Source organism: Adelges cooleyi, unplaced genomic scaffold, assembly GCF_023614345.1.
Source record: "Adelges cooleyi isolate 19-005CV unplaced genomic scaffold, UGA_ACOO_1.1 ACOO_flye_CR_arks_rails_tigmint_CR_PRNA_247, whole genome shotgun sequence".
Taxonomy (NCBI): domain Eukaryota; kingdom Metazoa; phylum Arthropoda; class Insecta; order Hemiptera; family Adelgidae; genus Adelges; species Adelges cooleyi.
The window spans coordinates 8,962,783-9,079,184 of record NW_026095912.1 but is presented as its reverse complement, the minus strand read 5'-3'; the positions used below and the strand labels follow the sequence as shown (position 1 = coordinate 9,079,184).

At 30.3% G+C, this 116,402-nt stretch overlaps 6 protein-coding genes across 18 annotated transcripts; 3 read left to right on the top strand and 3 right to left on the bottom strand.

Moving 5' to 3' along the window:
- Positions 1-41,030: 41,030 nt before the first annotated feature.
- On the top strand, positions 41,031-54,754 carry LOC126837124 (protein quiver-like). Of its 12 annotated transcripts, none has more exons than XM_050570936.1 (5): positions 41,031-41,284; positions 44,143-44,257; positions 49,828-49,878; positions 53,566-53,712; positions 54,431-54,754. In XM_050570936.1, exons 2-5 carry the CDS (start codon positions 44,239-44,241, stop codon positions 54,640-54,642), a joined length of 429 nt encoding a protein of 142 aa, XP_050426893.1. In that variant the 5' UTR covers positions 41,031-41,284; positions 44,143-44,238; the 3' UTR covers positions 54,643-54,754. The 12 variants fall into 12 exon arrangements, with proteins under 12 accessions (XP_050426893.1, XP_050426892.1, XP_050426898.1 ...); XM_050570935.1 differs by having other exon boundaries at positions 49,828-49,879; positions 53,558-53,712; XM_050570941.1 differs by lacking the exon at positions 49,828-49,878.
- Positions 54,755-55,720: 966 nt separating this feature from the next.
- Positions 55,721-68,983, bottom strand: LOC126837123 (talin-1-like). 2 transcript variants are annotated; one of them, XM_050570928.1, is made up of 32 exons: positions 68,682-68,983; positions 67,385-67,520; positions 66,992-67,089; positions 66,097-66,226; positions 65,858-66,028; positions 65,187-65,329; positions 64,981-65,108; positions 64,710-64,878; positions 64,371-64,628; positions 64,235-64,311; positions 64,048-64,139; positions 62,451-62,539; positions 62,249-62,392; positions 62,055-62,163; positions 61,797-61,984; positions 61,459-61,719; positions 61,186-61,397; positions 60,955-61,118; positions 60,751-60,896; positions 60,445-60,667; positions 60,232-60,356; positions 60,041-60,166; positions 59,839-59,955; positions 59,576-59,761; positions 59,293-59,509; positions 59,098-59,225; positions 58,910-59,038; positions 58,405-58,650; positions 58,201-58,337; positions 57,992-58,135; positions 57,201-57,346; positions 55,721-56,404 (listed from the first exon to the last, which is right to left on the bottom strand). In XM_050570928.1, exons 2-32 carry the CDS (start codon positions 67,518-67,520, stop codon positions 56,292-56,294), a joined length of 4,752 nt encoding a protein of 1,583 aa, XP_050426885.1. In that variant the 5' UTR covers positions 68,682-68,983; the 3' UTR covers positions 55,721-56,291. The 2 variants fall into 2 exon arrangements, with proteins under 2 accessions (XP_050426885.1, XP_050426886.1); XM_050570929.1 differs by lacking the exon at positions 57,201-57,346.
- Positions 68,984-84,059: 15,076 nt separating this feature from the next.
- On the bottom strand, positions 84,060-92,904 carry LOC126836433 (pyridoxine/pyridoxamine 5'-phosphate oxidase-like). The gene is made up of 6 exons (XM_050569811.1): positions 92,476-92,904; positions 92,313-92,411; positions 87,808-87,959; positions 86,859-86,958; positions 86,516-86,793; positions 84,060-84,343 (listed from the first exon to the last, which is right to left on the bottom strand). Exons 1-6 carry the CDS (start codon positions 92,476-92,478, stop codon positions 84,220-84,222), a joined length of 756 nt encoding a protein of 251 aa, XP_050425768.1. The 5' UTR covers positions 92,479-92,904; the 3' UTR covers positions 84,060-84,219.
- A 1,130-nt stretch (positions 92,905-94,034) lies between these two features.
- Positions 94,035-95,063, top strand: LOC126837032 (acyl-coenzyme A thioesterase 9, mitochondrial-like). Its single transcript, XM_050570752.1, has 5 exons — positions 94,035-94,167; positions 94,370-94,490; positions 94,558-94,670; positions 94,761-94,983; positions 95,026-95,063. Exons 1-5 carry the CDS (start codon positions 94,069-94,071, stop codon positions 95,061-95,063), a joined length of 594 nt encoding a protein of 197 aa, XP_050426709.1. The 5' UTR covers positions 94,035-94,068.
- A 3,104-nt stretch (positions 95,064-98,167) lies between these two features.
- On the top strand, positions 98,168-100,052 carry LOC126836648 (ELL-associated factor 2-like). Its single transcript, XM_050570233.1, has 5 exons — positions 98,168-98,366; positions 98,857-99,094; positions 99,178-99,298; positions 99,581-99,755; positions 99,817-100,052. Exons 1-5 carry the CDS (start codon positions 98,258-98,260, stop codon positions 99,891-99,893), a joined length of 720 nt encoding a protein of 239 aa, XP_050426190.1. The 5' UTR covers positions 98,168-98,257; the 3' UTR covers positions 99,894-100,052.
- Positions 100,053-100,555: 503 nt separating this feature from the next.
- On the bottom strand, positions 100,556-115,967 carry LOC126836344 (inositol 1,4,5-trisphosphate receptor). The gene is given in 49 exon segments (XM_050569598.1): positions 100,556-101,837; positions 101,911-102,072; positions 102,133-102,293; positions 102,372-102,537; positions 102,603-102,820; positions 102,895-103,075; positions 103,156-103,320; positions 103,398-103,570; positions 103,644-103,766; positions 103,829-104,021; positions 104,086-104,232; positions 104,295-104,393; positions 104,468-104,695; positions 104,762-104,941; positions 105,027-105,211; positions 105,528-105,632; positions 105,706-105,844; positions 105,939-106,174; positions 106,239-106,362; positions 106,450-106,561; positions 106,690-106,877; positions 107,210-107,355; positions 107,444-107,564; positions 107,629-107,886; positions 107,985-108,120; positions 108,206-108,321; positions 108,399-108,599; positions 108,695-108,961; positions 109,053-109,361; positions 109,450-109,615; positions 110,154-110,323; positions 110,383-110,567; positions 110,653-110,806; positions 110,867-111,017; positions 111,111-111,266; positions 111,343-111,518; positions 111,580-112,059; positions 112,123-112,330; positions 112,413-112,517; positions 112,749-112,909; positions 112,997-113,211; positions 113,717-113,858; positions 113,926-114,156; positions 114,249-114,512; positions 114,595-114,681; positions 114,758-114,873; positions 115,171-115,241; positions 115,342-115,485; positions 115,647-115,967. Coding segments are annotated over 48 exon segments (8,259 nt in total). The 5' UTR covers positions 115,443-115,485; positions 115,647-115,967; the 3' UTR covers positions 100,556-101,756.
- Positions 115,968-116,402: the final 435 nt, after the last annotated feature.

Below are 116,402 nucleotides of genomic sequence, written 5' to 3'. Positions count from 1 at the left end.
AGTCTAAAAATACGTAAGCGTAGCTATTAAATAGTATTTAGAAATTTCTACTATTAACAAAATATTGGTAGTATATATTTCTATAGATGTAACTAAAAACTAGAATATTTTTTTAATATTGTTTTTAAATATATACACATATGATAAAAATACCTAAATCGTTATTAATATTAATAATTGCCCTGAATAAAAGGAATCATTTTGTTTTGACTACTTATTCATTTAATATTAATTAATATAGTTGCTGTATAATACCTCTTTGAATCTATCCATTGAGACCAATCTCATTTTTTATAACTTTTTATAGATGAACTTAATAGTTTTTATTTTTAATAAGACTCTGAATTAAGTTTTATAGAAATTTTCATACATTTTTTAATTTTTGTCTTTAAAGTACCATTTTTTACACAACATGAACGGTGTTTTAATTTTCATGTTTAATCAAATACATTTTTTTTTAATTGGTTTAGCCCCTTACTATACGTGAATTACGAGTAATACTTCTTTATGTAATAATAAAATGTTAACATAATAATTAATTTTCTTAAGTTTTTTCAAACTAATGTGAAAGCAAAATTGTAATATTTATACAAATACAACTCAGGACTGGGTTTGGTATAGAATAACAACTGATGCAATCAATGGACAATTATTACAAAATTTAAAAATGTACAGAATTGTAATAATATATAATATATTTAAGTAACATACAATTGATTGTAAAACGTCCCAACAATATGTAATCGAAAGTCTTCTTGTTTAGATGCTTTTTAGACTGATGCTTTTCTTCTTTATCGGGATGTATTTTAACTTATAGTTGGCCAACTCTGCTTATGCTACAATTAGATTTGCTTAAAAATGAAATAATAATTACCGCTTGTAATTTAAATATCTCTGTTCTGATTATGTCTTAATTTTGTTTGTTTTAGGTTTCCACCATGTCCGCCGGCTCTTGTTGTAACGTATAAAGCATGTGCATGTACAACATGTGACTTAATATAATGTGTGGCTTTTTCCTTTTCGGCGAAGAGGATTAGCCGGGTTTATGTAAAGCCGAACGACACTTGGAAAATGTATTCGAAATTAAACATCAAAGAGTTTCAACGGTAACCACTAATCTATGGAAAATTGTTTTTTAAATAACTCTCCGTTCGGCCTTCCTTCTACTTTCCAATATTCATAAAATAAACGATAAAAAAAACCTTTGTCGAGAAAATTTACTTTTTTCCCCGTCATTTTCAATGTAATTTCTCAGTTGCCTATGTATACAAGGCAAGGCGTTTATGTCGTGCTACCATGTTGTTAGCAATCGCCGTTAAGGCGCTATTCCTAGAATTCGGTTCCATTTTCTATAACACTGAAATCGTTATCGCCTACGGATCATCCGGAGACCGGTGTGATTTTCTTCGGTAAAAAAATAATTATTGGCAATTCCTTTTTACGGTGTCACTGACATTGGAAAAAAAAGGATAATAATGTTCAAGGACAATTTTCACCCGCCAACTGCACGACCAGCGGTCATAAATTATTATTGTCGACTACGGGCCATTCTATTTGTGGCCAAATGCTAACACTAAAAGAGCAAGTCTATATTATTATACTCGACGACAAAAAACAAAGTCTTATTATCGGCAATTATACTTTGTAATGCCAACAAAATATTACTTGAAAATCTTGTAGCTGGTTTCACGATAAGACGATCAGTTATAGTAATAATCAGTACTACATCTAGAGCTTTGAATTACCATAGAGCTTTTGATCAATGCTGTTTGTTGATCCCGTGTGTTTGTGTTGGGTTTCAATATAATTTCAAGCTTTACTGGGAATCGTTGTATCACTGATGAACGTTTTCTAGGATACTACAGTATTCAGTAAATTCTGTAAACCAGCGCGGATTATAAATTCCAGGCTCGAGATACAACTTTGACAATACAGCCATCAGTATACTACATCATAATATATGGACGCTTCAGAACGTCCCAAGATACGCATATATTGTTATGAAACAAGGGGTTTAACAACCCGGAGGACCTCAGTAAGGCGAAGGCGTACCGTAAGATAATTATAATATCTCATATTTCAGACATGAAAGGTTGGCCTTCACTTTAGATTGTCAATACCGGCTATGTAGAATAATGTAACAAGTTAACAAGTGGGCATGAACGGCAAAACAGTATCGTTAAATAATATAAAGTATTCGAGTAACCTCCCTCCCCCAAACAAAAATTAACAAATAAATAAAACCGTTCGTTGATGTAATGAATTATTCTAACTGTAACTTTTAACTACCTACAAGATTATGTGAACGAAATAAACATTTCGGTAGGTCTACTAGACAACATTCTCGAGTCCAGTAGTGTTTCACCCTGAACTGTTTTAACTATATTACACTATTATAATGAAATAATGTCGTTTTTGACGCATAATTGGACCGAGATAGCCGATTAGCAATTACAGAAAGAGTGCATTTTCTAAATGGTTTTGCCGTGCAACTGTGTCGAACAGCTGTTACCGGTATAGTAGCCCGTCCATTTAATGTAGCTGTTGTTAGGAGTTTTTCATCCCAGTAAACAAGAGCATCACCCTAATTCCCACACAGACATTCAAAAATATTATTAGGTATTTTCTAAATGTACTATTGAATATGGTTGGGGGAAATTATAGTAAGTTAATATAATGTTTTTTTGATGTTATGGAAACAGTTCGTGTGGAGTTGTTAAATTTATGATATTTAGAAAATATTATTGAAACATTTGCTTAATTGATAGTTGATTTATTGCAAAAAAAAATCGCTTATTTTGTAATATACAAAACCGTTTTAAAGTTATTAAAGCATAAAAATTAAAAAATTAAAAAGAGGGAGAGGGTTGGAGTGCAGCATAATATTTACCTGTACGCATTACTTAACCGCACTTAACCTCCCTTCTTGACTTTTAAACATTAGTAACTTAAACAAATAATTATCCAAGTCTAGTTATGGACCAGTCAGCATTTTCATAAAATTATACTTAATTAAAAATAAATACGTTACCATTTGAGTTTTAAAATCTGATAAAGCTATGGAAAATATTTAAAAGATAAATATTTGAATATTGTAAAACAACATTAACTGAAGTGCCTTCGAAAAGAAAAACTAAACATTGCAATTATTTTAAGAGAAAATGAGTTTATTCCGTTAAATTGACAACCCTGTACACATACCTACATATTATATAAAATACAGCATAGGGTAGGTAATACATTTATATGTGATTTAAACGGTTTTTGAAGTACAATATATTTGATTTGTTATCTTACTAGAGCACACATACCAAACCGTTATGCCTTAGCGGATTTCATGTGTTAGAAATACATGTCAACCACACACTAGGGGAACCAAAAAAAAAAAACCAGTACAGTGGGGTCGGGGCATAGTGGGGACGGAGCATAGTTGGGTTGGGGCATAGTGGTGACGGGGAAGTCACAGGTTTACAGGAATTTTAAAATCTGAAAGTGATAAAATCACTTTCAAAAAAACGCTTCGATGAAAATCGGTAGTAAGTATTTTCAAGCCAGTACAGTCCAAACCAAGCACAGTATAAACCAGCAAAGTTAAAAAGTTTTAAATGAAGGTTCTGTATTTACAAATGAGCATCAAAGCGTTAATTTGAAAGTGATTTTATCCAAGAGGACTAGTACAGTAGAGTATAGGCATAATGTAATCAAAGCAATGAGGAAACGGAGAGGTCACAGGTCTACAAGAATTATTATAAATAAAAGTGATAAAATTGAATAAAATCGCTTTTAAATAAACGCTTTGATGCTCATTTGTAAATACATAACCTTCATTTAAAACTTTTTAACTTTGCTGGTTTATACTGTGCTTGGTTTGGACTGTACTGGCTTGAAAATACTAACTACCGATTTGCATCGAAGCGTTTTTTTGAAAGTGATTTTATCACTTTCAGATTTAAAAATTCCTGTTAACCTGTGACTTCCCCGTCACCACTATGCCCCAACCCAACTATGCTCCGTCCCCACTATGCCCCGACCCCACTGTACTGGTTTTTTTTTTTTTTGCAAAAACGTAGTGGACCAAATAACACATATACAATGTCTTGTTATATTTTGTTGGAATGGTCGACGATTCATGTTTCAATCGTTTGTACTCCATAGTTTCAATTATAATCGCTTATTCTCAATAAAATTAATATTTATGTATTTTATACTTCCATTAGAGCAATCTCACACAAACTATTTATACTTCATAGATTATATTATTTCAAAGCTATATTATACTTATATTTTACTAGATTGACAATGTACCAAATAAAATGCAACTAAAAAAACCTATTCATAGATCCTTAATATGTAAAGAGCGGGCTAGTGAAACGGGTATTTCCATTTATACATTAGAAAATAGCCGTTTTACTGCCCCACCCTGTATATAAATTTCTTGTTATTTTCTAGAGAAAAATTGAGTTTAAATTAAAATTAAATCGTATACTGGTACTGTGATGGAGAAAACAATAAATTTTACCTACTTATATTACTTATTAGTTAAATATTACTAACGTTTATAGCCACTAGCGGTCGGCTGTTGCCTGTTACTTAACAATAACCTTTTATGGAGATTTTAAAAAATTCTGTTTTTTTAATAATAGTATAGGAGCAGTATCAAAATGTTAAATGTTCACGAGATTTGATCTAGTAAAGTATTATCATTCATGACTTAATTTTTATTAAAATATATCTTAATTTGAACATAATTGAACACTAAATTAGAGCTACAAGTTGATAAACTAAAAAATTAAAATTAGCACGAAGCAGATTATCTAATATTAGACAATTTAAACAATCAAGCGTGAATCTCTTTAAATGAATAACAGTATAACAATATGCAAAACATAAGTTTTACTTTAAAAAAATTGTGTAACAAAAAATACATTTTGAGGCGGTATACTGCATAAAAACCAACACTTAATCTGAATCCAAAAAACAACAGTCCTCTTCATAATTTGCAGGTAGTTGGACCTTATATATTCATAGTTGACCTTCGGTAAGGTTATATAACGCAGGCTATAAAATAACGAGATAACGACAGTGGTTTTGTCGTATTAGAACCATTAATTGTCTTAATAAGTACACGGATAGGTTTTTTTCCCAATAAATCGAGGGTCTACTATAATCAGTTACACCATTTAGTCGTCTGTGATATTATGTAATAAACACAATATTATGATACCAATCATTGGGCCCTAACCTAATCTAACACGGATAGACGTTACCAACTGATGGTTTTTAGTGTCTGTTCGTTTCTCCCATCTGGTACACCGGGTTTTTAGTTGAAAAAAAAAAATTGAACTTTGTGTAAACTTGAAGTCAAAAGTGTTACTTGAGCACAAAACTTAATAGTATCATTCTGCATAGATCTACATAAAATTGTTTTAATGATTTGATAACAATTTTTTTAAGATTTTAAGTGTTTTTTGTTAAAATATACGCAATCTGCGAAAACACAGTTTTCCGGCAATTAAAAAAAAACTGTAGTGCCGAATTATTTTTCCGTTTAATATGTTATGGATGCATATGAGTTCCAACTACTGGCAAATTTTCAACCCAAAGGTCTTAAAATTACGGCTAAAAACCCCGAAAAACAAAAAACCTTGTACCCCCCTAGGGGGGTGGGCATTGGGTTAAATTTAAATTTGATACAACTGACGTGCGCGGGCATACCAAATAAATATGTCTTATACATTTCAACTCGATCCGACTCTTTTTCTCGAAACTATAGCCAGTAAAAGTTCTAACTTAAAAAGTCGTACGGTTTTTTTTTTTGTTTTTTCAACTTTTGTCTGTGAAGAGTTAGACTTTTTCAACTTTTACCCCCTCAAAGTACCTACTAGATGAAATTTGCGATTTATAGAGTTGCTATTCAAAGGAATTGGTCCAGTATTAAAAAAGTTACAGTGTATACAGATAAAAAAAAAACACACATCAGAGTAAAACCAATACCTTCTCGCTTTGCATCGAAGCTAAAAATGTATTGAAAACCCAGTGTGTATTATAATTTACAACCTTGACTCGATAATACTATCATAGGCCATTGAACATGTACAATATATTATATCATTTTTTTTTTTTACTTTCCGTTTCATTTTTTTTATTTTTATACGACGTTTAAATGACACAATGTAGTTTTAGAAGGTATAATAAACAAATTATAATGTATCGTTAGAAATGTTTCTCATCTGTTTATTCCCATGTTATTTTATGTTAGATTTGTATGCTCAAATTACTAGCGCAAATTAAAGTAGCAAACATAAATGAAATTTTTAAAATGAGTTTTAATCACTATAGATAAATCAGTGGCATAATTTAATACAAATTAACAAGGCAAAAAGGTAAGAAATTGCATTTGTCAATTGACGAAAAAAATTGGTAAAACTGTATCAAGTACTAAAAAACCAATAAAAAATACTTTATTTCTTATAAATCTTTTTTTGATACACCAAAATAAAAATGTATTTTACTATTTTAAATATAATCCAACATTAGCCATTAGCAAATTTAAATTTCTTTTTTGGTATTTCACTAAAAAGTCTCGTCTGTCTCCCCTCTAACAGATTGCATTACGTTTGCAGTTACATTCACCGTTTAATAATAAACCTAATACAGGTATATGGTGTTTGTTTACTTTGGAACCGCAGCTCTATAGTGTTTAAACGGTTGAAGTTTTCAAACATTTTCAACACACAACAAGTTTAGTAAATTATAACCCGGGATCGAATTAAAAAACTGTCAGTTATCAATGGTAGAACGTTGTTTTTTATTTTTTAGCAATATTTATAATAACTTGAGTACGTCTGACGACATGGATAAATGTGAAAATTATCACATTACAGGGGCTTGTTTTTAAAAGTTCTTATGGGTTTAGAATGACTCATATTTTATCACTTTTTAATAAAACCGTCTAATGGAACTTTTATTTCCAGGAACGGTTTAATGTCCGTTACAAAGCGAACTTTAATATTGGAACTTTTGTTCAGGATCTTTTACTGGTATTATTAATGGGTTTATATTTTGTAAAAGTTTCAGAACTCTTTCGGACCCCGAACACATAATGTACAAACTTACCTCGGCCTAACCTCACTGGTTGTACAAATATAATATGTTAGACGCTATCATCTATCATAGTCGCACACCGCGACAATATTGTATTGCCGTTTTTTTTTTTGGCGAAAATGTTCAAAAACGTGAGTTTGCTAATGGAGTACGATATGGTCGGTGTCGGTCGATGAAATGTGACGGTAATATAATTCCGGTGACTGTGCCCGGACGGATAACTCCCCATAGTAACACAACATAATAATGTACACACAATAATAATATATTATTATAACGCTTATTTTCTCGGACATTCCACAGCAGATATTTCTATACCGTTTGGCGTTACATTTATTACTTTTTTCCAGTTCACTGATCCTACACACAACCGCCATTAACAGCCAATATATACCTCGGCTACTGCGACAACATGGGAAATGACCATACTGCGATACGGCGCACGAGCGATGAAAAAAGGATTATTATTATTATTATTTCTTATTTTTTTTTCATTTTACCGATCAAGATGTCATGTGATATTGTACCTACTTGTCGTACGACACCCGGCGATTGCCGGCGGAAGTGGTTTTTGCCTGCCCACCGGGATCGTGTACGGATCCCGGTCGGTTTAGTCGCAGACAGACCGACGACACGAGTCTAAAGTATGTACGATGTACCTATATTATCGACAGTACTGTGTCTGTGTAGTGTTTTCAAACCGTGTAATCCACCCGCCGCTTGCCCGCGGATGACGGCTGGTCACGCGGGATAATAATCATTACGTGACAGATCTGTAACATTTTATTTGTACCGTATTTTGTAGCACACATATATTATATTTGAGGTGCATTCCCCGTTAGACCCAACCGCCCGCAAAAACAATAGTATAGTAGTTTGTACTCTCCACTAAGATTACTAACAGACCGCGATAGTGTCCATTCTGTTAATATATTTTTTTTTTTACTAATATGTCGAAACAAAGCAATTTTTAGACTCTGTCGTTCGACACAATTGATGGCAAGACTTGCTCGTTGACCAGATAGTAACTAAGGTTGATTTAGAAACATGTTCCCGTTATCTCCCCGGAATTAAAGACAACGTGGACTTACCTTCCCAACTACTTGGTGCTGTTAGGAATTGTTTAGTTGTTTTTAACGTTTATCAACCATATCTTGCTAATAATGCACAAGCATGTTTTAGATTGGCCTAATATAATAGAATATTATTTGTGTACGTGTTAAGTAAAATGTTTAGCCTAATTTGTTTTATGATAGAATAATATATAGACGCATCGCTAATTGTTTAAAAATAGTTAATTTATTTTATTATAACAAAAAACATAAAGAATTTATTCATATGTTTTTTTAAGAAAAAGGAGTTTTAATAAATTTTGACCATGTTAATTTATTTATTGATTAATTTATATAAGCTTCAAGGTGTTATTTTAAATACGAGTTTTTCAATGAGTAAACCCCATTTTTATGGTATTTTAGACCAAAAAGCTAGACAAAATGTCGACTATGTCGAATTCTGTAATGAGATTCAAGTTCTTTGGCTTAATTTTCATTTTAAAAAACCAGTTTCTTGTAATTAAATAAATTAAATTTGTAAATTTGTCCATAGTAAAAACAATTTTTTTACATAAAAAAGCATACATCAAAAATGCGTTTCCTACATAACCTAGTAAAATAGCCAAAAACTCGGATATGTTTACAGAATTGAATTCAAACCATCCTAAGTCGGTGTAGTTTTGTCTAGCTTTTAGGTCTAAAGTCCAAAAAACAGATCGCATTCAGTCCTCTTAAAATAAAAAAAAATAACCACAAAACCCATTATTAAATAATCTTGTTTTTTACTACTGAACAAAACACATGGTACGTACAGGAGTTCGTGACAAATTAATTAAATACTAGTATGTAGCCTAATAAAATAAATAAATGTGTGAATTAAATTTTCCCAATTTAAATCAGAATTTAGTTTACCAGGAAGAGAAAAAAACTGTTAATTTAAAATATTTTTTCAAATATGATAATTAGATTTTTTGCCCTAACTTTTAGGAATGCTTTTAAAACATGTATATCTTGAAGACTGGGACATTATAGTGTACAGGTGTAAAAGCACAATGTAATTTCTGTTTAGTGCTATAGACTCTTATAATACTTGTGCCGGTGCACGATGATGGAAATGTCGAGAAAAAAAAAATCTCACAGAATCGCCGACCTCGTCATAGCTATCCCGAGTGTCAGCCACCTCGCCGCAGTGGTCCTGTGGAGCCAGAGCTATTACGGTTTTTGTCGCCTCCACCGTGTTATCATCATTATCGTTATTAGCATTATTATCATTACACGCGGTGCCGAACGTTCAGCAGAGTTACCCGGCCGTGTCCTGCCGGCCCGTTATATGTATGATGCAATGCGTGCGAAAACCGTCATTTTCCACCCTGTGCTCTCTGTGTACGGATTATGGCCATGTGCATTTTCGTCTATGGTCGTCAGCTACTGGGCTTAATTCAGCGTTGCTCGTGATGCCAGAAAAACTTGCTGAAAACATAATATTTTGGGCATTTCCAAAACCAACTCGATTCGGTCTGTGGTATTTTTGATATTTTTTTTTTAATTCCACCTTTTAATTTTTTTCAAACGAAATAGAACAACTCGACCAAGTATAAATATAGCGACAAAATATAATTGTCGTACACGAGTCGAGGTCATGGAACCTTAGCCGTGCAGAGGCACAAGACGTACGGCAAACGAGGAACTACAGCGCGCGTCCAAATGTGTCGATGAGACTCCCGAATAAGTCATTGCGATTCAACGGAAATCGATGACCCTTGGGTAAAAAAAAAAAACCCAAAAAATAAAATAAAATAACATTACTATATTACCACTGCCATTGTATAAGCGATGCGTTATGCAAAAACCGGACGCGAAGGTATTGTTTGCTACAGAAATAATTCAGCTCATACATATATTACTATCCACGGAAATGTGGATATTCCAAACACATGCACGCGATCTCGTTACAGGTGACCATTCAACCTTGAAATTACCTTCAGGATTTTTTCCTAAATCGTCCGCACCGTGTAGTACGCATTACCGTATTATTATTATTATTATTATATAATGTACCTACCTACATTGATGCCGGTGCGCACATTGCACCCATAGATACCCTGATAAATTATTTAGCCGCATAAATGGCTGACGTAAAATGTTACGGCTTAATATATCATTCTGGTAGCTGTTACACGATCAAAATGTTAATGTAGGTTTTATTACAGCTCTCAGAACTGTGACTCGATTAAATATTTAACGCACTCGAGGCTCGGCCGATAAATTTTAGTTTTTATACCGAAGCGGTTTTTAATTCACAAAACTTATTTAAACCCGAATTTTAAAAAAAAACTTTCAAACCCCCCATAAGGATAAAATATTCAAGTAATACTGTACGGTCGTTTTTCGGCCGAGTATTATCATAAAAAAGGATCATTAAATACTGCTGACTTTTAACTCGAATTATAAAGTAGATAAAAAAAGTCTAGCGCCGAAAAATCTTTATCGCGTCTGAACACCTAAAAAATTAATTTATAAAAAAATATCACTATTTTTTCAAAATTATACAGCTCCTAATGCATATAACCATCTACACATAAGTACCTATCGGTAATTAATTTTTTACAAGAATCTTAATAACTAGTTAAATTTTTGTCTTAGGAGTTTCATTTTACTTCCCTAACTGGTTTTTGACAAGTGTATACGCGTGGCCTTTTTTTTTTATTTAAAGAATATATTTACAATATAATATGCTACAAGGCATAATAAGCAAATAGCAACATTCATATATGTACAGAAAAAATAAAACAGTGATATAATATGAGGAAGGAGGTATCCAGTGATAGAATCTAACGTGATTTTTTCATAATTATTTTTAATTAGTTAATTGTTATATGATTAGATCTTCACACAGATGTCTTCGGAGTCGGCAAGTGGGGATTTCTGATGAAATTGTTTGTAGTGTTTTTAGGCTAATTGGTTTATTGATTCTATTTTAAAGTGGTTTTGAAATAGAAATTGAAATTGGATACATACCAAGGAAGAGATAATATGTAGAGTGATGGATTGTAAGGCTTGTAAAGTACGTACAAAGTTGGGATGGTCATGCATATCCCCAAATTTGGATTGCATAGGCCTAAATAGGACTTAATAGGGATTTGTATATTATGATCTTAGTAAGAAAATCTAGTTTTGATTTAAGGATTGGGCATAGTAAATGGAGTCTGTTGTTAAATACTTTCCTTTTAGATTTTATGTGCGGGTCCTAAGTTAATCGTTTGTCTAGTATGATACCAAGATATTTGAATTTGGGATAGGTATATTGACAATTTTAGACCCAAGATGCAATTTTATGTTGATATAAAAATTAATAATGTAATCTTATTATATTCTTGAATTTACCTATACCGCAAAAACTTAAGACTATTTTAGTTCAGAATTTAGTCTTCACAGTGTGTTTATAATTGTAATATTCATGAGGTCTATAAAGAAATAAATATTCTCATCTATGATATTGTTCTAAACAATACACGTATACAATAAAGTATAATATTATACATTACATGTATACAGTATAATGTTTGTGTGTGTGGTGTGTGTGTATTCTGTATGCGTTCTTTTCCAATTGTACGTGGAATTTCGTACGGAATCGGCTTTTCAAAAGAACACGTTCACTCCAAGCACTGCTTTTAAGTTATTACTGTTATTTATTTATTTATTACTATTATTATTATTTTTTTTTTAAGAACGTTCTATGGACTACACGTAGGCGTCGCGGTCGTTCGTCGTCGTTTGCTCTAGCTGTGTGAAGAGTACCTATAGACACTCGGCCAAATGCAATTATTGTGCAAGTATATAAATTTAAAGAGAATACAATAAGGTTTTGTTATTACATTGTGATACAATATCATTAAGAAAATCTCGCAGAGAATGCGTGCGTTGATGTTGAAACATATATGACACATTCCGAATGTGTGTCTGTACAAATATCAAAAGAATACCGTTACCGTTTGATTTGAAAAAAAAACATACATACATATATAATGTACACTGTACAATATAATATAATATTACATACTTGCACTCCAGTTATATTTCTGTCCACAATAACATTAGTAATCGATCTTAAATGGTAAAATATATATTTTACACATTGAGTGTCGTCTTATTAGAAATAAATTATATATATATATTAGTATTAGTTGTTTATAATTAATTCTTACTTTTTTTTTTTACTGAAACATTGGTTTTATGTTTGGCGGTTTTTATTTGACTTAATTGTTAATTAGTGTTGGTTTTACTGTTATTACATCAATTTAACAATTTTAACTTTAATTTAAAGCATGTCAAAGTACTTTGTAAGCCAAAAGTTCAATCTTTTTTAGATTTTACCTCGCTGAAACAACTTTACCATAAGCAGGTCAACATATTGTAAAAATATGCTAACACTTAAATAAAAATCATCTATTCTGTTTGCACGTATAATTACATCAACAGAAACAAGTACGTAATTTTTAATAGATAATTAATAGTAGATATTATTATATAAAAGCATATTTCCATTGTCTATAATTATTTGCAATTATATCTAATCATAGGAATAAAAGACACATTATTATTGTAATATACATAACACTTTATTTTGTAAATACTGTCATAGTATATGAGGGATTATAATGTCCAGTGACATTAAGTGTTAAACGACTCGTGTCTTAAAAAACAAAATAATACACTACTGACTCCTAAATGTCTATTACATATCAGTGAACCGTTAAATGTATCAATTTAATTCGTGTAACTAGGTTTTGACTTGTTTTAGCAAGAACACATTTTTGTTTTAAAAAAAGTGTTACTTAAAAATCTTTTTGATTAAAAGTAATAACTCATCATAATTTTTTTAAGCATATTATCATAATCATTTCCTTTCTCCATTTCATTAGTAGAGTTTCGTGTTAAGTATAACTTCCTTTTTCCTTATTTCATCGGGGGAGCAAGTTTTGTTTTATTTTTATCGTTTTCTCGGTTTCTATAAGCACTCGACAGTATTACAGCCAACTTGTGTCAGACAGTCATTTCTCAATCCCTAACACCCTGGGGTAGTTGCCTGCATTCTCTTCCTCCATTAGTTTTCTGTTATTCGATGCTGAGTTCTATGTTGCTTCTCTATGTGACGTCGGCTTAGGTTAGGTTAAATTCGTTTTCAACCCTTTGGCAATGCATTACAATAGTCATTCACCGTTGACGTGATGGTCTATGATGACTGTGGCAGTCGTTTTAGCACAGTGTCTACACCAGTGCACAAGGTCTACGGTCGTTTGTGATCTCACGCCTTAGAAAAAATATACATAAGAAAGACTCAACCGACTGATGAATGAGTTGATTGTTGTATTTAGCTTTCATCGGGTTACCGGTCCGGTACGTGGACCGTTGCTGGAATTAAACTCGGCACACTAACAAGATCAGATTAGACGACCGGACAGCCCGTTACCAGGCGGACCGTTAGGGTATTTGAAAAATCGTGCACTGGGCCATCTCTTAAGGTTAAGGTCGACGGCGACAAAAGCGCTACAATAACGTCATTTATAACTGCACTGTTCACAGTTTGCGTTTTCGATTATTATCATTTTGGCTGATAACAGTTAACCCAGTGCACACACATGATAATTTGTCGTGTGCGTTACAATAGCATTTCTAGTAAAACGGCAGCGATTTAAAACGATTTGCACCGATTAACATCACACCAGATTCGCGATGCGTTACCGCGCTAATTGTTGTGCGTTATTTATATAATTATCATATTTTGATGACGATAACAGTAACGACATTACATAGTTTGTATTGTTTTTTGCCCGGCGGCTAACGACATCAAAATAAGATGTATAAAATATAACACAATAATATAATACTCCAATGGTACAAATGAAACAAAAACAAAAAAAAACAAAACCTATTAAATATTATAATAAGCGCTACAGGGTGAAAAAAACGAATTGGAGACGATTGAAAAATAAAAATAATCGGGCGCGGACGCCGAATAGGATATGAAAAAATGAAAATCGACATTAGTAAGACTACCGACATGACGAGGGAAGACGGTCATCGACCGTCGCCGCCACCTTAGGTACTTTGTCGCATTCGTCATAAAATGTTTTTCGTCTTGTCGGTCAAACCATTTTCAATTTGATCAGTTTTTTTTTTATTATATTTTTTTTTATCGAGTGTCATTGTACATACGACGGTATTGACGTCTATATATCTATATTATTATCGACGGTAGACGTACAATTTTTTTCCACTCCTTCTACGCGTTTTTTACTCGACCGCGAGTACAGTGTTTGCGGGACGCGTTTCCGTCTCGGAACACCAACTGTATAATGATATATATATATATATATATATATATATATATATATATATATATATATATATATATAATAAACATGCGTAGAACAGGCAACGACCGACGTGGACAATTATTGGCGAATTCTGCAAAACGACCGTAGTCGAACGGTCTACCTTATAATACATCCCGGCTAGAATCAACATATAAACGGCGTACGCACCCTTTGCCCTTTATCTCGGCCGATGTAGGCCAATAGCCGTTCGATAAATCCAAAAGACTATGGCATTTATAGACCATAGTAATAATGACATTGTCTTATAGACCTTAAAAAGTAAGGGCAAGTTGTGACTGTTTGACGCATAGCCTGTGGCTGCTGTCGCATGAGTAATATACAAATAAATTATAATGTTTATTCCGTAAATCTAAGGTACTAAAGTACCTATTAGTCGAGAAGGGCGAGAGACCAAGTTGGCAAGACGTGTTTGTCGAGTGAGAAATCGTCTGGTGTACAGGAGCCGCCATTCCCCATTCCAGCGATAAAAAACTATATCATGATTACAGCGTATAAGGCCTTTAATGACCTCATAAACTATACGATGGAAGTACTTTTTAGGTAAGATATATGTTATATTGACTGCATAAATGAAGAAATCGGTCCAATGGTCAAAAAGTTATCGCGAGATACGAAAAAAAACACATTATTAAACCAATTCCTTCTCCATTTCACGTTGAAGATAGTGCTAACATGTACCGTTTATGTATACCGTAGACCTATCTATTAGTTTAATTGGATTCACAGAATGGCAACAAATGTTGTGTGATTCATCATTGATTTTGATAATATGTGGGGGAGGGTTTATTTCACGTGTGACCCCTTATTATATGTATGGAAATTTTGTAAGAAATCACATTATGGTAAGTATAATAAGTATTTTTAATGGTAAATCGTTAGCCGTTAAACTTATCTATAAAAATATGTTGAAATAATAATTCCAGCATTCTCTTATGGTATAGTTATACATACGCACACAAGATTTTCCCTCCGTTGTTTGTTTTGTGTTTATTTATTTATTTTTAATTAAAAATACTACACATCAGGTCTCTAGAGTAGGTAAAACCGTATGCGATAAACAAACCTTTATACATAATTACTGAGGTAAAGTTTTATCCCGTACGCCTAAGTGAAGGCTAATTGCTCGGTACCCTAATACATTTGGTCAGTATCTATGTATAGTGAAAACGTCATGCATTTTATGTGTATTATTTTTCGCGTTGGTGCAGTGTATTTTTGTGTAAAAATATCGAACGAACAGCATACACTACTAGTATAATATTATTATGATTGCCATGTCGGTACTGGCGATGGGGTGATACGACAATGTGTGCGCATGTGTTCGGTAAACCTACATAGTTTACACGAATAATTGGAAAACCAGTGCGAATTCCTAACGTCATAGATTCTCCGCAATTCAATTAAACGAACAAATAGTTATAGTAGCGTTATGTGTTTTGTTCGGTTTTTTTTTTTACTGTTTCTTTTGTACATTCGAATAATGATATAACATACAAGTGTGATTTTGACGTCACAAGGACGCTCACTTCTCGGTCATTCGGCCTGTAGTGTTTTTTGCCGTTTTATACGCATTGAGATAAATATTACTAAAAAAGATACTAGGCTTTCTATAGGACCACCCAATGCAACTCACTGGTGGTAGTGTGTACCGTTATTGATGTAACGCGCCTTATTGATAATAAGAAAGATGACTTGGGGTGGGTGTAGGTGGCGTGAGAGTAAGAGCGTTTGAAGTGGTTGGAGTGTTCGATAGCATTCCGTAGAATATTCTAGAACTTATTCCCAGCCCAACCATGGTATTCTATACACGAAAAAAACATCTGTGACTTGGCGAATATTACTAAAGTGAATCGGTACAGGGTACCAATATATAAAACCAAAAATAATTTTATTTACACGATGTTGTAGTGTTGAATAATATTAATAACAGTATCTTACTAGCTTCGCTTGGTTATTATCTTAATTGATATTCTTTTTTTTTTGTACGGCTGATTTCTTTACGATAAAAATAACATAATAACAGTGTTAACAAACATAATGAGCAGTTAAAAATGAAAGAAAATCATTTTAGTTACTGATTTAAATAATCCACATTACCCGTTAAGTGATAACCGCCAAATTAACTTAAGTAATAAAGTGTGAAATATATATATTGGTTTTTTTTTTATAAAGAATTAATACAATTAAACAGTTTTTTTAAATGAATTTTAGTTTTCGTTAATAAATAAATAGTATTAAAGTATAAGTATATATTATTATGCGACCGATTGGTGTGTCTGAAAGAAAACTATATTTTCTAATGTACTAAACTAAACGAGATCTCTGTAATAAAAAATTAAAAAATCGACACTAAAATGTCTGGCTTCAAAAAAAAAAAACAATAGACACTGAATTGTCTAGCTTAAAAAAAAAATAGCTTTTCTGTTGTTACTAGTAATGTGCTGTTGCTACTGTTATAAAGCATTGCAGTTTAAAACAATGCGTCGACTCAAATACGGTATAATTGTATCGGCTGCGTCATGCATCATAATTAAATTTTATTCATCAATATAATCCTACTATCATACAAATACTATCATAAATCATTGTGTGTCGGCGTGTGATAATGAATCAATTAAAAACCGGCTTAAGGCGGTTGTGTATTTCGCCAGCCGTTATACAGTCAAAGGCAATAATTCTGAAATTCTGAACTTGTAATAATTATTTTAAGTTGCTTAATGCAGGGTACAAGCTACCCTCTGAAAGATATACCGAATAGAAAGTTGAGTTTGTTAGGCTCCCGGCTCTGTGTAATGGTAGTTACGAATAAAGTGAGCAGTAGGCACTTAAAGTTTAGAGGTAAACTAAACTGGGTGAGTTTAAACTTTAAGCCTTATTAGAAAAGTCTTAAGGTATAAATATGGACACACTAATGATTTATGTTCAATATGAGGCCAGTTACTCTCTCATTTTGTGTAATTAATTACATTTAAAACATAAAACAATTTTCATTAACAACAAACTCAAATAATATTTAAGTAATAGGTGTTAGATGTTATTTCCAAAAAATAAAATATATATTATTTTATATTATATAACCGTAATTATTGATCGTGACGTTAATAACGATAACAATTTTACACGAGCCACCGAAAATATTTAAAATACGTTTTGTTAAGAATTAACATTTTGTATAGATATGGACTATAAAATACTTCTATTTCGCTTTATTTCGGCTATTGTCAAAAAGAATGTGCACGAAAAAGTTCCATGAAAATTGCCCGAACGAAATGTCATCGTTACTAGAAAAATACAATAATGTCTTTGCAGACTTGCATCTTAACGCGTAATCCGTAAACGATTTTTTTTCACGTAGGCGTCGACTCCTTTTATTTATTTATTTTTTATTTTTTGTTACCTACGTACGGACACCGTTAAACCACAGGGTGATAACCGCTTGTGTAACAATGAGACTTTTGTTAATACATTATAACGTTTGGGTACATATTTACCATACTCACACGGGTAGCTGTACAATGTTTACATGCGACCGATTAAGAAAGGATCAATGTATGCTGTACTGCTATTATTATTATAACACCAGCTATTTAATAGTGTTACTGCATCGGCTATAGAACGGCCGATGGTATAATAATTACAATTATTATTGTTATAAAACCGAATCGATTATCGTTTGTCTGCATACCATAATATATACTTGCATGCCATATCAAAAAGCTATATCATGCATTAGCCTAGTTGTAGCCATACATATATTAATACATTGATGGTCCGACATGGTTGCAAGACGGACAATTGAATATTGTGATCGTCGGCTGCCGTTTCAAAGGTTTTTCTCGGTACACAGTTCCACACTTTCAATTTACCAACGCACTTACTGGCATAATATAAACTACGCGTAAGTACGCATGCGGTTACACTACAACATAATAGTGTACTCGCATTATGTATGTTTTACTGCCCATCTTCATGTACATATTTTAAGTATACAGCGGCGCACGCATTGTTGCCATAGGAAATATTCAGTAGTTATTTTTCTGCTCCCTACTTTATTTCGTCAGGATGATTGAATTTCAAACAGACGCTATATTGTGATAATGTAATACAAAAATACACGCACTACATTTTATAAACACATGTAAATTGCGTTATTATTTTATCGCTTCAACCTAGTTTCACATGTCTGTTAACAACTGTTCAAGATACAGTATTCATTAAAAAAAAAAAAAAAAATGTTTTTCATACGGGAAGGAAGAAAAAAAACGTTACATCTTATAAAGACAAGTCTGTCTACTATAATATATTAACAAGCGATTTTTTTTTCTTCAAACAAACGGTTATTACCTACTCGAAGGTGTTCAAATTATAAGTACATGTTTTATCAGTGCACACATGCCATATCGATTGTAATCTCTATTTACACATTGAACACAAAAAACATCATTTCTTTTAACAATTAAACAGGCGTTGGAAGAACCTCCTGGAAACATCAAAGTCGTCCATTGTAGTTTTCAATCATTTCACAAAAGTGACTAACCAATAAATAGGTACTCACAGTGCAATTAAGAGACCTACAAGTTTGAATGTTAAAAGAATAATTCTCAGAAAAAATAATATTTAAAAAATATAATTATTATTTTTATAGTAGTGTTCACAACTTTTTAAAAAAAATTTTACTACTTTTTTTTTATAAATAAATGTTTTTTTGTAGAATTTAAGTTAATTTTTTTTTTTGTGAGCTTTTTAATTTAAATTTTATAGTACATCTTGTTGATCCAGTCCAACGCTGGTTATGTATGGTAACCGCATTTAAATCCTAAACCAAAAGTTCTATCCAACACTGTGTCTCGTGTGAAATAATTTACAAAAGTAATTCTAAAATAATTAACCCTTTGTTGTATTTTTAGTGTTTTATAGCTTATTATTACTTATTAAAATCGTTCATTAATATGCCTAGGCTTGTACCTACAATCGACCACTTGAAGTCAGCAGCGTTGTCTTTACACTGGGTGAAACAACAATATAATTGTGTGCTTTGGCTGGAGTATGTTAATTGTTGTTTGAACGCGTGCCAGTCGGTATGAGTAATTAGATTTCATAACTTCTTGTAGTTAATCACCTCACGTGTTGAATGCCACTGTTGACAAATTATAGTTATCGCATTTCAGAACAGACATCGGTTGAATATTATAAGCAATTATGTTGTTTCATATTGACAAAACAGAATCGTTCAATGAAACCGTCGGAAATTATTATCGTATGGTATAATAACATATTGTAATATCATATACCTAGGACAATGTCATGATATAATAACGGATTGGCGTAGCAAATTATACGGTTTTTTATGAGTCAAAGTCTTATGCTGACATTGTAGTGGGTGTAATTTCGTATCGAAGCTGGCCACGACCTCATAATATGCTCATATCCTAATCACGCAATATGCCTTGTACACCGGACGACCGCAAACGTCTATCGACCGAAATCGTTAAAACTCACAACACTAATAACAAGCGATTATATTGTAAAAATCCTACGAGCCATCACCGTATCGTGCCCTTCGCGTCCAAAAGCACTTATCGTTTGCATAATACCTTAAGTACACGTGAGTGTCATCGACGATTCGTTTGCCGAGAGCTCGCGAGTATTACAAAGTTGCAACTCGTACTACAAAGTTGAAATTTGTTATTCACCATTCCGAGTATTTCAAGTAACTTTCGTCTGAACATACATAATGTGGATCATGATTTTTTCACGGCTGTATATTTTGTATTTGACTGGTATGCAAAACCGAGTGCGACGACGTGACAGTGAAACTTTATGAAACATACATTATGGCATTGCGTCTTCTGTAATGATTTTTGTTTGTCCGGTATATGTATAAAAGGCGCCGATCCAACGCTTTTACAATAAAAAATTCAAAATTTCTAGTTGGAGTACCATAAAAGAATTGTATATATAAATAAATATTTTGTATTTATTTATACGCAAAGGTACGAGAGTAGGTGTTACTGAAGAAAAAGATAATACCCAAAGACACTTTTTTCAAAACACACTAACTGTTATTTATTTACATATTTAAAGTTTTTATAAAACCTTTTACTTCTTTGAACCAAAAGGCTTTATAAAGCTTTAAAATATATTTATTATTTATGTATATATACTAATTTTAAAAGAAATGTACAACTCTCTTTATTCGTTGAAAAAAAAAATTATTTTTTTAAACAAATATCGTTAAGTCTAAATATTTTACTTTAAATTAAAACAATTTTTTACAGAATTTTTAATCATCAACGCCCTTACAACGAATATTTAAAGTCCGTTGGTTGATCAGAAGTAATATTGGCATGCCAAAATATTGTTTACAACAAAAAATCAGTTATTGTACGATAATGTATAACCGAATGGTTCTATTAATTATAATTTATAATAATGTGCAATTATGCAATTTATGCAATCTGTAATAATGTAGAACAATAAGCATAATATATGTAATATTTACAAAGAGGAGATTGTCAGAGTGAAGAGACCTCCCAGTGGAGAAACTTCGACAGAGTTAATTAAACATATTACTTTTTTTTTCTATTGAACTAGTAGGACATCGCCTTCTTAATCTTTTTTGAGGATTGCCAGAAATAGTTATTAATGAAAGTTCCAAAATGAGAGGATTAGAATGATGACTTGTTCGGTTTCTAAAGCTCTGGTAATGAAGTTCAGCAGATTCAATCACAGTAGATATGTTTAAGTCTTTGTGAATAGAGTGATTGAAAACATAATATGGGGTTTTACAATCGTACATAGGACTTTGGATTGGAATCTCATTTAAGGTGTTGCAGATTTTAGTAGCTCCCCACAACTGCACAACTGTTAAAACAAATAAAAATAAAAATGAATAATCTTTTCCCTAGTTTATGATTTTTTTTAGTTATTACTAAATGCAAGTTTTCGTTTATACCTACTTACCCTCACTTTACGCTTTACATAATAAAACAACCAAACTTATATAGCCTTTGGGGTGAGGGCTTTTGATTCAGTACAGAGTTCTTAATTGAAATATTAATAATTAGTACTAGTATAATATTTGAATAAATACTTGTATAGCCTGTCTGTGTACACCTACCGTAAAAATAATTAGTAAATGCTTTTTATACTCGGCCGCACGGGAAAAAGCGATTTGTAAGTATTCTGACGATGTTATAGTTAATTTAATTTGTTATAACTTATAGCTAAATGATTTTAACGAACTAAAAATTAGTCAATTAAGGTTATAATCATTTTTGATAAAAACTGGTCGCCAATAATTATTATATACATTATCGAGTTGGTCAATATTACAATAATTAGTCTGTTAATTGGTCGAACAACCGATTGATTTACTGATATCCTATTTATTTTCAATTAGCCGGTCGTACACACTAACAATGTTTGCGCAGTATAGTCGGTAAATAGCGTCTACGGCAAACGGTAACATTATTATGATAATTATTGATTCTCCGCATCGCTATGGTATATTAATTTATGTTTTGTTAGTCTACCGAATAAAACACAAGCACTGGAAATTTCGCTTGAATACATTATTTCTTGTCGATAATGCGGCGGAATAAAAAATAAACGCTATAGCCTATAACACAATATATACATGTATATATACATATATTATATGTATTATGTACAACATTTAAATGACAAAAAAAAGTAACACAATTTTCAATTGCACGCGGTTCGTTGAACTAAAGCAATTATAGTTTCGGCGAAAGAAGATTGTGTGAAATAATATATTAAAATTTTGTCTTGAATGGAACGAGAGAATATGAAAACTAACATGACTCAGCAATTTTGCCCAGTCTATACTGTCATCGATATATTATACTATTTTGACTTATAAAATATACATCATAGATCAAGGGCCTATATTATGAAGATTGCAAGTTCAGCATAATTGGAATAAAATAATTTGTTCATACTACAAACTTAGGACTAAATGTATTATCTAAAAAAAGTATAAGTTTGTTTGTCTCATCTACTTAAGATTATCGGTACAAACCTCTAACCAATCGATTTAGATAATGTGTAGAATAAATCCTAGCTAAGACAAATAAAATATGAGGATCTTAAAGTTTTAGTAACATGAAAATGCTTTATAAGAAAATAACTTAAGTATTAATGTGATTTCTCTGACGCACCAATAAGTTTTTTTTAAATAATTGATTCATCGACCACTATACGTATACTATCTATGACAAAAATCAAGTTTTTTGAGTATCTCATATATTTTTTTTAAACTAAATTCCTTCAAATAAGTTAGTTTTTTAAGACTTATTATCGCCTGTTATTATTTAGTTAGAAGATAAGAAAGATATAAATTGTATAAGGCCTATGAGATATAATGTTTCATTAGCATGATCCAGATAGGATACTCAAGTTTCGTTAAACGTTTTTTGTCAGTGGCAATTATTTATATGTATTTTTTATAACTGAAATTGATAAAATCACTTTCATATAAACCCTTTGAAGTGAATTTGTAGATAGTAGGTGTACCGTTAAAAACATTGTAAATGCAAAGTTGTGCTAAAAAGTGTACTCTTATTATTAGGGTCAATACAATATTAGGGTTGGTTGTCTACCTATAATTTTTTGCCGTTGTTATTCATAATATTATGTCATAATTAACAATACAATTGTTTTTTAATAACCCAAGGAAAGTTTTTATTTAAAGGATTAGCAATCTTTATAAATATACACCAAAGGATGTATACATAGATTCGGAGTAATATATGAGTGCAAAACATGTGTGGGGCTCTACTTCCTGTAAAGATTAAAAAACGGGCTCAATCTAATTTGACTAAGTAAAATGGCTTCAGTCTTTTGAGCCGTCTGACGTCTTACGAGTTGTCGAGAAGTTGTGTATAGCAGCTGTATTTGTGTGCAGCTCAAGTCTTTCACGCATTTGCAAGCAACCCTGGTAATGCGATCCTGCACAGATGTCATTTTCAAATCGAATTGAATATACATATATATAATACACGCCATCTTTATTATACACACAAAGGTTCATGGGGGGATTTCAGAAGGTACATAGTACACTGTGGCTGCGCGGTAAATGATTAATTTTTAATTGGGTTCGGCTTTTATTGGAAAGTTTGCATGTGCTTAATGAACCCTCGGAGGGTAATATGATTAAATATGTGTATGTAATTTTGGTGAAGGTAGAATACTATAGTAATAATACCGTTCATCACATTGTGTTCAGCGATTTGCCCAAAAGCAATAATGCCGAGTTGCCGCATAAAGCTATTCCATTGAAAACTCGGCTATGCCTCGTCGAGCCCATGGTAAATACATGTGATGCAAGGTTAAAAAAATAAAAAACAAATTACGGTAAATCATTAACATTCGTGTACATACGACAACGTTAATTTCTGCGCCGGTACAATATAATTACTATTATCATGTTCAATAACAATTGCATATGTCATTGAGCATCTAACCATCGCTGAAACGCATAAAAGCAATTATATCATTTGTACACAGTCAGGGACTCATATACAATCTATTATCCGTATGATGTCTTAAAATAAAGCCTAAAAGTTTCAAAGTTAAAAAAATATTTGTATCAGGTCAAGTTGAATTAAAATAATTCAATTTTCATCTAATATCTAAATGTTATATTTTGTTATTGTGTTGAACGAATGCCAAACGATTGTAGCATTTGTTTATAGTGAGTTATCTACTGAAATCTATATAATGCTGTCTAAAATTAATAACACCTACAGCTAACAGAAAAAAAATTACAGTACACATAGTTTGTATTCATGGATTTGTTGCGGAGTTGAGTAGTCAAAACAACCTTATCAAATTTTGTTATAATTCTGAGCTGGAGTAGCTATAAGTGTTAAAATTGCATCTAAATTTTCATTAACATATTTATATTTTATATCTGTATATAGTTATAGTTAATTGATTAGGACTCAAATAGAAACCCACATATCCTCTTTCTTATTAAAATCAACTCCCCTTTAAGAGGTACCTACTAAAAATATATTTTTTCAATTGAAATTATAACATACTAAGGCTTCACAAAAACTAGTTTAATGTTCAATTTTTAGGTATACCATATTTTTCGGAATTCAAAACAGTAAACAATTTATTTTTCTTAAGACTGCCCACCAAAAATTCAGTTTTCCTATTTGTTTTTATCTTGGTATGAAGTGTTAATGTTTTATTATTCAAACGGATTCTTGAGTAAATCGGTTAAAAATCATTGTAGTTTTTTTTTTGTAAGTACATGTAATATATTTTAATTCGTTCCTACTACTATCTGTGACCATTCGCTATGCTTTATTTACGAAATTTTTTTTTTCACCGTGCTCATTGCTATTAAATCCGTATTAAATCTACATTAGTGGTGATTTTCTCTGACCCTATTCCAATTGCAATCAATGCGGCTCAACAATTTCCCGTTGTGGTACATGTTTTTACTAGTAAACACATAATAAAGTCAATTATAGCGTTCACACGTCATATTATTATAACAAAGTAATTTGATTCAAGATCATGTTCAGTTTCCGTTATTTCAAACCCGATCGATTTTAAACATTGGTTTTCAAAATTATCGATTTTTTACAAGCATTTTTTTTAAAAAAAGAATATTATTCGAAAAAAATGTATGATTTGTAAACATTTTGTTTTTTTTAATTTTGAAACCGCAGTGAAAAATCCAGACTAGATTTGAATCCAAGATAAGAGCTGGTATCTAATTATTTATTTTCGTAATAACATTATTCTTTAAATATGTCCGACAGATATGCAGAAAAAAATTATATGGCCGTTGTGCAAGAAATAATAATTATGTAGATAAACTAATTAGAATGTAGCCATAGCATATTATTGCATCTGACGGCCGTGTCAGGTTTACACAAGCTCAATCGGAAAATACATATCTAATTTGTTATAAGGTTTTTCTTTTTGTTAGATAACGTTAAATGTTAAATATTACCGTTGACACGAGTGTCACGTGTACAATCTAAGCAAACCGTTACTGTAAAAAAATGAACTCTTAACGAGGGCTTCAATTAATTTTGCACTAAGCAAACCGTTGGCGTTAAAAGAATAATATAATTTTAAACGGATTGGAGGGGGTAATAACTACACATGAAACACATAACACATAAGACAATTTTGTTTAGTAATTCTTATATAATTAAGATGATCGCTACTGCGTGGCACGAACCCGAATGTCACGAGACACACTATGTTTACCTCTCGAAAGAAAATATGTGAACTATAGAATACAAATTTTAACTCTATAAAAGTTGAATATCTTAAGCTCTTAAAATCACTTTGATTAAACCAAAATCGAATTTTTACTTGATCGAAATTCGAAACTAAAATAATACAGAGATGTATATTATTTTAACAGAGTGACCAACTATAAGCCTCCATAATATTGATAAACTATCATGCATTTTATAATTTTAAAATATGTTTGTTATACCAATGCATAACCAATAATCCAGACCTAAAAATACCCATTATTATGGTTAGGTTAAGTTAATTGACAATTTAATCGTTAGTACGCTTAGGTTATGTAAAACAGTTATTTTGCTTACAATTAATTTACTCATAAACTTAACCTTTTAAATTTAAATTATTACTAAACCATTAGTTATTTTTATTATATATTAGGTATGTATTAATTCAACTTAAATTCATTAGAATAACATTAACTTTTAACAAAACAGTATATTAACTGGTAATGTGGATGTTTAAAATGCTTTAACATAATTTCCCCCCCCCCCCTAAAACATGAGACATAAAACAAGACCAAAGCGTGTTAAAAAAAAAATACATTTTGCACAATTTTAAAGAAAAAGCTAAAGCCGAAAAACGCAATCTCCTACGCAAAAAACTCGGGTCTGGAAGGGTTAAGTTTTAATTAATGAACTTTATCATACTTTAGACTTTATTATAAAGATGGTGGAAACATTTATTAAACATTATTGTATTTTTTTTATTTTTATTTATAATCTTACTTACTGTTCTTAAACGTTGTTTTTTTGTTGATTAATTGTAATTTTTCGGCCTTGGATTTCTTTTGCGTATTGAGCTTTCTAGACGTTAATTCTATAGCCAAAACAATTTTATTCACAAATGTTTACAATTTTTAATTTCCTCGGCTCCATAATATTATGATCTTATATTGTAATAATATACATATTTTTTTTTTCATGTGGACGTCTGCGCTTTAGACAGTGGGCAGAGCTATCTTGTTTGAGTGCTGTCGAATAACTAAGTAACGACTTCCGGTTTTGAGTTGTTGGCGGTAGGTCTCAATCCAGCCTGTGTAGATGAAAATAATCGTCCACGTCGACATGCAAACACCTCTAGACTAATTATTATTATCTTCATGATGGTCGTCGTTGAAATACAGGGCTGCTGTCAGCAACACGGGCAAATAAATTGGTCGAACGAAAATCGTCGGTGTGAAATTTTTAAAAACGTTTATGCGTGCGTGTATCGACGTGCGTACAAAACGCACTTAGGCTCTAAATAATATGTATAAATATATATATATATATATATATATGCATATACATACTGTGGGCCTAACGGGTCTGGCAATTAAGCTGTTCGCTGGTGCCTCCCGCGCCAGCGCGTTTCAACTGTCACGAATCGGCTTAAGATCGTCCGCGCAAACAGGTTTTTAAGGCTTAAGTCGATATAATCGGGTTTTTTTTTCGGCTTAGAGTATTGTGTTGTGCATCGGTTTTTTGACAAGAGGGTAAAGGAGGCGAAGTGGCGACAACCGGCTGTGAATAATGAGAGCATAATACAGAGGGCGGCGTATTCGGCGTGTACAAGGATAACAAAAAACACACTACACAAATCGGTTATCATAATGTTATAATACCCGACAATTACTCCGGCTTAGGTGAAAAACAAATCTTACCGCGGGCAACGGCTTGTGCGCGTGCGGCTGGTCTCATTCGATACGCCAACGCGTTATTATTGTCTTGTAAGTTGTAATCGCGGTAGTTATATCCTGCGTGAGGTCCTGTCGGACAGACACCTAAGTACGTGACAAGAGTCCGGATTCCGCTAAGACTACTGCAAAGGTGGTCAAAACGACACTGCTATAAATTAACATAAATTATTACAAAGAAATTTACAAACGCAGCAAAAAAAAGCCAGTACAGTGGGGTCGGGGCATAGTGGGGATGGAGAAATCACAGGTCTACAGATTTTAATATAACTGAAAGTGATAAAATCACTTTTAAATAAACGCTTCGATGCAAATCTGTGGATAGTATGTTCAAACCATTTATAGCGGTTTAGAAAATATCGTGGAACCAGCAATAATGTACTTAAAATGTAATATTTAGTCTCGTGCAGGGTGGATACGATACGGGTTGATCGTTTGTTTATAAAACTGTACTGTCATAGTTACCCATGTATCGTAATTAACAATATAATGAACATATTTTCATTACCCGTTGACTGTTGATTTATTCACACATAGCAACCTAGAAACTGACTACGGCGTAAATTTACCATATTTTTGTGTTTTTCCTTAATAAAAAAAATTTGACTACAGATTTTTGAGAAAATTGTATATGTTATAGTTCCATTTTAGATCTACCTTCGGTGTAATTTTCAAATCTAAATCTTTAAAACTTTGCTTGAAAAATTAAAATTAAGAAAAAAATTCTATCCTTCTAGGGGAAAGGGTTTATAATATTTTTTTGGTTTGTTAATGTTTATCAATAGTACTATGTTTGAAAAACAATTCATAAAAATTTGGTATTTTTTTTTACTATTTTTAAAAAAGTTGTAGAGCATTGTAGTTTTAAGTTGAAAAATGTGTACATTTTTTGGGTGTTTTTCTCGATTTTGATGGGGAAGGGGTGACTTTTTTAATTGTTAGCCCAATACAGTACCTTCCAGGTATGATTTCTGATCTATAGATTTCCTACACGAAGAAATCGGTTCAGCTGTTTATGAGATACCGTGGATCCAGATATCAAAATAAAAACATCATTGTAAAAACGATACCTTCTCAGCTCCGCATCGAAGCTATAATGTTAGTGTTTTCAACATGTTGTCAACAAATTTTTGAAAATTTTAAATACATTTTCAAAACAGTTTTTCTTCAAGGATTCGATGTTTTGAAAATGATGTTTAAATATTATTCCAATACTATAATGTAGTATGAACTACGTGACAATACATTATAATGATAATATTTTATTTTAGATAAATATTAAAAAAAAAAAAACATTCAAATTCCTCTTGTGTCTAAGATAATTATTTCAATAACTACTTTGATTAGTATGAGTTGTATTTTTCTCGAATCGAGATATGTGCTATCGGCTAGTTTTCATTATTTCTTTTTTCATTACATTATTTACAAGAAATTAATTTTAATAAATACTTTTCTTATCTTCAAAGTACATGTATGTGTCTATGTGTGTTATGCATAGTCGTAGGTCATCTCCGGCATTCTCTTCTGGTTGTCAGTTTTCCTCGAAGATGCATCGGTTTGCCACAACCCTAAGATGGCATTTTATAATGATGATAGAGTTGACAAGGGCAGTCCAGTGCACAGTGCCCATTATCCTTCCACACATAGCTAGATTATCGGCATACGGGGTTTACATTCTATGTTAGTCTACAAATTAAGTTCACTTAGAAACCCCTAACTTTAGAATTTTACTATTTCTTTAACAACAGCAAAAACAACCATACTCGTGACCTAGACAATTTATTATTATTACTTCTGTCTCCTAATTTCTTCTTTCTGGACTCCATATTACATGTGGCTAACGTTATAAAGTGGTTAACATTTCATAAAATGTACAATTTTTTATAAAAAAAAAGTTTCATAAAATACTTTAGAAGAATGAAGTTTATAATTAATAATTATAATTAGTTAATAATTCTTTAAACTTTAGTTTACAGTTATTTGTTTTAAAAATGTTTTTAGCTAAACAATAAAATAAATATATTTGTGTACATTTTTTCTGTTTCAGACATAATGCAGTATACAACTGACAACGTTTAATTATTTGGAACAAATGCAGTATAGTTTCTTTACACATTTCGAACAATTATTATTTATTATTATAATAATTAAACTGATATTGTATACTTTAAAATGTTTTTGTACTTTATAAATGATATTAATAATCGATGGCACATTACCACCTCTGCATACAAGTACTTTTCAGTATTTAAAAATGACACGTTTCAAAGAATTTCCACGAAAATTTGTTTCCGTCCAAGATACGTAAGCGTTCATGAAATATCTTGCGGTTTTTAAATTAGGTACAGTTATCTCCTGGAAAAACCACAAACCACATGTTCCTAACTTTGTCGCATCGAAGGATATGCGGCGAAAACGAAAATTAAATGAGTATTTCTACCCGTATCCCAAGAAAACGTGTAAATTATCTAAAAAGACACGGTAGTGCACGTCTAAAAGTTCTGCTTAAACATTTTTGGCATTTTCCAGCCATCGCAAGTCGCAACACTAATGAAAAACATAAACATTCCACTGACATTTATTACACCGGGACAAAAGCGTACCGTAACGACCTGGATTTGTGAAAATCAAATAAGTGCCTCGAAAATGTGTGAATACTTCCAACTAAATCTCTAAGGGACACTTATTCAGCTTTATTTTGACGGTTACGGTTTAGGAACAAAAGAGAATCGAAACTTATCTCGTTTTGGGCTTTTGTATTTTGGGTTTGTGGTTTCGGTAGGTCACAAATCTTTAGGAATTATTAAAACTGAACAAATCCCTTTCAAATAAACGCTTCAATGCGAATCTGTAGACGGTAAACATATGGGTATAATATCGATAAATGCGTTGTAAATATTATAATGTGCTTAAAATGGTATTTTTATTTTTAATATAAATACGATTAAGGTTGTCTATATTAAAAATGTCTTACCGCTGTTGGTACAATAGAATAACAAAAATGTTTTAGACATTTAAAAGCAATACCTTCTCAGCTAAGAATCTAAGCTAAAAATTATTATTAATTTTAAAAACAACAATTTAAGTACAAAGTCTACCGTTTTTTAAAAATAGTATCTTTGCAAGACTAGTTTCTATTTAAGAGTCATCACAGGGTAAGTAAAAAATCTGACAACATAAATTGTGACAAAAAAGGAATTAAAAATTATAAACAAAACTTGCAAAAGAAATTATCCAATAAAATGTATATGTATGAAGTATTATTTTTTATTTAAAAAAATAATTAATCAGCGTAGGTACAGTAAATATATACTAAGCAACAATTCAAATTAGTCGGACTGTCAGGAAAACAAAAATGTATTATTATTTAAGTTTTCTCAAGATATTATATTTATAATTATATGTTTGCTTTAAATATAATTTTTTGAGATATATTTTGCGAAATTAAATGATTCCAATTTTTTATTACTTCCATCTCCTCAGATCTCTACTTAAATCTCATCTCTCTCTCTTAATAAACTAATCATATACAAATCTTTAATCCGTCCAGTCTGGTCCTACGGCATAGAACTATGGGGCACAACCAAACCTTCAAACACCAAAACTATCCAGGCGTTCCAGTCGATCTGCTTGCGCCTAATAACCTCTGCCCCTTGGTATGTCACAAATAAAAACTTACATAAAGACTTAAACATGCCAACACTCGACCAACTAGCAAAATCGCTCTACTCAAATTTCCATTAAAATCGAATTACTCATTCTAACCCCCTAATAAAACAACTATCCTCGGCCTCCCTTCCCGATAATGCTCCCAGAAGATTAAAGAGAAGATGGCCTAGAGATCTACTACAATAACTACAATAAATAATAATATAGTGAAAAATATTTTTTTTTTCTCTACTTCCTAGCCGGGTGACGCTGCTGAGTGTCTTCCCATAACTGTTCATTTTTCATTGTAATGTATATAATATCTTTTATAAAATTTGCTTAATGTACTCAATGTATAGATTGTAAATATATTTTCAGAATTTTTTTATTGAACACATTTTTGTTTTCCTGACAGTCCGAATAATTTGAATTGTTACAAATATTGTTGCTTCGTATAATTTCATTTACTTCTCATAGTTGTAATTCGTTTTGAAAATGGTTTAAAATATTTCCAGTTGAAAAATGTATGAAAAACAATTACAATACCCCAAGGTTAGGTTATACCTAATATACAGAGTAATTTTTTATCATGGGTCACTCAATATTTCACTGGGTTTAATTAAAAATTTGAATTTTTTTCCATAGCGTTTTCATACAATGTGGTCTCATTTTCCTGCGCATTTTTATGCTCTTACCCCTTCCCAAATTAGTTTTTTTTAATGGAACTTTTGAAACTCAAATAGTAATGTAAAATATTAATGGTTTTTTTTCTCTATAATCCTTGAAACAAATTGTAATGTACACATTTTCTAATAAAAAAACTATTGGTGTATGTACACTATTATGTTAAGGGCAATTAAAAAAGAGATTTGTTAATTGTTTTTGCTTTGTTTTACACCTACACGGTTATTTTTCAAACAATTTAAATTCAATATTATTATTTATTATTTCTAAAATACTGTGAATAGTTTGAAAATATGTGTTTCGATCTTAGAACATTTGTTATAATTTTAAACTCTTAACATTTTTTTTCCATGTCGAATGTAGGCACATAAAAATTAAAAAGTAAAAAGTATAATTATTTTTGAAACATGTTGCTGGTATTTTAAAAGTATAAAATTTCCATTTTTCGTATATGAGAAATAATATTATTGTTAATTGTTTGAATAGTTATTTAACTTGATTGTTTAATATAATAATAAAACATTGATATTTTCACTCATACGTTATGAATATTTTTCCTAAACAGTTTTAGATGTTTTCTCATAATTTATCACAACTTATTAGTAATACTATTGATTATAAATTATAGTATTTATAATCAAGCAATCCATGTCGTTCAATACATTTCAAGATTATCACTGGAAGTATAGCTGTGTTGAATTCGTGAGAGATGCGGTAAAACTATATCGTCCACAAGTGATTGAAGCACTTTCGTCAATTGTGGTAAACGTTTGCCTGTATGAACTTCGGTTAAGTTATGTACTCCTAGCGAGCGACGATGATTTTTACCTCGCAAACAAATATTCTCAAGCCCACGGCTTTATGACCATTGTGTTTTGGCTGTTCGCTATTGTCAGTTGGAGAAAAAAAATTGTTTAATCAAAAATTCCTAGTACCCGGCATGATGTACAACACATAGTAGTCAAAAGTAAATAATAATAATATATATATATATATATGTTCCTTTTGGATTGTAAACCCTCATAAGATTAAGATATGGCTTACACGGCTCGGTACGGCCGTGTTAAATCGGTGACTACGGCTATATTATACGTATTAACGTAAGACGTACACAGTGCTGCTTGTAAGTATTGTACGAAGACATTCGAATTTTGCCAAGGTGAATGTGCTAGAAAAAATAAAGAAGAAAGAACTTCACTTGTATATAGCAATGGGCGCGTTTATTCACTCGAGTGACCGGTTTAATACTACTACACATAATGTGTCAACCGATTCTATTAATGAAATTAAACGCTTGTCTATATCGGCGTAACTTGGCCGCTGCATTGAGTAAAGAGGTCACTAATTTTCTAGGCAATATACAGGTATGCACTCAAGTTTATATACGCAAACGATTTGAATAATACAAAAAAAAAATGTTTTTAAAAAATACCGCAATTGACTCATCACATATAAACGCATCAGAGTGGAAATACACTTTCCTGGGCACTGTATAATCTAATTCCATGACAAACCACTAAACAACTTGCTACCAATTACCTGGTTATTTCCCCCTTCACTCACATAATATAAATATATATATATATATATATATATAGATATAGATATATATACTACTTACGACTTAAATGAACCTAAAAAAATATCGACAAAACGAAATACGTTGTTCGGAATACGCGAACGTGACTCAATTGGTTGCATTAGTTTGGGGATATTTTCTTACAATCAGATTTCAGCCATTCAATGAGATCTTTTCGTCGATTCAGTGGTCAAATAGTAAATAATAAATCGAGTGCGGCGTTGCAGAAAAAACCTCTATGCTGAATATTAAGGAACGACTGCGGTGGTCGCTGTGTACTAATATATTTCACTATGTTATGAATAAAAATACGTTTTTGATAAATGACTGACCTAACCTAACCTGTTTGATAAACGGTTAGGTTTGATAAAAAAATAAAAAATTAATGCAAGGAGAAATAATTCTGGAAAATTAATGAACAAGACAAGAAAAAGAAATCTCATAACGGCTAATAATTTATTTCAAAATTAAAAGTTTAAATCAATAAAATATTATTATTATATTCTCAATAATATTATGTCTTATCAATAAAAGATAACCCGACCCAAATTTATGGAAATAGAATTTTTCTTTTTCCTATATAAATTTTAGACCTAAGCAAAGTTGCCCTTTTGCATATTAAAATAAATGGTTCTTGAATTATTATTATTTTTTTTTATTAATCTATAATTTTCGTCACGGTATTATTTGTTCTGTAAAGGAATTAAAGTTCAACCTTTTGGTTTTTATGGGCATTACTTTTCGTCCAAACCATACACATACAGAGTGATTCATTACTCTAATTATACATCGTATTTTGGACATTTTTTCAACAACTCTTTGTCTAGTTAATAGTAATTGATATTGATGCAAAGTAACGTTCAAATGTATCTGTCATGCTCACATATGTCATGTTACTGTATCATTTGGGGTCCACGGGTTGTATGTTTTAAAGCGTGTTACATTGCACCGTAAATGCTCATGTATACCTTTAAAGAGTCAATGTTACATTTTTCGTATCCTCGCGGCCCTACTGTATAAATATAATTTGGAAAATAAAGTGGAAATTATGCCGACGGGCTTCTGTAACCCGCAATAGCAATAATGAGATTACCTATTGGATACTCTAGGACACCCAACCGACACATCGATACCAATACCGATTGGCGACATACATCATATTGTATTAATAAAATCGAATACTACTGTTTATACCGTTCTGGTCGACCACAACTTTGTTATGATTCGATAAATGGGTTATTGGATCAGCACTTAATTTAACATCTACAACTTAACCGTATTGTTTGATGTTTCTGATCAAGTTCCGTCTACAATATTATTGTCGACCGAACCGGCAAATGAGATGATATATTGCCAATTGGCTGAACTAAATCTTGGTACAATAATATGCTATTGGTTCAGCGAAAAATCATTTGCTTATCAAAAATATACATCATTATCTTACAAAACAATAAAACATATTATTAAAATGTGAAAATATTTTTTTTAATTCTATAGTTTTGACAGAAATAATCAAACTTTAATAACACAGATGTTTTAATACAACGTCACATGTATTCATAATACATTCAACAAAACAATAACATTATTAAACGAATATCACATATTATACAAATACTTAAAAGGTGCACGTTGTGCCAAATCACGGTATTTAGATTATGAGGTAGGTATGTCTATAATTAAATATCAACAGACGTTGCCTGGGAGGAAGTAGCGTGTAAGCAGTTCCCTCCCAGGTTAGCGATTACTTGGTTAAAAAAATATATATTAATAAAATATTAGCAAAATGCATACAAAACATACTTTTTTGTTATTTTATGTAATAAAGAAAACTTGTAATAATATAAATTTAAACGCATGAAACGATATGTGTCTACATCCCGATGCTGGCTAATTAAGGCCACTGTTGGAGGTTATTCATTGATATTAAACAACAGTGTGTAGTGTATAATTCTTAATGAAAAAAATTAACTAGAATGGTATGCTAACTACCAAACGATAATATAAGTTTTGTCTGGCACAGTAAAGCTCAAAATAAATGTTACAATTTTGAGTTATGATTCACGATTGATACTCCACATATGAAATTATAAAAACTTGTCATCAGTTTCTCTATTTTTATAATATTTAATTAAAAAACTGTACATTAATGAAGTACATTTTAAGTAAGTTAAAGAAAAGGCAGACACTTTAATTTAAAAAAGAGCAAACTAATTAAGTGTAGTTACATTTTTTTAATTTTATCTAAAAAAGTGTAAATATTTTAGTTTATGGTATGGAGGCTAAGTTAGGGGATATTTTTGTGTATATAAAACAAAATACATATTTAAAATAATAACATTATATAATATTCGTTTTAAATAATATTTAACTAACTTCAAAAATATAAATAAGAGACAAACAGTTGGTTTATGTTATTGATCACTTATTTCTATTTATATAAATATATATATATATGTATAATATATAAGTTGGGTAGAATAAAATAATTTTAGTATAGTTTTCATAGTTTTTAAATTTGTTTTTCATTTCAATGAGATCAAAAAGTTAGGTCTATTAATTTTACAATTATATGTTTTTTTTTTGCGTCTAGACCAGAAATGATAAACGTTTAACAACACAATAGTTTTGTTCATTTATAGGTGTAACGCAATGATCTGTCAGAATTCCATAAAAAAAAAAATTAAAAATCATTATGGTCATCGTGATACAAATCTTGTAAAATAGGACACAGTCTACAAATCAGACAACATTAACCAAAAAATCTTTATTATGTCAAAATTAAAAAATATTTTAACATTCCAATGTTTGCTATTTTTAAAATTTTTAAAATTTTAAATTGTGGAAATTTACTATGTAATACACCACTTCATCAATTTTTGTAACCTATTTTCTAATTTTCTTTTTATAAATTTCACAATCTTATATTACCAAGTATTTTGGACCGAATCAGGTAAATTCTGATCTGAATTGCGGATAAAGCGATGTCCCGTCCTTTATCTAATCTCTGTAAACAATTCTACATATTCTCGATTGTTCTATCCAGTCAGCAAAACATAAAAGTATTAAACTAATATTTTTTAAAAAAGCATTTTTACTACAAACGTGACTTTTAATACACTACATTTTTTTTTTATTGTATGAGGTAAACAATACCGTTTTCGCTTCGGGTAAAATCAACAGTTATATAACAAATATAATATTAATAAATATTATTATTGTAGCGGTCATATTTAGCCGTCCGTTACCACTAGCCTCCAAGTATGCAGTATGCTCTATTAGTATTTTATCCCAATTGGCGTGTAATACATTAAAGGGAGCGAAGACAGTTTTACCACTTTCGGACCGTGACCTAATTAATCGCAAGCCTTTACCCATTATTTTATGTTACTTAATTATTTAATATTTCTTTTACTTTACCCGCTCGCGCGTGTCCGTTCAACTCGGCCAATGCCTAGACTAACTTTAGGATCCAGGGAGAGGTGTAACAACAAACAAATACATATACTTAATCTTTGCTCATTCAATAAAACTGTTACTTATTCGATGCAAGTTGTTCAAAGGTACGGCCATTTAGCTCTTAAAATTAGCAAGGAAGACTTTAGGTTTATTAAAGCGTAGACGGTGTCTAGCCAGCCTTTCCTGATCCACTTAGTTAGTCCTATCGACGGCCGCTTTGGTCTAGTAAATTATACGAGTGCAGGCATCAAGCTCGTACGTAATCGACTATGGCGTTAATGATAACGATAATGGAGATAATATATCTTATTATATTTATCGCTATCGTCGGCCTAGAGCGACATTGATCGTCGAATTGAAATAGCACTGGTATATGTTTTTGCAGTGGTGGTAACGGTACAGCCAAAAATGACATCATTTGCTCCGCTGAATTAGCGTTACGCAGACCGGAGGAAGTCGCATCGTTTCGGTGGTGACGACGTTACCGGACGTCGGAATTCCTGAGGATTTTCCGCTGAAAACATAATAATAATAACTGCCAAGAAACGACATGAGCTGCACAACTATTATAAGACCACCGGTCTACAAAAAAAAACGCCATATTTTTCGGTCATCCCAATGCTGCGATGATGTATTTGGACAATAAGCGATGCGGAATACATGCGGGGTTTTTGCCCATCGTCGTTGATGTATACAAAAATGTCCAAGAATCATTAAAAACTGTACATATCATAATAACAGTCTATTCGTCATTCTAAGTTGATACAAAATATAAAATACTTCTGAGCACACGGCAGTGCGACAGGCCAAGTTCCAGCAATGCCAATGTATCTTTACACGAACCAATTCACTCAGATTTTCCAACCGACATATCTCTGTTTCTTCTTAGGATAAGCTTTTGAAATTTGAAACATAGATTAAGCTCGAGTAGCTTAGGGCACTGTACAAAATCGAGTCCTTAATAGTAAGACTTTTCAATAGGGGAGAATTTCAAAGTTTTAATTGTTGTTACTGACTAACTCACTTTATCACTCACTCATCATCAAAATTACAAAACACTTCCCGTATAGGTAGAAACGTGAAATTGGGCAAAAAGGTAGGTTTTATAGTGTAATTAACGAAAAAAATCTAAAAAGTTGCAATTTTCTCAAAATTAATGCCGCATTAAGAAGTGTAGTTCTAAATGCATAAAGTGACGCGCATAAATATTGCTTGATTAGATAAGCACGGGTTTTTATTAATTAATCACAGATTCCCGCACCGTCAAAACAAACGTTCTCTTTCAAACAGTGTTACAATATAGCAATAAGCAATTGTTTGTAATTGACAGTAAATACTTATCAAACATAATGTTTTCGTTATTTTATTTTATTTATCAGTCATCAAATACAGAGTATTTTAATAATCGTGAAAATATAATTATTTAATTCAGTCTATAAACTGTATACCCGTGTTATTCTTCGTCGGATAATTCTTTCGTTCGTTTTAAGTATAAAAAAAAATAGCAAGTGCCACTTTTCTTAAAAAAAATTGTATTAGAGCAAAATCTTCGAGGCGGCTGCGTGAATCAAACCATAGCCATCAAAAATGAATGATATCTCTAACAAAAACCTAATAGTGAAAAAAGGCCAAGTACTAGACCTTCTCTTTTATTTGTATTACTTAACACTTGACCAGTTTCTAAATGAAGCATAAACCATCATTATCAAATTTACTCACTTAGGAGTTACGTGGGTAATGAGAAGAAGAGAACTCAGAAAATAACAAAAAGGTTCAAATCAAAATTCAGCCAATCAAAGTAGTGGTATCTACTATCTAGTATCTACATTGCAGTCAAGCCTGTTTTATATCTCATTTTCATGTTTTACCACCAACTGGCCAAGGTGTTAAGCAATACAAATAAAAAAGAAGGGTTGCTCATGAAAGTAGGAGTGAAGTGAAGTTATAAACTAAACAAAAAGCAGACTTGGCCACATTGTAGATATCACTAATTTGATAGGCTGACTTGACTTTTTTGGAGGGGGTCTAAAACTTGGGCCTCTTTCACTGTTAGGTTTCTGTATTGGTAATAATCGTTATTAATCCTACAAGAGTTCCTATTAAGAGGTCAACTTAAACATTTAAATGTTGTTCGGACTTCAGATTCATTCGAATGAATTTAACTTACAATTGCTTCCAAACGGTGTATGACATATTTATTAATACTTCATATTAACATATTCAATAAGTATATTTTATACAAGATAATATAAATCTCAATAATATTATGTGGAAATAGACTGAACGTTTACCACGTCTCGTTAAAAAACTGATGAGCGTTTATTGTACGAGTATAACGTAATTGGTTCACAATTGAGCCAGGCCAGTTTATTTCAGTCTACACAAAAAAAATTGTTTTATGAACTATACGCATCCTAACATTTATGACCTCCTTGATTTATAATATTTCCTTATTAGGTATTTAAATTAACAATATAGTGTTCTGTGTTTGTCATGAGATTAAAAAATAAATTAAATAAATAGAAAGTTAAATCATAATCTTATTTTAGGTATAAATTACATTTATTTATAAAAAAAGTTTGTGGCTTATACAAAATAATTTCAGTAATTTTATTTGCGCTAGAGGGCAAAAATTATTGTTCAGATAAATTTTAAAACCAATGAAATCAATAATTTCAAAGTTAACAAATATTTTTCATAAAATATATATATTATTTTTAAAAACCAATTTAATATATATATATATTGGTTTAACAAATCTTGTTAAATTATAATGAATTTTAAGAAATTCGATTTAGAAAGTGTTTAGTTAATAGTTTGGAAATAATTAAAGATTACAACCAGATTTTTTGGATGCCGTGTACCAAATAAAAATTGCTGTGTGACAAGCGAAACATTATGTGCATATACAAAGCAAAATATTATATAGTACAATTAGTAACACTAATAGTAGTTAAATATGAGGTTAAAAAAAAAACATGTCAGTTTTTGGAAAAATTATTTTAAAATTACTTATTCTTTTTTTTTTAACAAAACGTCTGCATATAAATGAGTCAAAACTCAAAACCTAAAAAAAAATTAAATGTGTATATAATTTATGGGTCATCACATATATACAAGAATCGTTATCGATCATCGAATAAAAACCCTTAATACAAATTTGAGATATTTACCGAGAGACTTGAAATATATAAATAATAACTAAACTAACGTGTGGAAAATATTATTATTTTTTTAAAATGACCTAAGCCGCAAAAATAATAGATACACTTTAATGCCGATCGTCGACGATTAAGCTGCTTTTTAATTCGCATGATTCTGTTTTACTTAAATTTAAAATTAAAACAACAATTTCATTAATAGTAATATAATTAAATGTTTTGTTTTCAAGATCTCGGTTTACACGGTGTATGCAAAAAATTTAGACCATTGGACGTGTTTTATTACAAGCCCGGTCATGACCAGTTTATTCTATATATTTTGTTCATAACGTCAAGTTAAAAACCTGTACATATGTAACGCGCCTAAGCTGACAGCTAGTAGGCAACCCATCGCACGTCTATAATACTCATAGTAATAGTATTTAGATTTTAGTTCAATAAGAAACAGAATATGTAATAATAATTAGCAATTTTCGAGCTACATGTGCATTATTATATTTTAATGATACTAAGAATGACGTACGATAAATTACGTAAGTATCTACGGAAAGAGCTATTTTGTTAGTGAATTAGATTATCAAAGAATAATATTATACGTACATATAGGTACAGGATTAGTTGAAAAACAAAATTATGTTATTAGGTATAGATGGTCTAATATATCTGTCGTGTATAGATGGCCATAGGTTTGGAGGGATGTGTATTTTGAAAACAGCTCTTAGGTTTCTGAGTACACATATTTTATAGCAGTGAAAACCCCAGACCGTTTGTTATTTGTACACTGATTATCCGAACTGCACCGGAATACGCACATCAATCGCGTGGCCGAATCATTTGGTTACCATCTCGGTTGTGTATGTCATCACAATGAATATAAATTAAACGGTTCCCTCTCTTGGCGACCTAATAAAACGGAATTATCCGTGGCATTGTGTGCAGGCAAAACGCATCCTAGTGCTCTAATCCTTGCCCGCTCTCCCTCGGGCCCGTTATACCGTTTCCATACACTGACACGTTACCGGTGAGTTATAGTTTTTTACACACCCACAAAACCGTATTTTCACAAACGTTTGCACTAACCGCCGACCGACTAAGATCAAATCGATAAATCCAAAACCGAACATTGTCATGGCCAAGTACGCGTGAGGTTCACGCTTCAAGATTGTTCGCCGACTACCGCAACGGAACTTCCAGTTTGCATTTGTTTATCACATTGTGTAAGTGATGTAGGTGCTGTATAGGCTTATATTAGATGGTAATAATAATATAGGCTTATATTAGGTATATGCAAAGCTTTGGTCGCCATTGCCCTCTTACCGAGTTGGACGGAGTTTTTGGGATTCCTAAAATCCCAAATCAAAACGCTAGGACTTTTAGATTAAAAAAATAGCTTACTTTTTCAATTTCTTATTAATATTTAAATATTAACTCTTTATCGATATTCGAAATATTATAACCAATACGAATGATTCTGGCGCATTGGAAAAATATTATATTTTCTAGCTCTTGACATCAGAATCGACAAAAGTTTTTTCTGACGATTACATTTATGCCTTAGACTACTAAACTCATTTAGAACTATTTCCATAAGGCCTTTCATCGTTAAAATTTTGTCACTATTTGCAATGTGGTAAAATGTTTCATCGCACAATTATTCCAACTAATACTCTCCTATCCTCTGGTCGACTGAGAGATTAAAACTATCAATTAATGCGTCCCGACACGGTTTCCGCAGAAATATTCATTGATGTTAGCTTAGCTGTTGTCATTAACATTGAATACAGCGAAAACGGGTATAATCTATTTCCAATGTCATTAAATTGTAGGGATTACATTTTTCCCCTCGTACCACGTCATACAGTGTCAACGACGGTTTAGAAGCGCTGAAAACAATTTCAAAATACGGCGAAGCCATTTCGTCATACGCATTAGTTGTAGATTGAATCGGACGGACCCTTTGCAATGGACTTACTAAAACTATTCAGAAAGTCTATTTCTCTAAGACGGTTCAAACACTGCATTCGGTAACAACCCGGCCTCCTCCTCCCAGTGTAGTATATTTTGTCCTTTGAGAAATATACAACGCTACCGAATGTAAATGGGAATATAATAATATACATTTTATACTTGCCTTTCCAATCGTTCTTGTTCCTTAGCTTCCGCAAATCGTCCGGTAATCGCTTTTACACGTTGTTCCATTTCCAACACAAATCTAGTCATATCGGCGTAGTATAAATTCAATTGACACCGCAATAGCTCATTAAAACTAATAACGTCACATCCCACAGATTTAACTACCTTCTATTTTTTCCTATTACAATAAATTATCTTTTAATTTTCTTTAGTTTGGTATGTTCCTTGTTTGACGTGGCGTAGCGAAGGTATTTGTTTTAAACGCAAACGGTATACAGTTAACTTAAATTAATCCAACATTTAAGAATAAATCACTTTCATCAAACACATGTGACAATATTTAAATAGATTTCCTAAAAGACAAATGCCTTTGATTATCATTGTAAGTTGTTGCATGAACAGTGAACACGTTGTTCATATTTACCGAAGATTTTCCATTCGTATAGGTCTGAACTCTCTTTGAACTTTCTTAAATTTTCGTTGATGCCAGATGTCTAAAAGTAATTTTTTTTTTCAACAGTTCGGTCTTATTTTTATTGTAATAGGTTAACAAAAGTTCGATGCTATTAAATTCGTAAGTTAGCGACATAAAGAAACAAAGTACCAAAAAAAAAACGTCATCGTTCAAAAAAGTTTTTAGAAAGCCTAAGATTGTCAGCGGTAAATAAAAAATGTGTATTACTTTAGCGAGACTTTTTATACTCGGTCGCCAATGCCAAGCCTTTAAACCTTATGTTTTCTTCAAATTCGGGGTTTGGAAAGATTTGCGCCAAATCCTACGGGCTTATATATATATATATATATATATATATAGCATTATACGTAAAAATATTATGTACATATATCTACAGACAATTGTCTAAAGTTGAGTCCTCGTACTCAAGTAGAGTACTACTTACTACTAAAACTGAGTTTCTCAACGTAAGCCCACAAGAATACTGTTGATAAATACACAGAGTCGTGAGTCGTGACTGTTTTGAAAATATGGACATGTTAAAAAAAGCGTTACCCAATTATTCGCCCAAAACGAATCCTACTAGAAATTAAATTACGGTAAAACCAAAATATATCGGTTTCCATGGTAACAAAACAAAAAAATCTCTTATCTGGGTCAAACGATAAAGACCCAACCTAGCTAACCTAACCGATAAAAGCAAAAATAGTTATAACTTCTAAAATTTTATGCTATAGAACCAAAGACTTAACACAAAATATGAAGCTTCGCCAATCACATGAATTTTGTAAATAGTCTTGTAAATCAGACTTCTATGTCTGAGTAAACATGCTCGTAAAGTTTTAAGGAAAAATTCGAATCCACATAGTTACTATGGACGGACATGGGAATTGCACGGACGAAACACACACACATGGACAAAATGAAACGTTTTTCTATAAAAAATACAATATAATGTGGTCTTACTTCTATCTCGAGATGCATAAACACTTTTTCCAGTGAACCGTAGCTTCTCTTTGTGGAAGTAAAACGGATTTGACAAAAAATAATATTTGGAACGGCCCAAACTATAATCCTAAAGTTATAAAATTAAAAAAGTTTTTCTCTCAAAACGTCAGCTATATCCACTGATTTAATTCAGCAATATGCTAAACATTTTTTGCGAGGCCATAATTTTTTTTTAACACATACATAAAAAAAAAAAAAAATAGTCGGATATATTTTAACTCGAGATGGAACGTTTTTTCTTCCCCCCTCCCCTTCAGACAATCTTACCAACACATCGTCGACCGTTGAGGGTTAAAAGGCGCGAGGTAAGTTTATAGTGATACACTGGTAACTGAGTGGGATATTTTTTATTTTTGGCAAAGAGTGTGCAAAAAAAAAAATGTCGCATCAACGACGACAACGGCTCTTGTTGCAGTAACAAAATTAATAAGCGTCAAGTGTGCACATAAGTAGGATATTATGTGGCCGTTTTTGTTACAGTCGACCCCGAGGGTAAACGCACCCCTACGCCAGAGCATTTCCAACTTCCGGCCCCAACGACCAGCCAAGCGGTGAATGTAAGCTTCAGCGAGGAAAATGCGGTGGACTTTTTCAGGTAAACAGTAAAACAAGTATAATAAATATTAACTATAACCGGTCTTAAACAAACACAAAAGTCATAAAATGATCAACCCCGGTCGTACAGTATTATAATTTTAGCTTCGATGCGAAGCTTAGAAGGTATTGTTATTAAAATAGTGTTTTTATTTTTGTATGTTGACTCATGATAGTTTCTTAACCGCTGAACCGATTTCTTTATATAGCATGTAAGTAGCACGCTGTAAGTTTTTTTGAAAATAGTCAAATTTATTCCGAATTTTTAGGGAATATTCATTAGATGTAAAATGTGTAGTCAACCCATTTTTTATTATTAAAGAAAACTTAAAAAAAAAGAAAAAAATACACTTTGGCCGTATTCAATTTCTAGGATGCGAATAATAGATAAATCAAATAATAGAATATGAGTAGAAAGTCTATCAAAATTCAACAGTTACCTGACAAATATTTTCATTCACGGTATTTGTATGGGTAATAACGGCATTAAAATTCAATAGTTGGACGATCAACCTTATAATCGTATCCACCCTAATAATAATAATAAAACCTCAACCAAATTACCTTATATAACCCTACTGAATTGTTTTTGTTAGCTTCGATTAGTTTATATGAAATAAGATTAGATACCTACTTTCCTTAGCTTCGATTCTAATAATTGCTGTGACATATTTTTAACAGCGATTGTTTCTAACTAACAAAAGCTGTCAAAAAGATAGTCATCAATTAACCACTGCAATCAGTCCCGAAATGTTTATTGCCCCACGCCATCACAGCTGTTGCGTTTTCCGATCTGGCATAATGTAGGAATCATAAAAATAATAAATAAATAAGCAAATCCAGTTTGCGGTAAGTATTTTGATATGATATATTTAATATCGTATCGGTGCTATGGAGAACGACATGCATGATATTTTCGATGTTGGCCGAAGTCCACTCGGCAACCACTTCCACGGCGAATTTATTTTTAAACGCCTCATAATGTTATGTGCTACTATCGTTTTGGTCTAAGGCGAATAAACATTTAGCGCAGTGACATGTGCGCGTTCGGCAGCGAAATGCCAATTTTGTTTGTTTTTTATTAGAAAAAAACGTTTTCCGTTCGAAAACCACCGCCCTTGCCGCAAATTAATGGACGTTTTTTCTACTAGCTGTTATCGTCCGACACCAAAGCGTCCCCCGACAAGTACACGGTTGCACATAGTTATAATATTATTATACATATTCTGTTTGTTTTTTAATTTGTAAAAAAAAACTCGCGAGACCGCGGGCGTTAAGACTATACAACTGAGGCTAATCTCGGTGACGTGGCGATCGCAGAACTATTGCAACAACAGCTAGATACCTAACCGGGGTAACATATTTTTTGGAAGGCCTGTAGAGCCTTAATGTTAATTTTTTATGATCCAATCTTGTCATAGGTTTGCTATTATAGTTAACACGTTCTGGATATAATCATTATTGGAGCATATAAACTTTTTTCTATTTCATAGAGTGGTTATTTCTTTTTTAATAAACGACTTTTGGGCAGCTATGTCATTGCAAACCCCTCTAATTGCGTCTCTCACCCTACATAATACGTAACATTGTTTATCCTTTGGGACGTATAAAAAAGTGATTGGACATTGTAGCGTTGTACCATACATGGCCTAAAGAGTTTTCCTAGGATTACTTGTTGTCGTTGTTTTCATATTAATGAATGTTTTTAAACATTTCACGGTAAGAGGTAAATTAGTATTGATCAATCATCAAAGTATCAACAAGTGTCAACGTAGTGCTAAAATGATTTATTATCTAAACGTCATTATAAACTGTAATGATGTATTTGTAAGATAATAGGCCTATAACTTCTAACAAAGTTGGTCATTTACCTTAACCACCAAAGTTTCTAGAAGTTACTAAAACAATATTTAAGATTCCTAATAATTTGATGTACAAACCACTCGATTATACATTCGGTAAGACGGTGCACCTATATCATGCCTTCTTTCTACAACCTTATGGTAGGTTTAAAACTCTTATTTTTACGTCTTAACAATATCTGTATCCCGGGGAAGGAGATTTATGGTGCTGTGGTTTCCCGTAGATTTCCGCACCAGACAGGTGGCCATTTCTTTTTGCAGACGGTTGCCTTCCGCCCAGCAAGAGAAACGGTACATCATACTTATAGTGATGCATATCTATAAATTCTCTGTTAAGTGTTAACACGACTCCTGAAATCTAAATGATGTTTTGTGATCGACAGCTTAAGTCACAACACATAATTATTTTTATTATTATTATATTTATTCCGTTTTTATCTATTGTATTTGTTTTATAATCGCTAAAATAATGTAATACCGATGAAAGGTAAAATTTTTTTTAACACATACCTAATATTTTATAGTAAATAATATATATATATAAGTTAACACATGAGGCGACAAACTACAGTGGTCTTTTCCATAAAAAAAATAATTAACAAAGTTAATGTCACTAAAAATCTATTGGTATTAACCAAAAATAAATACAATATGTTCGACCTATTTTCAGATTTTTTTTCCTGAACTGCCATGACATTTTGTACTATAAACAATCATTGAAATAATTTCATTTAACAATATAGTAAACTTTCATAATTTCCTTCTTTTAAAATAAAAAAAATACATGTATATATAAGAAAACTACATTATTATATATTTTATGAAAACGTTATATTCAAGAGCGGCTGATGCTGCTATTGTTACCTCGACTATTCAAACTTTTTCAATTTTTTCCAAATAGATTAAACGTCAAAAGCAATACACTTTTTTCGGAATAACTCAATAAGCCCGGTTTTCGCAAAACCTATATAATATTTCCAAGACCCCGTGATGCATTACGAAATTGCACAGGTATTGACGAGCGTGACGGCTGCTACATCCAGCTGTCACCACCTCGGGTGGTCCTTCGAACCGGATAGACCCGGGGGAAAAAAATGTAATAAAAAAAGCGATTCATTGGAGTAAATCGAGTTTCCACAAATTGCTCCTATTCGCCCTTCCAAATGTTCAAGTCACATATTATATTATAGTAAATATTGATGCAACCGTCCCTGGGTTAACTCGAAGCGAAAACGAGGACTGAGGCTATAAAAAAAATAAGCAAAGAAAAATAAAATTACCTAGCTCACGTTCAATATGTAAATTACTAATGAACTTTAACTAATATAATCTTACTGTGTATAAACTATTTATATATATATATATATATATACATATTTTTGTTATTATTAGATGCGCTCTTGTAACGCCATAGGTACTCTTATAATAACACTTATTATAATATAACAACAATCAAACTGTGTGTGTGTGTATAATAAATGATTTTTTTTTTTATATAAAGTACAATACCTAATAGTATAATATTTATTATATATTACTCCGCTTTGTAGTATATTTTATATTATGCGTGGGATAGGAAAACTACTCCGAATAGAGCATAGTGTAAACGCGTAGAAAATTGATTGTGAAAAAAAAATGTATTTTACACAAGCACTTAGATTACAGGTTGGTTGGTATATTAAGTTTTTTCTCGCATATAACAATACTACGACGCGGGTCATTTTTTTTTTTTTTTTTGCCAATATTCGAAAAATCCGTAATCAATTAGTTTCTTAGGGTGACCTGAATAATTGTAATGTTATTAACGCACAAGCCGCTTCGCCGTTTAAGTATAACATATTGGTGCCGGTACGTGCCTAATTTTGGGTAATTTCTGTACCGCATTAAACCGCATATTGTACCTAAATACTGATTACCGGCACGTTTCCGAAACCTAAATATATTATAATATAGTATTTTATTTATGAGATAGTCGACGATGATGATCCACCGAGAACCGCTACTGGGCTGCTTACATTAATATATTGACTTGTGACTCATCTAGGAGGATGAGAGCCCACAACAAGTAATTTGAAACCAGCAGCGTATTTATATAGAGGGGGATAGATCCCTTCCCTTTGGTCTTTTTAGAATAGTTAGAAAACAGATATACTTAAAAGTAATATTATATTGAGAAATACGGAAAACTTAACTACAAAAAAACCAACAAAAAAAAAGTTCAAGGGAAGGGATATATCCCCCATACCCCCCTCCCCCATAAATACGCTACTGTTTGAAACCCCCTCCAGATGTTATTTATAGCCTGTTAATAAGTTGTTAATGTTACTATAGTATAGACTATAGAGCTTAACACCCCCAACAATTTTAAATTAATTACACCACTAATATAGTCATATAGACAATATGATATGTTAAACTAAAAACATATTCGATAGTAAAATTTGACATAAACATTTTTCTTCCATATCAAAGCAACTAAGCTCAATTGTGAGCTTAATTTCAACTAATAAAATAGCGATTTCCGTTTATTTTTCCAACTATATACTTAATTATTTTACTAAAAATCTTTTAAAGTCACAATAATTCTGTTTTAAACCAGTCAGGTAAGAAAGATATAATAATTCTATATATCGCTAAAAAGAAGAAATTTAACTTAAATATCTCTTTAGATAAAATTATAGTTTAAGAATAAAAACTAATCAAAGCTTAAAGACGTTGTACCCAATACCAATAGTCGCCACTCTTGAAAACCAGGGTCAACTACGGTCAACGATGTAAAATGAAAAATCACTATCTTCAAAAATGTAAAAATTATTATTATCTTAGTACTAAGTACTATTTTATTTTGAGCCCTCGATAAGATAATAATTATGTTACTTTGCTCTGTTGAGTTGTATATCTTACCCCATTGGTAAGATGAGGTTTATAATAATTTTCAGAACTCTCTACTACTCGTTATTTACACATTATATTCAACTCCCGTTACTATTATTTTTCCAATTCGAATACGGTTTTATAAATAACAATTTTTTTTATAATCGAAGCAAGTATTAATGTTTTCACAGGAAAGATTAAGGAAATAACATTTCTTTATATTATATATAATTAATCATCCAATTATTATCTCGGTCGTTTATTGTCTTATAGGCGAAATTCACCGTAGGTACAAGTCCTTTACTTGTACGTCACATACTCAAAGACGAAATATGTCAAGTTACCCATAACCGTATTACACATAATATATTATCTAATATATGCTACGTTCCAAAACCAAATTCAAACTCGATTATCCCTCTCTTCGTCTACACGTACAGCGTTAGTACTCGGAGTTAAACTCGAATCACAACATTATACTGGAATAATATTACGGTATAATATAATACAATCATAATATTGTCGGTGCAGGAGTATACGTCACGGGCATGCAAACGTTGTTGGGGATACGCCAGCAGAATAATATAGACCTATGGTGCATAATCGATTTGTACGATTTCAAACTTAACTTATGTAAGTGTGTGTGTGACATTTGCTGTCGTCCCGCACTTGTAAACCTTAGTCGTTGTCGTTGCTTTGCCTAATAATGATTAGCTGCATTGTATGCTTGTACCTCTTTGTTATAATATTGTACGACCCGAGTAATGTGTAAGACCTCAATAACGTTAATGTACACTAATGAATTCACGGTTTGTTTGTTATTTATTTTTTTCAGTTGTCGTATTGGTAATTAACGTATCGCTGTCCCGGCAGGAGTGCTTTCCTCGTGAGTAAAAAAAACAAACAAAAAAAAAACCGTTTAAACAATCGTATAATATTATAACATTATTATGTATGCGTTTCACGCCAAATCTTGCATCATTCGGCTTTTGCACCGTTCACGGGATAGTTATTTTCTTTCAATTGTGTGTAGCCTACTGAAAATTCGTGTAACGATAAAAAAAAACATTAAAATGTTTGTATGATCTATACGTTTGTTAAACATTTATAAAAAATACTGCAACTGGTTTTTTTCGATTTTAAAATTGAAATCAGGGTTTTCACGATAAATGTAATCATTTTTTTTCTAGCACTATTAGCCATTTTATTTTATTTTTTAGTCTAGTCTAGTCGTTAGTATACAACTGAGTAAACAACACACATTTTTTTCGTCTTTTTTAGTTCAATTAAATTAATAAAACTAATATAAGTTTTAAGAAAAAAACATTTTATTTCGATTAGATAATCTTTGTATATTTTGTTTGCGTCTGTAGTTTTTTGTAATTTCTTATGAACAATAAGCTCTTATGAATAATTGGTAATTTTTCATTAAAATCAAACAGTTATTTAATTAAAAAAAAACATTACTTTATGGAACTAAAAATGTTGAAAAATAATGATCAAATTATAAATGCTCATAATCGGTCTAGAAAAAATGCATATCTTATGAATGGTTTTAGAATAAAATCAATGAAGGTTTTTATGGTACTACCTACGTATAAAAAAAGAGAAATTCGAGATGCAAAACTCAAATAATGAACGATTTGGCGTGGAATAAAATATAAAGACAATGAATTTAATATATTATCTGTATATTTACTTTAAATAACTGCAAGTATCTGACCAAGCATTAATATTTAATAATTAGTGATGTATTGTCAAGGAAAAACCTCTCATGTACAAAATTTACTATCCCCGAATTCAAAAAAATATATTTTTTATTAAAAACATTTTCTAAGAAATTGACAAAATATTATAGAAATAATTACACTACCATAATTTATTTAGGTTATAAAATCGTTTTTTTGTCTCTACTGAAAAATTAGGATTAGAGAGTTTGAGATTCAATTTAATAAATATTATAAACTATCACAGTCATCACAGGTTTTTTAAAGACCCGAGCCAACATATATAATATTACTAGTTTTGTATTACTTTGAAACTATAAACATTTTCAATAAAAAATAGGTCTGTTTTTTTTTAAATTTAATTCGTCTACAATTTAATATAGTGCTTATTGTTCCTAGTATAAATAGATTTTCTAAAATTATTTTAATCAAAATGCTCCAAAATTGGGTATTTGTTCGGATTTTAATCCTTAGTAATTATTAAGCTTTGAACTGGGCTCTCTATATAAATAAACGATTTATTACTGTCCAATCAATGGCCTATGGCTCGTCCTGTGGTAAAATAATGTTAAACCATCGTTTTGACACGTTTGACACGTTCGCCTGATGTATTTAAACCAAGTGTGTTGTGTATGCATAACACATTATACTGTATAAAATATGTTTTATTATACAGTGTGTCAATAATCATTTGGGCTGCCAGCCGGTTCTGTCGGATATGCCTGGTTTTGTAATAAATCTGTGTTATGGCCAATTTAGGTACACACTGTAAGTCAATAAATTGTGATGTAGGTACTATATAAATTATTATTATTATAAGCCTATTTGCCGTACCGCCTCCGCCGCCGCCGTTGTATAGTCTTAACGGATTATCAAGTACGCATATAACATGCACTTCCGATAATCCACACGTCGTTGCTGCAGACATGTAGCAGGAAATAAATTACATATTTATTATATCTGTATAGGACCGACGCGCAAAGCTCTCTATCTCTCTGTATTCGAAAAACAAAACCGGAAAAAACACACCGAAAAAATATTATCGCACCTAATCGTCACGTTTGCACGTTAAATCATAATATTATTATTTTTTATAATATTATGAGCGACCGCTCGCCGTATTAGCCGGTCCGATGAAGAACCTCGGATCTATCGTTGTGCTCGTCATCTTCTTGCCCGGTGTCGTGCAAACGATAAGTACCGAGTGCTCGGCTTACCAAGGTAAAGTTTTTCCAGTGGTCTCAAACAATGCTTAAATAGGTTCTGCGTTGTTGTCCGGTCTAGAATCAACACGATAGTCGCAACGAATCCCTCACACGACACCATTATTCCCGAAATTCCATTGGGAACTGTTACTTTCATCTAACAGAATTCTCTACTAGGAGAGTGTTCTAGGAAACGACACATGAAAGCTACCAGTTGTCCCCCAGTGTCAATGGTGCCGGACTCCACACAAACTTCTGAGGAAACGTATATTTTACACCCACCCGCCAACCACCAAAATAAAAAAATGGTGTTATTATTTTTGCATAAATGGCTGATGAACATGATCATTACTCTTTGTTTCTACAGTTACTTTCTTGTTAGCTTACTATCAGCAACGCACCGCACATAGTTTGTCGTTCGATAACATTGTTTTATATTCTGTTGTTTGTCCTAGGTGCCGCTATTAGTATTTTTAATAATATTACATTCTTTAAGATAGTTTCGGTAGTATTGATAAACAGTCTCGTCTTGCTGTACATTATATATTCTATCTACAATAACACGAAATAACGTTCACTATTGTAATTGTCGATGTATAATGTTTAATTAACGAAATCTCAATAATAATAATAAAAACTGTGGGTAAACTCATTAAAAACACCAAGGTAATCTTACGCATCCGATCGGCTTTGAACCTACCTATAGCTTTGGCAGACTTAGTGTTTGTATTGGGAGGTGCCAAAGGGAAAGGACTTTACCTTTATCTGGCGTCGGTTAATTTGCACTTAATGACTAGATGGTATTTTCGCGGAAACTTTGTCGAAGCGAACCGGGTTCTTGGAAGTTTGCTGAAATTTGTGTGTAAGTCTAAGCCGCCGACTCGTGGCTGCGTACAAACTCGTTAGACGTCTCGTTTGTTTGCTCATCCGTCCGTGCACAAGTGAATCCCTTTTACTGAAATTAATATAAAGCTTACGAGCCAAAACGGTAGCTTAGAAAGTACTTATTATTACGCGCGAAAAGACAATATTGATCACCAAACGCTTTTGATAAACCTCGCAATTTATTCCAACGTGTAAGCCAAACGAAACATTTTCAATTATTTCGTACTTAGCACACATGCGCTGGTACGAGGTCATTGCGATGCGCCGTTAAGACGCGTAAACGAGCAATGTCTAATACCGTGAGGACCTTACAATTAATATTATACTATGCTGTGTTAATGTTCAACCCAAAGTCGAGATTATTGATAATCCGTTCGCCGGGCCACTATAACGATAACGTTGAGATGGATGCGTGCAACGATTAGGTTGGACAGAATAAGGAATGAGTATAAAAGAGCCAGCTTGGAAGTGGCGCTAAGTGGTTTGGTCGAGTTGAAAGCAAAGAGGATAATGGTAAACGGATAATATTGCACTCTTCTAACGCTAAGCGCTTAATAGATAAAATGGTAGCTATGGTATTAGGCATTGTGTAAGCATATTGATTTATCATCTAACTGACGACTTAGCAAAATACACAGTAATGTGACATGCCGCCGAAACGTCCACAACAGCCTTCCCTAAGCTGACCTCTCCCAAAACACTATTGTCTTATACTCCTTTTTTTAATAAAGAATATCGTTGAAATTGGCGTTTTAGCGCGGTCGATCTACTGTTACGAATGCGACAGCGCCAAGGATCCAAGATGCAAAGACCCGTTCAACTACACAGCAATGCCTCAAGATCAACCGCCGTTGGTTAGCTGTAACGGGTGCTGTGTGAAAATGGTGCGGTTTGTAAAAACATGTAAGTACCATATAATAAATTGGCATAAGGAAGTGATAATAATAGGTAGTAAAAAGTCAAAACGGACGGTTTGACTATGGCCAACTTTTGTACATTTTGTAAGAAACGTACTTACGCAGAATTTCTTGTATTTTACTTGTAAACAACGTGTAATATTTTATTGAATAATAAATAATTCTTTAATAAAGACACCTCTGTACACCTACAAAAGTTGAAGAAGAAAAAACAGTTTTATCAATCAGAGCTGTTGTTTTTGACTAGAATTCTGGGTTTCACTCAAACGCAGCCGTCCGTCTCTCCTGTCACTTTCTACTCATAATATACAACTCGAATTCACAGTATTATAATCATTTAACTCATATTTCTACACATGTGCTACACTTTACAGCTTTGATCTTTGAGTTTATAGGTTTCTCGAAACGGCATACCCACCTACCTACTTACGCCTTGCAATACCAGTAGAATGACAGATGCAGGAACAATATAGATTATAGCCGTGATACTACTCCTATTTCTCAGTAGGTACAAAAGGAAATACTATAGCCCGAAGCAAGTACCGAGAAACATGAAACGGGTCTTACAAACTTACGACGAGAGCGCTTTAGTATTAAGAATCTGCACCAGTCTTTTCCTTTGTTGTACAACCAATATTAGTACCTATTTTCACCACTTCTAACGTCATTAGGTAATCTTTTTATTTTTTTTTTTTATTTTTAAGCGTATGAAAGTATCAAGAGAACGTGCACGTCTCAGCTGCAAATCAATTTGTTCATGGTGGATCACGTTTGCATGATGGAGGGTACGGGCACAGGTCATATGTGTTTCTGCGAGGAAGACAACTGTAACAAGGCGGGCAGAATTGATCAATCGTGGGCCGTACAAATACTATTCCTAACCATATCGTATCTGGTCTACGTATATGTACACTGACCGACATGTCTTGTACATTATTATTACTATAAATACTACAGGATCAAATAATCCTTTATTATTGTCATTACTTGTTTACAATTACACGACATATAATTATGATATTCGCTAACTGTTGTATTATTTTCATACTAAACTCTTTAAAAAAAAAAAAACAAAAATCAAATCAATGAACATTTAGGTAATAATATATATATATTTTTTTATTTATACATTATTGCTGTTCAATCTTGTCAACGCTTGTAGTGTTGACAATTAGATATTAATAACAATGTTAATATGAATGAAATACAAAAATAAAATGTATTGACCAAATATTATCTATTTATAATATAAGTACACACTTGGTAAATAAATAAATAAATAAATAAAAATATATTATATTAGTTAAGTGAGTACTAGGTGATAAAATGTATTTAATTAATACGTCTTAAGGTAGATCGCACATTCGATGTCAACGTTTTTATGGCAGTAAAACAAATGAAGACGATGAAAAAAAACGAACAAAGAATACCATATTAAGATTTGTTATACAAAATTTTACAAAATAATCTCACAAAAAAAAAAAAAATTAAGCTATAATAATAAAATCTATGAAAATAATTGTACTCATATGCAGTTTAACGAATAACATGCATACGTTTATCTCCACATTAGACTTTAAATATTCATACAATCAACATATTTATGACGCGGTTCGTATTATTATCTACATAAAACATTAGTAATGAATTCAAAATATATATAATTTGTAATACCGTTTTCGTAGTAAGTACAGTAAAAATAAATAAATAAACAATTCAAATACAAATTAAAAACGATTCAACTAAATAATACTTACACTAAGTACACATTTATAATATTGATTACAGTGGAAATTTGAAAAATATATAAATAAAAGTTTGGCTCATTTTCATTATAATAAGTCTTTTGAACAATTTTGAACAATTTGTTAAGAATACATTTATTTTAATTCTTTAATATTTAATTCAATGAATGATATTGTAGTATTCAATATGAAAAATTATAAGTTAAGATATTTATAACTCATTTTTTAGATAAAAATTAGTTAAGACAAACATGTAGTTTTTTATTATTTAGAAAGTACATAGTTTTGGACGTTAAATCGACAATAATAAATCTAGATAATTAATTATATTACTTTGACTAGAATTTAGAGGGGAGTGAAAAACACAATAATACTATTAATAATAATAATAAACCATTTTGTCTGTACTGTATATAAATATTGATGGAGTATAGTAATAACACACACACACTCACAATGTGCAGCACAAAGCAAAACAAACAGCTAATGCGAAAATATTAATTTCGTTAATTTTTATGTATAATGAAATTGTTAGGAACTAACATGTTAAGCAATAATAAAAAAAGTAATCAAGTTAAATAAAAGAATAATTTTAACAGTACATATAATCAATTTTGAATACAAATAAAAACAAAGTAAAGAAGATAATACATTTTCAATACGATTGTCCCAATTGTTATAAAATGTTGGTTTTAAAATTATTTACTTTTATCTATTTTTTAATCGAGTTTTTAATTTGTTCTCTACTTCTTTACTGAATACTGAAACACTATTAGTCTGCAAGTGTAATAAGAAACTGGAATAACTGCATTACGACTATTCACTCGTTCACGGTATAGGACTTAGTAGTTGTATTGATCGTAGTCGAACAGTTGTATTTGATGGTATTCTCAAACGTAGTACTCATGTTACATACATTGTTGTGGTTCGAGCCTAAAAAAAGTAAAAATTAAATAAACAACCACAAATTAATCGGTTAACTCTTAAAGCGGTAAATAGCGCGACAGCTTTAGCATTTGTTTAAGAAGATAAAATAAGTACTAAGTGTCTGATACAATAAGATATAATAAGATGGACCGATTGTGGATGGTATGACAATTTTTGTTTTTAAGACACGCATTTTGCAATTTTTTTTTTTAATTATAAAAAGCATAGAAACAATAGTTGGTATGATAAGATTTTTGAAATTAAAATATTCGAATATAGTCATAGTCCACAGCGTCCATCATTGCTACTACTTCAAAAATAAATATAGCTTTAACTAAAATAAAACTATGATAAAGCTGTAAAAAATGAAGACAATAATCATTAGAGATTTGTAAGCAGAGTAGACAATATAACGCAGAGCTGTTTATCTTAACAAATAGTAACTTGTTAACAATATTTATAATAAGTTTGCATAATATTGTTATACTACACCAAGGGGCAAAGCAAAATAAACTTGATTGTTTTTAATTTTCTTAAAGCTAATTATAATTTGTGAGTCATTTCACCCTCTTAATCAACTTCACAGTGGAATAATAATAGATTATATAATGCTTTAAGCAAAGAACAAGATAGGTAATGCTAGTAATTGGGCAACGACTTGATAAAATTTCAATGTCTAGCTAACAGCAGAGCAGGTGCGAAGGAAGTGGCCGATAGATATAAATTCATGTATAGTGCCGTGAAGGTTTCAAGTGATTCATATCATATCATCTGTTGAGGACGATTTCCATAGAAACAATACCTGAGTACGAATATAATTTATTTGTGCCAGAATGAAATGTTTCGTTAAAAGAGCTAATACTAGTATCCTCGCTCGAGTTGTTCAACTTGTAAACATCATATGCATTTGACTGAAAATCTTCGCACATATCCAAATTGTGGTCGATTCTACAAAACGATGAAGGTTATTTTCCCATTATTATGTTAACATACTATTTGGCAATTATATTCATCGCGAACAACGAGTTTGTCATTATATTTTATGACTCAATTAAACATCTTCAACACAGCAAAAGTAATGAAGTAAAGTAAAATCACTATTATTTGTGTACTTGTGTAAATTTGTTTAAATAACTTTCATAAATAAATTTTGGGCTTAAACAAATTTAAAGTATGAATCATTTAATTCCTTATTACCTTGTGTAATAAAAACTTTTTAAAAATTAATTCACAATAGGAAAATTAATTACTGAAGTATATTATCAAATACATTTTATGAGTATTATAATATTAAAATTTATTTTGTTTTAAAGCACAGCCAGTTAAATTTTTAAAAATCAGTAACACTTGACCATTAGATTTTATTTATATGCAATTGCTACCAACAATTTAATATTGACGCTACATTCAAGCCAAAAATATTTTCAACTTCACGTTGATGAATGATCAATGAATTACTACTCACGGTCAACTAAAATTGAGTTATTACAAATATAAACTACTTTAAGATTAAAATTAATAACACACACAGCTGAATTAGATATAATATCAATAATAATGTTATCAATACAGTTATAAGCAATTATCTGTTACCTATTAAACTGATCGAATGATGATTCATGTTCCATTTCAGTTGGACTTGTTCCATCTCCCTTTGCCTTATACTTTGCTTGCCTTATAACAACCAGTCGTTGCCTGGCTTCCTCTAGTTCACGTTCGATCCTCAAAACTTCAGATCTATTGAAAATTAAAAATAAATACATTTCACTAATATTAACATTTTGTCTTTTTTAAACTATTACCTAGCGTTGATTTCTTGAGCAATACCGCCCACCATTTTTTTGCTAAGAACTAAACTCCTTTCTTCATCGTTTTGGATTGCCTGTTGTGCGGCTTTCACCAGGTTATCAGTGGCACGCTTTACAGCATTGCCAGCAGCCTAAAATCATAGTTATATTGTTTTTATTATTATGTTTTTCTAACATCAATTTGTCGACATAAATTACCAATAATCTCTTAGTTGAACTACTATCAGGATCGGCCTTTACTTTACAAGATACTAGCAACTGTGCGGTAGAGGAAGCAACTTGCTTGGCCGAAGATATCAACTTTTCTTCACTAGATATTCCTTGGACAAGAGAGTTAGCAGATTCTACCAAACTGTGAGTGGCCGCAGCAACTAAACGAGCAGCAGATATTAAGCCTTCAGACCATTGGCCGTCATCTGAACTTGTTAGTGGTCTTCGGCTAACCTATTTTTAATATATTAAATATGAATATGAATACAGTAGATAAGGAATTGAATTTCAAATTGATATTTAATCTGAACTCTGAATGCAACAACAGCTTCATAAAAAAAAACCAAATATAATTGTTAAAGAATGGAATAAACTTTAGCATACACATTTGAAACTAAAAGATAGCATAGTGTGTTTAGACGTAAATGCTTAAAAAGAACATTTCGATTTTTTGCTTCAATTTTAACATATTTGATGTTTTTGTAAAACTTACTTTTCCAGAATCGATAAGTTCACGTTGTGCAGCTGATGCTGCTTTCACAAGAGCAGATGTGGCAGCCGCAATAGATTTAGCTGCTTCTAGTATAACTTCATCAAAGTTTGAAGTAGCATCGGCCATTTCCTAAAAATATTACAAATTTATAAAGTATTATGATAGGTCAATAAGTTTAGCTGATTTACTTCATTGACTGATCTTCTAGGCCGTAAGCTGGCAAGCTTCTTAGCAGCAGCATCAATTGATTCAGCAGCACCAAGCAACTCATTCTCGGCAATTATTGTTGGATCTTCAGGACTCACCCAGTCGTTACCTATAAATTCAACAGAAAAAAATGTAGACCAACTAATGGAGTAGAACTGAAAGAAAAATTGCATCACCTTTAATTATTTCAGTAACAGAAATTAACTCTGTAACATACTGTGCGATCATACGAGAAATTGTTTGTAGCAATTGTTTGTTTTCAGTACTAGAGTTGGGTTTTGATACGATTTGTAGTACTGTTTGTAACAATTTCCTATATTCTAGGGCAATATTTTGTCCAGCTTGCAGTGTTCTAGATTTTAGTTCAGAATTTTCAATAGAGTTACTGCAACCCTAAACACACCAAATACATTAAATACAAAGAACGCAATTCCACAAAATTGATATATTTTAAGTTACCTTGCAAACAGTCAACATATCAGAAATGGCTTTACGTCCCATATTAGCAGCAACAATAACGTCTTCTTGTTTTCCACTGTTACCAGCTGAAACTGCTTTGGCAGTGGCCATTGTAATAGGTTTAGTACTTCGTACTAAGTCTTCTACTGTTGTTGTTGTTTTATAAACTTCATGTGAATTTAAAGCCTGAAGAATTTATATTAAATTATCTAATGCATCTAATCAATTTTCTTCAATACACTATAAATAAAATTCTAACTTACTCTAATTTCTTGACCAATTACTTCAATAGTGGATTCCAAAGCTCTCGTTCCACGCGTGTGTTCGTCTTCAACTGCTTTTACAGTCTTTAATAGAGAAGTAACATTTGTAACCATAACCTTAAAAATAAAAATAATAATATTTTAATAATTTTTCTCGATAAATATACTACTAAATGTAAGGTATGCTATCAACAAGCTTTACTTTTGCGCTATCTTTCAGTTCATTCATTGAAGGATCATTTATGTTCTTTCCGGAAGCTGCTTTAGTAGCTTGTATTAAATCTCCTAGTGCGGTTGCAACATCTTTTACTGCATTGATTAACATAACCTAGAATGATTATAGTGAATGTAAATACTAAGTTCACAAAATTAGGTGTTATTAAAATAAAATACCTGAGCTTCTGGATTGTTAGCACCTAAAGATGCTGCGCCGAATTTCACTACTTCAGCTAATTGTATTATGGTTGACACTGCGTTTTGAGCAGCTACTGCTAATTGTTCCTGAGAAGAAGCTGCGCCTAAAAAGTATTAAAAACAAAAAGAAATGTTTTAATATGTTACTCTAAACTAATGTTTGAAAATAAATTGTAATACAATTACACTAACCAGTAACTAAAGTTTTAGTGTCTTCCACTAAAGCCTTAGCAGTTTTAAGAATATTTTCACGGTGATCAGAAAACGTTTCGTTTTCGTTTTCAGCATGAAGTGTTCCAGCAGTTGCGAAAAGAATTGTAGTGTCTAAATCACCAATGATTCCAGACACTGTACTAGCAGCGTTAATACATGCTTGAGTACCACGAGCACCACTTGTCGACAACTTTTGAATAATCTAAATAAATAAATACATTTTTTATTTTAACTTAATTTGTGGTACTTTTTTATAAAACGAAAGATTTTTTAATTATAACATACTAGTTGTTTTTCATTTTCAGTCAGGGAATTTTGCAATTGATAATCATGAGAAGATTTATAATATCCATAATTTTGATCATTGATGTGAGTATCATGATTATATTCATACCGCTTGTTTAGAGTTGATACATCTACTTTGTCTTCTCCTAGATATAATAGACGACGTTATTATAAAATTATAACCATTTTAATTTTACTACCAACCAATTGAATTGTATGAAGAATTATTTTGATCAATAAAACCAGTGTCATTTGAATTGTTGGAATATTCGTGGATTTGGAAGGTTTTCTCAGTGTTATATCTTTTTGCCTTATTCACCGGTGAAGTTGCAATGTCAACCAAATTACTTAGACTTTCACCAACAGCCCTTAAACAAACAAAAACCATTTTCAAAATACCAAACTATTGAAATATTACAATGTGATCACACATACCTAGAAGCATCCTGAAGTCTATTCAGCAATTGATTTAACGTTGTTGTCACTTGATAAGCAGCTTCCGACAAGTCTTGTAGCAAGTGTCTGTTTTGGTCATTTTGTGATAAGTTACATACTGCTACTAGGTCTTCGACAGCTATTGCCACTTCTCTTGCGGCTGCCATCAATTGCTCTTTACAACTCGGATTCTCCACAGTACCGGCGACCACCTAATTTACAAAAAACGCATTATAGATAATTTAGAAATAGCACGAGATAGGTTTTACTGACTTTTGTACACGCCACCAGCTGTGATGTAGTAAGAGCACATGTAGTGGCAGCACTAATAACGTGAGACTGATGTTGTGGTTCAACTGTGGCTGCTACATTTTTGGCTTTGACCACAAGTGCAGCTGTTGTATTAGCAACTGCTTTAGCTAAACTCAACAATATATCTCGAGATTCGTCAGCAGTGTCATCTCCGATTTGGGTTAGTACTTGTTGCGATGCTTCGCCCACTCTACTAGCCGCATTCAGGAGATTTTGACGTGACTATAGACATTTAGTTTGAATAATTAGTGATTTTTGATTATTATTACTAAATATGTGTGTAGCATATATATACTAACAGTATTTGAATCTGGTTGAACAGCTTTCAGAAGTTCAGAAAACGCAGAACATAGTTTACGAGCGGCATCTAATAAATGGTCACCGGTTGGTGTGAGTGCAGCTAATACTCTTACACCTTGACTCATTTCTGGTAAATTAGTAGTGATCGATGTAATAGCTCTTTCAACACTCGAATAATCAACTTCCCCTAAAAAAAAAAGTTAAATATTGTAACCTAATAATATTTACACAATTAATGCATAAATAATAATAATTACCAGAAGTCAACGTCACTACTTGGGCTGTTGCAGCGTTCATGGCTGCAATTTGGGCACTGATGTTTTGCTTGTTTGAGTCAATAGTCGTTTCTTTCAGTTTAGTTGAAGCCTACATAAGTTTTAAATAAATAATTGTAATTAATTTTATCAACTTAATTACGACAGGCTATTTGATGAAAAAAATATTTGCTTACAGGATCGTTACCAAACTCGGGAATGACTACTTTGTTGAATAATTCTTTTTCAATAGTTGTTATGATTTCTTGACTATCAGATATAGTCTGGCATAGAGCTTTTTGAGGTGCATTCAATACTTTGATTTGCTTATTTTGTGGTGCCTTAAACGGAAACACAAATAATTAAAAGTGAAACTATCAAATTAATATATTTACTTACTACATATGGTGTATGTGAAATGTTTATTTGACCACTGACAGTCGTGTATTGAGTACTGCCTACATGCCCCATTCCATATGGTTTTGCTCCTTAATAATACAATTTAAATTAATAAACAAATTTTTAAAATGGAGATTCAGCAAAACAGGTAAAATTTAACTACTTAAAGGATTTCACTACATATTTTTAATTATATTCATCAAATTATTATAGTATTAACTTAATTTGTAACAAATATAAATATAAACCGTATTTAAGTATTTTAACATGTTTGAACTAATAGTTGTAGAAGACTAATTATAAGGACAACCACTACAATATGATGAGAGAAAAAACTACTTTAAAGCATCAAAATCTAACTTTTTTGTTATTCGTTAAAATGAATTAATGGCATAAGACAAACATGCTATTATTTTACTACAGGTATATAAACACAAATAATATAATAACAACAAACCAAATAAAATCATGCAATTTACATAAAACTGTAAAACCTAAACATACATATCAATGAGATGATAGATATTACATAAGATTTTGGTAAAATATATCCTACAAGAAAAAAATAATGATCAGATGAAGAGGGTAACAGACTAAAAGTAATAAAAAACCAAATAGGAATGGTTAAATAAAGTAAACTCAAAAATGGGGTATAGATCCAATTACCTTAAGATATCCAGTTGGTCTCCAACACAGTGTAAATTTACAAAAGATGATGCCTTGCAGTAATCTATAACTCCTGAATAAAACATATTGTTCTTTCTCAGTGTGTTGAATACTAGTAAATGGATAGACCTTTTGCTGAATTACTAAATTATCACGAGCAATAACAAATTTTTGAACAGTGTCACATATTTTAAGAAAGAAACAATTGTATTATTACCTATGTATTATAAATAACAAATAATGAATATTGAAAATCTGTATACCTAACATGGTTTTTTCTAACTTGGAAGAAACTTGTAAGTACTTATTTTTTATTCACAAATAACTGTCGCAATAATCAAAAAACTGAAATACTTAAAAATTGTAAGTAGGATGTGAGTAGTTCAACAATAAAAGTTACATAATTTATATTTTGTGTTAACAATGTAACAAAATGTAAAAATATAAATATCTATGGTGTAAAAGAGAGGATATATAATCAATGTTTGATATGGTGCATGTGCATGATATAATAAACAGATGTTAGTTTTGTAACATAACAATAATAATTTTATAAAAACTTTCCATATTAATTGGTCATTAAATACTTAATTATAATACATTTTACAAAAAATTTAGAGCTGCAGAAAATATCAAATTATAATGGTTAATATTCAGTGATATGGTGTTATTAGAAAGCTAAGTGAACTATTACATTTGTTATCATATAATTTGTATACATTTATAGTGTAATAAATAATCATTTTGTTGCAAAATAAATTAAATGTTATAATGTCCTCGAAAAGCATTATATAAGCCTATATAAAAAACTAGAAATATGTTAATATTAAGCTCATTACTACATAATATTATATTTATCTTTTTAGTTATTAAATGTATATTGTATGTGTGCATTATTTATATTAATGTCATAAAGTAGTACTGCAATTACCTTCAGCTCCAGCTCTTATAACAGCAGGTTTGGCCACCGATTCAGTGTTTACTTTTCCAAACTGACTACTTTCATGTTGCAAAATTGTTGCTCTGAAATATATTTTATGTCACATTAATAAACTGTACTTGATTGGTTTAATTTGTTTCAAAAAATAAAAATTAGATATGAGTTGATTAAAAATTACTTCAGTGGAGAAATGCTGTCTTCGACCATTGTTGAACCTTCATCTCCTTCAATACCAAAATGGTCTTTTGACTTTTTCTATAAGTATATAAATTATGAGTTAAAACAGTTGGTCATAATTATACCTAATAGCTTACTTTTTTCAAAATTATATCAATATAACCAGATATTAGCTGAAGAATTTGTTCAGCTTCTGTAGTTTGTACTGAATAATATTGATCAGAATAGTCTCCAAAGTCTAATGTAAACGTATTGGGTGAAGCTCCCCAACGACGTACAGTTGTCAAAGGCCAAGTTTTAAGAATTTCTTTGGTTCTTTCATCTAAACGTAAAACTGATTCTTTGGTTACACCCAACAGGCGAGGAACTAGTTTATTTTTTCCTTTCATTTTCTCCTAAAATTACAACAACAAAAACTATAATAAAGAATTTTATAAACCTAAAAAAGTAAGTAAATTAATAAATGTTGAGCATACTTTTACTAAGAAAAACGTTACACCATATGTAGGCAATGATCGTGCTGTTTTCGTATAAAACACTTTGGCGTCCAGCTCAGACAAACCTACATGTTTTTTATGTTCCACAAAGATTTTTTTCTCTATCCCTTTTACTTTTATATAGGACTGTGGGAGGAATTCTTTTAGACTAAAAATATAGAAATAAATATTTGTATACATTAGTCAATCAATGTACTAAACTTAAAAAAACCAATGAATTCATTCTATACTATGTATTTTGAAATATTACTCTAAAAATGGAGGTCGATGTTTAGTTTCACAGTAGTTTCCAAACTGAATGTGTGTTTGAATTCCTGCTAATTGCAAAGCAAGGTCCTCGGTTACTGGATGTGTTCCATCTAATATCGCATCTCGTGCCTTAAAAATAACAAATAATTAGTTTATTTTAGACAAATGTTTTTTTATAATACGAGTTTCTTAGTCATACACATGTACCTGGACATATAATAAATTTAATTGAACTGGATCATGAGAATCAATGTTACCGTCAGAGAAAAAGAATTTTCTCCTTAATAATACAGGCTCACTCTCGTCAATACCTTGCTCTCTCAATGTTTTAGATGGATCAACCCAGTTTACTATAAAAGTAAATAATAATATAAAATTAAGCAATGGGTACTTTTGAATGGTGTATATTAAAATTGTAACAAATACTTGAGATTCAAAAACAGTAAGAATTTTTATATTAAGCCTAATTTTTTTACCTTTTTAATTAAGTAATTCAAATAATTATTCCAATATTTTAATTTACTATGGGAAAAATGAAGATAATATAGTAATAATCACAACTTTGTAACAAGATTATCAAATATAAAACGAAGAAATGTATAGGTAGTATCTGAACGCATTAACACAATACAGATTGATTGTATAACAATAAAAAATCTAAAACTAAATTATTTCAATTACGATTTTATTGATACAAAATTTTGTTTGGTAAACTTGACATTCAGTTAACTTTATCCTACGCTTACTGAATGTCAATATTTCGGTCACTTTAAGGTAAGGTTTGTACATTTAGTAGGTAATTATATATTCCAATTGATTCCAATTTAATCAAATATTGTATTACCTTTTCTTTTAACAATACAAATACTGAATATTACCTTCATCATCAGTCTTTAACTTTTTACGCAACTGTTCCATTTTAGCATCTTTTTCGCGTTCCCGATCTTCTTTCCTTCTTTTAAGAGTTAATGTACCAAAATTTGCTTTATTTTCTATTTCTTCTTCTGGATTCTCCCTAACAAGACTGTATTCATCGTGATTTGTAATTCCTAAAATATAGTAGCAAATGTATTATACAAGTACAAACAAAATAACATTTTTATTATTAAACACATACCAATTTTTGTACATATAACCACCATCAGGTTAGCCACAGGTTGACTGTCGTCAACAAGTAGTGTTTTTATTGTGCCATCAAGCATATGTACTTTTAATGTCCTCATTTTTTTACGGTATTCCAGCAAATCCTGTAATTTATTAAACAATTTTTAAGAATAATTTAATGTTACCTTTAATTGTAATACTTGGTACAAAATGTCCAAACAATTTAATACTAAGAGTATAATGTTATGTTTCACTTTTCATTAATATTATTACAAAAATTAATTTTTGTTACTTTTTTTTAAAACTTTTAACAAAATCATTGTTTTGTGACATTTTTTTCAAATAATGTTTATATCAACTTGTATTAGGCATTAAAAAATAAATATATTTGAATAATGGAATCAGTTATAGTTTTACTTACATTTAAATTGTGTTTAAAAAATGTTTATAATATAATATAATATTTTAACTAAACTGGTTGGTTATTGCAGAAACAACACATGTAACATTTGTTTAATTATAAGAGAAAAAAACAATATTTTTTACACGTAATTTCTGCTTTACACTGAATTTTCGAATATATTTTCTTAATTTATTTTAATGATACATGATGTATTGTTTTTACATCAAAATATACGTCTAGGAATACTCTACAAGAATTCGTTTTAAAATCAAAACCATGTAAATATTACATGTGATGTTTTTGAAATAACCGGTTCAATTGAAAATAAAGGGGTTAGATGTGTACTGTGTAGCTCAATGAAAAAGAATTAATTGTACTTTTAGATAATTCTTTTACTGGTTTAATATTTTTTTACATATAAAACAAGTATTTAGATAATAGTTTTAAGCTTTATTTGAAATAATTAATGTTTTCAATGAGCACAGTATAAGGAAAATCAGCTTACCCCATTTCTTAGTATATAATATTCTAAGTTGCGTCCAGGTTCTAGCCATACTCCTTTTTTAACATCTTCGTCAGCAAGAAATAACCCATAATCTTTAGCTGAAATAAAACAAAAAGGATATATTTTACTTAGTATAATGTGTTTTATAATAATGTTAATACGGCAATGTAAAGTCATTAACAATAAAATATTTATTAAGCAGCGTGATGTTACTCGAAAAAAAATATTTGAATAAAAACTGTTAGTCTGAAAAAACTCAACTGATTAATTATTATTTAACTTCATAATTCAAATGTTCCAATAACTAGGCACTTTTTACACTTGGAATTATCATACATATTTAAATATTAGATAATCAATAACAACTTTTATTTATATTATTTTATTATTTACGTTGATCTAAGTTTGCTTCTGAAATTTTTTCTCTTATTAGTCGACACGTGTCATATACCGAAGTTGTTGGGTCAAATTGCATAGTCTTAGTAACATTTCGTTCAACTATTGATATCCTCAAGGAAAGTGTCGCCATCTGCAATTAATAAATATAATTTATATATTAGTAAGACTAAGTTTTAATCTCTAAATACAGATTTAATGCAATTGGAAGTAATCTAATTTCTATGTACTAAGCTTAATCACATTTTTTAAAAATAATATTGTAGGTAATATATTTAATCAGGCCTAATAAATATTGTGGTGCCATGGGAGTTAAATATTTTTTTTTTACAAATTAAAAAAAAAAAATTGAAAACTATACGCTGTCTCACTAGAGACTGGTACTGCCCAGAAACCAAAACACATTTACCTTTATATGTGCCTGTGGAGACATAAGTGACGACACGTTTTGGTTTTTACACAGTACAGTTCTCTTATGAGATGAGTACATATATTTATAGTTTATGAGCTAAAAAAAATTTTTAAATATCAATTAATTATTTCTTACAAGAGTAATACGGAAACTATTAGAATGTGAATATAATATTTGATATTTATATTAACTATTGATGTGATACACATTTTTATTTTCGTAGTTTAAATTAAATTTTATCTAGCTACGCCCTAATTGTAAACAAATTAAAATGTTGGGTTTATCTTTAATTAATTCACTTCCCAAAATGGAAATATTACTTACTTCTTTTACTGTGTCAGAGTAACAATTTAAACACCTCTTAAGCAATATTAGTGAAAAATAAATGTGTAACACTCATCATAACTTATTGGAAATTATTTATTTATATTAGTAGTGCATAACTTTATAAGATTTCCCTAAACAGTATTGATTTCCGGGAATACCTTGGCATTTTGGCCATATAAGGAAAACTATGACACATTACCTTTTGATAAAGCAATGACTGTGTGCAAGTACTGAATACTTGCAATCAAATTGACAAAGCTGTCGAGGAGTAATATCTAGTCTATGAAATCGTCGATTAGTGAGTAGTTTCCTTTGGAAGAAACCGTAGCTAAAACATATCGTAACCCTGGCGGAGACAAGCTATTAATAAGGGTAGTGTCCACATAGAACGGACAATTTTTGCTAAGTTAAGGGTTATAAGGCCTTGTAAAAATAAGAATAGAGAAACGAACGGTCCGAAAAAGGGCAAAAGCTCAAAAATAGGGTCAGGGTCCTTGGGCGGTAAAAAAAATAAACGAAGTTTTAAAAATAAAAAGCCAACGACGTCGCACTCACTTTATGGTAGTGTATCCAAAAATCCGGTCTGGCGGCCTGATAATCTGTTGGCGCACTATATTGTTGTATTTTTGTGATTAATTAGTATCGATACACGAAGGTCGAGTTTAGGATTGGTTTTTTGTGTACTTCCTATTTTTTTTTAACGCGATTCCGTCGGACGTACGGCGACAAAACGATGACGAATCACTCAAGAATCCGTCGCAATCAACAACTGCTGCCCGTGCATGATAAACATTTGCAGCCGTGTGTGTACACTGTACTATATCTCAGTACGCGATTTTGTTTCAATGACGGCAGCACTCGGTACTCGGTAGATACGCCGCGGAGACGGACGACAATATTTCCCCACCAGCAAAAAAAAAATGGTATAGTGGTGACGTGGAAGGGGGATGAGACGGCGGCGTCTACGGTGTTGTATACAGTGTGAGTCAAAAAAAAGTTACTTGAGTTTTTTCATTTTCGTTTCTTTTCAAAATGAATGCGTAAAAACTGTAGACGTGTATATTGGAAAGATGGATAATTATTTTTCAGCTCCAATAGCCGACCAGTAGCCGCGAAACTCGAGCACAGTCAACGATTCTTACTTTTGTAACACGAGAAAATGGATTTAAATAGGTACTTAAATAGCTATACTGTAGGTATAGTTATTACTTATTATCTTTATAGAGTATATGTATAAGCGAAAATAGAAAAGAAGCTTAGGGGGCTTATTCCCCTCAAATGCGTTTATGTTTATCTATTACACAGTAGCGTACTTACGGGGGGGGGGTCGGGTTCACCCCCCCCCCAAAGCCAAAAAAAAAATTGTGAAAAAGTGATATATAATAGGTTTTTATCGTATATTTGTTACAATGTTACTTCTTTGTAGAAATTTAGAACTTGAAGTGAATGAATATAATAAATAATAATTTAATAATATTAAGTGTTTTGTACATTTTTGACTATTGTTTTGGTTTTATATTTATTTTAATTCATTTAAGCTAAATAGCTAGAAAAAATAACTTTACACTTCATCATGTTATCTAAACTATCTTCGGAACTATAAGTCCAGAAATTTCGTTTTTTCTTAAAATCGAACTATCGAATTTTTTCGGAGAAATATTCCAACAAATCACTTAATTGGTTGGAAAAAAAAATTGTTTATCATTTTGAAACATCAGGTTAGGTAGTATTATTTTTTTACAACCCCTTCAGAGCAAGATTTAATGTACGCCACTGCTATTACAATAAACTAAATGTGAATAAAAACGGTTTGAGCTCGAAAAAAAGTAATATGCGATAAAAAATTATAATATGCGCCTCTTGGACAAATATTTTAAAAAGGAATAATCGTTTTACTTGGTATAAACTGTAAACGATTCGGTCGAAGGTCGAGGTTCGATACCCAAGTAGAACTGACGATAATGCGAAATTATACTTAAGTTGTAATCTTAACTATTTTGTCAAGATATCTACTTGATTATTCAAAAATAAAAGTTTAAATTAGGTAGGTAGCATAAATTTAAAAAAATTTCTTTTTTTTACCTCTAAGATTATTTAGTTATTGGCCTCTTTTATTAAACGTTTGTTAACAAAATAGCTTTGACCATATTAAAAGCTCGAAGGGTGTACAATTAGGTATTTTTCTTATTATTACATCAGATTAGTTTCTTGTATTTGAAAATAATAATATTTAATGTAAATAAGGATTAAACTTGGTCGACCCCAATTATATGGGATAAGGCCGTACGAAGGAGTTTTGAACTTCAGAGTTGAGATCAAGTAAAAGTCTTAGTTCAAACTTAAACAAAAAAAACTAAGCCATAGATAATATGATGTGGCCTAACACTATATTTTTGCATTATGATGTATAATATAATATATTCTAGCTATACTTATATTAAAACATAGTTAATAAGTCTATAGGTAGGTACCTATAGACTTATCCTATAGGCTATCCTATTACCTATCTTGTAGATAAGTCATTTAATTTGTAAGAACCGAAACCCCAAATAAATATTTTTTAAAAGTTGATAGTTAAAAACGAATTTCTACTTTTAGCGTTCTTGCATTGAGTACATAGCCACATTTGACTAGACCTTTTGCATTAATCGACTACTTTATAATTTCTAGATCCACGCTTATATCTATTGTACAATCTTTGTGTCAAAACTACTCGGGTTAACAGTCTAATCATGACAAAATAGATAGGTATAATGTCAAAATACGAGTTTATGAATGGAATGCGCAGAAATGGCGATAGCTTTTCTCCGCCTGTGATTGGCTATAAATTATATCTTATCAGGAAATTATATGCCCGCCAAAACTTTAGTTTGTAAATTATGTATATAATAAATAGAACTAAAGTAGAGCATAATTAACTATTAAGACTGTATAAAGAGTATAATTATTTTGTTTATTTAAATATAATTTAAAATGCCTCTTTGTGTTTTTGATGGATGTTTAAGTGGCAGTAGGCGCAAAGGTCTCAACAAAAATCCACACATCCATCTTCACAAATTTCCTAAAAATGAGGAATTAAAAAAAAATGGGTTTTGCAAATTCAAAGTAATAAACCTATTAAATGTAGATAAAGGTAACAGATATTAAATATTTAGTTTTTCTCGAGATAAAAGGAGTTGGTGTTGTTGTAGCTTTTGTATGTTCATTACATTTCAATGCTAATGACATTGTTGAGAAAACTAGTACACAAATTAGCAGGCTATTCACCTCAAAAATCAAGGAGAGCCAAATTCAATACAATTAAAAGTTCAGAAGTTTTATATACGAGCATTATAAATAAATTAAAAGATGAGACAGCCTCGGGATTCGATAAGATAACTGTTAAACTATTAAAACAGACTGCCAATTTTATTAGTGAGCCTTTAGCTTTTATTTTAAATTTATGTTTAATACAAGGTATTTTTCCTGATAAATTTAAGCTAGCTGTAATAAAACCTCTATTTAAATCAGGTAAAGTTGAAGATGTATCAAATTATAAGCCTATCTCCATGCTCAGTAATTTTTCGAAAATATTTGAAAAAATAGTTAAAGGAAGACTTATAGACTTTTTAGAACAAAATGATCTTCTGACCAAAAACCAATTTGGGTTTAGGCCAGGCAAAAGTACAACTGGAGCTCTTTATCTTACAACTCAATTTATATACCAGAAACTTGACAATAACGAAAAAGTACTTGCAATATTTTTAGATTTAGCAAAGGCTTTTGACACGGTTGATCACACTATTTTATTGAAAATATTACCTAATTACGGTATAATGAAGAAAGTTATTCGTGGTTCAAAAGCTACTTAGATGACAGAAAACAAATGTTCTCTGTTAATGGTGTTCTTAGCAATGAGAAAAATATAAAGTATGGTGTTCCTCAAGGTAGCGTGTTAGGCCCAATTTTATTTATTCTATATATAAATGAGTTATGTAATATAAGGTTAGATGGTTTAGTAGTTGCTTATGCAGATGATACCTGCCTGCTTTTCTCTAGTACAACATGGGAAAATGTTAAATACAAAGCTGAACTAGGTTTTAACAGAATATTTAAAGAGTTAAATATTAGAAAGCTGTCTTTAAATATAAATAAAACGGTTTTTATTGCTTTTTCTATTACAAAGTTACCCAATTTTCCAATAAATGAACTTAAAATTCACTCATGTAGCAATGATGATTCGAGATGTTCCAACTGTCAGAAAATTACAAGGGTAAACAGAGTAAAATACTTAGGTCTAATCATGGATAGTAACTTACGCTGGAGTGTTCATATTGAGAGTCTGGTAATGCGTTTAAGATCAATTATCTATAAATTTCACAAATTAAATAAAATCTTCCCAACGGATACGAATGCGTACTATTTACCAAGCGTTGTGTAAGTCTGTCTTACAGTATGGATTGATAGTATGAAGGGGCTGTGCAGCGAATGTAATAAGACCACTAGAAGTACAACAAAATTGAATTGTGCAAATAAGCTTAAATAAAAAAATACTTTTAGGTTCTACAGTACAAAACTACAAAGAATTCAAAGTACTTCCAGTAAAGTCTCTTTATAAACAATTTGCCATTCTGTTTTCGTCAAATAATTTTAAAAAGAAAAATGAAACTAAACGTGACATTAGAGCGTTTGACATTATGATTTGGTTCACAAAGAAAGAATTTGGTAAACATTTTGTTGATTAACTAGGTCCAACTATTTTCAATTCTTTGTCTTTAGATATCAAAAAAAGTATTTGTAATAATTTAAGAAAAAATTATGGATATTTATGTAATAAAAAAATTGTTTTTGCGTATTTATTAGAAAGCTTATAAATGTACTATACTGTTAAATAAATTAGCTTATGGACCTTATGCATTTACAGTTCTATAAGTCAGTATTATCTAATCTATTTTAATTATTAATTTTACTAATTTTCTGTTTATATCTAACTTGTTTTTATTAAATTTTAAGTAAAAATTGTGTTGTAATTCATTTACCCCGCCACAAGCTTTCTTAATGGGGTAAATTAATCAAAATTGTTATATTGTAATTTATATTATATTGTATAACAATGATTTATATTAATAAAAAAAAAATAATAAAAAAATACCATTGAGGTATGATAATAGTAAGATATTAAGACACCGGTCCAAGTCTAAGTGTTCATAAAAAAGTGTACGTCGCTCATTGGACAAAAATGAGTCGTACATAGGAACGGGGCCGATAATCATTTTACTTTAACTACAATTTAGTTTATGTAATTTGTATTAATAGAGAAGTATGGTACTTAAATTACATTTTGTATCATTTTTTTTTTTTTTTTTTTTAATAATTTTTATCAAATTTTCTTATCTATATATCATTATTTTTAGTTAGTACTAACCCTAAGTATTTAAACTGCTTGGCTCTGCTGAAAACATAGTTTTTTATACAATTAAATATATAATAAATATGTATTCATGTATATATTTTAAATCCAAAGACAGGTAAAATGATACAAAAAAGACTTCTTTCAATTACTTGTAAAAGCCTTTTCCTGCAACCAACATAGTTTAGTTTATCCTTATTCTAAGGAAATGAATACAGTAGGTAGTTCTCTCTTGCTTTTTGCATCACAGTTGATGAGCCAGTACGTTTTGTGAGATGTACAAGCTGCTGTAGTAGTAGTTACTGTGTCTTACCACTACGCCATTTTAAACGCCTTTAATTAGCAGGAGATACTGTCTATCTATTCTTAATCCCAACCCACAGGAATTTGATTGTGAAAAGATCTATAAAATGTGTATATTGTTATAATCTCATTCCTTGATTTTTGTACATTGGAGCATCAATTACACAATGTGTGATATTAAAGACATAACTCTATAAGAAATGTTTTTTGTCTATTAGGAAAAATCATTGGAATAACTATTAGATTTATAATTTTAATTAAAAATAAATTATTTTAACATAATGTCTTCTCACGGAACACATGTAAGTGATAGCATGAATATTGATTACTACCGCCTGATAACGTTTGGAGAAAAGCAAGATGGCTGATACTGCGTATCACGACAGTTGACATCATACCTATCTATTTTGTCATGAGTTTAATAACAGACATAATCAATATCGTGTCGTAGGCCTATCACAGTGTATATAAAATAGTTAAATAATTTAATCTAATATTTTATCTGCACCGTGATGCACACAGCACATATATATATATATATATATATATATATATATAATACAAAATGATACATTTTACTTATAAGCATAATTTGATTATAAGTTGATGAGCATATTTTTTTTATCGCTATTTACTTTTCTGTTATTATAATGATACACCGTTGCACTTAATTTTCAAGCGTTTTTTTCGATCAAAACAATATATCTATCAACATAAATATTAACTTTTAATTCTTATACAACCTTTTTTAAAAACCCACTTTTTTATTTGTTTTCACTTTAGTACAAAACTATTCAATCACTGCATTAAAATACAAGGTAAGTCGTACCTCTATAATGTTGAGTGTTCATTGTCACTAAATTGTACGATTCTAATTTCTACGACCACCATAGGCAAAATGATTTACGACTAAAACGGAAAACCCGAATATAATAAAGAAAAATAATAAAATCCGTTGTAAGAAACTGCTTTTATAGTCCAATAAAAATTGTACTACCCATAAAGACTATTCGCTATGTACTAATAAAAGTAGGTACACTAAGTATTAGGTTTAAATTAACATTTTGAAGAAATTTCCATTCGCGTAACAATACAAAAAACTAGGTTTTTGGAGAGAAAAAAATACTTATCAAAATATTTTATTTGCGACAAAAATATTTTCCATCATAATAATTACTCAAGGTAGGGCTGATACTACATTATAACGCTATTGTTTGTAAAAAATTACAAATTTAAAAATCAAAATAACTAGTAATTTTTCTAAAGTATTATGAGAAATTTTGGAGTAAACTTTTAACCGCGTTAAGTTATTTAGCTGTTAACTATTTTTTACACGTTTTAATTACATTTTAACTTGACTAAAATAATTGTTTTTAACATTTTAAAATTAACTTTAATAGTAAAAAAGAAAAAATGTCTAGCTTTGTACTCCGGACATACTGTGTGTACTATTTACTGGCCATGGGGGTTTTCAGACGTCATGTACTCTATATCTGTACTACACATATTTTTTGGGCTATGCTATATTATATTATAATAGGCAATATTGCTTATCCTAACACTGTCGTCTGTCACTCCATTGTTCGGTGGTCGCTCTGTATAGGCTTAGGCTATGGCCTATGCATTGCATTGGACATGAACGCGCGCACGCGCATCGCCGATAATGTACGGATCACACTGTTCCCATGCGGAAACGGAACATCTGTTGCCGCCGCCGTCGATCTTAAAGCACTCCCGAAAATAGAACACATTGCCGACGTCCATGGTTTATACTTATACAGAAATATGTAAATACGACGTGCCATAACCACACGACGATTAGTATTTGTGTGCAGTACGTGTGTATGTTGTGTACGGCCAGTGCCTACAAGAGGCCCGCTTGGCTCACGTATTTTATTATCCTAGTTTACATGCACTACAATTATCATTGCAGTAAAAACCATACTGCACTAATTGACTAATGTACACTAATAACTAGGGTGTGGGTTTCTTCAAGACGAAAACAGTATGCATCACTTGCGTGAAGCCTGTTCGTAGATATAACATATTATGGGTAGGTACTTGAATAGGAGTACCTAAAAGACAAAATATGTACAATATACTTCAATCAAATTAATTAAGACATGACGCTACGAATTTAGATGGCTTAACCATACACTGTGTTTTTTTTCAATGCTTACGTTACGATATGCTGTTTGAAAAAAGTATGTTTACCTACTACGCAAACAATTTAGAAGGTGCTAATTTTAGAATTACAGATACCATGGTCACCAAAGGTTCTCTCAAATTTCACCTCTAATCAATGGATAAATCAATAAATATGCAAGTGTGGAGTTAAAGACAAATACAGTAGTAAATTTAGGTACTCAGATGTGTAATGGGGTAGCCGGGCTTGGATCCAGTTTATTTTTTAAGGTATTACTATTTACTGAGGGTTGAGAAAATGTATGCGTTGTTGAAAATAATTGTTTGCATTGTTGGAAAATTTGGTATTATCCAATAGTATGTAGAACAGAAATAGTGTGTGAGAAAATAATAATTTTTATTGAAATCATTACTATACATTTATAATTTTATACCTAGCTATTTAGGTTTGAATACTCATCAAAACTAGACAAAACAAACATTTTGAAAATGAGAAGAACACCCCTAACGTGGTTATGAATAAATGTTGACACCTACTTAGGGCAGTATCGTATTTGAGAGTATATATCGGAAGATATCTTATGTGTATATCTCGAGGAGCTATGAAGGTGTTGAGATAAATTAAATAGAGCGCCCCATCCAACTTGCATCTTGGGGTAGATATGAGTTATTAAAATTTAACGCGTCGTAGATAAAAATCGTTAGAATAAACCCTGCTCTAGACCAATATAGACATAGGTCAACCAAAAATATGTAATACATGTTTATTTTGTTGTACCCATCTAAAGCTTGACAGAGTTGGCATATTTAAAATATCAATTTGTGTCATGTTTTATTGTCTACATTTCACTTTCTATTAAACAACTTTCTGTTTTCTTTGACTGAGTAATATTACTTATAATTTAGTTTTTGTGTATGCTATTTAAAAACAAAAAAATGAAAATAGAAGTTTATTCAAATATATCAAATGTAAAATGGTAAACTACATGAAGTGTATTAAATTAAAATCAAACATGCAATATCAAGTTATAATTTTGACAGATGACGAGTATATATAATTTAAAAATAATAAACACATATGTAATATATATGTAGATACTTGTTAGTTGTGACAGCCAAATTATAGGAGCTCTGGCTGCACATCAATTAATTGTTAGGAAACCTTTCCATGTATCTCCCTTCCTGCACGAAAGCGCAGATAATATTAAAAATAACGTGACCCAAAACCATCATACTTCTCATGCAACGATTTATTTTTCATGCCCAATTTAGAGTCTCATGTTATTGATTTTTTTTTTATAGCCTAATGTTCAAAAGACAAGTTCGAAGCGAGGCGGATTATTTAAACTTGTAGACTAATTTGTTTATCTTCATAGTTAACCTACTGTATATCATCTGACTCTGAAGTTATGACTATAACCGAAAGTCAATATTTACACTGTTGTGCACTGAGCATAGTCATCATCTATATGGGTTTTCCGTCTCGTCAGCTGAGATAGACAATCGTTAGTAATCTTGTATTCCTTAAAATTATGTAAAATATACACGGACTATGGTCGTAAGCGCTTTTCTTTTTTACTTAACTCCATGCTACGTCCGTTTCGCTGGATAAATAAAAAAATCAATGATCTCTCTCAAATCATACAAATCTCAGACAAATAATTATAATTCATAATAATAGTTAAAGTTGATTTGCGTGAGTATTTTTAGTTTTATTTAGTCCACTTGCTAATCGTTTGCACTTGTAATTTTAAAACTAAATTTTGTTCTTTTTTCACTGTAGGTTTACCTATTACATAAATATAACAGATTACAGATTTATGATTAAATATATAAACGTGTTTCTGATAATTTCCAAGTTACATACTTAATAAAAAAAATGCTTATTGACAGAAATTACAACAAAGAAATTGCAATTATTGCTTTTCCTCTTACCGTGTAGATTGGTTATAGAATAATCACGGACAGCGTATTGTACTCCGTTCGGGAGTTGTGATAGAAAACAACAATGAGGCTATATTGTACTGCGTTGTGAATAAAAACATATAATATACATCTATATAATATGTTATGATATTATTATATTATTAGTAAGGATTGTCATAATATGCATGCCTTATTTTACATTGAATTTTCGACCTCCGAAGACTTCTCATCGAGTCATACAATGATTTGGATTTCTGCATATTTGAAGGTTTCCAAATAAGCAGGCACCAAAAAATAATATAAAATATTACTTATTTATATCTAACCAATGACCATAGTTAATATTATGTCTAAATTATATATTCATAAAATATTATAAGACTAAGACGTGATCTCGAACGACCTGCGTTGTTTTAATAGCGCCACGATAAGTTTTTACTAGGTCAGCGATTTCGTGACGCTTACAAAATAGGTAGATAAAAGTAAAAAAATAATAATATAAAACAAACAACACGCGAATGCAAATACAAAGTATAATTGTATTGATAAATGCATATCTGTTAGCCTGTCAAACAATATTGATTTGATACTTTATATTATATTATACCTTTCTTTGAACTAATAGAGGAGTGAATAGGTCAATATTTGAGCTGGGTCTTACTGAATCAATCAAATTTATGTGTAATTTTTAAAAATCGATTTTAAATATTTGAAGTTTAATTTTAGTTAAACTGCGTGCCCGGCCCTTCAAACAATTATTACAATGGCTATATCTCCGTTCAACAGTTTTACATTAGTCGTGCTTCATAATCTGCATTCTGCGTTACACTTTTTACATCTTAGTCCTTAGGAATTAAAAACTTTTTAAAAGTTAGTGTCTTAAAAAGACACCTAGACTGTATACAGAATAGGCCGACAGATGGTACCTCAAGCCAACTACACTGCAAGCCAATGTAAATACCGGATATAAATAGTAAAATCCGCTCTTGTATGGCTGTGAGTCGCCGACACATTAACAAGGTCCTAACAACACCATATCTGTAAAATAATACGCAATGATACAATATGCCAATACAATGTTATTTACTATTTGTCATTATCGCACCATTCTCCTATATACATTGTATCAATGTAATGTATTCAATTACTAAAATGCGTTAGTGACAGATTTAGCTGAGGCACCCACCGACCTTCTTGTTGACCTTTTTTTTTTTAATACTACAGTTTTTTTTTATATACATAATATAGTCTTGACAATTGACACATTTGTTATTAAAATTAATATTTATGCTGAAATTTTTATTTATTTCAATTTATTGCTCTTATTTAGTTAGATGTTATAATATGAATATGCCTAAAAAACTACATTTAATTTAGGTATTTGCATTGATAAAAGTTTGTGGTGTAGAAATATTTTGTTTTAAAAAATTCTTGGACTCCTACTGTTGGGTTGGTTTTCCCTATTTAATAAAAAAAAATGTATGTTAGTAAAAGTATTAATTACTTTTTGGCTAAATATCACCACAAGTTTATAAAGAGAAAACCAAGGTTTTCCTGGCCATTTAAGTAAAGATTGCTAAATCGTATTAAACCCTTATTGAAATTTGTTCGCCTATAGGTATTTACTTAAACCAGCTGTTGATTTTAAGAAAACTGGACATGGTAATTGTCTAATGAGAACGGGAAACCTATCCTCGTAGTTTTAATTATTATAATTAGATAAACTGTGTTATATTTATTAGAAAAAAATAACTTTGATTATAAGGGGATTGAAAGCGGGCGGTTTTTAAGGGGTTTTATACAGGCATAACTTTAGAAAAATGGTTTGTTCCATTTGATTACACGGATCCTGTCTGACTCTAATCATAAATATTTAATACCTGAATTATTATTTTATTAAAAACTAAAATCAGAAAGTCAGTCAATGACAATGGTCCAATACGTATATATTAATAATTTTACTCGTTTCTTTTAATACCGAAAAAACAACTGTAAAACAACACAACGTTTTATTTTCAAAAACCCATCGGAAGTGGGCGAGACCATTTTAAACATATTACGGACTTCCCACACATTCATTCGATAGCAACCAGTTACCAGACTTAATTAAGCTCAATAACATTCGCACTAATCGATGTTTAGAAATAAACAACATAATATTAAACTGTATCCATATAATTGCTATACTATACATTTATTTATAAGATATATTAAGCTGTTATATGATTACAAAATAATTTTTAGGAAGTAAGTCGTAACCCGACTTGATATAATGCCATAAGGAGGAACAAAATTATACACATTTTCGTATTGATTGCTGTTATTTTTTTAACAGTTTACTATACTTTTTTCGAGTTATAAGTATTTTAAGTACCTACAATGTAATATGCGTGTACCAACAAGCACAACCCTAGCATATTACCTAACCTAATCCACTGCTATTGGTTTTTATAATAATATTTGTGTACAATTATTGAAGTCAAAACAATTTAATGAAATCTAAATTTACAATGTGATCACTCATCACATACCATGAGAGAGATGTAGAGTAGGCAGTAGAACTAATTTATGGTTTTAAGAAGGATTGCACGTGATATCCAAATTTGAAATCGTCACGCTTGGTGCTATATTAGTAGAGGGATTAAGGTTATGCACCACAACCCTAGCCTAATGTATTTAACAGTTATGCATTCCTTTAAATGTTATTTATTATCGGACGGCATCGTATTAAAAATATATAATAAATCACATAATGTGGCCAGACAAAAAACACCGTCCAAGGCCAGCACGGATAAAAGTGTGAAATCTACAAAAAATTTTATGTTTATAAGCTCATAAGTCATAACACTATACAAATAACTGTTATAGTTTTTATTTTAATTGTTCTTATCTAAATCGAAAGGTCATCGACTTAATAAAAAAGGTCAAATCCAATAGAGCGTGCAAAACAATTATTTGTATTGACTACTGATATAATCTCTGGATACTGGACAGTTTAGAGGCGAGGCAAGTTAACAGCCACCACAATCCACCAAAGACTAAAACTTTATTTTTAGTTATCACTAAATAGTCGTAGATATAGAATGAAAAAATAGTATCTTATTGTACAGTTAGTACTGTTTTTTTGTATTTGCTGCAGTCAAAATTGAACGTCAAATATTTGAAGGCTAAAGTTGTAAAAACTAGTTTTAAAAAACATTAAATTATCGAAATTTAAATTATTATATGAAGTCATTGTTTTAAAAATCATTTATGAAATTGAAGTATTTTTATTGGTTGTGTTATATGCATTAAACTATTCGCAGTATGTTGTTTAATTATTTTTATTGATGATAACATCAGCCATGGAGATCAATGTGATCTTCTAAACACATCATGAAGGAAGTTACCTTGAAATATATAATATAATTGCCTGTAAGGAAAAATTAAAATGTTAATGAAATAAAAGTAAAAGATGAGTAGGTACGAATAACCATAATACAACATCATTATACTATAGAAGAAACCTATGAAGTTGTTTTGTTGTAAATAGAAAGCTATATCCAAGTCGAGATGGATAAAAAATTGTTTTTAAATGAAAGTCATATGAACATATTGTAGTCCATGAATGTTTTTTTAATGTATTAGCATTTATTATGTTATAGAATAATACATTTATTACATAATCAATGGTATTAGTTAAAGAAAGTTTTTAAGAAAACTGTTTTTGTCTAAAGATAATGCTGAATATAGTGTATAATAACAATTAATAAGTAGTATAATTACAAGTGGGGAAGTATTTTCCAATATGTAAAATTACGAATTAAGACTACTTATAATATCTAATAGCTTCAATGTCTCAGTAAATGTACATTAAGCTAATTAAAGTGTACCTAACTACTTATTTAACCCTAACAGTCATCTAAGGCCAAGGTAGCCGACTATTTATTTCTATTATTTTACAAATATTAAACATATTATACTCTACAGTGCGGTCACAAAACTGTAACCGATTTGTAAAAAATTAAAAATGTATTAAAATATTACCCATAGAGTAAATAAATGTTCTATATTTACCTGTCAATTATTTTATTTTAATTAATTGACCTTAATTAGGTTTATGTATAAAATATTTTGTTTAGAGGTATTTGACTGTGAAAATCATGCAAAAAAATACTTACCCAAATCGTTAAAGTAAAATCGTATTGTTGACCTATAAAATACAACGCGCTAAACCGGTCAATAATAATATACAAGTCAAAGTAAGTGGGCGTTGTCTATCGGGTAAAAGTTATCCTTTTTTCGTATTATTATTTTGTTTAATAATATTATCCGGATTTTAACAGAGTATAGAGTAAAACGCACCCTGTATTATTGCAAAATGTATTATTATCAAAACTGCAAAATATAATCAAATCATGTAAAACAAATATGAAATTACCTAAATGTCATGAAAAGAGATGCCCTTTTTAAAGGTCGTTGTCATGAATATGAAAATACAAAAAAAGTTAATTTATAAATAGTTCTACATGGAAAAAAGAAAACTTGATTTTCAACCATATTCATTTATATATATATATATATGTGTATATATATATATATAAACTGCGAAATTTGACACATATAACACATGGGAAAACGTATCCCATGTGTTATCTCATTTTTCAATATTTGGTGACTTACGTTGTTTCTCAAATATGTGGTTCATATATATATATATATATATATATATATATATATATATATACTTCATAAATCATAATTATTGTATATTAGTATGGAACAATATATTTGGGCTTGATCAATTCAAAATTATACTGCGTATTAATTATATTGCGAGTTAGCCGTTAGCTTATAGTTGTTATAATAGTAATTGCCTGGAAGACATCTTAACTGTTAATTTCATCGATTCTCATTGTAATTCCATGACAATAACGTTGTACCGAATTTGACGTCACCGTTATTTTTGCAGACGTCTTGACGTGATTTTTAACACACGAGCCACCGAAACGAATAAAAATTAATGTTTTTCAATTAAAATAATATTGTCCATTGCCCGATAACGTTTTATGGCTTGTGGATATCATTTCTGATAAGTCACATACGCGGTTTAGCCGACCGGAACTGCGGTTCGGGAATTATTTAGTATTCTCAGCTCTTACTTAGTACCTATAGACTATAGTTTATAATGTAGTCCCTATGCATTTTGATTGACGTTCACTCATAAACATTGTTACGGTAAGTGGTAATAATTAATTAGCTATTAACGTACAAGTGTTTACACTAGTATGCAATGTGCATTATACATCGTATGTTGGTCAAGGAACATAATATAACATCCTCCTAAATAGATAATTATCCGAAACGGGTTTGTAGGTGGAACTCTCGAGAACTCTCAAAAGGTGGTCGGTTTTCAAAATTATTATAAATTGCTCTGACGTTCGCCGTATGATACGTGGATTTTGAATAATTCAACGATAATTTATGTATTAATAAAACTACAACTTAGCTATACATGTTACTATAAAGACTTCACTTTTTATTTTAGCTTTTTTTTTTTTGAAAAGCAAACACGTTCCGCTCTATATTATGATAGTTTTTTAATTATTCTGGACGACGGAAACGGAACATGTGTGATGTCCATACATATATTAACATCTACCTATTATAGACCGCCGGAATAAAATAAACACGTCAGAGTGTTAAGTTACTTCGGTGTTTTTGGCAATGTAACAGAAGGCTTTCAGTAATATTGCTTGCCTCCAAGGCTTTCTCCAAGAAAACATAAAAAAAGATTTTATGTATTATTCGGTTTTTGTAAAAAAAAACATAATTTCATTCATCGCCCTTGCACGCAGCGACATCATTTTAGTTTTTACCAGAGTCGGACAAAGTTTACCTATGTGCAGCTCTCGACACTACCCTTCGGGAAGGATACAACAAACATTTTTATAATAGCAATTCGAAATTAAAATTACTTATAAGCAAATAAAAATGTTACCTATACGAGTTAATAGTTTAATTTGCGTTTTATACATATCTATTTGTGTACCACTTCCGATCCAGCTAATAGTAATGCCAAAAATATCTATAAAAAATATACGACATGGAACTTAAGCTTAACCTAAAACCATGGTAAATATTGGCCTATACTTAAGTATGAAGGTAAAAAAACAAACGAAACTGCAAACTGCCCTACTTGAATCAGTACATGGTTGTGCAAAATATATTTGTAAAAATTTAGTACATATAAAAAAAACATCAAACGCAGTGTGCATTGTTGTTGTTACACGTGTAAAAGTTAGAATTTAAAAAATCATATATTATCATATTTATTTTATAAAATTGTTTTTATGCAGCTAAGCGACTGGATTGCCACACCGAATCATCCTTGACGAACAACAGGCGGTCCGCAATTCTCTGACCGATGGATTCGTAAAACTCCACTACGTTAGGTACGAGTTTGTAAGCGACTCTGGAAAAAAAAAACAATACTTAGCGTTAAATTAGTTCCAAATAGCTTTCAACGAAATTAGAGGCGTTACAAAATTGCCTACACACACCTATGCTATGTTAACAACGGCTGTACTTATGTCTATATTTGTATAGGTGCAACAAAAAAGGTGTTACCGGATAAATAATTAAGGGCAAAATACACGATGAAAATGTAATTATAATGTATTTATTATTTTAGACATGGTCATCATGACCTGTTAAATAATAACATTACACGATCAACACGATTCAGTGATTAATACAATTAGATTTGGTTTTTCGCTCGTTTATCTTTTGTCGACACAACCTTAGGTCAAACTGCAGTAGTTCGTGTACAACCAAGATTAATTAATAACAAATAATAATAATTTAACATTGTTATCAAACGGGTAAGACGCGTTTGTCGTGTCTGCCGAAAAAACCATCGATCATCGTTTAATGATCACAGCTAAATACCAGTCCCCGTCCGAACTCCGAGCTAACATTTATAATATTATTGTTCTCTGAGCCAAAAAAAAAAAAATAATAACCGGAGTGACAAATTTATCGTTTTTATACACAATAGAAAATCGAGTTAAGACACGTGTCATATAATCCACTGTCCTCGTAAGAATTTAAAATCCTTAAAATTTTTACAAATTTACGTTAAAGAATACCAATGGAACATTTTAAAGGCTAGTTAAAATTTTACCGCTAAATGAAAAGCAATTATAATTTCCTCAGTCCTCACTGCTGTACTTAAATGGTATTTAGCTACTTGGTAGCTGTGATAAACTGCTAAGAAAGAATCCTTATTATACTTATGGTATTATGCACACTGGAACTAAACATTTAACTTAATGTAATTTTTTTATGAAACTAAAAAAAAAATTACGTGTTCACAATAACGAAAATAAATAAATTTTGGTTACTTATAATGTTGTTTAAAAATTAAAATTTATACTTTATCGATTGAAAATATGAAAACACTGTATTAAATATTTCATAAATTAATTAATTTACACTGAATACATTATAATTTTTAAAAATTGTCAATGATAAACTTGATAAGTCACGTTTACGGTTTAAAGACTTTTCATTACTAATTAAATACAGTGTTAATTAATAATATTAGGTATAATCTGTTGTTGTCAAAAACACAAAACTTTAAAATTGGCCTACAGTTGTGTTTAGGAAATATTTTTAAACAGTGTTTCACGCTTATCATATTTTGGCTCGTGAGTAGGTACCGAATCCATTAATGAATGAGACCGTAGGCTACTACCAAGTGGCCACGAATAGCTGCTATTAATTGTAATTTATTGCAAAAGTATAACACGACTTGGAAGCATAATTATTAATACCGCAAACATATGAGTTGGGCGAGCGTCATTTTTAACTCGGACTCATGCGCAGGTTAAAAGGTTAATATAAACTAATAATAAAATAGTAATTATTGCTGCATTAAAAAAATTAATTAATTTCATGTTTCCAGCTTCTTTGTACAACCGAAAAGCAATCGGTTTTATAACAAAACGCCTAATAAATAAATCAAGTTTAGGTACATCCGATGTCATAATAAGTGACAGTAAATTCACAAAATATTTTTATGATCCCAAACACTTTAGTGACTCCAGTTTGATTAGAACAATCATGTTTAAATGGAGTTTGAAATATTTTTATATTATCACTATTATAATGGTATAAATCAAGTGATTTTTGTACACGACTTTTTCTTAAAAAAAAGTTTTGCCTGTTACTAATGAACTAATAATTTTAATTTTCTTTTGTACTAAATAAAAAACTAAAAAAAATTTATTTATTTTTTAGACCAGTTCTTAATTCAGCATAACAGTTTTGGTTTTAATATTCTCAAAACTTATGTTAAAATATTGTGATATCTATAAATAACTTAAAGTCTAATTTTTGTATAATCTTAACGATTCATAATTGCATCGAATAGTTTTTCATTAAAATTATTTTAAGACTTAAAATGTTTTTATTTTATCTTGAAACTAAAGCGATCTTGGTGCTGGTTATTATTTTTTTGTCTCTCGTTAATAGTTGCGTTTAACATGGACTTATGTGACCATAACAATTGTCTTTGTATTAAATCTAGTTTAAGAGAATAAAAAGTTGCCGGAGTATACTACATAGAACTTAAACAACTTACATGTGATCGGGTTTGGGAAGCTGAATGTTGTGTTTGGTGACTTGGCCAAGCAATCTGTCATGGTCGCGTTTTAGCCGCTCCCAATCGACCTCTTGTCCCTGTTCACAAATTTGAGCACGGATTTTGCAAAATAGCGGTTCGATATCGTAGAGTTCCTGCATGTTGTCTGTGTTTAATTTATTCACCACTCCTTCGATGCGCACTTGTCTGGTCTGGTTTCCTTCTCCGGGGACCTTGTGCAGCCACAGGAACAACATGGAAGCTTGGGGGTTATCGGCCTACAATAACATTAAAAAACCATTTAACCGTCTCTAATATAACAGCTGATTATTCGGGCCCCTACCATGTCTGTTGATTTTCTACTCCTACCGTCAGTCATCATAACAAAACCGTCTTTGTCCAAACGCCGTAAGATCAAACTTCGGCACGACACCTTTCCGGCTCTGAAAGAATTTTTTTTTTTGCGTAATAAAATTCAAAGGAGAAGACAACAATAAAGTCTTTATAAAAATTCGAATTTAACTTAGTACTTTTCAGACCTAATTTCAATTCTCTAATGTACAAAATCAAATCATTAACAGTCACAGTAGCCTAGTTTTTAAAAAAAGTCGAACTAGTTGCAAATTTCTATGGAATATTTTTACACATAGTACTACTGATAAACGTTGCTAAACCAAAAAATATCATAAACCCTTTCCTCTAGAAAAGGTGGACATTTTTTTTTTATTTCGCTTTCTTAGATGAAGTTATATGGCTTAAGGTCTGAAAAATAAACATAAGATAGATCTAGATTATTGTGTATTACGCATAATACAGAATGGTAGAAATAAAGTTGAGCTGGAAGGAACAAATCCCCTAAACTAAGTTCTCATCACGTAAGTACAATATTTTTTTAGCTCCACGTCGTTTTTTGGTCAATATAATCTTAAAAAATGTTGGTCTATCTGTGCCTATGATAATAAATTAATAAATATAAAATCATAAATTATAAATATGTTAAAACTTTTATGAATTGAAACATTATGTGATAAAGTTTCGGATGTTTTTATGTCGTCAGTTTTATTCTGACATTTCAGACTCATTGCAGAGTTCAACTTTCATTTAAGTATTTACCAATACTACAAGTTTTCAAACTTTATGGGTGGAAATACTATAGGCATCTTATATCCATTCGTCTACTTCTTCATGAAAGATTATAAAAACCAGTTAAAATTACCTGTATACAATACTCCCAATACCATTATTGGGACTTGCAATAATAATATATATTTTTATTTTTTTAAGCACCGTACTTGGAAATTGTTGCTAGACTAAACGCTTTAGCCGATGTCACATTAATGTTGGCCGCACAGTGTTCGTTGTACCATTCACTGAAAATGTCCATAGGATTTGTAAAAGAAGTTTTTATCTTGTGTAAATCACTTTCTTCATACATCGGTTCGACCTGAAAAACAGTAAAACCATTTGTTATTAAAATTAAAATTAGTTATATTATTTATTAATCAGAAGAAAATATAAACGTATGTTGTAATTATAACATTGTTAAACTAATTTTTTACGGAAGTAAATATTAGGTCACAATACTGTTAATATATTAGCTATATATCACTAATGTTTAAATATTAGTTTAATCAAATCAATGTAGACTGGCACATCTGCAATAAGTCTATAAAAGGCTGACCACCGAACTATTATAAGGTAACTTTTATTCTTTAATTTACTACTGTCTACTATAGGTATTTTATTTTTACATTCATACTATATTATGAAAATATTGATTGTGTTGGTTTTTCTTTTAATGGACATAAATCAAAATGCAAATAAAAATTGTACTGCTATACTATTTAGACTGGCGTCGTTATATTTCGGGTATGAAATATCATATTGACTCTTATTTTACAGTATTTTAGAAATATGTTTCTATATTACAAGGAACAGACAGAGTGCTTTACTAATGAATAGTTGTAATTACAATGAAAACATCAAATGACGATAAGGTGCTAACTATTGTATTTGGTATACAATTAAAATAAATATAATTGATAGAAATTACTTGAAAACGATTAAAAATGTAAAAAAATATATAACATATTACATCGGAACAGAAAGCGTAATTTTTTTTTACAAATAAAGACTAAAACGCGGAGTCACTTTCTGAACTGTCTACCGAACCGATTTCAATAATTTTTGTTTTTTTATAGTTAACATCTTTTCTCTGGGGGTTAAAAGGCCGATTTTTGATTTTTGTTTTCAAAAAATATTTATAAGCATTTAAATTTTTTATTGTTTTTTCCAATAATACATCTAACTATTTTTTAATCGCTAAATAAAAAATCGGCCTTTTAGCTCCCACGGAAAAAATTGTAAGCCGTCCAATAGATACGCTAGAAAATGACTTCTACCGTCTACGAAAGTAATTTTTTATCAAACTTTCGTCTTAACTTGGAAAAAAATAACTTTAAAAGTATTATAATTAGAAAATTGTAATACATGTTCACCTTGAAATTAGTATGCATATGAAAAATGGCTATTATATCAATTTTTTGTCAAATATTGCCTCTCCTTTGCCCCTTCATAAATAGCGCTTTCCGTTCCCCTTAATTAAAAAGTATATGTTACTATGGAATTTGTATATCTTGGAACTTTTAAATTCAGTTCCAAATATAACTTTTATTTTAGAACTTGTTTTGTCTGTTCTTTTATAATTGTTAAGTTGAAATATTTTGAAAAAAATCCAAAACTTTTTCGGGCTCTGATTAAAAGTTTTTCCTTTAAACTTATTTACAGTTTTTCACGCATTTCTAGCGGTTAAAATATAGACTATTATAATTATCTCGCTATTGAAAAAATAAAAATACCCTTCTATTCTTTATCAGATAATACTAAATATGCAATTACAATATTTTTAATTAACCCATCTATTTATGAATTTTTCTCTCAACAGTTAAATACATAAATGCACATTGGAGATTGTTGTCTAAGGTAGCTAGGTACAGACTTTTAGAAACGCGGTGTTTATCGTTTTTAATGATTTACTAGATAATATATTATATATATATAGGTACGTTATGATGATGTCGACTGAACAGGTATACCCATATTAGGGCGTATATTTGTTGTGTGGGAAACGAAATCCGCAACTGTACATCGGCAAATTCAATCGGTTGTTGCGTTATTATATAATGTCATAATGCACATTATATGTTTTCAATATATCGTATTATTCAAACGAACTGGATTCGAAACAAAGTCGTCAAAAGCGGCATTTGAGATTTTATCCTACATATCTACCTCCCGCGGCTAAGACTCGTGTGTCCTATAGAAACCCTAAACATAAGTACCAACGGATGATTTATATAAAACGTGAGAATTGGCAAAGATTTGGCCTCCGGGCAAACTCCTTATTAAGCTACACAATCGTTACTAGAGACGGCCGTGACGGCAACTTGTTGGCGACTTTGTCCGTTTGACAAATAACACTTGAGTCCATTGGCGGAAAATAATATTAGCGAAACAATGTGCGACACATTTTTTTTTTCATAAGTAGTCGACATTAGATACACGGATTTCTAATAATTACAATGAGCGCACAAGGATTCGTCATCCGGCCGGGCGTGCACTGCAGGAACACGATAATAAATTGCTCTTATGTACAGGATAGGCTTTAAAGACGCATCGTGGTAATATACAGTAAGCTAACATGTCGGGCTCGTTCAAAAGTGCAATGATCATCACGCGGACAAACAATATAAATAAGTACTAGCTCAATAAGGACACTTGGACGATTGAAGAACACATATTATAGCCTCTAATAATTATCGTTTATTCGCTTCAGGGTCAACGCAATCTTAATGTATATATGAGTATTTTGAATCGTTTGTCGTTTGAAAGCGTTAAGTCTTGAAATATTGAAAATATTTAAGATTTTCAGACATCCCAAAAGTACACGGAAAGCATAAATGTAACTAGGTATCGTTTCTTTTTTTTAATGCGTGTGTATTGTATTGAGAATATTATTGTAGAAGGATAATCGGCACGATATAATTGATCTTAATAAAAAACCATTTAAAATGCTTAATAAACAAATGCTATAGGCACAGACCAGTTGGAATGAATTTGTTCAATTATTGGATAGTAATTTATTTTTGTGTGAACTGTAAAGGAACATAACATGGATTTTGTTCGATTTTAAAAGCAATAGACGTTAAAAAATGATGAGGTTAACATCATAGGCGTCAATTAGGAATACTAAAGAAGTCTATGAACGCTTCAAAAATAAAAACAAACGGAACTTTTTTAAAAAATTGACTTAAATTTAATGTTTAAAATATTCTATTAAATAAAGTATTATCGCTTTAAATATAAATTATGTAAAAGACTCTCAAATTGATAAGACGCAAGGTAAGGTAAAACACAGTTTATGTAGAATAGAAAAAAAAAATAATCATAGTTAATGAGTTCTCTTTTAGGCTTGTGAATTATTTTCCTATCGTGCTAGTTGAAGCAGGCCGGTATGAGGTTCCGGCCGAAATTCACATTTTACGATTTAACTGAAAAAAACAATTGCTCTTGCTCGGTTTTTTTTTATAAAATTATTTTTCGACTGTACATTTTTTTATGAACATTTGGATTTTTTTTAGAAAGTTAGAGAGCAAATTGCGAATTTTGCTAAACTTTATTCGTGCTCTTGCTAAAAAATGATCATGGAGAAAATTTCACGAAGAAAAATAAGTAAATTAGGTACGCATTGACCAGGTCTCTCGTCTGACCTTATCCAAAATTATGTCGTCCAAGAACAGCTTACGGTCGGTGTCGCTCACGTTCCTAATAATACTTTCCACATAATATGACGGCTGTTCGAGATTGCGATGTTGACTAAGTCCCTTATATTTACTAATGATACAGTCCTGAGACACTTCGCCACAAACGCAGGACTTGCAGTAAAATTTCAAAATTCGGTTCTTCGATCCCAAACACTTTAGTTCGTCCTCGGTTAGTTTGGAGCATTTCTTATGAACTGAACGCGAACACTTGTCGCATTTCACCGTACATTCGAAATAAGCAAACGGGCCGGAACAGACAAGACAATAAGAAGCCATTACCGGCATTTGTTTAAACTCACTACGAAAATACAACGACGAGTAGGTATTATGTACTAATATAGATTGGTCGACAGCAAAAAAACGCGCATTCAAGCCGATTTACGCGGTTATAAAACAACTGTGCGAGTAGTCGAGGTTTTGAGTATCATGTAAACGAGGGTTGATCAAACAGTAACTGTTTTTCTTACGTAACCCCTATTAGTAGAAGGAACTTTGTAAAACAATATATACACACGAATCACGTTTACTCGTTATAGGGTTTTGACATGTATGGACAACTATACAGGTAGTCTCGAATGTGTGAAGTCATATGAATCATTCTTATAATGGACGGTCTAAACTGTTAAAACTTAAACCCACATTAAGGATCCTGATCCTGGCATGCATTACAATATCAAGTTGAAAAATTTGGCCAATTTATGGCAAAAACTTTTTTCGATAACGTCACCTTAAATTTAAGTTAAATTATTAGCTTTTAATATCATTTTGAACACATATTTTTGAATTTGTTATATGAGCCATAGTCATTAACTAGCTAACAAAATATCTAAACTATATCAATTTTTTTTCTATTAGCGAAATCATCCCAACAAACTCTCTCTCTCTCTTCACAATAAAAATTTAATTTTTTTCAATTTCCTATTTTTCAACTTTTTTGTTTCCAAATTATGGTAGTGAATTTACTTAAATCTTACTTCGGCTTGGCGAATTGAAGACAATTTCCGAATGCTTGCCGGCATCAAGCTCAACGCTACCATTCGTTTTGCAAAACAGGGCAAAGCTTGGATTTTCAGCTAGAAAACCAAAAAGCGCGTTAAAGTTTGTTTAGTATACTTATTTATTTTTTGGAGTTCTTACCATTTTCACTTAAAATTGTTCTGTAGTTGTTTAATAAATTTACTACAAAAAACTAAACAAGGAAAAACTGTTCTTGAGAGCTTTCAAGTCGTTTGTGACGGTTTGGTCGGATTTACGTGTAACGCAGACGCTTATACAAGTTTTAAAAGCGACCGGATCACCTGTCTATTATCTTATCGAATTACTATGTAAGTTCATTAATTTAATTAAGAGATTTTTCGTTTCAATGTCCAATTGTCGGCATATACCATGTTCACTATGTGTATTATGTTCCTGTTGGTGAAGAGATATACGCTAACCTTCTAGGCTTTTGTGGCTTCTCCAGTTAAAATGTGTACCTACACACTGTGCTATTATGTAATTCTATTTTGTTACTTTAGACGGATAATGCTTTTCTCCGAAGCCCAGATATCTATCGTTATAGATTTCTAAATCGGTAGGTAAGCCATGGATAAATTACCTATAAACCTATGCTACAATTTCGAGAGAAAAAAATTATAAGACTATTAATAATATAAAACCAAAACAAATATATTACTCATCTAATAATTAATAACATTACCTATATTATTGACAATCAACACATACACATACACATATTATACAAAAACTATTAAATATTTTTGTGTAATTATAGTTTTATTCAGTTTTAGCCAATTGTTTCTAAATTATCAAAAATATTTTCTTAATAAATTTTAAATAAATTTAGATTTTAGGGGGTGTTTAATAAAGTTATAACTAACTAGATAATTAATATCTTAAAAAGACTTTCACACCGTGTATTTTTTGCGAGAAGTTAAAAGGTATCAATATTCAAATTTCAAACAATTCTTTAATTTGTATACTAGACTTTAACTTAATTTCATGTATATTTTGTCATCGATGGTAGACCTAACGCATAGTGCATTCCTGGTATTGCCTTCTCAACAATGATTTAACGATCCGTGCCGTACCCTTTGATATATTTTAAATGAATATTGATTACCACATTACAATTAAAATCTTACACTCGTGGCTAAATAATAATGTTATTCAGTCATGGTAACTGCGACTATGAAACATAATTATTAATTTATTTTATGTCATTTCTAATATTACTATATATACATATATATTTATATTATTCTTTGACAAATAATTTTTATATCGAGATGCGCTTAAAAGTTTTACAAAACTTCTTAGCATCTTCAAAATTTGTGTAAGTACAATATCGCCAAAACTTTTTTCAGCAAAATACTTAAATCTGACCACGTGAATGATGGTCGTTAAATATCATATTCTACTAATTTAATATGTCGAGATTTTATAGCTTATATAAAACAAAATATTTACATTACTAAGTATCATTATTTTGTGTCTGGTTTGATGATTTTTCAAATTAATTTTAGTGCTAAAAAAACTCAAACGCTTGGGTTATGTTTAAAGTCGACAACCAAGGGATGTTGTAACACAGCAAACGAACCGCCTCTTGATTTCGAAAATTTACAAACTATGCAAGACAGTAATATTATTAATTATCAGCACTAAATAAATCCAATAAAAATTGAAATAAGCAGTAATGTTGCGTTTTCAGTCAGAGAGAAACTTCATAAGATGATGGGTATGTCTGGGAAGTATGAGCATAAAGACAGAAGTCATCTGTTTAAATACTTACCTGAAAGTCGAGACGAGTTACCACCTCGTACTATGAAAGTAAGTTAAAGTACAGATATATTAACATTCTCTAAACTATATTATACGTTGTATAGGTGCTTTAAATTATATTGTTTTGGAGTAATTTTATACATTTTCGAAATACATATCATTACAAATAAATCGAAACTTAAAACTTATATATTGAATATAAACTATTTAAATGATCACATTATTACACAACTGTAAAATTATTTTACAGGACAGTTTTGATAGAGCTTTAGTACCATTAAGTAGTAACATAATGTTACAGAATAGGTATACGACTACCCGTAAAGGTTTACGAGTTGGTAGACTTTTAGAAGATATGGATTTGTTTGCTGGTAAAATCAGAATTATTATAATTATTTTTTTTAAAGTATATTAAATTAATGTTACTGATATTTTTAGTTTGGATTGTTTTCAAGCATATTTATAGTCCCAAAATTCCATTAGATGTACCACATCCATATGTTGCTGTAACGTTATTAGTGGACGAAGTAATCGTACATCCAAAGCGTTATGTAAATTTGTTCCAAAAATATATACATATTTAACTCTTTTACATAACTAGATATATATGCTGATAAACATTAATTAAATATTGCTTGTAGCCTGATAAAGATTTAATACTCAGTGGACACGTATCATATGCCGGAAAAACCTCAATGGAGATTACTCTGTGGTTGGATCAGCTTCAGGATAATAAATTACAACGTGTCACGAATGCAAATTTTGTGTTTGTTGCAAGAGATCCTTTAAATAAATCATCTGTTTTAGTAAACGAACTAGAACCAAGTGGAGATGACGAAAAGGAACTTTTAAAACTATCATTAGGTATTATTTTACAAACATAATTAAATTTATTATCTATAAAAGATACTATACTAAGTTTCTATACTTACAAATTAACGTAGAAGTGATAAAAATAATAATCAAAAACAATTTTACCTTTGTGTTAATTTAAATGCAAATTAAATTGTACTAATAAATTTTTGTTTAAAAAAAATAGTAGTTTTACAATACATACTTACAATGAAATAAAATATCATATTAATGTGTATGAGCAGCCTACACCATCATGATTTAGATCAACGAAATAATAAAAAGCTAATTTCAAATTATTTAGAAAGAAATGAAATTAGAAAAAAAGTTCGTCAAGACTCAATATTGAATAAAATGCCTAATCCTGAAGAACAAGAATTGATTTATAAAACATTTTTAAAAACTGTCGATGAGAAAGAACCGATGTTGGGTAACAAAGTCCTTCCGCAGGATAGTGTATGGATGGAAGATACTAAAATTGAATCCAACATCCTTTGTCATCCCGAAGTAAACTATTTTTATAAATAAAAGCCGTTCCATAATTTTATAAGTACAAGGTGATCAAACTAATGTAAGGCGCTAAATCTGCTAGATACGTTACAAATTAAAACTTTTTTTTTTATACTCATTTGCATTAGGTACCCTCAAGTTAATCTTTGAGGATACATACATTTTATTTGAAACTTGTCATAGGCAACCTAAAAAAGCATTATTATTGTTAATATTTAAAATTTTAACTTTCTCATTTTTCTTAAACTTTATAAATTTGATTGGCAAACTATGTAAATATTTAAAATAGTTATAAAATCAACAATCTGCTGAAAATAAATATTACCAATAATCTGTTTTTAACAAGTACTTTTAAAGTCTATAGCATTTAATAGTTGTGGGCATGTGTGTAAAAAAATATACATTAAAATATAATATATTTGACCAATGCCCCAAATTACCTATAATGCCCCATGTTGGCCCGTTTGACGGTAAGAGTATACAAAACTGAAAGAATTTAGTATCTTACATTAAATTAATTATCCTGTAGATTAGATATCTAAACATTTTTTCCTTACAATAATTAGGACAGAAATTTACATAGTACTGTATTTGGTGGTTATTTGATGCGAATGGCAACTGAACTCGCTTATCTAGTAGCAAGCGTTCATTCTAAAAGCCAAGTAAAAGTGAAAGCCATTAATAGTATAGCGTTTCGCAATGCTGTTCCAATTGGTAGCCGTTTAAGACTAATTGGCAAAGTAAAGTATACATAACAGTTAATTATTTATAAAACTAACATTTTTGGTTTATTAATTATTAGATTTGCTTCACTATTGAAAAGACTATGGTTATAGAGGTTATAGCAAAAGTAGATAAAGTAGAAACTAAAAGTAGTATAACTACAAACTCGTTTTACTTTGTTTATAAATCGCCAAATGATGTTAAACATGTATTACCTCAAAGTTATCATGGTAAAATTGCAATTAGATCTATCATAAGACTTCTATATTCATGGGAATTTTTTTTTTCCAGACGCTATGCTTTATATAGATGGTCGCCGAAGATTTTTAGATATTAGTCATAGTATAACAAATGGTGAATCATAACTAATAAAAAGTACACACAAATTATTGTTGAATTTTCATACATTTTTAAAAGTTTTTTGAAATTGTCGATTATGTTTTCGCTGAAAAATTGAATTGATTATAGTTGGTTTTATGTTCATCAAAGAAAGTTTTAAAGATGGATATTCAAACATTTGTTGTTAAATATATACAGCATACTCAAAAGAAACTCAGAAAAATAGTCATATTGATTTTGATTTAATTTAATAATTAAGTAATTAGATACCAAAGTAATTAGGTACCAATAAAATAATTGTGTACATTTGTAATTATACAAATTGTACCTATGAATGTGTTTTTGTTCTGAAGTAATCATAGATTTTTGTCCTTTTTGTACAATGACATGTTTTTACTGATCATACATGAGAAAATAAAATTATTATTAAATTCTAAACAACAACATTTTTATTGATAAACTTTTTAATTATTAAACTATACCTGCAGGATTATTTTAGCGGCAGATATTTGTTGAGAATTAAGTTTTTGATTGAATTGCTTTGCTTATGATAGTTTTTATACATATATATATATATAATAGTAATCAAGTTACTTTATTATTCATGTCAGTGTCTTTTAAGTTTAAACATTTCTAAATTAGTATTTATTACTTGATACTTATGGTAATTTTTTCGGTGTATTCATACAGTGTTATTATGCAGGTCTAAATGATGAAAAAAAAATGTTATTTAAAACTTTAATTTAATTATTAAATGCCATAACAATAGTTATAAAATATTTCAAAACTAACATAAAATAATAATGATGATGATCAATCGCTAAATTTTCAATGGTATATTTTTTATTGTAAAAGGAAAACATAAATTGAATTATACTAAAAATTATACCATCATAAGTAATATTTATAAAAGAAGTTTCTAATTTTAAACAAAATATTTTTTTTTAAGTACACAGACATGTGTATGTATCTGTAGCGCGACTCAAAAATAGGACCAATACTAATTTATAGCCAAAGTAAGTCAGATTAGTCATTATTTTGTTGGACACTACTTCTATATTTTTAAATAAAAATAAAACTGTATCCTTACTTTGTTGTTTAAAAAGTTACACTTGTTTTAAAAGAAAACAATGTATAGACTAGTATGGAAAATATTACTTTAAAAAAATACTGACCCATTAAAACGTAAGTTACAGAGATATTCAGGATAGTATGATTTTAATTCACCGATTTTCCAATTTATCTAGCTATGTTATGATAAGGTATTTCATATTTTTAGTTAAATTTTTTTGGTTTTATAAGTTTGGCTAGAAAATAAAAACATTTTTGTTTTGAGACAAAAATTAAAAATTTTTCTCTTATCAGTTATCTTACGTATGTACTAGAGTTATCTCCATAGACGATTTGTCAATATTGACAAAAACAATGCGTTCAGATTAAAACCTAAAACTTAAATGTTTTACTGAATTTGTAATTAATAATTTAAGATATTTTTTCAATAGATATAATTAAAATCTAATCTATTGATTAAAAACCATATTAAGTTCTTCTAATTAAAAAAAAAATGTAAATTTTGATTAAATTAATACGATGCTGACCGCGACCAAATTACATTGGATTTAATGATAACAACTACATCAATACTTTTTGAATACATCATCACGTTCACTTTTAGTGTCTCGTTTACAAACTTCAACAAATTTGTTTACTAGTTATGGATGATGAGTTGTCGGATCCTTTGAAACTTGTTGGTAGTGAGCCAGTTCAACTGAAATTCGGCTCAACATTTTCAGGCAAAGGTCCTGGTTTCCATACACTACGATGTGAGTAAATCTGTTGTTGAACAAAAAGCTGTCATCTCAGTATTGAAAATTTTGTTTTTTTTTTCCATATACCTTTTACATTGTTTTGTTTAAACTACTACTCATACAATTACGACCGAATTATATTATAATATCTTAGAATTACAGATATAGCAATGTTAACCCATATACGTTTCAGAAATTAATTAAATAATACTTATTTTTTTGTCAATTTATTACCTTAGGATAACTAATGTAAATCTGACCTGCTAATAGTTTTTTATGGTTATAGTTTTAATGTTACAGCAATATTGGTTTTATATACTTAATCGATGTAGGCATTTGATCTACTTGTATGTGTAATACTTCAATTCCATTTTTTTATTCATCATATTAATTACAGTTCATAGATGAAAAATAACATTTCTGTACTAATTAGTAGAAATTGTTTAATTGTAGATTCATTTTTTAATAATGTATTATAAACAACAGCAATTGTTTGGTGTTTTAGATGACTTTAAGCCTGCTAGTGTAGATGTAAACAAACCTGCAAGTGTCGATATTGATCCGTCAAATCGGGAAGTTACTGTCACAGTACCCAATTTTGAGGGTGCTGGTGCTGCACATACAGTGTTCAAAGGATCACATAAAGATTATACAACAAAAGAATGTGTACTAATCATTGACCACGCTACAGGTGAAATAACGTTAGAAAAACTCACTACTAATGTACAACTCAAAACAACTAGGTAATTATCTGTTAAAGTAGTACCGTATATTCATTTAAGCTTCATTTTGTGGACACAATTTTATACTTATCAAAAACTTTTAGAAATGCGGTTGAAAAGCCCCAAAAACCTATTGTGAAATTTAATCCAGTTATGCCGGAAAACAATATACCAACTACTGTAAATAAGCAGCCAAAAAGCCAAGCTCAACCAACAAAAAAACAAGTAAAAATATATTTAAATGAAAATCCCTAGTGTCCACTACTCAGTATCACTCATTTATTAATTATAAATAACCTAATTTATAACAACTTTTGTATTCTGTACTATATGTTTAAAATCTAAATTATTCAACTTAATATTTTTTTTTTTAAATATCAGTCACGAATGTGTTAAAATTGTTTTATTAAATTGTTTCATCATCTAATTTAGAATTAATAAACGTTATAACTTATAAGGAAAACTCACCCATTTTTTTTAAACTTAGATATTTTGTATTTATTGCAGCCCTGTGATGATTTGGTACCAGCAGCTAGAGATCTGGAACTGAGTGAGTCTTCTAGTGATTCTGAATCGAGTAGCTCGTCTGACAGTGATAGTGATGATTCAATATCACCCCTACCATCCCCCAAGAGTGAGGCTAAACAAACTACACCCACTTTTAGTACATTTAATTCAAATGGTAAGTGCATAAAACTGTTAACAAAAATAAATTAGATTTAATACTTTGTTATGTGTTTTAGGCTTTAAAGAACGATTAGTTGATCCAGAACGTATTTTAGATGAAGACCTTCAACTTTCTGAATCAGACTCCGACTGATTACCATTTTATGACACAAATACCAAATACTATGAATGAAGTCCTTCAGTCTTGTGTCAACGATGATATTTTTTTCATATAAATAATGTATTTTTAAACCTACTTAAATATATATATATATACATATATAAATACAAAAATATACCAAGTTATCGTAAAGTTTGCTAACAACTATCCTTCACGAGTGATTAATGCTCCTTTATTACCTTTTATTAACGATTTCAAGCAGAGAACAGAATCATGTTTTTGAGTTGTGAATTATGTGTCAGATATCACATTGTGTGAAATCAGATAATTTGTCAGATTATTTTGTCTCCACTTGATGAGTGTATATCTAATATTGTGTATTTTTAATTGTTTGTTAGTTCATTTGATCTGTTCAGAAAATATGTTCTGCCTACTTTAAAAATATGTTATCCTTTTAAAATGATCCAGTGTGTTATTTATAAAAAAAGAAACAAATTATAGCAACAAAAAATGTTTAAAAAAATAAAATAAGAATTATTAGTATAATTAATCCCATTTATTTAACAGTAAAATATACATTTAAAATAACAAAAACTACAATAAAACGGTAAACATTATTATAATATAACTAAAAAAGTAAATAATAAATATTCTATTAAACATTTATAATATTTTTATCTTCAATTTTATCACAAAAAGATAATAATCTATTAAGGTGGATCCACATTGAAAATAATTGTTATAAAACCATACGAAGAAATGTGTTTTACAAATAACTGAGAGTATTGCTACATATTAAAAAATACCTTCTCTTTAATAAAATTCATATGACATATTATTTTAATTGTATAGGTGTGATCTGAAATATCTAACAAAAATAATACCATCTAATATGTAATATGGGACAAAAAGACTTGATAAATAATGTAACAGCTACAAAAAATAACCCTTATGACTCACGCCCTGTATTTCATTTATTTGCTTTGGAATGTTTAACGAGAAAAAAGACTTGTTTTTATGTTAAAAACAATGTCTATCCTTAAGCTGATTAATGATTTACTCATTGCGAGATTAACACCAATAATTTAGAGCCATCATTACCATCAAAGTAACAATGTAAATAAAAAAAAAATGTTATTACGTAAAAATTAAATTTTAAAAATATAAATAATAAAAAAAAAATGTTGAAACATAATTAAAAATATAACATTCTAATATATACTTTACTGAAAACTAGTGGTCGACTTATCACATGATTTCTATTACCTATATAATATTTTACCTATCAATTTAGTTAATACTGTGTATATAAATGATAAAAAAATACACATACCTATATTTTTTCGATACTGAAAGTACTGTCTAAATATGGGTTACATCTTAGTTGTACATACAATATAATATTATTAAGTACACTTATAAATACAATAATATATGAGAAAATAAATAAATGGTGTTTTGTTTGATTGACTAAATAATTGATAACATTAAATTAAATAAAGCACCATATTAACGGGCATTATGGACTACACTATAAAAATATGTATTTTGCACTATTCGTTGTTAATATTTTGAGAAAGTCGGCGTTTTAGTCTTTAGATTTAAAATGTTTTACGATTAACAAATGTATACTAATATATAAATCACCAAGAAGAATAAATAAAAAGTCAAAATTAATTTCAATAATTGCACAGCATTAATTTTGGTATAGTGACTAAATCGAATACTAACAAAAGAACACAATTATTAAAAATTAATCATAAATGGTTATCCAATTTGATATAAATTTATCACTTTCTAAAGATAGTAATATGGTAAATTAGTAATTAAAATATTGGACAAATAAAATTTCTAATTTATAGAAAAAAAATAAACAAGAAGAACGAGGGAGCCAAATTATAGAACCATATTGTGCACGTATGGTGAAGTCGAATTGAGTAATCCTATTCGTTGTCGTTGTTTACGTTGTTCAGTCATCTGATAAAAAAAACGATCAATAGTAAACAAACATATAAACAGCATAGATTTTGTTATCATCTTTAAAAGGTACCTGATCTCTAAGTTCTGATAGTTGCTGTGATAAAAACGCCACGACTGTTTGAGTGTTTTCCAATTGAACTTGGAGACTCCTCAACTCGACTTGTTCGCCTTCACTTTCTACCGCAGCTAACGACATAGCCCTCAACCTGGGGAACCAATCTAAGTTTCGATCCTGTAAAAACACGATTGAAAAATAATACAAATTTAAAACACTTTCGAACTTAAAACTCACTTTAACCATAGCATAAACGTAGCTTTCTGGCCCTGTAAACTCAGTCGGGTCTTTAACTTTAACAAGAACAATAAAATATAAATAATGCCACATATTGTGTTCGCATTTAACATGCTCTTCAAAACTAACAGTTTTGTTGTCAAATGCTGATCTGTTAAGACCTAAAAATGTAAATACAATATTAAATTACTACTGTTAAATTATTAAAACACTTTAAAAAAATGTGGCGATTTACTTACCACATACAAAACACGTATTTTTTAATATAAGTTCTTTTTGTTGTTTTTCGCTTCTAAGGTCAGCAAATGTGTCAATAATCACACCAAAAATTAAATTAAGTACAATAATTATCACAATGAAGAAGAATAGTAAATCATAAACGACTCTAGCTACAAACAAAGGCTCCTGTAATAGAAAAAAATTAAAGTTGGTTGCTTTAAAATCATTTTGGATTCTTAGGTTTTTTTTACCTGGCTACTCGGTGCACGAAGGATATCGCCTATCCCACCACCGTTTCGGAGCCCTTGATTGAGTGTGGTAACTATACACATAACTAATGAATCGCAAGCCCTTTCTTTCACCTCTCCGTCAATAACGACCACTTTAGAATTTTCTTTAGGCTCTATAGGGCTACAGTTATTGCCTAGAGAACATGTTTCATCCTCGTTCTCTATTATATTTGACGCAGCTAAAACACAAACACTATTTGTTAAACTATTCAGTATTTCTACTACAACAGTTATTATTATTATATCAACTTACAATTAATTTCATCGTCTACATTAACGAGAAAATCATCTTTGAAGAACATATAGCCAATTATTGAAAACATATAGACTAAAATCAATGCTAATACTGCTGTTAATATGATTGAACGACCGTTACGTGTTACAGAACGGATAACATTAAGTAATGTTTCTTCTCGATACACGACGTCCAAAAGCTGTAAATCATAAAAAGATACTTTGAAATAATTTAAATGAACAACAATTTATTTATAATTCATTAATATTTAATACATACCAATACACTGTAAAAGAATGGATGCATACACAAACCAAGAATACAAAACATTATGTACATCAAATGATAAAGTATCTCTGCGTCAGTTAAAATTTGGTTAAACTTTTTTGTAAATGTCCCTTGATTTCCCATTATGCTTATTATGTGTATGCTTTTCATAATAACCTTTAGATTAAACATAAGTACATTATATAGTTTTAATCTCAGCAGTTCATATGATTAATTCAAGACATATAATTTACCGTGACAGTTCCTAAAAACCAGAGTGCGGGCTCTGGACCTATGGAATATATAAGCCTTAGTATAGTAGATATGACCAAAGTACGAATGCCTGACCCGCCGGGAAGTGCAAAAACCACAAACGCAGAAGCAAAAAGCACCACCCATATCAAAATAGAAATGTGTGAACTCAGGCCTAAAACAGCAATTTTATATTAAATTAGGCTCTTTTTTCTTTACATTTAAAAAAAACCTATACACATTCTTACTTGGCACTACATCTTCAAATGGATAAAAACAAGCAACTATTAGATTTATAATCACAGCACAATTAAATAATATGTTACTCCAAAGTGACATAAAACTGCTAACCCAAAATAATGATGGCCTTCCTGTAAAACAATACTTATTTAACTCAAAATTGTTGAAAAAGATTTAAAAACGATTTGCAAACCTCGTAATTTTTTTTGCCACACCATTTCACTGAACATGTCTTCAGTTTTTTCAAAGAAATCAGACACCTTTGAACCTTGATCGTCTCTTTCAGCTGTATGGTAAATTTTTACTTTTGTATCATGTGTCAAGTATTCACAAATCTCCGGGATAGGAAAAACAATTTGTTCTAGCGTACGATCATGGCGAACAATCTAAAAATATAGTGCTACTAAAATATCTGTTTGTACAATCGTATTAAAATAAAATGTTACGTACTTCAATTTGTGCTGTATGTGAAGCATAGTAAACCAATGCTTCGTTTATCTTAGGATCTATATTTATTTCAGAGGGTTTTAATAAAGATGCAAGCTCTTTGTTGTGCTGAGCTAATTGATGACACAAAATATAGATATTATGCCCTACCTAAAAATAATTTTAATTACTACATACATCAAATATTACACCATAAAATTATATTAATTTACTTCTTTTGGAGATACTCCATCTTCGCTCTCAGTAGAAGAATCATCAACATCATCATCCTCTAAAGTCTCTTGATAAAACGCACGACAGGCAACATCAACCTAAATTTCATTATCTAAGTGTTAATATAAAAGAATTAAGTAAAAAAATGTATTTGAATTTATAAATTACTAACCAACTGTTTTGGATTCATGTTGTAAAGAATACGTTCAGCATTTTCACTATCTCCTCTGCTCTCCATAATTGCCAGTAACAATTTGGAAGCATTATTTTTTAATTCTAATACAAGATCCATTCTTGTTTTACCAAGCGGATTAATGTCATTTAAAATTAAAGCCGTAATTATGTCTAACCCGTTAGACTCATGAGTTGCAATACAATTTTGGTTATCGTGACAAGGACCCTATAATAAAAGTTTTGTAATTTAATTTCAACAGAAATATATATAAATTATTAAAACTAATTATACCTGACAGTATTCGGTGAGAGTTTCTAGTGTCTGATTAATGAGACTGACGTTATACTCATTGATGTATAGACCTAATAATCCAAGACCACCAGTAGTAGAACCACATATACAATCCAAAAACATTAATGTTTCCGAAACAAGATTATAATTTGATTTATTGTTTTGGTTACGAAGTAAATTCTAAAAATTGAATACAAAGTAAATATACAAACAAGTTCAAAACATTTTAGCATTTTAATAAAATAACTAGTAGATAGAGTCTTACTTGTAAATCTCTATTGTGATTTTCACAAAGGAGTTGCAAAAATCTCAAAATAGGTTGCATCACTAGTATTTTAGTGGACAATTTATTTTGATTTTCCTTTTCCCTTTGTTTTTCAAGCTTTTCGACCAGAGTGTCATCTAACATGGCATTATGAGAAGTTGAGTGGTTTATTTCTTCTTCACCAACTATTAAAAAAACAAAATAGTATGCGAATTAATAATATTATTTAACAATTATCAGTATCAGGGAGGACGAGTAGCCAAGTGGGTAAGGCAGCAGTGTGTTAGAGCTCACTGCTCGACCTATGGTAACAGGCGCTCCGTTTGCTTGACAAGCAATTCTCCAGTGAAAAGGAGCTGCCTCCCTTTCTTCGGTGATGGACAGACAGCCCATCCCGAACAGCGAATCAGTCAAGAAACAATTATCTCAAAATAGCAGCATTGGGCATTAAATGCTTGTCAAGCTGATGACGATGAATAATTATCAGTTTATAAAGCTTACCAGTTGGCAAATTTCTAGCGCCAGCGTATGCTTGACTAGTCGCTAATGCCGCTTGATTTAATTCTTCTCGTAGCTCATCGGTCAATATCATTCCATTTGTTTTTACTAAATTAAAATTACTTAAATTAAAATTGTTATTTGAAGAAAATTGTACGTCTTACTAATTTACTAAATATACCTTTCTTTTTAAGGTTTTTTTCAAAATCTTTTCCTTGATCTCCTTTATCAGCATTGTCTTTAACCGCCATGTCCGATGTATTAACAGAAACAGTGGATTTAATTTCCTGTTGAGCATCTTTCATTTTGTCGTAAAATACCTAAAATTTTAAATGTAAGCAGTAAGTTAATATTGTTTCTGCTGTTATCATTTTACAACTGAATTTTTTATATTTTAATTATCTTTGATCGTACCTTAAAGAATAGCTGGCAAAGATCACCGCCTAAAAGTTTATTGTATACACTACGCTGTATGACCGGATTACCTCCTTCCAATAAAGCGATTCCCAACTGCACAGCTTCCACAAATATTGAAGGCGGCGAGTGAATTGATTTTATAACCAACTCGACAACTAAATCTGATGCTCCGTCGTGATCTAAATGACTTTGTACTTCATTTAGCGACAATCCAGCACGTCCCAAAAATTTAGCTGATAAAAATTTATTTTGGTTAAAATAAGTAAAGTAATATACTATAAAATATTTCCCACATACCACCCGGACCATGAGTAACCACTTGTTTAATGTTAGGTTGTATTGCAGAATCTAATAACTGTTGTTTCGCATCAAGAGAATTTCCAAAATATCTATTCAAAAGACTAAGCCTTAAAATATCACCCTGTAAATAATATAATTTATTTTATTAGAATTAACTGACAATTTCAATGTTTTATTTATCCTACAAAGCAAAAACGTTTTATATTACCTTTTCGCCATATTCTAAATCAATGGCCATCATTTCTTGCAATGTCTTCAAAACTTTAACACATAGCTTATCTTCTTTTTCTTCTAATAATTGCTCTGTATGTTTTATGAGTCTAAAGTTTTAAGTAAAATTATAACAATAAATTAAAAATTAATGGATGAAAAAAAAACTATTGTCTTTTTAATTGTTCATGCTATTAGATATAAATTATATAGTAATCAAACCTTAAATAATGTTTACCTGTGAATGAATCCGCCACTTTCACATCGTTCTCTTGCTTCTGTTCCCAAAGGAAACAACAATTCTGGTCTGTATAATATATCAACTAATAACGAAAGTTCTGCTTGCACTAATGGTTTCAACTGATCTTCCAATAGTAAAACGATATCTTGAAGTCCTTCAATTATACTTTTATCTAGACGTATTAACTGTAAAACATAAATTTCAAACATTATAAATATGTTTATTGTTTATTTTAAGTTAAACTGCAACAGTGAAGTCACTATTATTATTTTACAAATACTACTTCAAATTAAAATAGGAGTAGGTAATTTTATCAATTTTTTGTTAGTTTCTATTACAAAATATTTCTGAAATGATAATAGATTGGTTTATTGAAAGTTTTAAAGAAATAATTTGGGAAAAGCTTTGATTTGACATCATCAAGTATCAAAATTCGTCATGCCACCAAAAGTATATTTTTCATAAATCAAAAGACTATTGAACTAATTAAGTTATTTCAAATGATAAAAACCTATACCTGAGACTGTGATCTTTCTATTTTAGGCGTTTTGGCAGCTTGTAACCATTTAGTTGTTTGCCTAGACAGAAGATTTGAGGATTTATTAAACATAGCAATTATTTGAGACTCCATTTGTGATGGAATAGCAATTGATCTTGTCTTGGCTGTAACATTTAAAAAAAGAAAACTTTCAAATTATTTTAAGTGTAATATGTACATTAATAAATAATAAAGAAAAAATAGTTGACTAACCAACTTCAGCCAAAGTACGTATAGTGTTTTCAACATTAAATCTTTGGGTAGCAGTAAGCCAAGTACATTGAGAAATGCGAAATGCTGCTTGAAGTAGTTGAATAAAAATGGGTTGTCGAGCCTACAAACAAAAATAAGTTTTCTTGTAAATAATCAATATTACATAAAATATCACAGTTACTTACCTGAACCGTAGTACTTTGATCTGAAAAAGGGCTATTAAAAAAAGTGCTGATAACAGTCATAATACCATTAGTAACATACGATTCCATTGCTATGTCAGAGTGTTTGCGCTCACTACTATTAATTATTACTGTGTTCATATCGACCAAGAAACTCTTTTCAAATAAGCTCCACATGTGGTTTGATGCATAAATTTCTTTCATTTCTACCTCAGTATCAATGTAACAGTGGTTAAGAAAATTAATATATGCTTCTTTAACCTGAAAAAAGTAGTTACAACATTTTTTTAAAATATTAATATATTATATATAGTTAAATAATAACAAATCACAAATTCAATTATTAAAATAATATATACCTCAGGAATACAGTCAGGATGAGACACCATAGTAACAATATCATCTAACGGTAATAAGCTGTGACATTTAATTTCTGTGTAAACGTTCTTGCCCATAGTACAGCATGCGAGCAATTTGACTAATTCAATATGGTATCTGCGTAAAAAAAAAAAAAAACAGTAAAAATTAAAAAAGTTAATTATCACAGAATTTAGAGTAAGAATCATGTGTGAAAACCAACCTAAGGGCACTACTTTCTTCCATTCGATGCCTTTCAGATTGCATCATAGATACAAATTGAGTAAATGAAGACTTATCATTATAAAAAATAAGAACGTCCTCTCCAGCATTGACCAACTAAATATAAAGTAATAACATTATTATCGGTTATTTTACAATTAATTATGAACATACAAATCTAATGATTTACATACTTCTTGCATGACCATATCTTGCGATTTTCGAATAAACTGATTTTCGGCTTTAACAATTGTTTGGAAAAATTTTAAATATTGAACATGTTTCCCGTGAGTCTCTATGCAATGAATAAAATGTTGAATAACTTTATCGCTAACTTCATTGCACAATGTAGAATTGTCTTTAAAAATACTGCAAACAGTTTCTGCTTCACGTATCTATAAAAAAAACACCATATCAGTTAACATTGTAAGTGACCAATCGACTAAATATAAAAATATTAATTAATAATAATAGTAACCTATTTAATTACCTCGGGATTCAAGAATAAGTCCAAATGCTTGTGTAATAAAACTTGATTTTGCTGATTTCCAAGGCAAAAGTTTTGTAAAAATTGATGAGCTAGTCGCATTAGTTCATTCATTCTGATGTCTTCTTTTTGGTCATACGGCACTTGTAACAAATCTAATACAATAGTGTGCACACCAACATTTCTCAACAACCTTTGCTCGTGTTTTCTTGGTTTTAGAGGGGATCCAGGAACACGAATAACACAAAATTTGTTCATTCTTATCAAAATCTAATTTAAAACATATTTTCAATAAAATACTACACGAATAAAAATATTTCTAGTGTTCACTATTATTTTGTATTTAAAAAAAAGTACATACTAGTTGAATTTTCTTGTATTCTTCAGCCTGTTCGGGATGTATTGGTGGTCCCACATCTAAATCTATAGCTGATCCTTGTTTTCCAATTGTTCCAATAGCAGCGATAACTTTTGAAGAAGAGCTACGACTATCTCGACCCGTAACATCTTCTTCTTCTTCTCCTTGACCCATTTTTTTTCCGTGTTCATCATTACCTTTGGATTTGTAAACCCACAATTCAGATTTCTCAACAGACTGCCTTAATAGATCCAAATCAGATTTGATTTGCTTATATGTCTCAACGTCAGAATCGGACACTAATAATTGAACCTAAACAAATTATATAATTAAAATTAAATTTAGATGTAGAAAAATTCAAAATTTGTGAACAAAAACGTTTATTAATAAAACACTTTACTTGTTTAAAAGCTTGTAATACTTCTTGACGTTGACTAAAATGTCTGAACAACAAATGCAAAGCTCCAGACACAAGTGATGGGTAATCATGCATGGTCAAATGAAGTAAAACTCTCAAAAACATTCTGCCTCCATTGTTATCTAAATCTAATGCTGCACACTCTTCACTATAAACAACAAACCAACTCAAAACACTTAAAACAAAAACTGGTTAATTGAAAAAAAACCTATAAAATAATAATTTTTTTTTTCTAAATGATATTTTATTTAAAATTTAATAGATGTTTCATTATAAGTATTATATACTAGTTAAGATTTTGGAAAAACACAAATATTTAAAATAGAATATTTTGACTTTTTATTTAAAACAATTAAATACATAAAACACTTTTTATTATTTATAGGAGTTTTTTAGAAAATACTATCAGGGTTAACAACAAAATATTTTAGCATTCTTTTAAAGCTCATATGCATGCAATATATTTGTTTATTTTTTAGTAAATGATTGTACTAGTGAAATATAAATGTAAAAAATTTGATTATTTTTAAATAATTTAAGCTTCAAAAAACATTATTAATTTAATATAAAAAAATATCAACAAGTCTATAGTACTTTAAGATTTTAGTAAAGAACTATTAAAAAAAAAAAAAATTGGTAGAAGTAACAACAAACATTAGCAGAAACAACAATATAAATATAAATACCTTTCTCCAAATATTCCTTCTGCCTGTGTTCCAATGAACTCTAAATCGATTGACTTGTGATCTATCAATATGGTTTCATAGGATGTTGATTTTTCTATTTCATCAAACTCGCGTTTAAAAATTGATAATAAACAACTGATACGGTAATCCAGTCGGACATCCAAAATAAACTATAATGCAATAAACAATTAATATTACATATTTCAATTGATTGTTAAACATGAATTACTTGTAATATTTCAATTATTTTTAATTTTGTATCCATCACAAGAGGGTATGCTTCTTTTTTCAATAAACATAATTTACTATTCGATTTTGGTTTGGTAGGTGAATGATGAACACCATTTCCTCCAAGTGTAAGTCCTGTAACTACTGCTCCCATATCACCAATGGACCTTAGAACACCTCCATCAGCTAATTAAATAAACAAGGTTTAGTGTGAAAAAAGAACTCAAATGTTAAAGACAAAAATAAAACTTAATGAACATAAATTACGTACCATTACAATGCATTTCTCCTGATGAGCTCTGATCACCGTTGAAATCATTTTCAGAAACACAGTCAAGAATACTTAGCAATGTTTTAGTCAAACGCAATAAATCACTAAAACTGTAGAACCCAAAGTAAATGAGATCTCGTGCCAATTTTACTACCTAAGGAGTAATAAAAATGTAATGTACTTAATTAAGAAAACATTTTGAGCATTTAATTACCTCAAATGTGAGTTTGTTTTGTTGGGTATCTTGAAAACTCCATGCTTTTGCGACCACGTTGAATAAATAATCTTCCACAAATGATATTGTAGAGCTAAATCTCGAGCGAACTGCTTCTTTATTCGGGTCAGGTGTCCGATTATTGTCATAGCTAACATTAAACAATAGTTTTATTTATTTAAAAAATTCTAGCTTGATACATAATTTTTAAATAATATCATGTAGTTCTAGCATTCCAACTTACTCATTAATACTAATTTTTGAAGGTATTTCTGACCATAATCTGGCATATTTAACAGGAGTCACAGGTTCCTGTGGATCTCTATCCACGTGCAAATGAAGCATCAACCGACAAAATGATGCTCTCAAATCGTATCTAACGTCTTCATCGGCCATACATCTTTACAACATACACACAAAAAAGATGATTTATGAAAATTTAATAAGGCAAATTAAGTAATAAATTTAAAGATTACTTTAAAATCAATTCAATATCTAAATGTGGTGATAGATTGTTCAAGGCTAGATACTGACGATTGAGACACATGTTAGAAAATAAATTCAATTGATGCCTATAGTATTCTAATAAATACCATTCGTTTTTATTTCCTCTTCTAGCATCTTTTGATAATTCAACTAATGATTTCTTATACTGCAACATAATACAAATTTAGTCATAGTACATTTTCTTTAAAACAAGTAATGTGTGTTACTTTTCCATTATTCCACAGTAAAACAACTTCAGCATCATTTTCATAATTTGTTAAAATTAAGATATCAGTAGATTTGTTTTCTTCTAGGGTCGGAGATTTTATCATGCTAAAATAAAAAAAGCCATTGTAAGTTTAAGTTTAATTTTATTAAAACTGAAACAAGCCATCTTCAACTAACCGTGTTTCTATTAATATATCAGAATTCTTTGCACTCAGAACACTTTTACAAATCAACTCCTGTGTGATGGCAATAGCTTTTTTATTAGATATACATAAATCGGAAAGATAGTCCAAAAAACGTGATTGCCAGTTATGCATGTTTTTACGAACTAGACCCACAAACGTTTCAATTTCAGCTGCCGTAATATGCTTTTCTAAGAGTTTACGATTATTGTGCAAAAGAGCAGTTATAGTATCTTCTGCTAGTATATCATAACCAATTTGTTTTTGCATAAATCCAAAATGCTTAGCAATATATTCCTAAATCATAATTATTAGCATTCAGTATGCAATATTATATATTTTATTACTAAAAATAATTACCTGATTTTTTCTATAGTCGTGTTGACTCAATCTTAATATACGATAACAAAGCCTAAACATATACTTGTAAGGCGCATATTTTGGATCATTCATTTCTTCAATTTTTAAAAAAGGACCTTCACCATCAGCTGTTTCCATAAATGGAGCTTGAAGTATTTTAAAAAGCTGTTTTAAAATATATTGCTCTCGAAGTAGTTTTTGACGATCTCTACAATATTTCATTTGTCATAATTAAAATAAAGATTTATCAACATGAAATAAAAACTATTTTACATTGATATTGTGCATACCGATTAGGGTTAGGTACTGTTAAATCCAACGCTTCTGCTTTATTTTGTTCATTTTCCAAATCAGCAACAAAATAAACTACATCTTGAAGCAAAGTTGTTACAGCTCTATAATTGTATCAATTTAATTTTAAAATGAGAAAAAAAATTAGGTTTTTAATTATATAGAATTTTTTTTGTTTTTTTAATACATATTTTGAAATAAGTAATAGTTTCTTATTATTGTTGTAGTATGACTGTTTCGTTAATTGGCTAAAGTAAGGGGAAATGACTGTTGATAGAATTAGACCTTGTAAATTCTACTATAACGTAACTATAATAGCTATTAGGTGTAATTACCGCCGTTCATTAGATGATATTGTTCCTTGTTCTAATTTAGCCGAATTAAACGCCAATACTTTACACGCATCGTTGGCAAAATCCAAATCTCGTACTTCAGATGGCGAAACTGAAATCAGAGCAAATGCTTCTTTATCTTCTTTTACGGGTGCACTTCCCACCTAATTATATGAAAAAAAATCAACATTAGCAATCTAAACGTTAAAAAAGAAAAACCATTAAAGAAGATAACTAAAGGAGAATCTAACCTTAGACATGACAGGTTTTTCTTCATCTTTATCAATAGGAATCGATGTACTATGTACCCAAGTGTTAGTGCATAAATGATGTAGTCTAACATACGATGATTGTGGTACTAATGAATCACCTCGGCTCAATGTTGTTGGATCAAGCTCAAAAAGTGATGCTATTTCATTAGAATGAGGTACGGATACCAAATGATACACTGGACCTCCGTGTACATCTAATGGTAAAACAAGTATTAACAAACAATAAGAAATAATTATTAAAAAAAACACTAAAATGCTCTATCTACATCTAAAAATGTTATCATTGTAACATGTAACAGTAACGATGCTACTACTTTTATAGAGATTTACATGATTTCATTGTATTCTGTGTTATATTACTAAAATTTAATTATTATAACTTTTTAAAAGTAATTTAGAATAAATAACATGTTACAAAATAAATCTTAGAGAAATAAAGTAAAAGATAAAGAGCATTAATAAAGTTTAATAAAAAAAACCAATTTAAAAATAAAGAGTATTTTGTAACGAAAGTAAAGTAATTTGTTACAATTTTATGTAAAGTTAAAAAAAATTACTATGGTCGTTAGTAAGTCGTAACATATTTTTTTCAAATTTCGAATTCATCTTAAAACTCAATTCAAAAATATTAATCTGTAATATAGGATATACTTCAAAAATATTATATTGAGGTCTAAAAAATGTACGAACTACTGCTACCTCTTAATTTTGAACGCATTTGATCCATGGTTTCATCATCGTCAATTTCAGCTGCTAAATAATGTCCCGTAGCCAAATGTTTGAATCTAAATAAACAGTTCCAATGGCCAGCTCCTCCTCTACATGGATCGTGTTGTACTACCTAAAATTAAATAGTTCAAAAAGTTTACATCACACAAGTCGTATGTCAAAGTTGATCAAGAGAGTACCTCAACTTCCCATAATGCTTTGCTACTCGTTGCAGATGTAGCTGATGTACGACCAGTTGTACGTAAGAATACGTGTTGTTTTTTCTTGTATTCATCCATTGTTAAAAATTTTTCTTGCTCTGCGTGGAATAATCGTAGTACATCGCCGCCTTTTAATATTTCTTCTTGATTATCTCTATGCTCCATGAATAAAGTAACTTTCCACGATGTGCTGGAATTCACAACATTCACCTATGACATTCAAATAAAATGGTAATTGTTGTTTGACCATATAAGTACTACATACTAATATATAATTTAGTGAAAAGTAAAACAAGTATAACCTCTTTACAGCCCAAATTATCCGGAAGCTCGTAATTTGCTGCAACGTGCAATACTTGTTGTCCAGCATTTACTGGGTTCATTATGACTTTATCACCCAATACAACATTATCTCCAGTAGACCGTAGTTTATAAAACGGCATTATATAAAACCAAGACCCTTCATTGCCATTGGCATCGAGGTAAACACGCATAGCATTTTTTTCTAATAAAGCTGGAAGACGTTTGTTGACTGTTAAGTACTTATTAGATTTCAAATGAAGCAGCTAAAAAATATAATTTTATAACGTTGAGTTTAACTAAACAAAACATTCATAAGTAGTTATAACTTAAAATAAAACTACTCACTTGTATAACAGTGCCATATTGTATAACTGTTCCGAGTAATTTTTTGTTTTCAGAATCATTTTGTTTTTTTTCTATTTCAGCAGCGTGCTAATAAAATATTCCAAATACAATTTATATGTTATTACTATGTTTAATATTTGACTGAATAATGACAAAACCTTACATGCAATCGTTTTATTAAAACTGTATCAGCAGATGAGCTTGCACTTTGTTTAGCTGCTTTCCAAAATTGCTTTTGAGCTGAATATCGGTTCATGGGACATATTTTAAATAAACAATCTAAAAAAATATAGAACACATTATATTAAGTATGATAGATTCAACTTTATAAATACAAAGCGGGCTACGTTTTTTGAAGGTTGCCCTAAGACACATATACTTTTTAGTACTATTAATGAATATACGATGATAATAATAATAATAAATAGAAGAAAATCATCAATGACAATAAAAATTTTACAATTTAAAAAGTATAAAATTTTGTTTTAAATTTTTAAAAAATAAAGTAAAAAAAAAAAAAATTATATTAATATTTTTTACATTAAATTTACGTACTACACAATTATACATCAATACCTCTAAATTTTTTAGGTGGATTATTTAAGTCCCCAGCTTCTGGGCACACCACTGTTCTGTCGTCAACCAAGCTGAAAAGTAGGTTAAAAATATACTTATATGAAATCCTAGTATATTTTTAATTAATAAAAACTTATCAATTTTATAATAGGTAATAAACATTCAACATACCCCAATGTACTTAGGAAACCACATACACTCCCTTCAGCATAAAGGGAGACAATATCTCCCAAATGAAGAAAACTTGAGGTTCCCATCATATCGTTCATCATTTTAATGTCAATTGTTGTCTAGTTTCTGCAACTTTTTATTTAACTATGTTCAAAATATTTTGTAAGAAATACCTTCATTTTAATTATAAACTAAGAAATGAAATCATTACACATCATACACGTATAATAACATGTATATGTAGCTTATTATAATATCGTTAAAAACACTAGGTGGCCTAATAGTGTTTTTAGTATTAAACTTACATTAGTGTTTTGCAATCAAAACATCATCAATCCATGACTGTTGTTCATAGTACCAACGCTGGTGTAATCCAAAAGTGTTTGTTTTGTTATGTAGATATTTATTAATGTACACATTTGTAGAAGGGGATTAAGCAGTGAAAAGTTAAAATATAATAATTACTTGCAACCGGTGAAAAAAATCAATGAAAGTACTTAAAAAAACATTTTAAATGAATAACAAAAAAAAATATGCAAGAAAGAAATGACGAGTAGTTATTGTACAATATTCACTCTTAATTAGTACAAGCTACAAAACCCGAAAAATCTAGTCTCTAGTCTTTCTTATCATTGTTGGAATTACTATCAGAAACATGACACGGTATCAAAGGTATACATGCATTTTTATCGTTCTATTTGCTTTAGAGTTTAGATTAGATAAAATGATTTACCCAAGGTGGTCCACGTCCACCTTGGATTTACCTACATTGTATGTAGCCAAAATTTATTATACTGTAATACCTACCTACTTATTGCCTTCTCTCCCATTTGACGCATGAAGCGACCTTTATAATTAGCGTTGTCATTAGGTACATAATAGATTTATGTGTTCATGCCTAACGGTTGTAACTTGTATAGAAATATTTTAAATATATTAGACATTAGTACAAGTTAATATTCCAACCATCTGTAACGATCTATACATTTCCTTAAAAGTTAGTGTAAAACACAGTTTTAAAAATACTTTATCTCGTCGGTCAAATTTGCTGTTGACCCACT

What these genes read in the sequence shown, in the direction of transcription:
- LOC126837124 (XM_050570930.1), top strand. Translation starts at nt 49,699, where the DNA reads ATGATTAGCTGCATTGTATGCTTGTACCTCTTTGTTATAATATTGTAC. An exon ending in TATAATATTGTACGACCCGA is followed by an intron (nt 49,754 to 49,827) that starts GTAATGTGTAAG and finishes TATTTTTTTCAG; the next exon opens with TTGTCGTATTGGTAATTAAC. An exon ending in CGGCAGGAGTGCTTTCCTCG is followed by an intron (nt 49,880 to 53,557) that starts TGAGTAAAAAAA and finishes CGTTGAAATTGG; the next exon opens with CGTTTTAGCGCGGTCGATCT.
- LOC126837032 (XM_050570752.1), top strand. Translation starts at nt 94,069, where the DNA reads ATGATGGGTATGTCTGGGAAGTATGAGCATAAAGACAGAAGTCATCTG. An exon ending in TACCACCTCGTACTATGAAA is followed by an intron (nt 94,168 to 94,369) that starts GTAAGTTAAAGT and finishes ATTATTTTACAG; the next exon opens with GACAGTTTTGATAGAGCTTT. An exon ending in AGATATGGATTTGTTTGCTG is followed by an intron (nt 94,491 to 94,557) that starts GTAAAATCAGAA and finishes TGATATTTTTAG; the next exon opens with TTTGGATTGTTTTCAAGCAT.
- LOC126836433 (XM_050569811.1), bottom strand. An exon ending in CTTCAATTCGCCAAGCCGAA is followed by an intron (nt 87,960 to 92,312) that starts GTAAGATTTAAG and finishes ACTGTTTTTCAG; the next exon opens with GTCGAACCGATGTATGAAGA. An exon ending in GTAGAAAATCAACAGACATG is followed by an intron (nt 86,794 to 86,858) that starts GTAGGGGCCCGA and finishes ATGTTATTGTAG; the next exon opens with GCCGATAACCCCCAAGCTTC.
- LOC126836648 (XM_050570233.1), top strand. Translation starts at nt 98,258, where the DNA reads ATGGATGATGAGTTGTCGGATCCTTTGAAACTTGTTGGTAGTGAGCCA. An exon ending in TGGTTTCCATACACTACGAT is followed by an intron (nt 98,367 to 98,856) that starts GTGAGTAAATCT and finishes TTGGTGTTTTAG; the next exon opens with ATGACTTTAAGCCTGCTAGT. An exon ending in GTACAACTCAAAACAACTAG is followed by an intron (nt 99,095 to 99,177) that starts GTAATTATCTGT and finishes AAAAACTTTTAG; the next exon opens with AAATGCGGTTGAAAAGCCCC.
- LOC126837123 (XM_050570928.1), bottom strand. Translation starts at nt 67,520, where the DNA reads ATGGCGACACTTTCCTTGAGGATATCAATAGTTGAACGAAATGTTACT. An exon ending in TAAATTTATTATATGTCCAG is followed by an intron (nt 65,109 to 65,186) that starts GTACATGTGTAT and finishes GTTATTTTTAAG; the next exon opens with GCACGAGATGCGATATTAGA. An exon ending in TAACGTTTTTCTTAGTAAAA is followed by an intron (nt 64,629 to 64,709) that starts GTATGCTCAACA and finishes TTGTAATTTTAG; the next exon opens with GAGAAAATGAAAGGAAAAAA.